The sequence below is a fragment of the Acartia tonsa genome, chromosome 13, assembly GCF_053477335.1.
Source record: "Acartia tonsa isolate MP-2025a chromosome 13, ASM5347733v1, whole genome shotgun sequence".
In the NCBI taxonomy this organism is placed as follows: domain Eukaryota; kingdom Metazoa; phylum Arthropoda; class Copepoda; order Calanoida; family Acartiidae; genus Acartia; species Acartia tonsa.
Window position 1 is genome coordinate 10,699,531 of NC_137272.1, and position 144,179 is coordinate 10,843,709.

At 32.1% G+C, this 144,179-nt stretch overlaps 8 protein-coding genes and 3 long non-coding RNA genes across 15 annotated transcripts; 6 read left to right on the top strand and 5 right to left on the bottom strand.

Moving 5' to 3' along the window:
- Positions 1–11,629: 11,629 nt before the first annotated feature.
- Positions 11,630–13,120, bottom strand: LOC145304104 (uncharacterized). Its single transcript, XM_080145866.1, has 2 exons — positions 12,257–13,120; positions 11,630–11,697 (listed from the first exon to the last, which is right to left on the bottom strand). The coding sequence occupies exons 1-2, from the start codon at positions 12,663–12,665 to the stop codon at positions 11,684–11,686; spliced, it is 423 nt and encodes a 140-aa protein (XP_080001992.1). The 5' UTR covers positions 12,666–13,120; the 3' UTR covers positions 11,630–11,683.
- Positions 13,121–14,122: 1,002 nt separating this feature from the next.
- LOC145304326 (uncharacterized) lies at positions 14,123–15,520 on the bottom strand. 2 transcript variants are annotated; one of them, XR_013874068.1, is made up of 3 exons: positions 14,735–15,520; positions 14,609–14,663; positions 14,123–14,462 (listed from the first exon to the last, which is right to left on the bottom strand). It is a non-coding gene; the product is annotated as an uncharacterized LOC145304326 (long non-coding RNA). The 2 variants fall into 2 exon arrangements; XR_013874067.1 differs by lacking the exon at positions 14,735–15,520 and having other exon boundaries at positions 14,609–14,677.
- A 15,597-nt stretch (positions 15,521–31,117) lies between these two features.
- LOC145304268 (uncharacterized) lies at positions 31,118–31,805 on the bottom strand. Its single transcript, XR_013874045.1, has 2 exons — positions 31,671–31,805; positions 31,118–31,308 (listed from the first exon to the last, which is right to left on the bottom strand). It is a non-coding gene; the product is annotated as an uncharacterized LOC145304268 (long non-coding RNA).
- Positions 31,806–34,647: 2,842 nt separating this feature from the next.
- Positions 34,648–88,863, bottom strand: REPTOR (repressed by TOR). 4 transcript variants are annotated; one of them, XM_080146115.1, is made up of 24 exons: positions 83,324–83,479; positions 82,562–82,627; positions 59,754–59,795; positions 59,051–59,119; positions 56,189–56,264; positions 53,970–54,033; positions 53,381–53,535; positions 52,813–52,925; positions 52,376–52,458; positions 50,629–50,701; positions 50,046–50,168; positions 49,407–49,568; positions 49,000–49,185; positions 48,600–48,671; positions 48,146–48,313; positions 47,743–47,849; positions 47,084–47,184; positions 46,565–46,638; positions 45,772–45,873; positions 45,250–45,360; positions 44,838–44,884; positions 37,219–37,331; positions 36,662–36,811; positions 34,648–36,124 (listed from the first exon to the last, which is right to left on the bottom strand). In XM_080146115.1, the coding sequence occupies exons 2-24, from the start codon at positions 82,562–82,564 to the stop codon at positions 36,063–36,065; spliced, it is 2,256 nt and encodes a 751-aa protein (XP_080002241.1). In that variant the 5' UTR covers positions 82,565–82,627; positions 83,324–83,479; the 3' UTR covers positions 34,648–36,062. The 4 variants fall into 4 exon arrangements, with proteins under 4 accessions (XP_080002241.1, XP_080002243.1, XP_080002244.1 ...); XM_080146117.1 differs by lacking the exons at positions 82,562–82,627; positions 83,324–83,479 and adding exons at positions 88,434–88,583; positions 88,767–88,863 and having other exon boundaries at positions 35,789–36,127; XM_080146118.1 differs by having other exon boundaries at positions 35,789–36,127; positions 49,000–49,143.
- Positions 38,725–43,386, top strand: LOC145304267 (adenylyl cyclase-associated protein 2-like). Its single transcript, XM_080146119.1, has 12 exons — positions 38,725–38,855; positions 39,469–39,602; positions 40,139–40,252; positions 40,517–40,626; positions 41,016–41,080; positions 41,424–41,573; positions 41,805–41,895; positions 42,074–42,399; positions 42,458–42,565; positions 42,649–42,684; positions 42,762–42,855; positions 43,136–43,386. Exons 1-12 carry the CDS (start codon positions 38,748–38,750, stop codon positions 43,228–43,230), a joined length of 1,431 nt encoding a protein of 476 aa, XP_080002245.1. The 5' UTR covers positions 38,725–38,747; the 3' UTR covers positions 43,231–43,386.
- A 1,467-nt stretch (positions 88,864–90,330) lies between the features above and the next one.
- On the top strand, positions 90,331–94,444 carry B9d2 (B9 domain-containing protein 2). Its single transcript, XM_080146367.1, has 7 exons — positions 90,331–90,367; positions 90,851–90,915; positions 91,380–91,412; positions 91,770–91,837; positions 92,773–92,858; positions 93,914–93,969; positions 94,355–94,444. The coding sequence occupies exons 1-7, from the start codon at positions 90,331–90,333 to the stop codon at positions 94,442–94,444; spliced, it is 435 nt and encodes a 144-aa protein (XP_080002493.1).
- Positions 93,914–102,564, top strand: LOC145304485 (tectonic-3-like). The gene is made up of 19 exons (XM_080146368.1): positions 93,914–93,969; positions 94,355–94,429; positions 94,631–94,814; positions 94,965–95,144; positions 95,371–95,410; positions 95,539–95,585; positions 95,656–95,712; positions 96,016–96,126; positions 96,454–96,526; positions 96,732–96,786; positions 98,523–98,615; positions 98,853–98,903; positions 99,455–99,568; positions 100,338–100,468; positions 100,810–100,856; positions 101,158–101,207; positions 101,529–101,636; positions 101,862–101,963; positions 102,419–102,564. Exons 3-19 carry the CDS (start codon positions 94,672–94,674, stop codon positions 102,562–102,564), a joined length of 1,548 nt encoding a protein of 515 aa, XP_080002494.1. The 5' UTR covers positions 93,914–93,969; positions 94,355–94,429; positions 94,631–94,671.
- Positions 102,565–103,479: 915 nt separating this feature from the next.
- Positions 103,480–107,294, top strand: LOC145304327 (tectonic-1-like). The gene is made up of 6 exons (XM_080146193.1): positions 103,480–103,595; positions 104,237–104,345; positions 104,816–104,918; positions 105,414–105,510; positions 106,106–106,156; positions 107,111–107,294. The coding sequence occupies exons 1-6, from the start codon at positions 103,500–103,502 to the stop codon at positions 107,183–107,185; spliced, it is 531 nt and encodes a 176-aa protein (XP_080002319.1). The 5' UTR covers positions 103,480–103,499; the 3' UTR covers positions 107,186–107,294.
- Positions 107,295–111,966: 4,672 nt separating this feature from the next.
- On the top strand, positions 111,967–114,393 carry LOC145304700 (uncharacterized). Its single transcript, XR_013874168.1, has 3 exons — positions 111,967–112,076; positions 112,633–112,804; positions 114,253–114,393. It is a non-coding gene; the product is annotated as an uncharacterized LOC145304700 (long non-coding RNA).
- Positions 114,394–120,260: 5,867 nt separating this feature from the next.
- LOC145304487 (uncharacterized) lies at positions 120,261–127,555 on the top strand. The gene is made up of 11 exons (XM_080146369.1): positions 120,261–120,323; positions 121,718–121,795; positions 122,168–122,194; positions 122,447–122,497; positions 123,500–123,591; positions 124,242–124,331; positions 124,866–124,962; positions 125,832–125,916; positions 126,143–126,225; positions 126,438–126,485; positions 126,892–127,555. Exons 1-11 carry the CDS (start codon positions 120,261–120,263, stop codon positions 127,270–127,272), a joined length of 1,095 nt encoding a protein of 364 aa, XP_080002495.1. The 3' UTR covers positions 127,273–127,555.
- A 1,515-nt stretch (positions 127,556–129,070) lies between these two features.
- LOC145335080 (uncharacterized) lies at positions 129,071–135,299 on the bottom strand. The gene is made up of 8 exons (XM_080180791.1): positions 135,217–135,299; positions 134,779–134,835; positions 134,376–134,437; positions 133,776–133,845; positions 131,186–131,264; positions 130,484–130,534; positions 130,083–130,131; positions 129,071–129,389 (listed from the first exon to the last, which is right to left on the bottom strand). The coding sequence occupies exons 1-8, from the start codon at positions 135,271–135,273 to the stop codon at positions 129,305–129,307; spliced, it is 510 nt and encodes a 169-aa protein (XP_080036917.1). The 5' UTR covers positions 135,274–135,299; the 3' UTR covers positions 129,071–129,304.
- Between the last annotated feature and the right edge of the window lie 8,880 nt (positions 135,300–144,179).

Below are 144,179 nucleotides of genomic sequence, written 5' to 3' on the forward strand. Positions count from 1 at the left end.
CTCATCGGCACTTGAGTCCTCTATGTCCGAATCAGAGTCTAATGGTTTCTTATTTTGTGACGCTTCTTTTCGTGTTTCTAAGGGTGAGTGTGCGCGTATTCCTGGTTGTGGATCCTTTGAATTAACCGGGAATATAAGCGGAAGTGTGTCATTTTTAACTAATGTGGCTATCTCTTGATTTGTGAGTTTATTATAAGGCTTTGTAATAATTTCCCTTATTTCCTCTGGGAGGGTGTCAAAATGTTCGTCCATAGGCTTGAACTTTTTGATTTCGTTGAAAGAGTATTTAAATATTTCAGTTCTTTTGTCTGAAATTCTTTCAAGCTTGCAACTGTTAGGGCTTACATCCAAAACTCTATAGGGTGAAATATGATAGATAGGAGTAAGGTTGGGGTTAACACCAGGTGTAATAGTGTGATTTCTAACCAAGACAAGATCTCCTATATCAAATTGTTTGTGTATGCGGGTTTTGTTAATATACTTTAGTCTTGCCTCCCTTCCCTTTTCAATAGCTTTTGCTGAAATGTCCAAGTTTTCTTGTATACCGTCCGAGAGGTCTTGCACATAGGCTTCTGTGCGAGCTATATCAGGGTGATATTCATCCGGTTTTATTGCTCCAAAGAACAATTTAGACAGGGAGCTACGTGTCCCGAATAATAATTCCATGGGTGAAAATCCAGTTTTTGGTATTTTAGTGCAATTATATTGTCGGACTATTAACGGTAGTAGATATACCCATGAGGTTTTTGAGTCTTGCGCCAAAATTTTAATGATTGGCCATTTTATTACTTTGTTGCTAGCTTCCACCAATCCTTTAGAGGGTGAAAAGTACGCAGTAGAATACAAAACTCGGATGCCAATAGAAGCAAAGAATATCAAATTTTGCTTTTCTAAAAATGATTTTGCATTGTCGCACAATATTTGTCTGGGGGAGAAATTAGGATAGAAATAAAACATGAATTTGTTTATAAATTCACGGGATGTGAGTGATTTCATGGGATATGCAAGAATCATTCCTGTTAGTTGGCAGACTATAGTGAGGATATGATTATAACTACGATATGGGGGCAAGGATTGTATATAGTCAATACTTACACATTCAAAAGGTCTTGAAATTGTACTATAAGTTCCTACTTGTTCTAATTTTGTAGATGAATTTTGAAGTTGACAATTTAAACAAGATCTAGTGTAATTTCTAACATATTTCTTAAGGTTAGGGTGGAAGAAATTTTGCATATTCAAAAGCATTTTAATTTCTCCACTATGTACTAACAAAAGATGAGTATAGCATACTAGTACTGGTAATAGTTTGGTTGGGAGATAAACCTTTAAATCTCCTTTTATTTTTGTAAACAGAATCGTGTCTTTAAGTTCGTAGTTCTGTCTTTTATAAGTGTAGGTGTTTGATTTAGAGGTTAGACAACGTGTGTAAATGTTAGAGTATTCATCTTTTTGGTTTGCAATTATATTTTCTATGCTAATCCTTTCTTTTAGGATTTCCAAAGGTCTTAGTACTTTGCCTATAACTCTATGTTCTGCGGCAAGTGAATTTATGGTGATTTTGGGTTTTTGTTGCTTTGGCTGTGGGGGTTGTTCATCATAACCCAAATAGTCGGGGTTATCCATAATGAACTGTGTCCATTCTTCAATAGTCCAAACTTTATATTGGGGTAAGTTATCTTCAAACCCAGATTTAACAAATTTAGGTAGGGCTACCTTTTTAATGCTTGGTAAAGTAGCCTTATATGCCCTTGTTAAGAAATCTGCCAAATTGTCTTCTCCTCTTAAGAAAGACATTGTTAGCTTCGGTATTAGAGTTAACAGAGTGGTGTTCCACCTCTTTAGTTTATTAACGGCTGTTAATGCTTTAGGATTGAAGAGATAATAAGCACACTTTGCGTCTGTTAACAAAGTACATTCACAGCTTGGACCTATTAGAGTTCTAAACGAGTTTGCTGCATAAATAATTCCTAGGATTTCAATGTCTATGATATGTAATCTTGACTCAGCAACGGTAATTTTCTTTGAGGTGTATGCGATAATTTCAAACATAGACGCTAAAGATTTTAAATTAAAGCTATTGGTTGATGAAACCATTGCGGGTCTTACTATGTGTTGCTCTTTGTGTCCATATAGTAAAAATACAAAAGGGGGTTTTGTTTTGTCTGAACAGTGTTGAGTGACAGGTTTGGCACCCTCTATATTTGTGATAACTATCACAGGACGGTACATAGCTACACTAAGAGCTTCAAATATGAGTTGTTGCGGATCTAGATATACATATCCATGCTCTAGTTTGCGAATAAATTCTAAGAATTTATCCCTATTATTATTAAATACAAATTGAATATACTTTTGTCTCAACATCGTAGAACGTATAATTTTTGATGCTCTTTGCAGGATGGTGGTCAAAGGTGTTTGAACTTTATTTAGTTCTAGAAGCAATTGTAAAGATATCCCGAGACTATTGTGTACAGTGTCTTCAGGATAGCCCAAAGTTTTACTAGCCAAATATTCAAACTCGGGTGGTCCATCTTCAGACATACGCTTAGCATAATCCTTAATGTTTTCACCTTCGTTCTGCAAAGGTAGGGGTAAAATTGGTAACCTATTATCATAAATAACATGGTGTACAGGATCATCGAAGTTTAGCCCAGGGGGTAGGGTTTTAGCCTGTAATTCTGGTGTCACTATTTGCGCTAAGACTGCCGAATATGAGCCAGTTGAGGTGCCGGCTGCGTCTGATAAGATAATCTTAGGTGCCGATAAGTTAACTAATTTGCTAAAAATTGGTCCTGAAGCTAAAGCTTTCTTAATGTCTTCGAATGCTTGTCTTTGTTCTGGAGTTGGGACAAAAGTTTTACCTATTCTAGTAGATGTAAGTGAAGTTAGAATATGTGTAGGAGCCATAATATCAAATCTTAAATGTTTATGCATACTTTGTAGTACTCCCATAAAAGATCTCATTATAGTAATATCAGTAGGCATGGGAATATTTAGAAGTTTTTGTACTCGCCTTTGATCTACACAGCAATAATTATGTGAAATGAAGAACCCAAAGAAATTTACCCTACTTTTAAAAAGTTGTGATTTCTTTAAACTAATCTTTCCTTTATGCGTGTGTATTCTCCCCATAACTTTCTTCAAAATCTTAAAATGTATATTCAATGATTCTGATCTAGTTTTAGCTAGTTCAGTTGAGACAATGAAATCATCGTAAATGTGTTGGACTTCTGGGATAGGTGAGTATACCATTTTGGCTAAATCACCGTCCATTACAACATTTCCATTATCATCATAAACCAATTCCCAGTGTAATATCTTTTCCATAAAGCGTGATAGACTTTCAGGTGAAGTCTTAATGCCGGTTGGTAAGGATGCGTGTCTAAAAGCTCCTAATGGGGTTGCAAACAATGTTAGGTCTCTGCAAGAAGATTCTAGCGTTATACTATGAAAGGCGTTAGCCATGTCACTACTACTATGCACAAATTTATCCCTTAGTGACTGAATCAAATTTTCTGCTGTGGGTAGCAGTGCAGGTTCAGACTGCAGACAAGGATTCAATTGTTGGAAATTTACAATTAAACGAGGACAGCTCCCCTGATCCGACTTTGGAATCAGATAAGCTGGGCTTGCATAGTTGTTATAGGAATCCCCATCCAAATTAGCTCTTTCAATGGTCCCGTTCTTTAACAAAAACTCTAAGATAGATTGCATTTGCATTTTCTCTACGGGTGATAAATAATATAATTTCTTATGCTGGGGTAAAGTTTGACCAGGTTTTAGTCTAATTGTATAATTGCCCAGATATTTACTCATGTTACCTCTATCAGTAGAATGTGTAGATATGATATCAGGGTAAGATTTTAGGAATATGTCTTCTATATAATGTCTTACCTCTGGTGGATAGTCTGACAGCACCACAAGATCCTCTGGTTTAACAAACTGGTCCTTTGGCACACTATAGCCAGTAGGTTCTGTTACATAGTCCATGAGGTTATCAGATTCAGCTATATGTTTTAAGCCAAGTTCAATAACGTCATCACTATTCTCAAAGAGTTTATTCTTTTCAGGATCTGGTGTAGTTAGAATTTCATCAATATTAGAACGGTAGTCAGATAAGGCTACTCCTGGTACTGGAGTGTCATTGTTCATTGTCCAGGTTGAATTTTAATTCCTCCATTTCTATCATTGGCAATGTGGTCATCGCTGAGAATGACTTTTGTTCCAGGAGCTAAGTTGAAGAAATGGTTGATGTTCATTTCTATAGTCTGAGTTTCATTAGGATCAATTTTGTCTATTGTCCCTGTGCAGAGTTGTAACTCATAATCAGAACAGAACAGGCTATCTAGTACTCTCCCAGGATGGAACATAGAGTATAGATATGGTGCTGGCGGGTGGTTGTCCGCAACGAAAGTCAACCCTAATTGGAGATCTCTAATGCCATTCATTCCGATGATCATAGGTGTGACATTCTTGTGTTCCTCAGGTACAATCATAAATGGTACTGGTCTATAGATGCCTGAGAATTGTGTGAGACGAATCATGAGAGTTATTTCTCCAGCTACTGGGATTTTGTGTCCAGAATAGCTGACAAGAACCATGTCACTCTTTTCCAGATGGTTCTTAACCTCATTTTGTTGTACTCCAAATAACATACCAAAATAGCTGGTTGACATGATATTTCTGTCTGCTGCTGAGTCAAATAAAGCTGTCATGTATACATCGTAGTTTCCATTTGACATACAGCCGGAACAGTTCAGGTACATTTTCCTATTTTCATCCATGATAGCTGCGGAACTATCTACCGCTAAAATCTTGGGGTCATTAGGATCCATTCGAACGGTGATAGCGTTAACCCTACTTGTTCTGCCACGCTCTTTGGATTGTCCATTGGCTTTGGCCTCAACCCATTCTTCATATGCCTGTTTAAACACACCACCAGGTCTTACTTTACCACTATGGTACAGTTCCATCATTGCTGGTCGTCCAGGGCATAGGTGTTGAGCGTGGTATAGGTCTTTGCCATACTTCTTGTGACAGCTTGGGCAGTATCCGGATGTTAGTGCTGTCTGATATTGTCGTCCTTGGTCATCGCACAGTAGTCTGCATCCATCTGATATTTTGTGTGAATTTTGACCACATGCACCGCAGTAGCGCTTATTGGATGTTCCATAGGAGATATGATAATCTTGTTTGGTGTTCTTTTGTGGTTGTCTATCTCTATTATCCCTGTTTTCTCTGTTGTAGGTTTTAGGATAGGCTGGTTTGGCAGTAACTTCTCTAACTGTTGGCCTTTTATAATAGCTCGACGTAGCGGCAACTTTAGCAGGCTGTTTGTCTCTATTCACTCTTGTATCCCTGTCATGTGAGTAGTTGGTGTTGTTTGTCTTTTTATGAAGCGATAAATCTCCATTGTAACTGGCTGATACACCATTCTGCTGTAGGTCCAGATCTAGGTCTTCAGTTCTAGGATACATGGACGCGGTCAACTCATGATATGTAGGGGATCTTCCAAGATCATGTGTGAGATTGTGATGGTTTTCAGATGCTATATTGCGGCTATTTGTTGGTAAGCTACGTTTGAGTGCCTCCACTGCAGTTATGTTGAATACATTCTGTCTTTCCTTCTTGTCTGTATAATGAACAGCGGCTCTGCTGGCAAGATTCTGAATTGTACTGACAAGCTTAGGGAATGACATGGCTTTGGTTCCCTTAAAGGCTATCAGCTTAGCTTGAGCTTCCTGTGGGCTGATGAGTATATCATACTGTAGCAGTAAGCTATTGTAGACACTTTCAATAGATAGTCCAAGATTGAAACTCTGCTGGATGGTAGTATATGCTTCGCCAGTGGTGGTCCTAAGCATAAAGGTCTCAAATTCTGATCTTGAGAGGTTACATAACTCCTGAGCAGTGTTCATCTCTGATAGGTAATCAGTAATGTAGGGTGGTTTGCCGTCTCCTTTGAAGCAATGCTTGAGAGGGAAAGTTCCATTGGCTAACTTAAGCTTTTGATCGTTGCTTAGGGTGCTCTTGCTTGCATAGCTGCTTGGTGGTTTAATTCCAGTTTGGTTGGTGAAGTTACTGAAGTGTCGTTGAGTGCGTTTGTCATTCTCCTCCTGTACAATACGCTGGGCCTCTAACTCAACTTCACGTCTTTGTTCCTCTTTGTATTCCCTCATACTCTGTGTGTAGTTGGTACAGAAGTTCCTCATCATTTCTGAGTCCACACGTAGGTTGGGGTTACAAAGTCTTATTGTATCCAGGAATTGTGGGAACAGGAAATTTCCCAGAGGATCTGATAGTGTTGCTCTAACATATCGATCTCTGATCAGTGCATCTGGTGAGTCCTCGCGCATGGGTATGGATCTTACAGATTCCGTGTCTGGTTCTGGCGTCTTGGTTCTCTCACCATTCTGTTCTGGTTCCTCCTGGTTGGGCATTGGTTCCTCTCTTCGTGTATCATCTCCTGCAGAAGCTGCATCAGCTGACGGAGTTCTTCTTCCAGGCGTCGTCGAGCGTCCTCGACGTGGAGTGTTCGCCTTTTCAGCGTTGTCATCTTTCTTACTTTTATTAAATAATGGCATTACAGCTAGCTTAAAGCTTTTAAACTTTCTATGAGTTCTTTAAAGAAGCTTATGAGGTGTTGTACTATTTTAGGATTTAAATAGCAAAGGTACAAGAAGAAACTGACTAATGCGCCTAACGTTAAAACAATCAAAAGTTGTTTACAATAACAAATTTTTCTTTTAAAGTTGTTAAATATAGATGAGTATGTATTGTCTACTTCACCTACAGTTGTTTCTACGTCGTGAATGCTTGCGTGTGAGCTTGGAATCTTATTCTGGAGTGTGCGCTAATGCACTCTTATCCTTAATTAAGCTCAACTGTAGAAACACTTCTACTTAGATTTATTCTATATTTGCTGATAAAGCTAATGTGGGTTGGTTAGCTGTACAAATTAGCTATAAAGTTAAATAGAATGTTAAGGTTTGCAGCGAAGTTAATTTGGGTATGCTAATATACTATCACAAATTAACTGTTATTTGCTTAGGCGTCGACTTTTCCTAGCAAATGTTATTGTTGAGAAAAACAGCAATTTATAATCCTTGTTGAATTCTTACTCCACTCTAAGGATATGTAGCTTACAATCTGCTTATTCCTGTAAGGCTTTATGAATATAACTTACTAAGGTTCACTCCCAAAGGATCGTCTATATTCTAATAGTATTGCAACGGTTTTGCCTGAATATCAAAGATCTCGCACCCAATACTTATAGTTGTATTAGGGTATGCCTACCAATCCTACTAAGTATTATTCGCGAATTATTATGGGGCTTCACTTGTGATTTCAATCCTTATAACTATGTTATTGAGACTTAATTTAGATTGTCCTATATATATATGAATATAATCAGTTTGTTTTCAAGGTTATTATAGACCGGATGTGCTCCACTTAATTAGTGAGAACACAATATTCTATGTGTCTTACTGAAGTGTGATATCCTACGCAAGGTGATCAATCTATACGCTGGAAGTTGTCAATCAAACTCTTTAAAGTAGACTACAAGGTTGGTGTTATTGCTTGGTCAAATATTATTGAAAATCAAATTAGCTGAATTAGTGCACTTTTTTTTTCTAAAAAGGTAACAATTTTAGATTATAAAGATTATGAACTACATGTACACACTTTATTTTACTTGGTTATAGACTTTATGCTAATAATCCTAAGTAAAATTAAATTTTCTCAATGGTATAAAAAGAAAATGTTCTTTCTTTGTTTTAATCCGGATTTTTATAAAGACAGTAGAGTACTTCCAATATTACTTGCTACTTCTTTTAGAGACGTCCCAAGACTCCCAAGATAGGCTGCTGCAACCTTTTGCTGCGTTTGGTTACTAGAACTTTGTCTCTTATAAGTGTGCTTTTAAATTACATATAGGGCTTAGGTTGTTGACTATACTTTTAAATCACTAATATTCACTATCACTAATGATTGATGGTTTATAACTCTTCTCAAGTTGTCTGTTGAATTCTGGCGGCACATGAAATAGAAATTTTAGCATTAGCAAAGCAAGTAAAAATTTAGTTTTCATGTCCTACTTATTGTTGAGTGAACTGTTTATTGCATTTATGTATATGTTTGTAAAGAACATACAAACAAAAAAAATTTTCTAAGTTAAGATTGAATTAAAACTTTCTAAGTCAAAATAAAATAGAATCACTCTAAGTCCAAAGTTGGAAAATTTTGACTAAGTCCAAAAAGTTTCTAATGAAATTATTCTAAGTACAAAATCAATAAATTTTGGCTTAGGGAAAAAAAATCTGAAAATATCTTAAGTACAAAATTAACAAATTTTGACTAAGTCAAAAAAAAATTTTCTTATTGAAATTATCCTAAGTACAAAGTTAGTGAGTTTTGGCTGAGTCAAAAAAAAATTTCTTTTCAGTGAAATTATACTAAGTACAAAGTTAGTGAGTTTTGGCTGAGTCAAAAAAATTTCTTTTCAGTGAAATTATACTAAGTACAAAATTAGTGAATTTTGACTAAGTCCAAAACTTTTCAATGAAATTATGCTAAGTACAAAATTAGTGAATTTATCCTGAGACAAAAGAAATAGAATTACTCTAAGTCCAGACGTGGAATATTTTGTCCGAGAAGAAATTTCCTAACAGTTCATTCACAAAGCTACTTTAGAGATTGCCTATAAGTCAAAAGAAATAGAATCACTCTAAGTCCACTGTTGGAGTATTTTGACTAAATGCAAATCTCGCTAAGTTAAGGATTTTAAGATTATAAAGTATTAGAGTGTTAGAATTATCCTTCACCAAAAGAAATAGAATCTCTCTAAGTCCATAATTGGAATATTTTGGCTAAGACAGAAATACTCTAAGACAAAATTTTCTTTTAAGTGTGGAAAATGAAATTTGTTAATCTAGTTGGAAAAATCGTAATTATTACAAGTCCGAATTTTGGTAAATTTCCAACCAAGTTCACAATTTCATAAAAATTACTATAAGTCCAGAAATTCGAGATTCTCTCTGTAACAAAAGAAATAGAAACGGTGCTAAGTCCAAAAGTGGAATATTTTGCTCAGAGTCTCAGGAAGTCTCTGGATTTATTTCTCTGATTGCATACAGCAATTTGTCTACACTTATATCATTCCAACCGATCGATGTTGAGAATATCTTTGAGACTTTGAAATATTTTGTTTAACTCAAAATTTTTGGAGGCAATAGTTATTTTGATACATCCGCATATAAATCAGAATTGCATTAAGAATATAAGTCCTAGGCATGTATAAGTAAGTGCAAATCTCAGAAAATCGGTTCTAACGGCACCAAAGTATTAGTACAGTTTAACTTGAGTATAAATGCTACAAGTTTGTAATAATCTTTTGGCCCTTTACTACGACTCAAGAGTACTAACTGCTTTCGGCATATTGTTTCAGAAACATGGCTCCAAAGACAATATGTATCCCAACTAACAGCGTTTCCCGTGTTCTATAGGATTTGCTCCTAAGTTTTCATTTAATAAGACAGTTCAAAATGGTCCTTTACAAATAGTATTTTGATAGCTTATAAATGAAAAGTTACTCCATGCTTGATTCTTAATAAGTTCTGGTTTAAGTATCAAAGATTCAAGTATTTCAACACTTAGAGAATTTCCGAATAAGTAAAAATCATACTAAGTCCGAAGATTTATATATATACTCCGCCACCTAGCACAACTCCTAAATTTCAAAATTCTGACTAAGTCCAAAAATCAAAATTTTGCACATAGCTCAATCATAGATTGTTCCAACCCAAGTGTTTTACTAAAGAGAGGCGGACATGGAGGTGCCGGTGTGCTGGTATTCTCTAGGGCCTCTAGAGTGTCAACCAGTGCGAGTGTCCTTATAGAGCGGCGACCAATGGCCACAAATATGCTAGCATTCTCTAGGGCCTCTAGAGTGTCAGCTAGTGCAACTGCTCGTACACGAGGCTCTCAATTGCATTTGTGTCGTGCCTTTCAGTCCCTATCTCTTCAAACGCCTCATAGTCCTAACCTTGCTCTCAAATAGTTTCACAGGTTTTGGTAAATCCGATTTTGCCATAACTACAATTATTCGATTTTGGTAAAAATACCTGCCTTAGGCGGTTCGGGTACGGTAAGGAAAAAAAAGAAAAAAAATTTATGATGTAAAATTTTTCCAAGATACAACCGGTAAGTTGCACCATTGTGTGTGCGAATGGGGCGTTTGTCCATATTTAGGTATGGAGACCGCTCTTCTATGAGTACTACTAAAACCTAATTTTAATGCAATACACATAGACATTCTCATCGTCGGTTCGTTTGTTTAGAATGCTTAACCCTCTATTCCCACAAGTATAATACGAATTTGGTTGAGCTGGTGGAAGCTCAACAAAAGACCCACGCGAAGTATTATGTTGCTTTAACCTAAGAATAAATGGTTGGTTTTGATATTCGATCAGAATTATATAAGTATATTAAGTATTAAGGAAGGAAAATGTTTTTATAAAGTGTATTTATATCACAAGTGCATAAGTTAAGTATGAAAATATTTACAGGATAAGTGTTAAAATTATAAGTAGAGTAGGACAGAAATGTGCCCTAAGTCCCAAGCAGTGAATTGTGCTAAGTGTTAGAGTTCTAACATAAGGCCTGAGCTCAATTCATGCTAAGTACTAAGGGGCCTAAATTTAAACTACAATGCATGCCAAACAACTAAGTCATTACCTTTTAAAGCCAGAAAGAGAAGTTGATGGTAGGAGAGTTAGTAAATAACTGAATAAATTCAAGAGGTACATGCTATAACATTAGCTCTGGACCAGGATTTTAGTGTTTGTCTGTGCAATTAAATATCTGTGTGTTAATATGTGACGTAAATCAGGCATGGTTGTAGGCATACATATTTGAACTGGTTGGTTATATGATTACATTAACTATAAACATAATATCTTTAATAAACATATACTATTAGCAAATCACATACAGATTACCATGAATAGGCTAGCGTTACCCATATATGGTGTCATATAGGTAAAGATAGGCCTATGAATACATAAATTGATACAAATAATGCCTTGGGCCTAGCTAAAGTAATTGTGTCTTGCCCCTGAGTGCTACTAGTTAATTGCAGGGCACGTGTCAATCAAAGGTTCATAATATGATCTATAAAGTGTTGACTTTATATCAAGCATAGATAGATAGTTGTGGATGCGAAGCATTTCTGTAAAAGTCTCATATGTACGTTCAAAGAATTTGAAAATTGAGGATCGCATCTCCACTTTTATATTATTAAATGAATGATCAGAATTCCAAATTTCTTGGCAACAAATAAGACTAGGATGAATTGATTTTGCTCCCATATCATCAATAAGGTTAGTAATTGCAGTAAATTTAGCTCTAAGAGATTGACAATTAATAGACATACAAAAAGAATTATTTTTAGATAGACTGTTAGATAAAGTATCAATATTGACATATTTACATTCTGGCATAATATCTCTAAACGGTTCAAGAAAAGGATTATTGTTAATAAGATCTAAATTTTTGTTAGAGTTAAGATAATTGAGAACACCATCACTATTATCATAATTGACTACCATAATAAAAACAACTATACCTGGACCCACTTTGTTTCTGCCAGCTGCCACCACACAGCCGCTCCATTCCAACTTCATCTCCTTACAACTAAAAATAAGAACAGTTAGATTTAAATTTGCATACATATATAGATATAAATATAAATAAAAAAAACAACTGAAAACTACGATATAAAAAAACACTTTAAAAAGTGCGCAATGTTAAAGTGCTAAAAGTGCATAATATGTAAGTATGAATACTTATAACTAAATATTTATGGAAAAAAATATAGTTTAATGTTAGAAAAGGAAATTTAATGTAGTTAGGATTTGAGGTAAAACATAAGTGTATTAATAAGACGGCTGTAATCAAAGATAAAATCTCAAAATTGTAAAAAATTATTGATGTAGTATATTGTCAATATTATTATTATTTATTTCATTAGAATTATTCAAATTTCTGGCTGTTAATACTGCTGGGGAAGGTCCCTTTAAAAGAGTAGAATTTTGGCGTGTCGAGGGTTTTTTACCAGTCTGCTTGACTGGCTTTTTCGCCCCCTTTCCTTTGTTCTTGGCATCAAAATCTGCTTTTTGGGCAGCGGCTTTAACAAGGATCTCTTCAATAGAATCTAGGACACATTCTACACTGTAAACAAATTTTGCAATACCTGTTGCAGCGTCCTTGTCCTTAACCATAGTAAACTTGATTCTTCCATCAATAGTCCAGACCTTGAACACCCTCTCGTCCCCTCCAAGTCTGGTCAGCACCTTGTGGTTCAATCTTGTCAGGTCAGGACTTGCAGAAAAACGCTCGATACCCGCGGTTATCTCTGCAGCAGTTGGGGAAGGCATAAATTCCCTTTTAAGTTTTAAAAACAAGTTTCTCTGCCATCTTTTTGAAAAACGGATGATTATGGGCCACGGCAACAAAACGTTTTGGTCATGTCTGGACGGCATTAGGCGGCCAATAAAATGGCCATTCTCTAGGAGATTGTACCAGGCAGGAACTTCTGGCAAAACTCTGGGGGAAGCCTTAGATAATACAGGTTTCAAAACACGGTTGTAGACTGTAGTCATGCAAGCAACGTCTAGGCCAAGCTCTTCAATGTCGGTTCCAGACACAGAAACACCATAGAACAGCAATACTGCTCGCGGTCATTGTCATTAATCATACAGTGATCTTTGTTCTCGTCCAGAAGGGCTTGTAAATTTTGTACTGTTTGTTGTAGGCTTTTAAATTCAGCATCAGATACAGGCATGGTGATAGATGAAAATAATTCACAGTAAATATAATTATAAGATAATTTAAGAATAACTTTAAATTGTTTATGTTAGTAAGAGTATTTATAACAATAATATGTTAGCACAGTAACAATGCACGGTGGTAACTAACTAGACATATAGCTAGCGTGTGCGTGTGTGTGTAAAGTTTGTACAGCTTATTAAACAAGCGGTCAAAATGGACAGTTGCTATGGAGCTAGGGGTTGAGGAGTAAAATGAAAACACAACCTTCTGTCTTGAAAACTAATACACAACTAAATTACATATTCTTTCACTTTTTTCAAAGCTTGAATAGTTATAAAATAAATATATTTATATTAATATTAATATTTTAATGCAATATAAGGAGACTTTGTGTCAAGGACATTATTGATGTGACTACTAAAAAAAAATAATTATCAAATATCAAACATATTGAAAAACAACCAAATTGTATATTTTATTAATACTGCAAATATGGCAATATCTTTAGATTTATTGGTTATAAAACAAAAAAGAATAATTTCATGGATTCATAAAAAAACCTAAACACAATTTTTCTAGCTTTAACTAGATTTTTGTATCCTTATATCATGCATGCTGATATTTAAATTTAAATTACTTTCCTAAAAGCAATTATCAGCAACTTTTAAGAGAACATTATTTCATGTTATAACAAGGATGAAAACATCCATAATTTGTAAAGCAAAGCAATAGGACCCCATCTAGTGCAGATCCTTTTTTAAGGAGGGAGTAAAGATCGCATTCTGGGTGATGATATCAAATTGTTAACTGATTTTGAAAAACTAAGGGATTTGAACCATGGTGCAGATAGAAAAAAAATGCAGTTGCAGAGGTTTAATGAGCAGAGGTTAATGTAACGGTTATTTTGTTTTGCAATACAATAAGAGTTTTAGAAATGTTTCGATGCAAATGCTATGTAATTTTGTAGTCATAGCAGATTTTCTTATGAATTATATAAAACAAAAACAATATTACAATACCAAAATCTTTAGTCTTTTAAATTTATAGAAAAGTTTCAGAACTCTAAAGCTAAAGTTTTCAAATATTTTTTTACATTTTATTAAAGAAAACATTTATAATAACACACAAAAGTTAAATGTGAGATTGAAAAATATTTAATATTTATGTTACATAATTGAAACATCAAGGATAACAATTTCCTCAAACTTGAAAAGGTTCACTATGACTAGGAAAGAAATATAGCCTTCATAAAATTTCATTCATATACATAATATTCTAATTAGTATGAATTGGTTTTTATTTATAAAAATAATATAAGATTTTAAAGAAAAAACTGTGCAAATAAGATATAACACAAAAGATAAAATAAATTATATTTTATAATTATCAAGATAAGAAATTTGAAACAAAGAAATAAGAATCTTGAAATGATTCAAGGTGTGTTGCAAGTTACTGTTTGAAACAAAATGATACAGTAAGTTAGGACTGTTCCAAGAGTTGCTGTCAGTGTTGATTTGTCAATGGTGTAGAATCCCAGAGCTGTAAAAGGTTTGCATGATTCAACATCTAGGATTAATCCTTTCAGCATTTGTCTTCTTTCCTTTGCTTTAGTCATTCTCAACTCTAGTCTTAAATGAGAAAAAAGTTTAAACTAATGTTAAAATTCCACTCCAGAAGAAGAGATTTTTAAATAATATTTAAATATTTTAAATATTTAAAATCTTTAAAAAGGAACTTAAAGAGTTCATCTATTTTATTTATGAATAACTTTTACCTTAAATTAGTCTGAACATCCTGAACTTTGTTGTACACATCTTCCATAGAAAAACCTTTAGAAATAATAAAGAAATTTTAGACAATCTGATTAAAATGTCTAAATTTGTTTTCATAATTGACATACTTATAAAAGTCAACAATAAGCAGTATCCAAGAATTGACAAAGCAATCCATATCTTATATGCCTAAAACAAGAACAATGTTTACCAAAAAGTTTTTTTTTATAAAGAAATTAGAAATAATACCAGGTCTGTGGGAAAACATGAAATTGTAATAAGTCCAGTGTACAAATCTAATATCAAATGTAAGGTTGTTATTGTATACACAACAAACAAATGTGGTGATGCTTTATTTCTGAAGGTATAGAAAGATTTAACCAATTCTGTAACTTTATCTTCATGTACCCCAAATAATAGTATAACATTAGCCTTATAGCTTAACTTTGAACAACTGACACCAATAACCAGTAGGCTTAGTATAGTTGGTAGAATAAGAAATACAATCCCAATACAAAAGGCAATTGTAGGGTATGCTGAACTAAAGTTTTGCATATAAGAAGTACAAGAATTAAAGATTATGTAAGCCCATGGCATTGCTAATGCAGGAATCATTAGATAAAGAAATTTAAGCTCAGTAAGACCATCCTTTGAAATAGGCATTAGGTATTTCTTGTATAGGTAGAATGCAGTCAAGCCTTGGCCTATTAATTGGAGCACATAAACTAAAATATGTAGTACAGCAACAGTAGACAATCCAGATTTCAAGAAACCATTATTTATGCTCAAAATTATGACGTAGATATATGGTACAAGGACTAGGAGAGAAATCAGAGAGTGTAGAATTATTCCAATATTTGTCAAAAGTCCACATTTCTCTGCAAACATAAAAAATTTGTATTTGAAAGTCATTTTTGTCTGAAATTGATTAGATTAATTGATGCACAATTGTTAGTTTATTATTTGTTAATAAAAACTTATACAGAAAATACTTAATATGTTTCATTCAATGTGAATAATTTTAATTCTAGAAAATTACAGGTGCAATGACTGTACAAGAAAATATGTCTCCTTGAAGATAATATATAGTTTGTTATTTGTAAATTTAAAAATCTGAAGGAAAAATATGGCTTACTTATATCAGCAATTATCAATTTTATTACAATTTGCCCTTAACTTTTCATATGACATTTCACAATTCAAGATTATGGTTTGCTGTCTGTTGGGCCTAATTTCACATGCCTTGTCCTAGCAAAATATTTAGCAGGCTACTGTTTGAAACAATATGATACAGTAAGTAAGGACTGTTCCAAGAGTTGCTGTCAGTGTTGATTTGTCAATAGTGTAGAATCCCATTGCTGAGAAAGGTTGACATAACTCAACCTCTTGGATCAAGCCTTTCAGCATTTGTCTTTTCTCCTTCAATTTTGTGGATCGCAACTCCAATCTAAAATGTTACAAATCATGTTTAAATATTAGAAAATTCCTGTCAAAATTGTCTGAAATTTCATAATTGTTTTAACTATACCTTAGAATATTGGATATTTCTAGAATTTTGTCATAAGTAGCTTCAAGAGAAAAACCTGAAGAAAAAGCATAACAAACCTATTTTTGACTAAAAAGTACAAAAAACATTTATGCTCCAAATTTTTAAACCCTAAAATTCAATGATAAGAAATCATGTATTTATAAAAATGTTTTGAAAGGAGAGCTATGAAAAGAAAGAGATCAGTTTTACCCAGGGACAAGGGAAGGCTATTCTGGCATACAATGCTTTAGAGCTGATTTCATAGATTTCCAGTTAAAACTAGATGATGAGATTATGCAACTTTTGGCAGAATTTGATAAGAATCTCAAGCATTATTTTATTAGTTTTTGCTCACTTTACTACAAGGCATGCAAAAATGATAGTCAGAGATTAGTTCCATGTTCAGTTTTGAGATGAACGAGTTGAATAATGCTTTTTACATATTTTATATATTTTATCTAAATCGTAGACTACTCGTAAATTATATGTTTAATAGTCAATAAAATTTATTGAAAATCCCAAAGAGTGGATAGCTGTAATATTTTCAAAAATATTTAAGATTGTTTAGATATTTATCTCATCTAAAAATTTTACATAAAAAAAGTTTTTACGACACCTATCAATAAAATTCTGAACTACATAACTATTCTTTTCCAAATATTAAATTTTATAATATATGTTGTGGTTTAATTTGGTATTTCTTGACAACTTCTTGCCTCTAATTGTGAAACAAGTTGGAGGGAAGTGGCGAAATGGGTAATGTAAATTAGAAGCTTCCCTGAAATCATGATTTATTATGTACTGCATTACTAAAAACAACTAATCTTCTCCAAATATTAACATTTACAAACTGTTTACAGAATTTAAAATATGGGGAATTTCCCCCATAGTGCCTTGTAAAGCACAGAATCCCCACTTTCCCGACCATTAATTTAAAACAAATTGTAAATGACCAAAGGGGAGGGAGTCTTGGTATAGCATTAGAGAAACCAAAAGATATAATTCAAATAAGGAGGGGGATCAGTGCTTGATAGGCAACTTTGTGGTAAGGCACCAATATATGTTTTTTATCCTTTTTTAAAATCAAGTTGATCGTCAAATAGAAATTAGTTCTTTATGTTTCTAGGTCATTTATTTTTTAAAAGCGAAGCTTTTCTATAATTAGGGTCGGTCCGTAAGTCCGTCCGTACGTCCATCCCTTACAGTTAGCTTTTTTCGTTAATCTAAAAAGGTTAGGATTGTCCTTTCGATTTCAAACTTTATATGCTAATTCCTATAGCAGTTAGGTACAAATTCAAAAGCGCAGCAACTCTATAATCATTACTAGAAATTCCGTACGTCTATTTAAAAGAAGCTTTTCTATAATTAGGGTCGGTCCGTAAGTCCGTCCGTACGTCCATCCGTTACAGTTAGCTTTTTTTCATTAATCTAAAAAGGTTAGGATTGTCCTTTCAATTTCAAACTTCACATGCTAATTCCTATAGCAGTTAGGTACAAAATGATAAGCGCAGCAACTCTATAATCATTACTAGAAAGTCTGTACGTCTATTTAAAACAAGCTGATTTTTTACTTTTTTTACAACAAATTTTTATATGTTCAAATTATCCTAGTCATCTGATTTTTTTTAATACTGATTCCTATTACAACAAGGTATAGTGTTATAAGCGAAGCTTCTCTATAACTAGTCTTAAAAACCTTAGTATGTCCTTAAACAGTAACATGTATTTAATAAGTTTTGCAACAAATTTACTTACAATTTTGCATAGACATAAGTTCAGTTTATTCAGTTCTGTCACTCTATGAGTGTTAATGTTCGATTTCCTTCCAATTCAGAGCTTCGCTTTTATAGATGTTGTCATCCTTGTTTTAATAAGTAATGAGCAAAGGATTTTATTTTTGAGCTTTAAAGTAGGATGTTTTTAAGTTATTGAATCAATTTGAAACTTTTACTTTAACTTGCTCTAAAGGGTTAAATAAGAAGTGTTTGAAAATGAGCCGAAGTAAAAATTTGTCAAAATATTTTGTTTTTCGTCTTTAAACAGTTACAAATTTTATGGGTAGGAAAAATATTTAAAGATTTTATTTTTAGGAAGTATTTAAAAATGTTTTTTTAATCTCCCTACTGTGTTATTTTTTTAAAATCGGTCTGCTAATAACATTAATAATCAGGGTTCGGCAGCCGCGCCTCAGCCTCACTTTTAAACCTGCTTGTGAGCAGAAAAAGAAATTTCAGAAAGAAGGATTGTCTGCTAAAGAGCAGTTTTATAAATCCAGCTGAATATTATAGTAATAAAATGACAATATCACTGAGTCTTACACGCAGCTTACGTGCGGCTGCCGATCCCTGTTAATAATCTACACTTTTGATGAGGTTTAGTGAATTTAGATTATTGAATTTATACTCAGACATAAATTACTACAAGCCCCTTTTAATAATAGTTGAATCATCGATAATATTACACACTCATAAAGGTTTCGTGATTAGATTGTATGATTTTAATAGACTTTTTGGTCAGAGAAACCTTCCCTTGTCCCTGGTTTTACCTAAATATGTAAGTAGTAGGCAATATCCAAGCAACCATGTAAATGTGTAGGCAATTAACTCAATCTGAAATATATAGGATTATGTATATGTTTTGTTGATTTTGTAACCCCATACAGAACTATCAAAAAATAAATATTTTTTCAAATAAATCTTTGTAAAAAATCAAATAATTTTGAATGAAACCTACTCCAGTAGGAAGGCATGAAATTTGAATCATTGATGAATACAGAAGTAGGCATAAAAACACAGTTGTTGTAGAGAAGAAAGTGAATAAATGTTTTGTTGAACTCTGTTGAAACTCATTGAATGTTTTAACAATTGGGATTATATTATCTTCTTTAATTTGTTTGATACAAAGTTCATCAACTTGATTTATAATATATTGGCAGGGAGTTCCAAGAATAAGTATGTTTAGAATAGAAGGCAAAATCAGAAAAAGACATCCAATAGAAAAAGGGATAATGAGAAAGGGAGGTGACAATTGGCAATTAATTCAATTTTAGAAAAATATCCTACTCTTTCTGCAAACCAAAAGATTTTTGCAATGTAAGTCATTGTTTCTGAAATATGCTCTGTGTTTAAAAACAAGTATACTGAACAATAATTTTAAGGTTTCATATGCTACACATAAGGTAAAAGCTAAACTAACAGTTAGTCTATGTGTTTATGAGGCTACAAAATTTTCCTTTATTAACTACACATACAGTATACACAGGCTATACAGGTTTCCAGGGTAAAACTTCCAAAACATTTGTAATTACATTGTATAGTTTGTTTAACTCTGTTTGTTCTTCACACTATTGTTATCTGATAAAGCTACAAAATTTTCCATTATAAAACACATACAGTTGACACCCGCTATACAGGTTTCCAAGGTGAAATTTTCTTTAGTAAAGTTTGTTTAACTCTGTTTGTTTTTGACACTACCATTATTTAATCTTTTTCAATTACCACATACTTAACTTTGTAGAATTGGAAATTATAAAGTATATAATTATTATTCTTTTCTATTAGGCCTAGATAATTACAGACAAACTTATCAATTTCTTTTATCTTGAGAAAACTTTTTGTCTCACTTAACTCATCATTCTTGTATTGGACATGTTACAGTTTGTAAGAGTATGATTAGATAAGTTAGGACAGTTCCAAGAGTTGCTGTCAGTGTAGATTTGTCAACAGTGTAGAATCCCAAAGCAGTGAATGGTTCACATGTTTCTACATCATGAATCAAACTTTTCAATTTGTGTCTTCTGTCCTTGGTTTGTGCTGTGCTTAACTCTTGTCTTAACAAAATTTATAATAGCAATAAATAATAGAGTTTAATAGTTCATCAAGTTATAAAATTGAATTACAACAGTAATGGATATAATATTACTTGGATTTTACACCTAAATTCATGTTCTGTTCTCATATAAAATGAAACTTAAAGCGGTCTAAGATAACAACTCCCCTTTCACCCCCTTTAAAACTCCTACTTGCTGAATTAACTGACTGATAAACAAGTTTAATGTTATCAAGATAAATTGATGACAATTTTTCCCCTTTCATAATACCCATGTATTTTCTACACCCATTACATTAATTTTAACAAAAAATGTAGTTTACCTCAGCATGATTGCTACTCCCTGAACTTTGTTATATGTCTTCTCCATAGTCAATGCTGATCAAGGAAAGAAAAAAATCTATATTAATAATTGAAAACAAATTTGATTCTTTCACTGGGCATACTGTTCAAAGTCTTATATAAGATATATGAAGTATATGCAAGTGCTATTCATATTTATATTTATGGCATAAGGTTTGCTTAGCCTAACATATTTTAGGAAGTAGCTTTGGTTAGGTACATTGAAATAAAAGGGTATCAGTGATGAATGCTCCTATACATACATAAATTGTAATTCTTACAACATCATCCTGTAGGATAATTTATCAGACAATATTATATTTTTATACATAAGGAAGAGCTCAATGTTCCTTTAAGAAAATAAGATACTTACATAGGTTGTGTTAGAAGGGGAACCTAATTAGATATGTTAAAATCATGATGTAACATTTGATAAACATTTACCTATGAAAAAGAGCAAAATACAGAGACCAAAAATTGTAGAGATCTGCAAAATACTCCAAATAACCTTTACAAAATTAATGAGTAATATAAATTTTTTTGGAATAGAAACTTAGAAAATTATCTTTAAAACTTTAAATTAATAACTTACTGGAGCAGTAAGGCAAGTTAGATTCATTGCAAACATATATAGATTCATTATCAGCTGCACAGTTGTTAGGGAGTAAATTACAAACAAGTAAGCAGATACTGATTCCTGAAACATTTTGTAGCATTGTACCAATTCAGATACATCACTTTCTTCTTTGTTGATGAGGTTATCAGCAAGTTTGGATAGAAGAGCACAGGGTGATCCAATAACTAGAAGATTTATCAAAGAAAGAAACACAAGCACAGGTACACCAATTACAACAGGAATTGAAAGATATTCTGATTGTAGTAGAACCTGCATAATACTATTCGAAATCCAACAAACATCAATTGTAAACATTGCAATTAACATAACAATCATATTTTTAGGATTTTGCATTTTTTGCAGACGTAATTGGGAAATAAACTTTGAAAATATGTTCTTAGATTGCCATCCTGTCAAAAGCATTTGCAACATAATAACTCCAGTAGTACAATCCATCATTATGATAACAGTTGTTAAAGAACTATTCAGCCCTGAAAAATAATACAGAGAAACTTTGAAGTTTTTAATTTTTCAATCCTTCAACCAAAAATATACTTTTTAACATTGACAATCAAACATAAATAGCACCATTTATCTGAATCAAGGCTATTATTGCCAAATTGTAAACAACTTTTAGCACAACAATTTAAATTTTTGTAAAACTTACTATGAAATTCAGCTAACGAAAGAACTATTGGTACAAAAACCAGAAGAGACACAAGTGGATACAGAATACTTCCAATCAAAGAGAAGAGTCCAATCTTCTCAGCAAACCAGAACATTTTTAATGAGAATGACATTTTTCTAAATAATTTTTCTTTGTGACTTATTCTCTTGAATTTTAGATTACTGAAATTCAAACTGTAAAGGACAATTTATTGCAATGAATTTGAATCACATGAAATTACTTATCTATAATTATAATCAAAGTAGAATTGAGTCTGTCAGTCCGTCTGTCTGCTGTCTGTCCCTTAAGATCTTGGTAACCACTGAATCGATCAGATTCTACTCTTCAGGGAATATACCTACTGGTGCAGTGGTGGTATTAGGCCCCCAACCCCCCCAAAAACAAAAAATACCCCCTCCCCCCAATTTTTTTTACGAATTTTTATGAACTTTGCGAATTCGTTTGGATCCAAACATGCATAAAATGTGACATAAATGAGTAATATTATCCAAGGGGGGGGGGGGGTAATGGGGCGATTACCCCCCCCCCCAAATGTTCAAAATATCCTAACGAGGGTTTTTTGAGAAAATTAGATTTGAAAATTTCAAGTTCAATTTTCATCCCCTAGGAGTCAATGCATAATCATGACAAGAAAAGCAAAGATTAGTTATTTGAAAATTTGAACAAGTTTGCTTTTATAAAGTTCTTCATAAAACCACTCCTGAAGGGAGTTAAATAATGGCCATTTTTATCAGTTGCTTTGCTAAAGTCACGTAATTTCAGCCTTAAATAAATCATATATAGAAAGGTTTTATAAAAGACTTCATACAAGCAAAGTTGTTCAAAATTCTAAATAAATAATCTTTGCTTTTCTTGTCATAATTTGATTATGCTGTAACTCCTAGGGGATAAAAATTGAACTTGAAATTTTCAAATCTAATTTTCTCAAAAAACCCACGTTAGAACATTTTGAAAATTTCAGGATTAAAGGATCAAGCTGATAATTTAACACTTCTATAATACAAAGTAGAATGATATCTGTCTGTCTGAAGCTTAAGATCTCGGTAACCGCTGAACTGATTGAATTCTACTCTTCAGGAAATATACCTACTGGTTCTGTGGTGGTTTTAGGCTATTTTCTTGGGGGGTGGGACACCCCCAACCCCCAAAAAGTAAAAAAAATTCCCCTTCTATTTTTTTTGCTGATGCATGCAATAAGGACATTGGTGCTGCACCACCACTTTATTTTTTTAATTACCTCTTGGGGCAAAGCCCCTAGAGGCTAGGGACGGAGCCGCTATTGAACATATAAAGTAATTATACTCTGACAGTCAATATCCCACGGCTTTTAGTAAATTTATCATAAAGTGTTATTAGTTTTCTTACCTAATATTGCCAAAAGTTACTTATTCTCCACATCCGATACAATTTAGAAATTTGTGATATTAGCACTTTAGCATTGTTGGCCAGAAGAGCCTTCCTAGTACCTGATCAACCTCTTGTCTTAGGACAAATAAAATTACTCAATTACTGTTTGTAAAACAAACCATGGAGGGTGTCCCCATAGTTTTAAAAGAACATTTTCTAATTAACAACTTTGGGGGATTTTATTGTTTTTTGATTGGTTGGTTTATTAAGTTAAGTGTCCAGATGTTTCAACCACTATTTGTAATCCATATATGATAATTGGGGATTAGATCAAGTTATCTTCCATTAGCTTATCCTTTTAGAACCCTGAAAATAAACAGAGAAACATCATTTTAATGAAAATCCATAAATTGCGCCTTAGTCTGTGTTTATTCTTTATTATTTTGTAAATGGTTTTGAACAGTTGGGCACAAAGCTTTGGTAAAGGAGGTTTAATTTATTAAGTTATCGTTTAATCTTGGTCTATTAACAATGTTCTTTAAAAAAAACACATAATTGTTTTTTAAGAAATGAGTTAAACAGACGACAACTAAATCTTTTTTATTGAAAATGAAATTCAAATAGTCCATTATCTTTTAAGGGGTTCAAAGGTTAGCAGTATCTGATGAACAAACAAAACAATTTAAAGGGGGTGAGGACAAAAGTTTGATACATGTCCCAATCCATTTCCCTCCCCACTTCAAAATTATAGCTTAGGCATCATTAAAGAGATAGTTGGACTTTTCTGAGACAGAGCAAAATGGTAACAAAAATTGACGTCATACGATAAAATTACCAATGAGAGGCGAGTATATATTTTACCATTGGTTAATTTATATTGGCCTCTCATTTGCCAACTTTATTGTATGACGTCATTTTTTGGTGCCATTTTGCGCTGTCTCGACAATTCTTATAGGGCAATATCTTGAAGTGAAATTAACTTTCTAATCAGATGACACACAGAGTAAGACTTTCAATATTCTTTGCAAAAAATACTTTGATATATGAACTCCCCTAACTTAGGCATTGAACAGAATTAAGCACAAACTAAATTTATTTGTTGTAAACTCAACATCACTCAGAAAAAAATGACATTCTCATCAAAAATGATCTGGTTTGCAGAGAAGATTGGTCTCTTCTCTATGATTGGAAGTATTCTGTATCCACTTGTGTCTCTTTTGGTTTTCATACCAATAGTTATTTCAATAGCTAAACTTCATAGTAAGTTTTTTTTTTTGCTCTAAAAGTTTTTTTGTTGAGAATTTGTGTTATATTGTAAAATTGGCAATGTTTAAATGTATTTTTTTATTGGTTGAAAGAATTCTGTCTTGGTAAATTGGCCGAGTACCAAACGCCCCTGTAAAGCCAAACTGAGCAGTTTTTTTAACAGAATTATAATATAGATATATAATTTTTAAATCAGCTAATAAAAGTCAATAGTTTAATCATTTAACAAAAATATGAAAACCCCTTTTGGATGACCTTTATTAAAATCTTATTTTAGAACAAAAGTTCCTAATAATAAGACATGATTTATTGATTTTCTGAACTGTATGGAAATGTGAACAGTTTATTTATTTGTAAAACTTTTCATTGTAGGTTTGTTAGGGCCTCAAAATTCTCGTTATACTGTTATGATAGTAATGGATTGTACTCTTGGAGTTATCATGTTGCAAATGTTTTTGACAGGATGGCAATCTAAGAACATATATTCAAAGTTTATTTCCCAAATACCTCAGAGAAGAATGCCAAATCCTAGAAATATGATTGTTATGTTAATTTCAATTCTCACAATTGATGTTTGTTGGATTTGGAATAGTATTATGCAGGTCCTACAGCAATCAGAATATCTTGCCATTCCTGTTGTTATTGGTGTACCTGTGTATGTCTATCTTTCTTTTATAAATCTGCTAGTTATTGGTTCACCCTGTGCCCTTCTATCTACACTTGCTGAAAGCATAATCAACAAGGAAGAAAATGATATATCTGAATTGGTGCTATGCTACAAAATGTTTCAGGAATCAGTATCTGCTTTCTTGTTTGTAATTTACTCACTTACAACTGTGCAGCTGATATTGATTCTTTATATGTCTGCAAAGAATTTTTCTTGCTTTAATGCTGAAGTAAGTTATTTATTTATAGTGCAGAAAATATGCTAGTTTATATTTTGTTTTTATGTCAATTTATTTTTTTTGTTATTACTATTTGATTTTGTTAAGGTTATTTGGAGTATTTTGCAGACCGCTAATGTAGTTGGTCTCTGCAATTTGCTTTTTTTCATAGGTAAAAGTATATTAAATGTTTCATCATGATTTTAACCAATTTCATTTTTCTGTCAGTGGACTTTTAATACAACTTCAGTATCTTATCTACTCTAGAAAGAATAAAATTGAAATTTTGTCTCTAAAACTATCCCATAGGATGGCTTATAACAATTCAAAATTTTCATCCTTAGCACCACCAATAACAGTCTAAAAATCTAGTGCTTTAAAGATACTCTTTTTTTCAATGAAACCTAACCAAAACAACATTTCCAAACATATTAAGCTAAGCAAATCTTATGAAATTGATTTAAATACGACCTGGAATTATAATTTTGCCAAATGTTAATCTAGATATTATTCTTTCTTTAAATAGCTTTGTCTACAGAGAAAACATTCAACAAAGTTCAGGAAGTAGCAAACGTGCTAAGGTAAGCTACAACTTTTGTTAAAATAAATGAATTGCCACTATTTTTAAAAACTTGTTGAATTATTAATACTCTATTATTCATTGTTTGTTTTTATTTTTGTGTAGACAAGAACTAAGCACAGCACAAACCAAGGACAGAAGACACAAATTGAAAAGTTTGATTCATGATGTAGAAACATGTGAACCATTCACTGCTTTGGGATACTACACTGTTGACAAATCCATACTGACAGCAACTCTTGGAACTATCCTAACCTATCTAATCATACTCTTACAAACTGTGACATGCTAATAACATGGGGTTGGGTGAAAAATCCAAGAGTTAATTTAATATTGTAAGTAAATAAATGAGGTTTCTTAATTTTAAAAAGTCTCACTCATGTTTGAAATTTTACTGAACTGAAAGATTGGAATATTAGAAACATTTGTGAATATTCATCTTTTTTTAAAAATTAAAAAAAAGTTTCTATTACAGGTGTACAGGTGGCTTTTATACAGCTGCCAATGACTTATTATATCATTTATTATTAATAAGAGTTTACTAAAAAAAATTAATTATGATCAAACATTAACTCTGAACATTAAAAGTTTCAAAACAAACAGAGCAAAACAAACTCACCTGGCCTTGATTATCACCTATGTATTAATGTTTGGAAATTTTTTCCATGGAAACCTATGTAATTGTAGTCTGTAAGTAAATAAATGGAAAGTTTTTAATTTGTACAATTGAAAACTTTATGACATCAATGTTAAAACCATCTATAGTTTAGTTGGTGCTGAACATCCTACAATGTATTTCATCTTTAGATCTTTAATGTGTTTGAAAACATGTTCTCCTTTTATTGCAGAAAAAAATGACTTACACTGCAAAAATGTTCTGGTTTGCTGAGAGAGTAGGATATTTCTCTAAGGCAGGAGTGATTGTTCATTCACTCTTGTCTGCCCTTGTATTTGTGCCTTTAGTATACATGCTCTCAAAAGCAGAAGGTTAATTTTATTGAATATTTGTTAAATATTTCTAATTAGAGTTTAGTACCATATTATGGACTCATACTCTGATTATATTACATCACAACATAAAATCTTTCTTGAATAATTAGATTATTCATAAGAGACCTCTTCTTGTCATTTATAGATTCTTCATTTCTAACTTATAACAACAAATATTTCATCTTAATAATTATTTTATGGTAGGTTTAGACCCTAATTTGTCCACAGTAATGCAAATGGTTATTGGAGTACAAATGTTGCATATGGTGGTTCCTTGTTGGACTTCTTACTCTTTATTCTGTGAAATTATCAAACAGATTCCTTCAAAGATAATGCCTAAACCAAAGTACTTCTGGCTCATGATATTAACTATGGTATTAATCACCTCAAGCTTAATATATATAAATTTTGAGGGGATTCAGAATTTTCCATTTGTTTATCTAGCTATCCCTTTTACTACTGGGTGTGTCTTTCTCATTCTACCTTCTTTGATGAACATGCTTATTATTGGAACTCCCTGTCAATATATTACCAAGCAAATTGATAATCTTCATTCTAAAATAATTAATGAAGAAACTATCCTCAACATTGTTACAAAATATACTGAGTTTCAAAATATTGCATCTAAACATTTGTTTACTTTCTTCACTTCAGCAACATTAGTATTATGTTTAAATCTGTATACATCAATGATTAATGCTACATGCTTAAAGTTTGGAGTAAGTTTTTTCTATTATATTAAAGGGTGAGCAAAAAATGTATAGATTTTTAAAATTCTAATTGCGTGGCTTGTGTTTATAGTAAAAAAAAAATTGCTTACTTTTAGAACTGCTATGAACTTTTTTTTGGGGAGATATATGAACGGTTCCTGTGCTATGTAAAGTTTTGGAGCTACGTGTTAAAATGTTTCAACTGACTTAAAACTTTACTTGCTATTAAATTTTGGGTAATACCCCCCCCCCCCCCCCCTTCCAACAGAACTATGAACTCTGGCCGCAGCGCTCGGCCCCCTTGCCTGCCTAGCCACAGCGCTTGGCCCCCTTGCCTGCCTAGCCGCAGCGCTCGGCCCCTTGCCTGCCTAGCCGCAGCGCTTGGCTCCCTAGCCTTAAACCTAACCTAACCTAAAATAGTTGTTCTGTTGGGGAGAGGGGGGAACTTAAATTTTCAAAATATTTCTAAGAGTAGGCCAAATTTTGGGACATTTTACCATCTAGCTCCTAAACTATTTGTAGCACAGGAACTGTTCTCATAATTCCAAAAATTTGAGTTCATAGCGGTTTAAACGGTATGGGTAACACTTTTCTACTACAAACACAAGCCGCGCAATTTGAATTTTAAAAATAAACGCACTTCTTTTTGCACATCCTATTCTCTAATATCTAATAATATACTTGCAAGTCAAGTTTTAAGTCAGTTGGGACATTTTACCACGTAGCTCCCTAACAATATTTCCAAGCGGTTCTAATACCTTTTTTTACCATTAACACAAGTGGCGCAATTTGAATTTTAAAAATCTTCACATTTTTTTTGCTCAACATTTAGATATTTTATAAAAAATCTGTTTTTTTCTGACTTATTGACTTTATCTTTTTTTATTGAAGGTTAGAGATTTAGCTCTCCTGTTTGTCTGGATGATTGGATCTTGTCTACAACTCGCATTTATTGGTATTAATTATAGTTGCTACAATTTTTCTAAATTTTTTATTCTAATTTTTAAAAAATTCCTGTTGATAACATTTTTTAAAAACAATTCTTTTCTTAAGGTTTTTCTCTTGATGCTACTTACAACAAAACTCAAGAAATAGCCAGCTTGATAAGGTACACTGTAACAATTTTAAAAAATCAAAAGTTTGGTGTCTTTTAGATTTTTCCTAATTTTTGCACAATGAAAAGCCATTTATTAGTTCTTTTGTCCAATTAACAGCACTATAAACCTGACAGTTAGTTTTACTCATAGTGTTAGTATTTTACATTTAATCTATTTTCAACCATCTCCTTTAGTTTTGGGCGTTTTCTTATATGCAGCCAATGGAAAGGCTTCATAATTTATATTAATTAAAATTTAGATTAGAGTTGAGGTCAACAAAATCTAAGGAAAAAAGACAAATGTTTAAAGGATTACTCCAAGAAGTTGCAACATGTGAACCTTTCACAGCCCTGGGATTCTACACTATTGACAAATCAACACTGACAGCAACTCTTGGAACAGTCCTAACTTACTGTATCATATTGTTTCAAACAGTAACTTGCACAACCAATTAAGATAGAATACAAATATTTTTTTATCATAAAATTTATTTATAAGTGTTGATTGTCTTTGTAATAAAGTTTTAAGAAAATCATTCTTGGTTTACCAAAATTAACAGCATTCGTAGGATGGGGGGTTTGTTTCAGTACAGACAATCATCCTTTTTATTTTATTTATCATATATTGTAAGATTTTTTTTGTCTGTAGCTTAAGACAGTGAAAACCAGTTGGCTTCTCCATTTTTGGGTCCTGAAAAGATTTTGGTAACTTTATTTTCAAGTATTGGTAGGAATTTTGTCAGTTCACTGCCAATCTATTTCCTTCGTGATTTTTTTCTAGTTAATTTCATTTTTGGTATAAGCTGGTTACAGACTACTAGAGACGTCAATACTGCTATGATAAACCTGGCACGTGACAACACTAGTGAGAGTATGGAGATTGTCTTGCCCATTAAAAAGGCTTATTACCATGCACAGTTAGGACTTCAAAACAAAGGTCGTGCAATCTAAGGTTTCGTTGTCTATTTGGATGTAACCTAACCTAATGGGCGTTAAAGTATTGCATCCCATTACAAGCGGATGATGCTCTAGATTCTCCAGATAATCGCCTGAAATCGAAGGAGGTAATAAACTAAGTATAGACCAACGGACAAAGTAAGTAGTTCAGACGATTAGTTTTCATAACAAAGTAAAGATGGATAAAAAGAAAAACTATAAGATATCACGAAACCTTTAAAAAAATAAAGCTTTAGGTCTATTCAAGCATTATTGACAGACAGACTGATAAAACAATATGTGGTCTAAATGTGCGTTTAATCGAGGATCTAAAGGGATAATACAATGGCCGATAAATTGATGTACATCCCCAATGATGATACACAAAATAACGCATTCTGTAGATTAAAATTAGTGGCCAAAACGTTTAAACACTCAACTTAATTGACCAACCAATTAAAAGTCACCAAAGATGACAAGTTAACGAACAAGAAAACATTTTTATAAAACTTTGGGGACTAGTGCAATAAGCAAAGCAGCCCATCCTCCCCTTTCTCTAAGGCTTTTAATTCTTAGCTGAAAATTTCAGCTGTTTAACTTACTCTTCAATAGCAAACAAGAAATCACAATTTCCTAATAACGTTACGGACGAATTAATGGACAGACAAAGTGAATTATAGAGTAGCATCGCTACTAACCTATAAATAAAAAACACAATTTAAAGTGAAATAAAATTTTTATGTACATATCATTCATAAATTTCTCTTTTACAATATGACAATCAAATCATTTTTGATTACATTTCTTATATATTTATATTTTATACACATGTAGTAATTCATAATTATACAGGGTGTCCAAATTATTTGCCCCCGTAGAAATTATAAATATTCCCATTGTATTAAAGCTATATCAGTAAATTAAAACAATAAGATATCATATTATCGAGAAATAAAATGTAATACAGATCTTAAGAGATAAGACAATGGACGATAAATTAGGTATATCCCCATTTATGATAAATAAAATTAAAGTCCTGAATAAAGTCCTCAAAGTTTTTAAGTCAACGAATGAGAGATTATGTTTATAAAACTTTGGGTACAATCATAATTTACAGTCCAATGACTCCTCCCTCCCTGAGTATTTTTTTGGCCTATGATTTTTATTTAAAACGGCTAAATGTTAAAAAATCTTTTTTTACTAAGCTAGCTTTAATGCAAAGGAAATAAGAATTTCTAAATTGACAAGTTTAAAGAAACACCTTGTATCAAAAATTAAATGTTTAGCAAATAATAAATTTCATACAAATAAATTGAGCGTCACTGAAAATTAAACTGTAAAAACATTTTCCACAGATAACATTTTTTGTAAAAGTTTTACATACCAAACTTTCAACAAATTACATATTTTAATTGGAATAGTTTTTTACAGTATGAAAAATTATACAACAAAAGAAGTTAGTCTATCAAAATAGATTTAAATAAAAAAGAAAAACTATAATCATCAAATGCTAAAATTTATTTTAATTGTTTTTAAAAAATTATAATGATGATTAGAATCCTACTCGAAGGGCAAGAAAATCAGAGCTCGGCAGCCGCGCTTCAGCCGCCCCTAATACTCAAGCAAAACAACTTTTTTCCAATTTTAAAAATCAGCTAGAAGTCTAAACCTAACCCAAAAATGGCCCATACTTTTTAAAAACAAATTTTCAAAGCATATTAAAAGGTTTAAATTTGAGGCTAAGTCGTGGCTTACGTGCAGCTGCCGAGCCTTGAAGAAAATACATTATAATAACATAATTTGTACACGGAAAAAATCTTAAAATTAGAACAAGTTATACAAAATAATCAGACTCATAGTTTAATTTAAGGACAAAATCACTTAGGGTTCCCTGAACCGGTAGTCGTTAAGATTTAGGGTAGGTTTAAGGCTATTTTTGGAAAATGAACATAAGCTTATATTTTTATGTTTTATAACATAGACGTGCACATGAAAGGAAGATCTTTACTCCCCCTATACATTTTTAGGGGAAAAAAGTTTATATGCTTAACTCCCCCCTCTCCCACAAATGACAAATTGGGGAAGGGGGGGGGGGATTTATATTTTTAGTGATTAATAGAGGGTTAAAAATGAGTTTTAAGTTTAGCCCCCCCCCCCCTCCCCCTTAAAAATCATATTAGCGACCTTGCTTTTTAATACCATACAAGTACAACCTTCTATTTTAACTATCTATAACTAGCCGTAGCCTCCTACCAGAAATCTTAAACTTAAGTTTCTTTTTTATACAACAAGGATACCAACTATCAAAGAAACAAACATTTCGGGTCACGAGTAGTTCACGGTAAAATGTTCCTGGTAACGAATATCTCCAAAAATCTATGAACTTCAAGTCTTCTAACGACCAAACGGTGGAACGTATGGGTTATGCTCGCACAAAATTTTAACCGACAAAAGAATGCCTACTTGACATGTACATTCAGCCGTTTTGCAGCTAACAGCCTTTATAATTCAGAGATTTTTGGAGATGTTCGTTGCTATAAACATTTTACCGTTGACTGCATTAGATCCAACATTTCATATGAATTATCAAGAATTACAATACATAAACACAAAGATCAATATTCCATAATAATGAAAATACAAATTAATAATTCATAAGGGGACTATGCACGAACGAGAGCAAGTGATTTTAAGCACCTTCTAGCATTGAACCTCAGTATTTTTTTTATTGATAATACTAGATCTGTGTTTAATATAGTTAGTTATATTGACTTTTACCATGATTTTTTAAGAAGAAAAAAACTTTGAAATATTAAGAATTTTTTGGCGTAATATCATCAAATAAAATAACGAGGCAAAAAATTATAATATTTTTATATTATAAGCATTTTTCATGTAATACCATGTTGAAACATGTTTTTTTCGGGTCTATATAACTATATAAAAATAAAACTAGTATATATTCACCAAAAAATATCAAGGTACAATGCTGGAAGGTGCTTAAAATCAAATGCTCTCGTTCGTGCATAGTCCCCTTTATTAAGGAAAATAAGTAGAATCACTCTAAGATTAGATGTAGGTTACTACCATAGTAGATTTGTATACCTAACTAACTTAGTTATGTTCCTACATTTTAATTCCTTATTAATTCAGCGTTTCGGAGCCGTTTGATTTTGGTGCGGCTCCGGCTACGGCTCCAGCCTAAAATCAAGAAAAACTCGAAATTTTTTTTCCCCCACCAAATTTTTTTTTATTTTTTACTTTTGAAGGTTTTAAATAAAAATGGACTTGAAAAACTTAAAAAGGGCATTTGCACATGACAAAACAGAGTTACCAAATTATAATTTGTTAAAAAATCTCTTTATTTATCTAGTCCGAAGCCGGAGCCATTTTTGACGAAAATTACGGCTCCAGCAAAATATGGCGGCTCCATGGCTCCCGGTTCCGAAACACTGCCTATTATTCAACTACTTCAGTAAACTAAAACGTTTTACATGTTAACTTTAAATCGAAACAAAATTGATTACTTTGTTTAAATTTTAAAACAAAATGATATGATATTAATACAACTAAAACATTTCATAATATCGTCATGAAAAAACACGTCTTGAACAAGTGATACAACATATTATACTTTCTTTTTACTTAAGATATAACTGATAATTAATGCTCTATCTGTTTTTTTCTGAACTATAATATTTTTATATATTTTTTATATGTTTTATTCACAGCCATAAAAGCAAAAGTATACAAAATGACGATAACTTTTTCTCTAAAATTTATGTTTTTTTTTTGTATTTTTTCGTTAAGTTATTTAATCAAAATTTATACTTCAGCCGTTTAGAAGCAGGTCCTAGTGTAAGTGTAATTTTCAAAAAAAAAGAAGAAAAAAATTCAAAAATCATTTTTTTAATGTCTGTTGCATTTGTACTCAAAAAAAAATCACGAAACATTAAAAATATGGTTTTCGTCTTGAAGCATTACATACTAAAATCATTTTTCAAAAATGTCTGTTGCATTTGTACCTACTTGACAATAAGAAAAAAACTAAAACCTGCTTTTCATACAATTATGCCAAAAACATACAGCGATTTGGGGGTACAGTGTAATTCATTTTTTAAAAAGGGGTGAGGGGGGGGGGTAGGAAAGCGCCAATGGTTGATAAATTCATGTACACGCCCAATTATGAAAAACAAAATAACCTATCTGTAGATTAACCCTTTTAGAAACGTTTGAACAACGCCAAAAGTTTAAAGTACCCAAAACATTTAAGCCAATAAATAAGGGATTGAGTATAAAAAAAAGTTTTATTTACCGACCAATGTGCCCTCCCTCCCTCCCTGCATTTCATCACAGTTGTCGCTATGATAAATATGGTATAATGATTAAGAGATATAAGTTTTCCGGAATTGTAATGTAGGGAGTAGATTTGAAATCTGCATCAAATTTTAAGGATTTTTTTTAATAAAATTCGTTTTTTGTATAATTCTTTATCTAAAAGCGGAAATACAAATTAAGTTAATTAATTTTGGCATCTGTGATTGGTGGATTTAAAAAATCTGCGCTCTGATTGGATGTCATACATCATTCAACCAATTAGAGCGCAGGTAGTTTAAAATCCACCTATCCTATTGGTCAAAATTAATTAACTTAAAATGTATTTTCGCTTTTAGATAAAGAATTTTACAAAAAACGAATTTTATAAAAAATCCTTAAAATTTGATGCAGATTTCAAATCTACTCCCTACATTAAAATTCCGGAAAACTTATATATCTTAATAATGATACACCCCCCCCCCCCAAAAAAAAACATGTTAAACTTTAAAATTAGTTTTAAAAGTTGATTAAATCAAAGATCTGATTGCAAGAAAAAAAAATTACTAGACACCAAGAACATATTTTGTTGCTTGTAGCGCAGCTACCCACAAACTATTTAAAATAAACATAAAGCCATTCTTTAAAATGACTTTGATTTATAATGTTTTAAACATAATTATGACATAATGGTACAATGGTGATAGTGAACATAAGCAAATATTTCACAAAATTAAATTACATAGGTAAGAATTATCAGCAAATAAATCATTATTTCAAAATATGCAAAAAAAATAATCTACAGATCATAAAAACTACATATAATTTATAATTTGTCTTTTTTGTATACAAAATATTGTTATATAATGAAATAGTATTTCTGTGTTTGCATTAAATTTTCATTTTTTGATTAAATTTTTTTTCTCGTTATTATTTGAGGCATTTAGGATTTTTGAGAAATTAGTAAATTATTAAGGTTTCTTTTAATGAAACATCATAAAATTAGGAAAAATTACAGGGTGCGATGGTATTTTAGGAGTAAACTGACAAATATTTATTTAGAAAGCAGAATTTCCCAAAGCAAAGCTTTATATTTTTTTAAAGTTAAACTGACTTATGATATAGATGAAATGAAGAAAGACTTCCTAAACCAATATTGTGGTCAGAATGTTCCTATAATGTGTTACTATAGTTCAACTTAGGGATTCTACTTCAAATACTTTTAATCTGATTACATTTTTCCCAGGGATCTACAGGGATAAGACAATGGCCGATAAATTGATCCCCAATGATGATTTAAAAAACTACTCCTTTCATAGGTTACAATTAGTGGTTGAAACGATTGGACACTTAACTTAAAGAACCAACCAATCAAAATTCAATTAAAGTCCCTATAACGGTTGAACCAACGAATAAGAAATTGTTATTCCAAAACTTTGAGGACTAGTGTAATAAGAAGCCCAATGTCTCCTCCCTCCCTAAAAAATACACAAAGCCCACTGTACAATAGACACTAAAATAATCTCCATGGAATGTTGAATAAGTTCACAAGGAGCTATAGAACACTTTTATTTACTTAAAGGTTTTTGTAATAAAAGACAAAAAATTAAATTTCTTATTAAAAAAAATATATAAGAAAGTAGAGAGTAAGGTACATATTAAGCTTTTTAAGATAAAAATAAGCAAGAATAGTTATTTCTTTCATCGTATTATAAACCGCTTTCCGCGGATATAGAATGTACAATTTAGCCGGTGCCTTCGGCACTACGGGGCTAAAAAAACTAGTTTTAATCTTATGATTGTACATTTCTATATTCGTAGAAAACTGGATATAATACGATGCTAGACATAGTTTTTTCGTATTCATGAGAACCGGTTCCTATCCACCGGATTCAAATGAATACGAGAAAAATTATTATTTTTTAAAGGACATAAAAAAGTCTTATTGTTAAACATTTTAGATCTTATGAGATGTCCTTTCTTAAAAACTTGAATGCCAAATATATTCCATTTTATTTAATAAACAAAATAAGAAAAATGTTTAAATATGATTTTGTCGTTTCAATTTAAAATTTTACATGAACACATATACATATGATTAACTGTTATACAAATATATATTATCTTGACTAATTAAAATAATAATTATAGCATGTATTATATTGTAAATACTAGAATATACATAGAGTAATAACATTATAGCTTCTTTTTTACTATAATAACTAATCTATATATAATATATTATATATGGTATGCTTTATATTCGCTGATATAGATGATTAATAAGGTGTTGTCTATATATATAATATGGGACATCTAGCGACTGTATTTCTAACTATATTTTGCAATCATTCTGTTGACATAGTCAGTTGTTCCACCCGCCACGGGACACCCTGCAACAATATTTTTCAATAAGAAACATGTTTTACACACAGGGGGTGTATATTTTCCATATTTAGCCCCCCCCCCCTCCCCCCCCACCAAACGCCTCCAATAATTCAACTAGATCGGAAAATATACGCCCCTGGTTTTACATTTAGTGAGGAAAGCTACGACAATGGATCATAAATTGATATAGATTTCCAATGATAATAAACAAATTATGGGATAAAACAATTTATGACAAGTTTATATAGATCCATAATGAGGTAGATGTAAATCATTGGTTGAAAAGTTTGGATTCTAGTAATTTTGGATCTACCATTCAAAATTCAATGAAAGTATTGAGGCCAACGAATAAGATAACGTGGTTATAAAACTATAGGTACTAGTATAATTTACAAAAAAAACAATGTTCCTCCTTGAGACTTCTTTTTAAAGCATAATATGTCAAAAACACTGCAATTTTAACGTCATAAGTTATGCCGCGGTTATGATCATAGAGATCCTAACCCATCACCTCAACACACATTCACGAACTTAAGACTTACTATTTGCCCTGTTGAGAATTGCTTCAGCCTCGTGTGTCAGCTCCTCGTGTGAATGTATGGGCTGGGCTGAGCCCGCAGTAGTTACACTACCCCCGGTCCATTTGGCGCGCAGAATTTCCTTCACTTGCTGAATGCTTCGCATTAAATCATCTAAAATTAATTTCATGAAAACTGATGCGTTTTAGAAAAAAATAATAAAACATACAAACAATTAACCAGATAAAAAATATTTTCTTAACCCCATAAGCCAAAAAATTACTATTATCGTTCCTTGATGGATAGGTTACAGCTACATACTTATAAATATAAAAAGAACATAAAATTCAAATCTAAATTATTTGTTTTGAAATCGATTGAAAAAGTGGGGGTGAAGTGGCTAGTTTTTATTAATTACTTTAGGTAAGGTTAGGTTAGGTACAGGGAATCCCCGAAGGGGTGAGGACATTGTAAGTATAGGCCCGTCAATAACTCTTTCCCGCATTTCCAATATAAGAGAACGCTAGACACTCTAGGGAAAGCACTAATGACTTGAAAGACGTAGCTACTCTTCAACTTACTGTGTTCCTCTTCTAGGCCTTGTAGTTTGAGCTTGTTAGCCTCGTGCTGCGCCTTCTTCTTCAGTCTGCACGCGCGTGAAGCCAGCTTGTTCTTTTCTTTACGCGACTTCGACCTGAAAAGTTTAAGAGCATTAAATTAAAAGAAAACATGACGCTAGGATCTTAAGGGATAAGAAAAGGGAGGAAAATTTGATGTTCATTCTTTATGATAAAGTGTTTATTTACTTAGATTATAATTATTGGTGGAAAAGATTGAACACAATCATCAATTAATGAAGTGCCTTAAGTTTTGAGGAAAATGAATGAAAAAGCTGTGGGTACTAATATAATTTACAGTTCAATGATCCCCCTTTCATCTTTGAATTACAATTTCTTATTATAAAAATTGATTCAAGATTTCATATTTTATATGCTTATTTAGGTGAGGTTAATTTAGGCATGGTTGAGATGGGGCCAGGGGCTATTTTTAATTAATGCAGGGGAAATGAGTAATGTATGCTAGAATATTGCGAATTTGTTAAAGCCAATTTTATTGAAAAAAAACCTTTGTCATGAAGTCCTAACTGTGCATGGTAATAAGGTGCGCCTGTTTAAAAGCTTAATAGAAGTTCCTTTTTATATACATATTCCACCATATTTTGAATTGTAATCAATTAAGCATCTAAATTAGGTTAAAGAGTTGCTACGCCCAAAATAAGACATGGGATACAATTATAAGGAAAGCCTGAGAAATTCAGGGCTAAATATAACTCCCTTTCTTTCTTCTTGGAAATTAGAAATAAAGCAGAAAGTAACCCTTTTAGCATAACTCCCCCCCTAGTCTCATTTTGAAATAAATTGAATATAAGAGGGGGGGGGGGGGGGTAGTTCTTTGTTTTTTATTAATTTAGGTTAGGTTTATTTGGTACTGGGTATCCCCGCAGGGTTTAGACACCGCAGGTATAAGCCCCGCAAGGTTTGGGCTAGGTATTGAATTAACTATATTTTTCTAAAAATGTTGATATATTCCCCTTACGCCGGCTCTCTAACTAAACTATGTGTGTGAGTGTGTATGTTGTCTAAGATTAGTAAGTTGACCCGCTTATTTCTAGCCTAGCCTGGCTAGTAGGCGTGAATGTGTATATTTATTTAGTATCACGTCATTAGTTTCATACTATCACACTATATCCTAAAATAGTTTTATGACTTTGTGACTATGTTTAATAAGATATTGAAAACGGCTGAATTATTAGGTCGAATATTTTCTTGAGGCCTGGGCAGTCTTTAAGCTATTATTTTTACAAGCAAAAAGAACAGGAACGCCCATAAAAGGGCGATACATCCATCTAATATAAATAAATGTACTATGTTTTATTTATATAGGGAATATTTTGATATAAACATTTTTTGAAACAATTTTACTAAAGTTATTTTCTTATATCAGTAGGTATTCTAAAATATTTCCAGTTGATTAAGTTATTAATGCGTAGGTAAATTTACCAAAAATGTATTCTCTTTTCAAGCTAAAACACTTTTTTGCAGTTGAAAAAATGCCGGGAGTAGAAGATTTGCCTGGCCTGATTAGTAGATTAGAGAAGGTGGCTATTCGCCTGGAGACCGCAACCAAAGCACAAACATACTCGGAACCAAAAGCAAATGTAAGTAAAAAATAAGTAACCAACCCTTTTAATTGCTCGACTTTGTCGACTATCATATAGTTTCATGGTAATGAAATATGGTAGGGGACACATTTTATATTACTATTGTACCCAAAGTTTTATAACCACATTATCTTATTTATTAGCTCAACATTTTGGGTACTGGTTAAATCCGAACTAGCAGTGTCCAAACTTTTTAAAAAATTTTTAATCTAATCTTTTTTATGGTCATTTGGAGTGTAATTCAATTTATTGTCCATTGTCTTATTCCCGAAGATCCCTGTTAATTTGGCATTTTATTAAGATATTAGCCATACATTATAACCAGAGAGAGAGAGGGAACAATAGGCTGTTAATTAGACTAGTCCCCAAAGTTTAGTTATAAAGTTTTCTTATTCGTTGGCTTATCAACTTTGGAGACTTTTTGAATTTTAATTGGTTGGTTTAATAAGTAGAATGTACAAACGTTTCGTGCAATTTTACGCTAAAGAAGGGATAATTTTGTGTGTCATGATTGGGGGTGTACTGTACATCAATTTATCAGCCATTGTCTTATCTCTTTAGATCCCTGACATTAATACAGTTTTATGTTTATTATTTCATAATTTAAAAGGCTGAAGGACCAAGCAAGTCAGTGCTAGCATTTCTGGAGATCATCGATGGACCTCTCAAAGTTTCCTCAGAAAAGTCTGCCCAAATTGGTGGGGATGTCTTAACTATGGCTAATATGGTCAACAAGGCCTTTAGGTAAATCTAATTTCAATTATAACAATAGTTACTTACTATATAGCGCAGCAATAACAAGCAATTGGGATGGAAAAAAACCAGTATTAAACATTAAATGTACCGAAAACTTGCTTTGAATTTTTTAAAGTCTTTTTTAATAAGTAGTTTATGAATAGTTTATCTACAAATATATATTTTAAATCCGACTTAACAAAATCCCAAATACATAAAAATTTAGGGAAAACTAAATTAAATCTAGAGTTTGTTATAAGCGACGATACTCTACATTTTACTTTGTCTGTCAGTACGTCAGTACTTGACACTACAGAGGAAATATAATTTTCTCAGTTGCTATTCAAAATAGAGAAGGCTGATTTTTTTGTGAAGATTCCCTATATCAACAAGCATAAACTATGTAATTTTCTTTGTACGTCGGTCTGTTAGTCACCCTAAAAATTATAAATAATACGAGAGAAAAGTTTTATGCTTTCTCTCCATCCGTATTCCCATCAATAATTTTTTGTGCTGCGTTGTCATACTTGTTTTTTTTACTTCAGTGCTCAGAAGAAGTTTTTGATAATAGTTAGCAAATCCATGCAGCCAACAGAAAAAGACTTTGCTACTCTATTGAAAGAGATGGGAGATTGTGTCGATGAAATTACAAGTTACAGGTTAGTTTGTTTTTCTATGTAGATTAGAACTATTAGTTAAAAGTTTTGACACTGCTAGTTTGAACACACTATAAGTACCATGAATTAATAAGCCATCGAATAAAAGAAAGTATTTACAGAATTTTGGTACCAGTATAATTTGTAGTCAATATCCCCTCCATTCCATGGAAGATTTTATTTGAGAAAATTAATAGATTTCTTTGGATACAATAAAAGAAAAATAAAAATATAATATAACTTTAAAAAATATTTTTATTTTCATAGAGAAAAGAGCAGGAGATCAGAATTTTTCAACCATTTATCCGCAGTATCTGAAAGTATTGCAGCCCTTGGATGGGTCACAGTTACTCCCGCCCCTGCTCCTTTTATATTAGGTAAAACATCATATTTTTTAGATGAAATATAAATTAATTATATTATTAAATTTTTCCCAAAAGTTTAACAAGTTATCCAGCAGGATTTATTGTTTTAATGGATAAAGAATACGTGAATGTTATATAGATTCTCTCCTACCCTGACAAAATATTTCTTCCAGCTGGCTAAATAACAATACCCCCCCCCCCCCCATTACCTTCCCCCACCAGAGGGAAGAACTGACCAATAAATGAGGACCATGGTAGCAACCTTAATTGATGAAAAAATTTCCTCTCTCATAACATTCACGTTTTCTATATCCGTTATTGTGTTCCTATTCATTTTAATATTGAAAAGAATTTTTTTTCTATTGACAAAAGTTAAATTCTTATAAAACTGTTTCTTGTAGAAATGAATAATGCTGGTCAATTCTATACAAACAGGGTTCTTAAAGACTTTAAAGAAAAATCCAAGGTAATTCAATTTTTCCATTGTCTAAAATCTATTCATTGCCTTATATAACTTCACTATTCACTATTTAACAGTCTGCTTTAATGTACTATTAATGCTTATTCAATATCTTACTGTGTAAAGTAGTAAGGTCATAAGCTTAAGATTTCAATATCTAATGAATGATGAAATTCTCGTTTAAAGGTTCCCTGATGGTTTTAGGCCATTAATTTTATATTTAAGCAATTCTGGGCTTATATCATTTCCCTTTAAACATAGAACCTCTTGATACTAAAGGCGCAGCTACTTGTAATTATTTTAATTTGCAAATATATTTCATAATCAGTCCTAATTTGGTGAAATTTAGATACATGTTGAATGGGTGAAGGCCTGGATCGAAACCCTGGCCCAGCTGCAGCTGTATGTGAAGGAGCATCACACAACAGGACTGGTCTGGAACAAATCTGGAGGCAATGCTGTGGATGTTGCCAAAGGTGATCTCTCATTTAATGCCAAGGTAATGGAAATTATCCATAGGAATTCATTTTTATTTTTAAATCAAATTTTCTCAAATTTTTAATGAAAATAATAAATATAACAATTCGAGGTCTCCAATTCCTAAATTGGATTAATATGAAAAAAAAAATTCTACTTGACATCTGTCTGCCACAAATTCCTTTGTAAATTTGACGAATTATTTTATCTGACTGACCATCTAGTGTAAGAAATCTATTACCAATGTGTTTAGGCTCCTGCAACAGGAGGACCCCCACCCCCGCCTCCTCCTCCCCCTCCACCAGCACCTGTGGCTCCAGCTCCTGCTGGCGGTCAAGAGTCAGGTAACAATGGATTTTATAAACTTTGAAGTTAACAGTTAACAACACATCAATTGTCTTGATGGATATCAATCAATAAAGAATTGTCATATAATTCTTTTGTTTTAAACCTGTCACCCTTGTCACAAGCAAGCAATGAATAATTTTATATACCTATTTTCTATCAGAAACTTGTTTTCAGGTGACGCAAGATCAGCTCTGTTGGACAGCCTGAACCAAGGTGAAGATATCACAAAAGGCCTAAAAAAAGTCTCTGATGACCAGAAAAATCACAAGAACCCGGAGCTTCGTGCCCAAGGAGTGGTCAAGGCCAAAGAAGCATCCAATCACACAGCAGCAGCTGCCCCTGCTGCAGCAGCATCCAACCTGCCATCAGTTCTGGAGCTTGATGGAAAGAAATGGAATGTTGAGAATATTAATGGCAACTCCAATGTTGTGATAGAAACTACTGGCACAAACCAGTCAGTTTACATTTACAGATGTAATGGTTCTACTTTCAATATTAAGGTAATATAAACAATAATAACTACTCAATGTCTCCAATGCTAAAAAATAATTTTTTAAGGGCAAATGTAACAACATCATATTGGACAGCTGCAAGAAATCAGCTGTTTTGTTTGAGGCTGTTGTTTCCAGCTGTGAATTTATCAACTGTCAGTCAATTCAGATGCAGGTTAGAAAACAAATTATAAAGAAATAAATCTATAGCAATACTTTATGAATGATTCTGACACATTTTTATTTAATTTATTCTAGGTTACTCAAACATGTCCTACAATCTCAGTAGATAAGGTAAATCATTTTTAAGTAAATCAATGAAAATATTCTAGCAGCAACTTTCAATGAATTTTTAAAATTATTTTATTTAGACTGATGGCTGCCAAATATTTTTGAGTGAAGCCTCTCTAGGTGTTGAAATCATCACGGCTAAATCTTCAGAAATGAACCTTATGATTCCTACAGGTTGGTCTCTATACTAGCGCAACGCCCCTAGAGGCATAAATTTCAATTTATTTTTTTGGGGGGAGGTTAAATTTTTCTTAAGGTGTGAAATAAATCTCTTAAGAGTGTATTGGTTGGTGCCTTCTCCCTTAATAATATTGTAAAGGAGAATCATTTCGGTTTAGCGGCTAGTGAGACTCTTCGGAACCAATTAGAGAGGACAGACAGACATCCTGTTACTTTTGAATAAGGATTTTGTTTATAAATTAATTTTCTCTTATATAATTGAAATTTTTTTAAGGAGATGAATTTGTGGAACAGCCTATTCCAGAACAATTTAAAACAACAATTTCTGGTGGAAAATTGAATACAGCCCCCAATGAGGCCGCTGCTTAATTGGAACTAATAATTAAAAAATAAAGAATCTAAATGTTATCATTCTTTTTTAAATTTTGTATAAAATGTTTAAAACATCATATTTTGAATGTATAATTTATCAACTTACTTATAAAGATCGTATTTAAGTTATTCTAAATAAATGTTTCAATTTTATTTTGTTTAAATATGTAATAGCAAGGAGAGTTGGCAATTTGCATGGAGGGGGTGGGATATTAAGCGTTTATTATATTAGTCCTATAAGTTTATAATTACGTTTTCTTATTTGTTCGCTAAACAACTTTTGGAAATTTAATTGAATTAGATTTGTTGTTTCATTAAGTTGGGTGTCCAACCACTAATTGTAATCTACAGAAGGGATAATTTTGTGTATTATCATTGGGGATATGAAACAAATTTATAGGCCATTATCCCTGGCAATTTGAGATAAAATTAAATAGGTGCAACTTAGATTAACTTGAATTACTTTCATTTAAAGTTGGATAGAAGACATTCAATTTTAGAATTGAAAAATATATCAATTGGAAAAAGAAAGGTAACATTAATACCAATCATTCTCAAGTATCATGGATATTTTTGTTTGTTTGAAACAAAGATAACAAGTTTGCAATTTTTATACAAACAGGGATGACAACATCCATAAGTTGCGAAGCACAAGAAATCATGGATTGGAATTCGAACTGGGAGATTTAAAGAGCATTTGTTAAAATCAAGAAATGAAATATAATAGAGGAAAAAAGCACAAAACTTTTCACCACGAAACCCCTCTTTTGTAGGACAACTAATTGGCCGACGGATAATGTAAATTACAAACTAGATGCTCATTGGTATAGGGAATCTTCAAACAAAAATTACACTTTTATCTTAAATAGCAACTGAGATAATCTATAATTCCGGACTGACTGACGGACGGACAGACAGACAGACAAAGTGAATTATAGATTATCTTCGCTACTAAAAATCGATAAGGTCACTGATATATCAATTAAATGAAGAAATCAATAGAAACAAAAAGGAATAGCATTTTTTAGTTCATAGGGGACATTAGTTGTGAAAATACTTAGGCTTACAAATGGCCAGTGTTTCGGAGCCGGAGCCGCCATATTTTGCTGGAGCCGGAGTCGTAATTTTCGTTAAAAACGGCTCCGGCTCCGGACTAGAAAAATAAAGAGATTTTTTACAAATTATAATTTGATAACTCTGTTTTGTCATGTGCAAATGCCCTTTTTAAGTTTTTCAAGTCCATTTTAATCAAAAATTGAACTTTTAAAACCTTCAAAAGTCAAAAATAAAAAATATTTTTATGGGGAAAAAAATATGTCGAGTTTTTCTTGATTTTAGGTCGAATCCGGATCCGGAGCTGGAGCCGCACCAAAATAACGGCTCCGAAACGCTGCTGAAATGGCACAACTTTGCACAAAGAAAAAGGACTTGCAATAAGAAAAATGTTTTTTAAATGCTACTTCTATATGAAATGCGTCATAATTTTGTTATTTGCATCAAGAGCATAGTATTAATACAAATTTAATCTGAAGGAAAACAATTCTTAATTATATAAAAAGGTAAAAAATCTAATTGTAGCCCCTAGACATGAAAAATGATCTTACCTTGTGTTAAAGGGAACTTCGCTTACTGGAGGAATATTGTTGATTTCCTGAAATTTAAAAGATAAGTACAAAATATTAGAGGATTTATTTTATTTAGAGATAGGGAAGATTTAATAGGTAGTTTTTTTCCCCATAATTCAAAGTTTTTTTATAAGCCGTTATAATACCACAAAATATTTGTATTTCTTATATTCTTAACATCAAACGCGAAATAAATAAATAAATTACCCCTTTTGCCAATTAAAAAATTGGTTGAAAATTCTGAACACTGGTGTTATTAAGCCAATTAGTGAGAAAACGTAGGTATTTATAAAACATTGGATAACTGTTTAATTTAAAGTCCAACGTACCCACCCCGCTCCCCTAAAAAACCTGATGAACAATACAATTGAAAATAAAACTAGGTACTTACTTTGTTAATTTTATCAAGTTCCTTTCCAATCATGGCGAGCTTCTTGGGGTTGGCGGTCAGGTCGTTACCATCTCCTCGCCGAGCTTTACCACTGTGCTTTATACCATGAACCTAAAACATAATACATTTTCTCGTATTCATGCGAAGAAACCGATTAATATCCGGTGGATTAGAACCGGTTCTAATCCATATGAAAAAAATCAAAGATTAAAACTAGTTTTTAAGCCCGATCCTTCGGCATCTCGGGGCTAAAAAATTGGTACATTGTATATCCGCGGAATGCGTTTATAATACGATGCGAATAGTAACTATTAATGATAGTTCCATGCAGTGGCGTCCACAGTTTAAAACTAGACCAAGGTAAAAAAGGAAAGGCAGTCATTCTCGATTTAAATTTTAAAATAGTTTTTAATTCCAAAGTTTAATAGGTACTAATAGTTTAATTTTTTCTTGCTGTTAGCGAGATCTTAAGATACATACACACAGATACACATCCTGTTACTTTTATAATAAGCAACTAACCTGAACACTATCTGAGAAAACAGGATCAATGACCTCAATAGGGGCATGGGGGTCCACAATTTTTGTGTCCAGGGCAAGCTTCTGCCCCTTGGGTCCTTTAGCCTGAAAAAAGAAACATTTTAATTGAGACAAACACTTATTAAGACACAAAACACTTAGTTTTAAAGCAATGCAATGGCCCCATGCACAGTGCCCGCTTGGGTCTGGTCCACACCGCGTCATTCCAGAGACGTAAACGTTATACCTTTTGCTGCTATGTCTGGTAAATAACAATAGTGGAAGTAGGGCGATTGCCTTGGCCCATAAACAGGCGCAACGCATTGCCATGCACAGTTAGACTTAAAGACAAAGTTCGTTCAATTAAAGGTTGGGTTGTCTTGTCTTCAACAGCTATTTTAAGATCCATTAATCATGTATAATAATGGATATAGAAATATTGGATATTGTGACTGGGGGATTTTTGTCGTCATTTTAGGTTGCCAATATAGTCCTCAGATATTGGACAATACGTTCCTCCATAGTCAGGGAGGGGAATTGGGTAAAGTGATAAGTGGGGGATATAATTTTAAGTAGCTGGATGAAATATATAATCTGGATAAGCGAGAATCTTCCACAATATCCACGCATTGTATATCCATTGGGTATGAATCCTACCTGAACATTGCACTGCCAGAAATATCTTTCCTTCCTACTGGAGCCCTCCTACAAACACACACACACACACACACACACACACACACACAAACACACACACACACACACACACACACACACACACACACATGAATCCTACCTGAACATTGTACTGCCAGAAATATCTTTCCTTCCTACTGGAGCCCTCCTCACCGTCTTCATCAATACGTAAATCTAAAACAAAATCTTTGTTAGACCTGTACTTTTTATTTCTATTATCAGAATAACGCTAAATCAATGCACATTGCTGGGGCAAAAACGAGACTAAAATGTAGCCTCGGGCTAGGAATTAAATTTTTTTTTACTTCGAACCCAATGTGATTGAGGTTACTGGTTTTGTTCCAGAAAAAGAGATAGTACAATTATGGGGAGTAATCTCATTAAAATTCAAGTTTTACCCCCCCCCCCCCCCCTCCCCCCATTTATTGAAGTAAAGAGTTTTTAGTCCCTGTAAAGGTTATCCAAAAATTTCATTGAATTCTAATTGGATTGCACAAACATTTAATTTCCCACCTAAGGTTTTAACCTACAGAAAGGGTAATTTTGTACTGTATTGTAAATTAATTTTTGATCCACTGTCTTTATCCCTTAAGATCCCTAAAAAATCTTTTGAGTCTACCTGGTTTAATATCAAGGTCTGACATTTGAGCTTCGTCATTTTCTAATTCAGATTTGTTGTACGTTTCATCTTCACTGTCGATATCATTTAATTCACTCGGACTTAAAAATACAAAGATTCAATGTTAATCATATTCATATTAAAGTAACAGGATATTTGTATGTCTGTAGCAAAAAAAAATGAAGTAGGATGCTTTTAAGTATCTATGTCACTTTCACCCTTCTGGTGGGAGCTGGGTAAGAGATTGACCCTAAGTCCTTTAAGAGTTTTCTCTAATCATATAAACTCCGTGACATTCAAGATTGGTCTACTGTAGCTCGCTTGGTGACTTGTCAAAGTTAAAACTTGGATTCGGTCACCTTGAAATGATCCCACTGTAATTGGTTCATCTTTACAGTGAAAATGGGTGTAAATCTTTCATTAAAAGGACGCTTTTTTTAATGTAGGAAGTGGATGGGGGTGTAATCACCTCCCCTGACAATAAATTAACTTCCCTCTACACTAGTACACCCTTCTTAACTTGGGTTTATAGGGGGAAAAGTGCATGCGCTTCGCGCACCCCCATAACGAAAACCTGTGCACGCCTCAGATTGTATCTCATACCTATACATGAGAACACTATAGTCGACACAGCAATAGAAATAACATTATTAACATACCTAAGACTATTCATAATTTCAGAGACTTCATCAGCGATGCTGGAGTCCCCAGCGTTGGAACAGATTGAGTTCATGTGGGGACGGGGGTCTCGTCGGCTCCATATCATCTGAAATATAAATAACATGTTATATAAATGTTAGTTTGTAGTTTAAGATCTTACGAACAAATAAACCGATTGGGTTTTCCATGGTAGGGAAGCTTCCTATAATACGTTTATGACATTTTATTTATAAGTCTTGAGACATTATGTATTTTTTTATCCTTTCCCTCTGCGAATGATGCCATAATAAATCCTTATATAATCCTTGTATAAAAGTATATACGGTTCTGTTTTAAAGTAAAGCTTCATATAGGTCCAAATGCCTCTAGGGGCGTACCCGCTATTGTCCAATAATGTAGTACCTGTTCAATGGGCAAAGTCTTGACGGGGGCACTCTTGCTGAGCTGACTGGCCAGCAGGGGGCTGGAGATGGACAGCGAGTTTCGTTGACGGGCGGCGATGGGCCGTTTGGCGCTCTTGAACTGGTTCGAGTTGGACCGAGACCGAATGGGGTCCGGCACCTGAGGGTCCTAAAATAAAACAAGTTCAGTTTGCATAATTAAGTAATTAGAATTTTGAATCTAAATAAAAAAAAGAGGAGCCAAGAATTTCATTAAGTCAGAAAAACGATACATTACTTATTTCTACACATGAGCAAACAAATCTTTGTACCAATAAAATTTTAAAATCCCATAAAATAAGTGTTTTTACAGGTCTTGGGTACCATGCAAATAACAAATAAGCATCAAAATTAGGATATAAAAAAATAACTTGTTATTATGGATGATTTTGCGCGAAGCGCCACAAAACTGGTACCTGTCTCATGAGAAGCTCATGTAGTGCACTACTGTGAGGAGACCTGGGGGTTAGATTCATCCCGGAACCACCCTGAACATAACAACAAAATAATGAATGGACAAACGGACAATATGAGATATAGAATAGATGTTCACTAGCCATAACCAATAATTTTTAAAACAATATCACAAAACCTTAAAAAATGAATATTAATGTTTTATGTAGCACGACCGTCACACTGACGTACGACAAAAAATATGTAAGTTGATCATGTCTGCTCTTTGTAAAGAGATATCCCAACAAAAAATCAGCAGTATATCATAAAGCAGCCAAGAAAATCACATTTCTTATATTCCGTATCGTTAGAGATCGAAGACAGAAGAGATTTGTAAAAGCGGCAAAAATGTAGAAAGCATACCTGCAACTGCGGACTGGCCGGCTGCGAGTTGGGCGACAGGCCCGTCCTTGTTCCGGGGGACAGCGGCGAGAGGGCGGAGGATGGTGACAGGGTCAGGTGGCGGGGAGAGATGGCTGGCCCGCCGTTAGAGAGATTGGACAGCTCCTGAGGAGTGATAGTGGTTGTAGTAGGGTGTGTGGACATTATCTATAATTGAATTGGTTAGCCCCGCTAAAAATAACAAAGTAACCTGACAGACAACCTGCTGTTTTAAAAAGGATATTGTACATTGATCCATACATTTTTTTATGACAACCAAGTTAGTTATCTTACTAAGTTACTATATTTGATATTTTTTATAATACTGTAATTTATTAGGTACCTAGGTAAATTCTTTATAGAAACAATCTTAGGTATAAATTCTTTACCTGAAAATCCGCGGCGTTAGAGATAACGGAAACCGGTACCGAGGATGAGAGCTGTGACTCCTTGCCCCACTGGAACATGTTACCCGCCGAGACTACCGCCATCGCTCCGCCTTCACCACCCATGTGGCCCATGCCGCCGTGATTCAAAACGCCAGGTTCCATCTGTAATTATTTAAATTTAGGATTGAAAGAAAAGATGGACAGAGAACAGTAAAAATAATCTTTCTCCCCCCCTCCAATGCCAAAAAAACCAACTGAAATATCAAATATCAAACACAAGTGTGGAAGACTAATCAATGGATCCTAGCCCTCCCACATACTTCAATAAATGATTTCATGATGAAGGTTTTTAAAGAGGAATTAAAATAAAATTCTTTTGTTATTAATTCATTAACGGTTTTTTTTGATTTACAAGTTTTTTTTTATGAAACGGCATAAACAGTTCTAATAACGTGGATAGTTCGAGTATTATCACAGCATTGAGGTGAGACTACAATCAGGGAGGGTTGGGGAAGAGTCATATGATTAAATTAGGCAGCTGGGAAAAATATTTTATCAGGGTAGGTATGCAAGATTCTTTCACAATATCCCTGTACTTGAGAACCGGTTTTTAGCCTCATGAAAAATAGTTTTTGTCACCTTAATCTCAGAGAACTGGTGATGGTCTCCAGGCTGTGGAAATAATTCTGTAGCCAGGATGTCCAGGTCAACACCCAGCGACGACAGGTCATCCAGGTTGTTCAGGGAGGTCAGCGTTGTCTCCTTAGTTTAACAGGTCAATTAAAAAAAATAAAAGTAAAGTGTAGAACAAAGTCAGATAGGGAATATTAAAACTAGTTGAGTAGATAATAATTTACAATTATTAATAGGTACTTAGGTATTGACGAAAATTTGAGATTAACATTTGCGTTTTGAGTTTTTGGAGTTATGTGGACTTTGTAATTTAATTCAAATGGTAGGTACTTGTTTTTAAAAACTTTTGTTACTTCAATTAAATCTGAATTGGTTGGTGTAAACTAATGTGTCTCGAGATAAGTGAATTTTGTTTATCATCATTGGTATTTTGAGATACATCAATGTTTCATCAATTGTCTTATCCCTTAAGAACCATGAATAAACCCAAGCCATAAAGTAGCTGTCAGTCAGTGACAGACAAACAGACAGACTATCAGATTGACAGACTAACAGACAGCCAAGCAGATTGACAACAGACATTGCATACCTCATTTGGTGGTGAGTTAAGCTGAGCCAATGTGGGTTCCACTGAGCCTGAGTTAAATATCACGCGGCTTTTTCTAAACAAAAATTACAATCAATCAATCAATTTTAATAATACTACTATCAAAAATCAATCAATCAAAAATATTATCAATTAATCAATAACATTTTAGAGGGCTTTAAGTCAAATTTAACTCTGGAAAACTATAATAGTTATTTCTCGCATCGTATTATAAACAGTTTTCCGCGGATATAAAATGTACAATTAAGATTAGAACCAGTTTTTTTAGCCCCGAGATGCCAAAGGTACGGGCTGAAAAAAGTGGTTTTGATCTTATGGTTGTATATTTTTATATTCGTAGAAAACTGGATATAATACGAAGCTAGACATAGTTTTTTCGTATGGATGAGAACCGGATTCGAATGAATACTATAAATCAAAGGGGGGGGGGGGGGGCGAAAGTGACACTTTTTGTAACCAAAACTAAAAGTCAACAAAGGAACTCAACTAAAAAAAGAGTTACAGGTCTGAGATTTTGCATGGCAGTTGCATTATAGGGGTACAATATGGAACTGTGAAGAAACGGCGGCGCAACCGCCGAAAACCGCCGTTTCCCGCCGAAATTTTTTTTGCCTTTTCTCGGCGGTTTTCAGTGGTTGCACCGCCGTTTTTTCACAGTTCCATATTTTACCCCTATAATGCAACTGCCATGCAAAATCTCAGACCTGTAACTCTTTTTTTTAGTTGAGTTCCTTTGACTTTTAGTTTTGGTTTCAAAAAGTGTCACTTTCGCCCCCCCCCCCCCTTATCAAATAATTGCCTTTTAATAAATTCTTCCATATATGTTAGTCACTTGGTCCAAAAGCCAATATTTTTAGTTTCGGAAATTATTATTCCCAAAACCTCATATCGATTTCACCAAAAAAATAAAACTAAGGAATAAGAAAATGAAAATTCTATTAAGAATCCATAACATGTTCTAAGAATGTGCATTGTAACAAAAGTGGATCTTAACAGTCTAATTTTTCTTATTATACATTACGAGGGTTGGGGGGTATCAACACCGCCTCCTTCCTTTTTGTAGTGTCAAGAAATACAACCCCCTAGCATAACCCTGTGCACGCCACTGTATCTGTCCCTATCTTAGCAAAGGACGTACAATATAAATTTTAGGGTTGGGCCGGATATCCGGCAATTTACTCTTATATATTATACAACACAAATCCCTGTTAACAAACACCCACAAGCATTATTTTCTTGGTACTAGTAACACTTATATATAATAAAACACCATTTTATGAAGAAAACTTTTCTTGCTGCTTTAACATCCGGTTATCCGACCGGATATCAGGTATTATAAATCAGCCGGATATCCGGTATCCGGCTCAACCCTAATAAATTTGGCCACTCTAAGCATTGAATGTATATATTGTATGCTAATTTGATCACTTGACCAAATTTATGGTCTAAAGATGGGAATAAAAATAGTCAATACTTATTATATGAGAAAATCAATCTTATGAACATTTCTGCTTTTCAGGAGTGCTTGCGTATTGTACTGTTATGTTTTTGAAGGTGTAGATTCGCCCACTACCCCTCATCCCCCCTAATCCCCTAAAATAAAATTCATGGAGCGCAACCCATGTGTGGTGTGGATCTCTTACCCTTTACCAAACATAACAAAACATTAAAGTTGCAAAAAAACATATGAAAAGGGGTGATCTTCAGAGATAAAGAAATGGTCACAAACCTGACTGGTTGAATGATATGACCTCCGCTGCCCAAAGAATAAATGTGTCCTTGTCCGCCGTTGTAGCCATCCTCCTCTTTTATCTAAAAATACAATATAAATACTATCAAGGGATGGTTTAAAGCTGTTTTTTCAAGACCATAGAGCCCCTAGATGCAAGGGGCACAAATTGCTGGTTATATCCATATGACAGGACCGACAACAACCAAAAGGAACTTTTTAGAGATACATTTAAAAACCAGGAGGGGAGGGGACAATGGACTGTACTTCATGCTTGTCCCAAAAGTATCATAAACACGTTTTATGATTCGTCAGCTTAAAACTTCGGATATTTGCTAAGCCTTGATTGGCAAATTGTCCACTGTCATATTTATTAATTCCATAGATCGGTTTGCCCGTCCACTTAATTACTTTCTTATTATTACTAGATTACTCACCTCGATATTACTATTACTCGTGTCCCAAATAAGGTTAGGTTGTGGACTAGCCCCGTAGGAGCTTGACTGTAGGGGGGCGCTTGTACCAACATTTCCAATATTCAAACCATCATCTAGAACAAGCAAAAAAATCAATGTAATATGATTTACTTATTTATGATAGTTAAAATGTTCATAAATAAACAAGGATGACAACATCCATAAAATCGAAGGTTTAAAATCAGAAATTACAGAAATTATTACAAACGAACATAACACTTGTGGAGTGTCACAACCTAAGTGCAGAATATACATTTGTATGTCTTAACATTGTATGTAAATGAGTATAATTTGTTTAATATAGGATACTGTTGAAGGAAATACTTAGGTACAATGTACAATTGTTAGGACTTCATTATAAATTGCAGTGTAGCTAGTTCAAAAGAATCATTATTCCAAAAATAAAATGAACAGGATGATTATATCATGCTATTAAACTCAAACTGTTTTAAAGTGACTGCAACGTATGAACACACTCTAGCTTTAAAGTAACTGCGCTCATAATATTGAGTCTTAACAATATACAAACCTGTTGTACGTAGATAAACTTGTCTTTTGGGGATAGCAATTCCCTCCTGGCCCATATCTTGTGTTCCACGTTCCGGGGGGAGAAACCCTCCCCCGCCGCCGGGACCGGGGGCCCCGTTTGATCCACCCTCCATCCAATTAGGATTGACTATCACTCTGAAAAAGATAATTTATTACAAAAGATAATTTATTACTGTTGATTATATAATGGTTTTTATATGAAAAGGAATGAGATTGGACATAAGGAAGGAGCGGGCACACCCATCAAATTGTAAAAACCTTTATTCCACAAAAAAAGAGGCAGAATTTTACAATTAAAACAGGCTGTTTGATGTAAATGGGCAAACAACCAAGATCTTAAGGTATAAATAATACGATGGACAATAAATTGAATATATATTCCCAATAATGATAACAAAATTATCAATTCCGTAGATAAAAAAAAAATTGTTTTAAGGATGACACACTAGATTGGAACCAACCAATAAAGTAAAAGAAAAAGATTTTGTGGTTATAAAACTTTGGGAACCTTTGTAATTTAAAGTCCAATGTCCACTCCCTTTCTGGTAAAATTTAAAATTTGCAATTACCTTTGTTGTGTGGGCAAGATGTTTGCATTTTCCTGTAACAGTTTGGTTATATCAAGCATCAGACCCTGCAGTAGTTCATTTAGTTAATAGTTTATACAACTCTTATTGATCCAGATAGTAAATCATACAAAAAATAATCCGACCAACTTAAAAAGTAATACCTACCTAGGTAATTTTGTTGAATTTGTTTTGCCAACTAAAATTTGTTATTGCTGATCTCTTTTTATATAAAATATTCTACCATTTAATGCTTCTATTGTTTTTGTCTTTTAGGTAAAATATCCGTAACCTCTGAATCGATCGAGTTCTTCATTTAAGTTCTTCAAGATGCTTTTAGGCTATTTTTTTCATTAATGCATTTCTAGCCCCTCCCTTGCCCTTTAAATTGAAAACAGAGCCTTTAAAGCTAGGTTCGCAGTTGTAGGTATCTATATTATTCTATACATTACATATAAATATTTCAAACACGTGAATTACCTAAATATTTTTGTTATGAACGGTTAGGAAAGAAAAAATGTATCACAATACAATTATATTGAAAGTGGTTACAAAAAAAACATGCCAAAAAAAGATTCCACAGATCTGCGTAGCTTAGTTCAGCAGGGAAATCGGATAGTTACTAATTTATTTTAGTTTCAAGAAAAAACGTAAATATATGGGGGGGGGGGAGTATTTTTCCAAGGGGAGATTTCTCTTTCCTACCTTCCCAGAAAATATGAGAAGCTACACTGTAAAGGAGAAAAAAAAAACAATTCATTGGTTATCGAGATCCTTCGGTACAAACAGTCATCCTCCTGCTACTTTTATTTAAGGATAAAAATGTTCATTAATGATCATTAAAATCTGTCATAAACCATCCGTTTGTTAAAAAAAAATGTCTGAGACACATAGAAAGTAAATAGTCTGGAAAAGATGCATAAAAAAGAGTTTATGTAAATCTTCCAAATTATATAAAATCTCAAAATAGGATGGTTCCTTAGTTATTTAGATTCAGGGATCTTAAGGTATAAGACATGCAATGGAGAAAAAGTGATTTATATATCCCCAATGATGTTAAACAAAATTACACATTGAGTAGATTAATATTATTTATAGAAAAGTTTAAACTCTCCTTAATTGTCCAGAATAAAAAATTTAATGAACATGTCCAAAGTATTTGGGCCTACAAAGTTAGTAAGTAACATGGTATAAAAACTTTAGTACCAGTGTAATTTACAGTTCAATATTCCCTTTCACCTTTAAAGTACAGCTTCTTATAGGTCCAAATAAGGTATTTTTGGACACACACCCCTAGTTACAAAATGGTTCAAAAAGAGCTAAAAATAATTTGATGGATTTGTAAAAACATAGAATGAACGCACATACCTACTCTCTATTACTCTATTTATCCACTTTATTCATCTAAACAAATAGAGCACAAAAGGGTATCGCGTCACAATATACAGATGGTAATTTTTCAAAGTCCTTATCAGTCACTTAACACCCCCCCCTCCACATTAAAAAATAAATTGAAAATAAGAGAAGGGTATGTTTCTATGCCTAACCCTGCAGAGCCACCTAGTACCCAATGTAATCTAAACTTACCTGACCAAAAGTAAAAAAAAACAAAGGAAAAACTAAATTTTATTTCTTAAAAAAAAGGGGGGGGGGAGAAGTTCTAAATAGCTATGAGGGAAATTGCCAAACGAATTAAAATAAGGGGGGGGGGGAAGTTTTGACACATTTGCGTAAACAGGGAGTATAGGCTTTATCTTTGGACTGAGAGGATAGGTTATTAGGGATAAAATCATTCTTATATGATGAATTTTCCCAAGTTTTAAGATTTTTTGGATAGGCCTCCAGGTTCCGGAGCTCCAGGCTCCCTGTTTACGCAAATGTGTCAAAACTTCCCCCCCCCCCCTTAAAGACAAAACCAATTAAGATTTGGACGTAAAGGGGTTCATGTGCAATGAAGCTACTCTTTAACACTATCAAATCAAGTCTGTGAGGCTTTTTAAGGGTTTATAACCAGGGATTTTAATGGATAAGACAATGGAAGACAGATTGATATACATCCCCAATCATAACAAAAATATTAGGTCCCACTAAGCTTATGTAGATTAAAATTATTGGTTGAAAAGTGTTGACACTAATAAACCAACCAATCATTATCCAATAAAAGTACACAAAAGTTTTTGAGCCAACGAATACCGCTAATGCATTTTATAAACTATTAATTTCCTTTTGGTCGATGAGATTTGCTTCGTTGAGGATTATTTGAAGAGCCTCGCTAGTCACAACTTGGGAATCGTTCACCTGAAAGTAAAATATGAATTAGTAAAATATCATCGACGCTTCGTGCCTGCAATAGTTGGTTATCGCATATTAAACAGCTTTCCGAGGACATAAAAATGTACCTACAATTATTAGAATAAAACCAGTCTTTTAAGCCCCAAAAGCCCTAAAAAAAACTGGTTTTAATCTTATGATTGTACATTTTTATCTTCGCAGAAAACTGGACATAATACGATGCTTTACCTAATTTTACAATATGACTGAAAACCAGTTGTAATCGATCAGATATTAAACAGTTTCGAAGCGAGAAATACTGAAAAAGGAATGATACTCCATATATGATAACGATTGAAGTACTGAAACACAAGGGGATAAAGGAGACATTAAACTGTAAATTATACTGGTATAAAAGATTTTATAAATATAAACACACGGAACTATTTTTCAAAAAAAAAATCACGAAACCTAACGTGTCTTCAGCCGACGTTGGGAGGTCAACACATAGTATAATTGACATCAGCCCCTCAAATATTATTTATGAATGATTTTGCTTGTTGGTTATACCTTTTCCTGCACGAATTCTATTTATTTGTTGCCTGAACTGTCAGGAGTTCATATCATATCCTGATTGGGTTGTACATTTACATACCAACCTTTGGAGTTTAAATATTTGCAAATCTAGAAAAGGGGCAATTTTGTTTATCGTCTTTTATTTGACGTGGTTGGTTGTCTTAAAGAGTTTAATATAGGATTTGTTACTTTACAAAAATAACGTATAAATGTAAGAAAAATTCATACAAAATTTATTAATAACCTTACCTACGTTGGTATACAAGTAAATTATATTTTAATTTAAAAGAATTAAGTCAGCAAGTTTATCCATTACGTAAAAGTCTTAAAAAGATAATTTTCTACTTTTTGAAATCTTTTCTAATTAAAATAGGAAAAAAAGTAAGTAGATCTCAACAACTATAAAACTAGTTGGGTTCTCTCTTTTAGGGAAGTTTCAAATAGGTTCTAGGATGGTTTTAGGTTATTTTTCTGCCAATCTCTTACCTCTTTGAAGATAATCACTAGATGCTAAGAGTGGAGCCGCTAGTAGCAAATAGTTTGAAATATATACTAAAAGTTTTAAAAGTTTTTAAAAATGAAGTGGTCATCCTTGGTTAATAACAAGTTTACTGTTTTATTCTATAAACCCATTTTATTTGAGTATTATTTTAACTGGTGTACTATGAGTATGCATACTGAAAAATTATTTCAAAACCTTATAAAAATAGGGGAAACAAGGGATGGCTAAATGAATCACCCCCCCCCCCCTTCCCCGAGTCCTACAGGGGGTATCTTTCTGATACACCCCCCTTAAAACTACTAATGGGACGTTATTGATGTCTGATCTACAACTCCCCGTCACCCCTTTCAATTTTGATTTCAGGAAAGGGTTAAAAATTGTAAGAGGGGTTATCAAAGTTTTTGTGGTTCCCCCCCCCCCCCCCCAATTGGCATAACACTGTGCACGCCAGTGAATGAAAATTTCAGCATCAATTATCACAAAATGTCTAGCCGGACATAATTAAATAAGCCTTAATTTCTTTTATTATATTATTTAATCAAAATATTAATAGACGCGTAGCAAACAAAAAATCATCCGATGCCTTTTATACTAACTTGCTGTGAAACTGAGGGATCTAAAGGTATAAGAAAATTTCCAATATATTAATGTAATTGTACACTAGGGTGGGTCGATTTTGGACATTTTTTTCCTGAGGCCAAAGCGGGGATCTGCAAATGATTTGTATGAGTATAATACACCTCTGGATGATTTAAAATTTATCCTAAGTCTTAAAACCGCTGACGACCAGACATTCAATTGTATAGCTATTTGTAAATGGTAGTCAATTTTTTTTTTTGAATCAGAACTATGGCTTCATGGTGCTCCCAGGAAAGGCATTGAGGAGTAGAATCAAGAACTTTTGACCGTTTCAAAAATCTCGATCCTAGCCTGAGAATATCTAAAAAACCTCTACAAATTAGACAATTCTCAATAAACCTTAATTTTTTTTAGTTTTTTTAGTGATTTCTAAGGCTAGGAACGAGATATTTTGAAACGGACAAAAGTTCCTGATTCAGCTCATTAAGGCCTTTCCAGGGAGCACCATGAAGCCATAGTTCTGAATCAAAAAAATTTTGAATGTCGTCTTTGCATATTAATAAGTAATGAAATATATTTTTTAGTGGTCGCGTGCTAAAACTCAATTTTTTAAAATTCTTTTTCGGTCAGAAATGTTTTAAAGGTTAATTTTATCTGTTGCATATCCCCTCTTTGTCTAATTCCGATATGAACCCGCCCTATTGTACACCCCCAATGACAATACTGAAAATTACCCCTTCTGTATATTACAATTAGTGGTTGAAAAATTTGGACAGTAAACTAAATAAATCAACTAATCAAATTTGATAAAAATACCCCAAAGTTGCTCAGCTAAAGAATAAGAAAACTTTTTTATAAAACTTTGGGGACCAGCCAAATGTACCCCCCCCCCCCCTGGCAAATCCTAGTATGTATTTAGATGCAGGAACCTTAAGGGATAATACAATGGGCGATAAATGATTATACATCCCCTATGCTTATAAAAATTTTAAAATTTCTACTCTGAAACAAACCTATCAAAGTTCAATATAAAGTGCACTAAAATTTGTTAGCAAACAAATAAGATAACACTAGGTACCTAAAAACTTTGGGTACCAGGGATATTTGCAGTCCAATGTCCCCTCCCTCCACCAGTTATTAAATAAATTATAAGTACCTGTTGCTTATTTTGAATAGATTGTTGTCCGCCTATAATATAATCTCCAGTTGACGTCTCATTAGGCTTCTGAAATAAGTATGAAAGAAGATTAGGTTTCAGTAAATAATCAAGGATAACAACATCCATAAAAGCGAATCAATGAAACGGTAGGACAAACGGACATCAACACTTGTATAGTGTCAGAACTGAATAATCATGCAGAATATAAATATATAGAGTCGAAGCAAAATTGTAAGTAAATTTGTTGAAAAACTGCTTGATACGGGATAATGTTTATGTACATACTTAAATTATTATGACTTGATTATAGAGTTGCTTCGCTTATAATATTGTACTTTGTTGTCTCAGGAATCAAAATACCAAAAAATCAGATAAATCGGATAATTAGATCAAAAAAAAAATTGTTGTTAAAAAAGTAGATAAATCAACATTTAAAATGGACGTATGGACATTCTGGTAATGATTATAGAGTTGCTACGCATTCTAAATCGTACCTAACTAATCTGCCTTGTTGAACATATGCTTGGAGTACATGTCCTCCATAGTCCAAAACATTTTATGGGCAAAAAGGTAATTGCCTAAGCTTTTTATAGTGGGGTCAAACGTCCTGATTGGTCAAGTAGCTTTGGCGCTATGGCCGTTTAAAAAAAGTCCGGATTTATGTGGCGCACCCTGTAGTTTTGTCTTAATAAAAACTTACCATTATGCCTCCACATTCCGTTGAAAAGGACCCAAACCAAACCTGAAATAAAAATATCAAATTTTAAACAGGTTTTAGGCTACTCTAGAGATGAATTAAAAAATTTAAGTAGATAACAATTATCAGAGAGAGAGAGGCTGTTTACTATACTAGTCCCCAAAGTTTTATATTAACTTTCTTATTCGTTGGCTTAACAGCATTGGGGACTAAGCTGAATTTCTATTGGTTAATTCACTATGTTGAGTGTTTAAACGTTTCAGCCACTAATTTTAAGCATCATTATCTGGAATGTACATCAATTTATCGGCCATTTTTTTATCTCTTTAGATCTCTGAAATCAATATAAATAATCTTAGAATTACTTAGTATGATGTAAATTCAGTTTTTCTATAGAATAATAATATTAAAAATATTGATTTTGATAAGAATTGATTAATAATATTACCAGTTAAAAATTATGATTCATAAATGATTATTTATCACTAGTAGCGAAGCATCTCTATAATCAAGTAAAAATGTTAGAACGTCTTCGATATTATTTACATATTTTTAGGCTTTTAAATGACATGTTTGCATGAAATTTTTATTCAGATTTAAATGATTTTCATTTTTTTTATTAATACCTTAAGTGCAGTAACTCTATGTTCGTTTGTACGTCTGTTTTGTAGAGCTTCGCATTTATGAATGTTGTCATCCTTGTTTTACTTATAAACAACGATCATGTTTTTATGAACTTTGTATTAAGCTGTTAAGTGAACACAAAACATTTTCTCTTAGGTAAACATTAAAGTTATGTTTTGTTTTTCGCGTTTTTTAAGTAGCAAAAAATCGTAATATCCGCCCGTCCGTCTTTATGAATCGATTAGGGAGAAAATGCAAGTTTCCCAGCGGATATTCAAGATAGACGGCTGGAATTTTAATGTGAAGATTCTCCGTACCAAAAAGCATCCATAACACAATTAACTTGAACCGTCGGTCTTTCGGTCATGCTACAAAAGACAAATACATATTTTATGGGGGAAAGTTTCGTGATTTTATATATCTTATTTTGACATTGAGTACCTATCTGCACTAAAACTTAATTTGATCGATTAGCCATCCACAATTTTTGTGCTACTTAATGATGTCTGGTTTTTATTGTAAAGCTTTTTGTAAGTTTTTAACCTTTATTTCATATTCTAAATAGGCCTAAAAGTTTTCTCTAAATGTTTAATAACACTGTATAAATTTTGAATGTTTTTTTTTCTGCGTAAATTAAATGATAACTCTTTTGTAGAACCCCATGTATAATACATGTCCAGAAAATGCGTACAAAACTGCGTAATAAGTAGTCAGTGTTTAGAGAAACTTTTTAAAAACAGTTAGTTCATTGCTCCTTATCTTTTATATGTGCGGCCTCCATAACAAGTTATTGGGTATAGCTATTATATAATTAACTTTGTCGGTCAAGTCATCAGTCCTAACCGCCATGGAGGAAATATGACTTTTTGTCTGCAATTGAAGATAGAATGATATTTAAAAAAAAAGATATTCCTTACTATTGAGAGTTTAGTATACAACTTATTACGTCCATCAGTCTGTCGTACATGCGTTCCCAATATGCAGAATAGCTTAGCTTAGTTTATTCCAGGGCAGGTTTTAAACTATTTGTAAAGATCATATATTTTTGGATCTCATAAAGGCATTTGACATGTGTCAAATCAGAAGAACTGCCATTTATTACAAGAGAACAAACTGCCCTTTCTTGTCTAAGGAACTCTAATCATTAAACAACCCCTCTTATTTTATTTGTATATGCAAATTTTATATTAATACTTAGAAAAACATTTGATAATATTACCCCTTTTGTAGATAAAAATTATAGGTAAAATAGTATGGTCAGGCCTAGCTATTCTAACCATTAATTCTTTAAAAAATCACGAAACCTTGTAAAGTAAGGTGAAAGCATATCTTGTTTTTTATTCATGTAATTGATGAGGGGTGAGTAAGAGGGGGAGGAAAAAGGAAAGGGGGTTGTGGGGAAATTTTCCTTTAGTATTGTTTGGTCAGAATCACATTCCCTTTTCCCTGAGTATGGTCTTGAAGGATTGTACAAACCAATCATAATTAATATTAATATCCAAAGTTTAAAGCCAAAGAATGAGGGATCGTGTTTAAAAAAAGTATAATTTACATTCCAATATCCCCTCCCTCCCTGACATATGTATTTTTATTTGTACACTATCTATTAATATCTTCTTAGATATATATGCCAGAACAAAAAGAAAAGTATATCTGTTAAAAATGATTTTTTTTTTGAACATTTCCTCATTTCGAATAGAGTATAAGTAAAGTATAACACAATTATAATGTAAAAATCTACCAACAGTGTAATTAGACGACTAATTTGTGTGTTAAATGTCCTATCTCTCCCTTTCCTTTCATTAGAACCTTTCAATAACCCAATTTCTTATTTTAGAATTTATAAGAACAGTAAAAAAATTTTTTTTTTTGGGGGGGGCGAATTTTTTTAAAAAAATAGAAATTTCGGGGGGGGGAAGGGGGGATTTTTCATTTTTGGGGGGGTTAGGGTGTCCCACCCCCCAATTAAATAGTTATAAACCTTCCCAGGACCTATGAGAAGCTACCCTGTTAAGGAGAACCCGATCGGTTCAGCGGTTAGCGAGATCCTTTGATACAGACACACAAACACGCAAACACACAAACACACAGACATCCTGTTACTTTAGTATAAGAATGGAACATATTTTTTAGACTTTTACTTTTCATTTTTCCTCAGACTAAGTGTACGAGTGTATTTTTTTTTGACAGTAATGTAGTTATGTATATATACAGAAACAGTCCAACTTTTTAAAGTATATAAATCCTGAAGAAAAAAGGATTCTGGAAAGAAAAGGAAGTAGCGGATTTCGTCGTGTTTTCACAGTAGCTTTTGATAGGTTAAGTTGTAAATGATTGCTTCTCAGGGTTAGAGATCCCTGCAGGAGCTAGAAATACAGTGAAATATGACGAAACCTTCTACTTCATTTTCTTTCATGAACACTTGATTATTGTCCTAGCATATGGCTCTAACCATATTTGGTTTTGAACCTGACTTAACCTAACCTTAACTAAGAACTATTAAAATACGATTAATTTTACTATCATTGTGTAAAAGTAAAAGATGATTTGTGTTTAGCTTACGATCTCGGCAAAAACTGGACCAATAAATGGATCTCCTTTGAAGAATGAAGATCTTTATAGGTCCAGAGAAGGTTTGTATGTTGTCATCCTTGTTTCTATCAAACATTCAGTGTATATGTACAGAGAATCAATATGAAAAGAGTTACTGAACCCTAATGGGGCACTGAAAAAAATCTGTCATTACTACTCAACTCAAATTGATGCAATATACTTTTTTTATCAACTGAATCAGCCTCCAAATCAAAACATTTAGATTTTAAGGAAAATATCGAAATATAAGAAATTATTTTTCTCTGGGCTTGGAATCAGAGTGGGAGGGGAAAGAAATTAGACAGTAATCTACAATTACATTACCACGTTGTCAGATTCGTTGGCTCAAAACTCTTAAAATATTTAAATTTAATTTTGATTGGTTGGTTCTAATCCAGTTGTGTCCAAACTTTACTTTCAATATTTTTAATGTAGAGGGAAATATTTTTGTCCCAACTTGTATCATGTTATATATCATTGGTAGTATATGACAACACCTTTTAAACTAATTTACTAATTTACCGATATTCATTATCTATTATTATTGCCGATTATGATTGGCAAGTGTCCCAAATTGAGTCATAACTTACAGAAAACTCTATTGATAATCTAAAAGTATTTGACCTTAAGTGTCAAGTTCAGCTAGCTTATTATTGTAGAAAAGAAAGATATATACTTTAGGTAGAGCGTTATTAGGCCAAACTTCTGCAAAAAAAAAAGAAAGGGAAAAACATTAAATAACAAATATTAATTGTCAGTTGTTTAGAAGTGCAGCTTATTTAGGTTGTGCCTGTTCGTTAGTCTAAACCGGATAGCACTGATTGTAAATTAAGTCTTAATATAATTAAACCTGACATAAAGAGACCTGTTTTAACAATTAGTTTTGAAATAAAATAAATATATAATATGATAGAATTGCCATGCATCTTAATTCTTTTATTGGTGATTCCTATGATCCAAAATTTAAGTAAAGAGGAAGAGGGGGGGGGTATAGTTTTAGGTTTAAAGTATTTTAAGTCTAGGTTTCTCGAAATCTGTTTTAACGTTTTTAGAACATTTTTCCCTTTCCGAAAAAAAAAACAAAGAAATTGCACATGTAAGCTAAAAGGCGCCAGTCTTAAGATTTGCGGGGAAATAAAGGGATAAAAATATTTACAAAATAATAGGTACCTAAGTAAATTTTTACATTTTTTTTCTTATAATGTTTAGCATTTTTTTTCTTATGTATGTTTTAAAATAGTTAAGTTTATACCTATTGATAATATTTAAGTTTCATTTTTGTAATGATAGTTACCTATTTAAATTTTACTTAATTTTTACAAAGCAGTCAATCAACAGGGAAGACATTAGATCTTAAAATATTTATATACCTAGTAGCTTTGCAACTAAAATATTTTATAAAATATAAAATTTTCCAGAAATATATAAAGAAACGATTATGACAAACAAAAGTAAGAAAATAATATCTTTGCAATGCAATTTTACATTTTCGGGTATGTAATAATGTATGAACCATATTGACAATTGACGAATTTCGAACATGACTATCCTTGTTTTAAAGATCGAACTGTATATAAATGTGTTGAAATAAAAAACCCGTAATACTTCCTCATTTCAATATAAAATAGGAATAATTAAGTTCAAAATTAGCGTAGCAATAATTCAGCTTATAATACAATAGATCAACCACAATCTTGTTATATACTTATATGATGGAAAATCAAGGGGTGGATGGGACATTGAACTGTGTATTAAACGGTACCCAAAATCTTATTACCACGTTATCTTATTTGTTGGCTCAAAACTTTGGGTTATTATATTGAATTTCTTTTGGTTTGTTACAAAATTGTTGTATCAAACCCATAATTTTTATCAACAGAGGGGGTAATTTTGTTTGTAAATAATAGGGAAAAATATAAATTCTTTGGACCAAAGTCGAGCGAACGTACAGAACAAACACACTGAGCCCTAATTCTAAAGTAGCTGCGATATTAAAATAAATCATCATTGACTTATAACATAAATAAATGACATAAGATATGTCAACACATACATCAATAACTCATTAATTTCATATTTTTAGCCTAATTTTATTTTATTTCCATGGCAATTTCAATATTTTCTAGATTTGAGAAGAAAAAACTAGAAATTTTGTTTAGATTATATATTTCCTACTAAAATAAGGCAAAAACAATCAAAATTTTAAAGGGAAAATTTATAGTACTTGAAGTGAAAAAGGTAAAGGTATATTAGGGGATGGGTTGCTTAGGCTTTCCTAAGTTATGTAAGTACGAGGATAGGGTCAGGTTCTTTTTAGGTTAGTTGACTAAAGTAGGACACCTGCCGTACTTAGGTAAGGCTTAGGTTACAATAAAAATTTTTATTAATAAATGCTAGGTAGGGACAAAGGGGATATTGGACTGTAAATTACACTGGTAACCTAGATTTAAAACTGCATTATCTGATTCGTTGAATCAAATGCTATTAGTATTTTTCATGGAAATTTTTCTGTTGGGTTTAAAACAAAAAGTGTTTTCAAACCAAGAATTATGATCTACAGACGGAGATCGGTTTATCGTTCATTGTCTTATCCCTTAAGATCACTGCCTTTGTAAAAGTAGAATCGGTAATAAAACCGAAACAAATCCACCATATTGTAAAAAATAATGCAGTGTTATTTAAAAAATCTTCAAATACATATAAAAATCTATTGTTAATAGGAATATACTAAACATTTAACTTACTTACTTATTACTTTATCCCAAAACTTTTTTTTTGCAAATGAATATAATTGAAGGATATTTTTAGAAGGTCTCAAAAGTCTAGTTTAGTATACTAGCAAAAAATGTAAAAAGAATTCAAAGAGCTGTCTTTTTCTCTCTCTCTCCCTATTTTAGTTAAATGTCAACGAACTCTTTAAAAAGTTCGACAGGGCCATAATGCTCAAAGATATCGCAGCTCAATAAAGTAACAATGTTTCATATCCTATAATATAATGGAATAATAAGATCTTGAGAAAGGCTGATCAGAATTGGTTGTACTTTTTAGAGAAGCTTCATAATTGTCTTGGGGTGGTTTTAAGCTATTTCTCTTGCCTTCCTTACCCTCCCCTAGAGGCAGCAACTTGTATTTATAAACAGAAACCTATAATACAAATAATGCGGAAAATCAGTAAAAATAAAAACAAAAATCGTAATTTCACATTTATTTTGTTTTTCTTTGAATAGCGCGATTGATTTAGGTACCTTAACCGATAAAAAAAAGATTTTGTTAGGTAGGTATCTATTCCAATCGAGCTTTATAATACACGTTTAGAGGAAGCTCCTAACTATATGCATATGAGTTATAGTTATCAAAGATTGCTTCTAAATATTAGGATGTATAAAGCCAACGTATAAGCATTTATTTTTTTGTAATTTTCACGGAAGGTCTCTATAGAGAACGGAGACAATGGGCTGTTTAATACACTAGTCTCCAAAGTTTTCAATAACTTTTTCTTATTCGTTGGCTTAAAAAACTCGGGGAATTTTAAATGAATTTTGATTGGTTGGTTTATTAGTTGAGTGTCCAAACGTTTCAACCACTAATAAAAATCTAAAGAAGGAGTAACTCTGTGTATTAACATTAGGGATGTACATCAATTTTTCGGCCAATGTCCTAACCCTTTAAATCCCTGGAAAAACATTTCTTTCTGTTTAACTTATTGAAAACTTTGAAAAGTCTTGCTGAGATAATTGATTCAAAATGTTAAGATGCAGGGCATTCTTTAGTTGATTTTCCGCCAATCAAAATAAGTTTCTTTCAATTATTTAGCCTTTTACATATAACATCATTTTAACATGCTTTTAAAAAATATTCTGTCTAAAATACGATCATTTTCTTTGACTGAATTTAGGAGGGAGGGGGGGGGGGTCAACTCCCCTAAACAAGATATTACAAAGACGGAACAAATAGCCTTAAACCGTCCTAATAATTAAATCCAAAAATAAATAACCCTAAACCATCCCGGAACCTCCGTGAAACTTCCCTATGAACTCAATTGGTTCAGTAGTTATTGAAATCTTAAGCTTCACAAAAAAAGTTCTACTTTATGAAAAATAGGGTATCATCTAATAATATTTATGTATACATATAAATGACATAATTGATATGATTTATATTTCAAAAAAGATTTTTGTTAATAATATTTTTCCATGATGAAATTGATATGTTTTTTAGAGCGAATATATCTTAATGTCTTTCTGTCAGTTCATACAACAGGCGTAATTAGACACATTAGAATCTTACTGACGTACTTTAATCTTTTTTCCAATTTCCTTTAATTTTACTATCTTCGATAGGTAGGTACTTTCCTTGTTTTCTTGAGTGAATTCGCCCCTAGCATTTATTAGCTTTGTATTCAAATGATGATTAACAGGGCATAAAAATAGCCAAAAACTATTACGGGATGATTTAAACACAATAGGTTTTGAGATGTATAAAAACATTCCTTATAGGTGGTATCTATAATCCCTTCATAACCCTGAGAGGGGGAGGGGGGATAAAACAAAGACCGATCAATTGATGTACATATGTCCTAAAAATTAATGTTCTTGGTGTTCTCTATAATTCACTTCCGATAATCGAACCAGATTTGATATATAATGATGATAATCTTTGCCTTCAAAAAGCAGGAGTTGAAAGAAAAAACACAAGACGCTAATTTTAGCCTACCAATTAAGAATCCGAATCCGCTATTAAAAAACGGATTCCGGATTCGGATTCCAAAATTAACCAAAAATTGGGCGGATTCCGGATTGCCAACCCTACTAACAAGTTAAATTTATATTCTACGATTCTTGTAAATTAACGTTCTTGTTTATAAGAAACCATACAAATATTCGATAAAAGTTCATCTTATCTACTTTGATTCATTGAGGTTATCCAATTCAGTAAATTAAACTTTTTTTTGGTTTATCAAAATGAAAGGACAACTGAACCGACTGAATTATCCATTTAAGAGAAGCTTATCATGGCTTCTGGAATGGTTTTATGATATATTTCTTTGAAAAGTTCTTATGTGTAAAGACAATAATTCAGAAAACAAAATTGATGTGTAATGTAACAAGGATGACAACATCCATAAAAGCGAAGCTTTGAAACGATAGTACACACGGACATTAACACTTGTATAGTGTCAGAACTGAATAATCAGAATATAAATGAATAAGAGTCAAAGCAAAATTGTGAGTAAATTTGTTGAAAAACTTCTTGATACAGGATAATGTCTATGGATATACTTACATTTTTAGGACCTGATTATAGAGTTGCTTTGCTTATAATATTGTACTTTGTTGTCCCATGAATCAGTATACCAAAAATTAGAACATTCGGATAATTATATCACATAAAAAATGTTTGTTAAAAAAGTTAAAAATCAACATGTTTAAAATGGACGTACGGACGTTCTGGTAATGATTATAGAGTTGCTACGCTTTCTAAATCATACCTAACTACTACAGGAATCACCATGCAAAGTTTAAAATCGATAGGACAATTCTAACATGCCTAAATTAACGAAAAAAGCTATCTGTCTCAGACGTACGTACGGACGGACGTACGTACGGACCGACCCTAATTATAGATAAGCTTCGCTTTTAAAAATCTCAAATCCAACAGCAAGCCTACAATAAGAGTAGCTCAGCTACTAAAACGAATTTAATTGAGAGGCCTAGGGTAAAATTTGGATAATTCTAAAGCAAAAACTGTACAAATTTTAATTTCAGGGAGGAAGGAGACATTGGACTGTAAATTACACTTGCAACCAAAGTTTTCAAACCAGGTTATCTTATTCGTTGATAGAAAAACTGGCGTTATCCTCCTAGAATTTTTTTTTTCAATTTTGAAAATTTAAGTATCCACCCCCCCCCCCCCCCCCCCCCCCGACAACGACGAACAACTATTTTAGGTTAGGTTAGGTTTTAGGCTAGGGGGCCGAGCGCTGCGGCTAGGCAGGCTAGGGAGCCGAGCGCTGCGGCCAGAGTTCATAGTTCGCTGTCGGGGGGGGGGGGGGGGGGGGGGGAGGTACTCAAATTTTCAAAATTGAAAAAATTAAAAAAAAATTCTAAGAGGATAATACTATTGTCTCTACTGAAGAAAATGTATTTGTAATAATTATCAATTTATGGTCTATTGTCTTATCCCTGAAAATCCCTGACAGAAATAGTGTACATTTTGTAAGAACAAATGTTTTATTTTACATTCCAAAATTGTAGCAAAACGAAATTAGGATAAGAAGTTATTTTCTTTTTTTTAGCGATAAAAATCAAAAAAATTATCCGACACGGTTGAAAAAAATGTATAATCTAACTTCAAAGTATCTGCTGCGCTAGCAAAGGGATAAGACCATGGACGATAAATTGATCCTTAATGCAATGATCATAATTAAATCATCACTACTGTAGATAAAAAAAATACATATAAGTTCAAAAGTATGAACAGATTGGACAAAATTGCCCAATGTTTTGGAGATAACAAATAGGAAATGAAGTTAATGAAACTTTGAGTACAAATATAATTCCCAGTCCAATGTCCCCTCTCTATATTCTACTTCCTATTTTTACGCAAATGCATAAATTCCTTAACTCTATTGTTACTAGAAAATTCCAGCTATAAAATGACGCATTTTTACGCAAGGAAGAAGATAGCATAACAGAAATATTTTCTCCTATAAAGTTTCCCCAAGATGCGTCACACATAAACGAGTTGTGAAAGTAACACAGGAATATGTTTTCTTAAAAACAATTTTTTTGGCTGTTTTGTCAAACATGTGACATATGTAGAGGATAATATTTGTCATTATCTAACATACTAGTTGCTTTGCCCCTAGCCTAGCCTAGGATAGAATAGGTTGAGGTGAGGAAAATAGCTTGAAACCATCCTATAATATGTATTAAGCTTACCTGAAAAAAAAACACAATTGGAATCAGCAATTTGAGAGATATTTACAAACAATATTACCTATAGGACAATGATTTTACTGACATGTGGCTTATGAAAGGGTTGGTTGTCTGTCAATTTGAACAATTTTGTTAACCTATTCCTTTCCCTTGTTTTATAAAATCATGTTTTGAGTTGCGTCAAAGCACCTGGATACCAACGTGACTTGGTGTTTCACACACACACACACAGACTAGGCCTTAGCGTGTGTGTGTGTGTGCCTGGGCCTTGTGTGTGTGTATAAAAAAAGGCTTTCATTTTAAAGCCTCAACCCTCCATACCCCTCTTTTCTTTCCCTTTACATGCATTTTATTCCAATAACCCCGTTATTAACTTTTTCTCCAATGCAATGTGTCTACAGGGATCTTAAGGAATAAGACAATGGACGATAAAATTGATGTACATCCCAAATGATGTTAAACTAATTTACCCTTCCTGTAAATTTTAAGCCGACGAATTAAGATAACTTAAGTCTAAATTACAGCCCAATGTCCCCTCCTTCTCTGAATGTCTAACACTTTTTTCTCCCTCTTTATGAGCGTCAATTTCTATTGCGTCATATTATCATATTAAAACCTGTATAAAAAAATAATAATAAATTCTTTTAAACAATTGTTAAATGCAAAGCTTTTATACGTTTAGGTAATAATCGTACATCTTATCTTAAATTATAAAGTGTTGAAGTTGTCCATCGTGTTTTAAACATATCAGAAAGATTCCTGTAAACACAAGGCATAATATGGAAAGCGTAGCAACTCTACATTTGCAATCAGAAAGTTAGTCCTATGCAGGGTGGGCATACAAAAAAACCACCCAAAAAAACCCACCCAGGGTTTTTTTAAAAACCCATTGAAAAAAACCCGAGGTTTTTTGGGTTTTTAAAAAAACATTGAAATTTCACGCTAAAATTTACAAATTATACCTCTATTTACTCAAAGACTAGGATCTAATAACATTTTAAAGCAAATTTTATCTAAAAAACGTAAAAAAGAATATGAAGTAATTAAAAAAATGATGCTCTACTTATTGTTCAAATATTTAGTAAATTACTTTTTCTCAAAACTTAATTTCAGAAAACGCTTTGCTACTAAATTAATGATATATTAATTGTGTAAATTGCATAAGCATAATTGATTTTTTAAGCTAACATAACAATTTGTGAAAGTAAATAGATGCAGTGGCGTGCAGAGGGTTTTATTAAGGGGATGTAAAAGGAGAAGGCCTTAATAATTTTTGGAGGGGGGGGGGGGGAAGTTGACAGCTTAAGAATAGAGGAGGAGGTTCCATATTTTGAAGCTTTTAACCTCCCCTTCCTCTTAATAGAATATTTAATGCACTTTTGCTATTAGGGGTTTATAAGAGGGGGGAAGTTTTGACACATTTGCGTAAACAGTGAGTATAGGCTTTATCTATGGACTGAGAGGATAGGTTATTAGGGATAAAATCATTCTTATATGATGAATTTTCCCAAGTTTTAAGATTTTTTTGGATAGGCCTCCAGGTGGTCTCTGGACAGGTAAAAATAAAAATCAAATTTTTTTTTGAAGAGATAGAGGTCAACTTATTAAACAAAATATGCATCTTTTTTCTTCAAATATGTAAATAACATTAAAAAATATGTATATTTTGTTATATAAAATGTCTTCTAACCCTTTTACAATTTTTTTTACAATTTTTTTGTTTTGATTTTTACCGTTCTAGAGCAACTGGAGGCCTGCAGCTCCTGAACCTGAAGGCCTGCAATTCCTAAACCTAGAGGCCTAACCAAAAATTCTTAAAACTTGGGAAAATTTATCATATAAGAATGATTTTATCCCTAATAACCTATCCTCTCAGTCCCAAGATAAAGCCTATACTCACTGTTTACGTAAATGTGTCAAAACTTCCCCCCCTCTTGATCGGAATGCCAACTTTATTCATTATCTATCTTGTTTATTGTGAAATCTTGCTTACCTTTTACCTACAACAGCATTAACATTAATATTTTATCAATTTATCAAATGTATTTGACTCTTAAATGAAAAAACCCAATAAAACCCTATAAAACCCAGGGTTTTAAGGGTTTTTACGGGTTGGGTTGGGCTTTTTAAAAAACCCTGGGTTTTTCCCCACCCTGGTCCTATGTCCATTTATCTCATTCGAAATTGTGTTTCTTGTCAGAGGGAGAAGTGACAATTGGCTTTATTACAATTTACACTAGTCCCCAAAGTTTCATAATAATGTTTTCTTATTCGTTGGCTTAACAACTTTGGGGACTTTAGTGTATTTTGATTGGTTTATACATTAAGATAAGCGTTTAAAACGTTTCAATCACTAATTCTAATCTACAAAGGGGCAATTTTGTGTATCATCATTGCGGATGTACATCAATTTAACGGCTAATGTCTTATCCCTTTAGATCCCTATTTTCTTGTATATTATGAATTTATTTCAATTACATAAATAAACTGTATATTTTGATCTTTGGTTACATATTCGTTTTGATTAGGCAATAATAATAATAATGTTTATTTTTAGTAGCGAAGCTCTTCTATAATTCGAAATGCTTGTTTGTGTGAAAATCTAGAATATAAATTTTGTCTGCTCCTATTAACTATCAGTGGCTGAAAAATTTGGTGAAGATTCCTATACCAATAAGCATCAAGTATATAATTTACTTGGTCAGTTTGTCCGTCTGTTATGCTAAAAAAAGACATACTATCTTTCTGAATATCTTTTATTTTTATGCCCCTTCATTACCGTTCATATAAAGCCCCTAAAAGCTAGGGGTAAAGCCACTAGAATTGCATACCTCTCATTAGAATCTAGGTAAAATAAATTTAGTAATAGCTAAGAAAAAATCTTTGGTGTCTTATATCTAAATTTCAGAAAAATAAAGTTTTAAATCATTTGCGTATTTTTTAACTTTCTTCTTTTTTTTAGAAGCGAAGCTACTTTATTTATCTACTGCTAACAAGTCTGTACGTTTATTATATTTGATTAATAGAAAAACTATTTTACCAATTTTACCGTAAATAAATCATATTTTCTATCAATATTTCTGCATGTTTATGTACAATATCCATGTTGTTATGGGTAAATGAATTTTAGGTTTAAAACATACAAAAATGACGTCACTAAAAAGTTTCAATGATACCTCACATAATTATCAGGGTGGGAGGGATAGTGGACTGTAAATTAGACTGGTAACCAAAATTTTACAACCACGTTATCTTATTTGTTGTCTCAAAAACTTTGGGTACTTTCAATGAATTGTAATTGTTTAATTCCATTTTAGCAATGTCCAAACTTCTAAACCAAAATCTTAATGTACTGAAGGGGTAATTTAGTTTATCCTCATAGGTGTAGTACAACAATATATCGTTTATTGTCTTATCCCTTAGGATCTCTGAAACATGAAAGGAAAGCTTTACTAACATTTTTGTCAATTCACGTGGTAGAACATTCTTATAGCAGGAATGTCTATGGATACATCAATGAAAGATAAAAATAAGCTTCCCCATATTTCATTTCATGAAATTATACCTTTTGTGTCTTTTAACTAATGGTAGAAGAAAGATGTGTTGATTACGTACTATTACCCCCCCCCCCCCCTCCACTCCTGGTGACTGACTTACTCTATGTAGTATGGGTCACAAAATACAAGGTGCACAAAAATTCCCGCATTTTCCCTCAATTTATTTAGCAGATTTTCCACTTATTTTATTTGTAATTTGGCAGCTTTTTGATACATCTGCTGGAATGATCTTTTTTTACTTTTCATAAGAAAATTTTATAGTTAAGGTACGTTGTTTAAGTACTTTTTTATCCTTGTCAAAAATTGCTATAATTTTGGAAAAACGACAGTTATTTAATATGTAGCACCTTTTGACTACCCTCTCTTATTTGCCCACTCCCTAATTTTGTACTATCAACTACATTCTACAGATCGATATAAGATATGAAAATATGTTCAAAATATAATTCTCTCTATAAACACTGTTTGATAAGGTTCTAAAGAAGTTGTATCAACTTTTTTTTTTATAGCTAGCCGGTTCTTTTAGTAAGTAGTAGATGTAAAATTTTTCATAGAATTCAAATATGCAATCGGTTTTTTTGTAGACCTCTTATTTTTTAAGTAATTTAAGTTTTTAAAAAAAATAATTAAGTCGGTTTTAAGGTACTAAAACGCAACAAAATAAAAGAAGAAAATGGTCAGTAAGAACAAAAATAGTAAGATCTTTAATTTGACACCTTACTTTTAAAATTCTGTTGAGTAATTATTGAAAAAATCTATTTTTTTAACCTCGGTATAATAAAAACTTTAGACCTAAATATTTTCTCAAACAGACATAAAAAACATGGGTTCATATATACCATTAGAATCAGAAAAATATTACGAATCCATTGTAAGCAAAATTGAAAAAAATTAAAAAATTAAAAAATTACAGAAATGGCCAATTATTTTTTTTGTTCAGACAACACTATTGTCTTCCCTTTTTTACCCCCTCTTTACCCCCTCTTTACCCCCTTCCCATTTTTATACTCAATTGAAGAATTAAGACGTTGCCTGTACAACATAATATGATATTTTCATATAATTCCTTTTATTGTAGTTTATATACTATATTGTAAACTTTTTTTTTCAAGTTTGCTTACAATGGATTCGTAATATTTTTCTGATTCTAATGGTATATATGAACCCATATTTTTTTATTTGTGAAATAATAAAATTAAGTTCAAAGTTTTTATTCTCGTGGGTTTAAAAAAATCGATTTTTTCAATAATTACCTGACAGAATTGAAAAAGTAAGGTGTCAAATTAAAGATCTTACTATTTTTGTTCATAATGACCATTTTCTTTCTTTTTTTTGTTGCATTTTAGTACCTTAAAATCGACTTAATTTTTTTTTTTTTAAACTTAAATTACTTAAAAAATAAGAGGTCTACAAAAAAACCGATTGCATATCTGAATTCTATGAAAAATTTTACATCTACTACTTACTAAAAGAACCGGCTAGCTATAAAAAAAATAGTTGATACACCTTCTTTTAGAAGCTTAAAATAGGTCCCATTATGGTTTTCAGATATTTTATTTCAAATTTCAGTTTGGGGATGGTTTTAGGTTATTTTTCTGCCGTTTCCAACCCTTTGAATACAGAACTATCAAATGCAAACAAAAACATGAACATCAATTGTTTGGCCTATTTAACTATCTATATATCCATGTGGAAAGAAATATAGAGAGATAGACAGAAATAAATACATGGGGACCACGTGAATTTTGTTACAAGTTTGAAGTGAGATAAAACTTGTTTCTCAGAATTTTTTATGTTCACTTAAAGCAGCAGCCTAAAGAGTAACGCATGTAGGGATTAAAGGAATAACTAATGGTTTGGAATCGACTAATCAAAATTACATAAAAGTTTTAAAACCAATAAATCAGATAGTGGGATTTTAAAACCTTTGATACCAGTGTAATTTATAGACGAAGGTCCCCTCCCTGAATTAATGTACATACAAAAACATTTGTATCATAACTTCTCCTTTTTATACTTGCTAAAATATTTTAACACAATAACTGTTCTGTTCGAACACTGTCTAAAAATACAGCGGGCTAAATTTAGTTAAAAATTTAAGAGGGTAGTCTGTCTATCTGTCCATCAATTTATTAGACATATTTTAAAGCAATAAAAGTCTATAAGTAGTAAAAAAAATTGCCGATTTTTCTTCAAAAGTTGGATTAGCCATAAAGTTGTAAAAAATAATTGCATCAAAAATAGAAATTTTTAAAAAAATGGCTATTCATGCCGTTAGTTGATATATTAATAATCTAAAACTTTTATTTAATTTCAGTCATACTCTGTGATTTATTGACAAAAAATATCAAAAACTAGGACTGCATTTATTATTCTTTCTAATTAGCAGTATCATACTTTAAACTTAATTTTATAAAGGAGGGTGCAGTATATAAAATAGTCTCCTAAGTTTTATAAATTGTCTTTTTCGTTGGCTTAACAACTTTGGGGACTCTTATTGCTTTTTGAACAGTTGGTTCGTTAAGTTTAGTGTCTAAACATTTCAACCGCAAATTGTAATCTACAAAAGGGGTATGAATTGTGTGCATCATCATTGGGGATGAGTACATAAATTCGTCGGCCATTGTCTTATCCCTGTAATTATCAATGCAATGTGCTTGCGAATATATTTAGGAGGCCTAGATTTAAATAGGGATATTTAGTCAGGGATCTTAAAGGATAAGACAATCGACGATAGATTGATATACCTACTACAAATTATGGTAGTTTAATCCTTAGGTAAAAAAGCTAGTCTTCTATTTTATACCAACCAATTAAAATTTGACAGCCAAGGCTAAAATTTGACAGAACATCTAATAAAACTTTGGATATCAAAATAATATTTAATCCTATGTCCCCTACCTCCCTGCAATTCAGTGCAATTAAACAGATGTCTTGTCTAAATCAGTGGTAAAGCTTCTCTATAATACATTATTATTGTACAATGACAAATATGACCAATGAAATTAATACATTATAAAACGTTTTCTTGTAGAAAGAAGCTAACGGGATCTTAAGATATAAGACAATGGACGGTAAATTGATGATCACAGATTAAAAAATTATCCATTCTATAGATTACAGTTATTGGTTGAAAAGTTTGGACTAGAGAGAAACATTTGAAGTACGTAAAAAATCAAGTTATAGCTGCACTACTTATGATTAAAAACATGCTTGTTTTGTGCATCTCAGATGTATACAAATTGAAAATGGGTTGAAAAATCAAACATTTTTAAGGCGATTTCCATAAATTCGTCAGTAAAGCAACTAAATTACTCGACCTAGCTTTTAAACAAGTATATAATTCAATATTATTTTAAGATAAGTCTAAATAAAGTTACGAAGCCCCATAGAGGTAGGTATTCAGAGGGGTGGGGGATATATGGTCAACTGGTCTATAATGAGGTTCTGCAAATTTTTTAAAGAATCAAAGCATTGATAACAAAGAGATTTATTTTTAGATGGCTATTACAAAGAAAGTAAGAATTTTTTTAAAAGTTTTATTATTATAAATAAAAGGATGTTCGATTGTTTGCATTTATTCTTTTGGTTTATATCAGACTGTCCAGTTAAGAAAAAAGCTTGTGACATTCCCAAGGATGATATACAAAATAACCCCTTTAGTAGATTAAAATCATTATGGTCAAGGCATAACGTAATTGAGCGTGGAGCTTGATGATAGCCCTAGTGGCTATACAAAAGTGCCTCGTCCTTCTAAATGACTACTAAGGTCCTAACAATAAGAAACAATAGCTAAACACACACACACACAAATTAAAATTATTGGTTGAAAGATTTGAACACAACCTCTGAGGGCTAGTGACACAACCATTAGCAATACTGAAAGTGCATTAAAAATGATACAATACTTTGTTATTCAATATTAAAACCTTCCCCCAAAACTTTCTTTTTCAAGTCAGGGATAAAGGATAAGACAATGGAGATAAATTTATATACATTTCCAATTATCCTAAACTAAATTACCCCTATTATTGATCATTTAAAATCATTGTTTGAAAATATCAGACACTGCTAGTTTGAAACCATCCAATCAATAAAAGTGCCCAAAGTTTGTGAGCTAAAGAATAAGATTAAGTGAATGACAGTGTAATTTTCAGTCCACTGTCACCTCCCTCTCTCGAAATAAAGCAAATAAATTATTTCCTTTGGGGTGGTTCACTTCACCCCCCTCCCCCCCTTAATAGTTAATTTTTCTATCCATCTAATCCATGACCCTAAAGCTCTTTTTGCACTATCATAAAGGAAAGGTTGGCAAAAAAATTATTTAATCCAAAATGAGGAATTGCAATGGATTTCATAACAATTGCCAGTTTGCAGTACATTAAATATTTTTCCTCCTCTTTTCAAATGGAAACAAACCGGTTCTAGATCAATACAATACCCTTTCTTGAAGAAAATCTTTACATAAATATTTTATGGGTTCTTAAACAACTGTTAAAATAGCTGAAATCCTTCCAAGAACAAATATAAACATACCTAAAATAAAAATACAAGGTTATAATTAAAAAGAACAGTAGTCTTTAATACAGTAATAACAAGAGATAATATTATACAGCAGAGTCGTGCTAGAAACCTAAATTTTTATTCTTTATTATAATGTTGATTAAAATCTTTGAAAATTAACCCGTATAGTAAGTTGTATATAATCAAATACTAAATAACTGTTACAAAATAAGCGAATAGTACGAAACTAGTTTTCAAGGTGCTACGAGTATTCAAAATAAAACCTATACAGGGATAGGATAATGGATGAGAAAAATCACCCCAAATTATTTAAAATTAAATTCTGCCTTTGAGTGATGATTAATTTATCTGCCGTTGTCATCTCCCTCTCTATTTTTAATAGTTTGATTTCAAAGGTTTGTTTAAAAGTCCTAATATGTTAAAATTGGCCTGTTTATAGGCCAATACTATCTTCAAAATATAGTTTATGTACATGACATAGCAGCAGTAGGAACTATGTTTATACTTTATATATCTTGTTTTTAATATTATTTGTGATGATTCGTGGAATATAATGACAAACACATGGATTTAATTTACAGTGTTTTCAAAATATATTAAATATATTTATGTAAGGTGCTTAGATAATAATTCAATTTTCTTTCACATAAAAAATATTTTTATATATCTCGGTAATAACTTATATTTTCAATGATAGGACTACGTAGAGTTAAAATGCAGGGAGGGAGGAGACAATAGACAACAAATCAAACAAGTACTGAAGTTTTTTAAACATGTTCATTAGTTGGTTCGGGTAGTTATGAAATCATGATTGGTTGGTTCAAACTTTCAACCTATGATTTCGATCTACAGAAGGGGTAATTTTGTTTACCATCATTCATTCGGAATGTACATTGTAGATCAATTTATCATCAATTGCCTTATCCTTTAAGACCCATGGGTACCAAAAGACCTCATTAACCACTGAACCAATGTAAAGTAAGTCAAAATTTTCCCTCCCAATCTAAAAAATTATTGTTTTTTAATATAAACAAATACTGGTTTGGAAAACTCCCCCCCCCCCCCCCAACCGTAAAACTAAAATAACCTACTAAAAGAAAAATCAATATTCTCTTGAAAGTTTTAAAGAAAATATCTCTCTTAAAAACGTATTTTCCAATTATATTATTTGCGTCACTTCCCTATAATTATAGTATTACCATACATTATACATACTTCCTTCGCTCATATAAAATGCCTTTTGAAATATAAATATGAAATACATTAGCGGCTACACTCCAAGCAGCCTCTAGGGGCAATGATACCCTCCCCCAAAATAGTTCCCTAGGCCTGTAAGAAGCTTCTTTATAAAGGTGAACCATATCGGTTCAGCAGTCAGCGAGATCCTTCGCTACAGACAAAAAAGGCTAACTACTTTATACAATAGAATTGTGTTCTGTTATGAAAAAATTAGCTCATTATAGCTGCGTTACTTATGGACAAATTATAATAGTTATATTATATTTTGGTATAACAGTTTATTTTCAGTTCTAGATGCGTCATTATTCTATTGTTAATTCTAGTCCAAAGAAACCGTCTCAAATCTGAATGACCTTGAAAACCACTATTTGTTGTTGCGGATAAAGGGGGGAAGAGGGCTATGGTAGTTAAATTAATCTACAACTCTATGTTCTCTTAAAATTATTACAAGATACTAAAGGCAGAAATTAACATAATTATTGAGGGGGGGGGGGGGGAGAGATTAAAATATCATCTATTGTAGTATCCATATATCCCTAGGTTACTGTATGTCCAAAGTGTCCTTGCAAGGTCGTTAAACGTGTTTTCCAAAGCTAAGCTTTTCTTGAATTAGTACATTCTGTCTTTACGTGGAAAACAGTTAATATATACCACAATGAAATAGTCCATTCAATTAAGTTTTCTTGTTCCCAAAGTTAATAAGTTATTAATCTTTAATATTTAACTTTGGGGACTAGTAAAATAAACAGTCCAATGTCCCCTTCCCTCCCTAACACTCACCTATCATTATTAAACCTTTCACCACTGATCAATATGAACAACTAAATGAAAAACAAGTCCAAAACTTTTCTCTCTTAGTTTTCTCTGTTGTGTTATTATTCTCTTAAAAATCTCTCTTCAAAATAGTGTATTTAAATAGAGAAATAATCCAAATTTTTAAGAAATATTATCATAACATAGTTAGAAATTTTTAAAATATAAAATATTTTTAAACATTTTTGTGTTTATTTTTTAGTATTAAGCAATAAAAAAAAGAGTAAAAATTAAAGTACCTACGTTTTTTCGTCTTCATATTTTTAATTTAAAATTCTGATTAAATAAAAATAAAAAAGTCTAAATAACTTTTTTTACAAATAGCAAAGGAATAAAAATATTCTTTGTCAAGTTTTGACTGTAGCTCAAGATTGCAATTACCTATACACTGAATGAGTTTTCCAATTTAGGAAAGCTTCACATGTGTCTCGTATTGGTTTTAGGCTATTTCATTTACAGAATTAAGTTGTTGGATAGTTTTTGGCTATATTTCTCTACCTATTAGAATACAGAGCCCTTAAACACTAGGGGCGCAGCCACTAGTAACTTGTAAAGAAGCAATATAGAAATTTTAAAATCATATAAATATAGAAGGTAAATGTATTGTTTTAAACGACAAATAATCAAGTAAAGTTGCTATTGCAAGCGTGTTTGCGAAAATATCTTATCATATAAAGTAGTAAAATATAAGGGCTTTTCTTTGTCCATTCAGATCTCGCTAACCACTGAACCCAATCAGTTTACCATTTTAGGGAAGCTTTATATTTGTAAAGGAATGGTTCAAACAACAGATCTACAGTATAGATGTACATACAGATAACTAATTGCCACTCTTTTCCAAGGACGATTTTGTCTGCTAGCAAATTGTTTTCTGCTACTTGGCTGAAATAATATTCCCCACACCATTGGTGATTTTCCATGACCCAATTTAGAGTCGTCACAAGATCTTTGTGACGGGGACACACAGTTATTTAACCCCTTCCCCCTCTACTGTTTTACTCTGATGCTTTATATTTTTAGGTCTTAGGACAGTTTTGAGGCTATTTAACTGCTTCTCCATCCTTTCCACCTTCTAAATGGCAGGGGCGCAGTCGCTTAGTATGTTTAATTACCTAATGATGTACTGTAATAATTTTTCGGAGGATTTTTACGCAAACGCATTCTGCTCATTCAAAATAAGTATTTGTCATTTAAAAGTTTCTCTCTCACACACACAAACCTACACACACACACACACACACACATAAACTTAATAAAGGGTTAAAGGAATTTTAATCATCCTAAAACTTAAATTAAGAACGAAAAATTATCTTAAAACCTTCCTGGGAGCCATGTAAAGCTTTCTTAAAATAGAGAACTCAACCGGTTAATTTTTTCAGCCAGATCTTAACGAACTGACAAACAAAAATAATCTTACAATTTTATATCGTAGTGTGTATGACATTATGCAGCATCATACTTATTATGTTAATTATAATATAATAACAGAATGAAAGCTTCACTTGTCCTATTTCTTATAGCAAGGAAATTATCCCTTTATCCACGAAGAAGCCTCCGTTGCATTTAACCCTTTCCTGCCTTTACCCCTCTGTTCATACCATACTAAAACAAAACTTTTATCACATTCGCTACATGCCATATCTACATATTTAAGATTCAAAGTTTTACATGCTCAAAATTACTTTAATAGCATGAAAATTGACACCTTTTTGTAAAGTGCTGTTTAACAATCATAACAGTTTTTTTTGTGTAATAACAGTTGCTACGCCCCTAGGGACACTTGAGGTGTATGAGGAGGGGGGGGGGGGTGAGTTGACCACTGAACTTACAAAAGAAAAAAAACAAATTGGGGTGTCGTTATTTTCTAGGGTGATTTCTCTTGGAAGATGGTGGTACCCTCTCCAAAAACAGTTTTAAACCATGCCTGGAACTATGAGAAGCTACCCTATAAAGGAGAACCATATCGGTTAGCGAGATCTCAAGCTACAGACATAATCCTGTTACTATTATATAAAGACGATTCAATGATTTTCACATTTTGCCAATGAAGAAAAAAAGTCTATTTTGTGGAAACGATAAAACACCTGCCTAAAAGAGAGCAGAATGTACTATCAAGTAAATGTATCTTTAAACCTTTACATATGCAAGAATAAGGTATAGTAAACAAGAAAACAAAACAAAATAAGAGTTTGGGAACATAATTACTGCCAAGACATATTCAAATACAACAGATGAAATCACGAAATATTTTTTCTCGAATTAATTCACATGTTGGATGCAGCTGAACATTTCAATAAACATATGTTATTTTATTTTATTAGGTAAAAATATTAAACTGGAAAAAAAACTAAAAAATTATATAAATAAAAATAGTGTGAAGTTCCTGTTATGGTTTTAAGCTATTTTATTTTTATACTTAAGTCTTAGGATTGTTTTAAGCTATTTTTCTAGCTCCTCTCTGCCCCTTGGATTAAAGAGCTTCTAGATTCTAGAAGCATAGCCGCTAGTTTATATTAAAAATTACCATTTTGGAATCCAGATTTTAATTTATCACAAATGTCTATTTTTTCACTAAAAAAACTTCTTTGTTCTGTGTTGATAATCATATAAAAAGATAAGGGTCAATATAGGTTAAATATGTTTTTATATTTACTATTGTACAATCAATTCGAATTTTTATTTACATTATGTTTTAATCAAAGCTTTTCTATATTTTATACACATGTTAGAATAATGGGTTTTCCATTAAAATGATTCTGAAACGATTAGATACACTTGGAGGAAGTGTAGCACATGTTGAAATGTTTCTAAAGGGGAAATTTTAAGATATAAGACAATAGACGATAAAATTACATACATCCCCAATATAACAGACAAAATTACCCATCTGTAGATTAAAATTATTGGTTAAAATGCCTGGACAATATTAGTTGGAAACCAACCAATCAAAATTCATTAAAAGTACACAAAGTTTTTGGGTAAACGAATAAGATTTATAGTCAAATGTCCCCTCCCTCCATGGTTTCTAGTCATTAATTTTTAGTTTTCACTTTTTTCAGATTTTTTGAGCTTCGCTTTCATGTATGTTGTCATCCTTATTTCTTGAAATTTTTTTTCAAGAAAAAATGTAACATTGATGCAATCTTATAGTGCTATGAAGTAACTTTTCCTCAATAACTCGAGAAGAGTGCACTAAAAACAATTATGTAATGTTTACAAATTCATTTGCATTTTTTTAATTAGTAGCAGAAAAAAAAGATAACATATATTGAGTATTGACCTTTACACTTTTTCATCCAGTCTTTGTGTGCTATTTTTATCACTGCTTTAAAGAAACGGCTGAATTTTTAACAAATCACTTGAAATGTATGTAAACAAAAACTACTTGCTTTTTAAAACAAGAATTAAATAAAACTGCTTGGGGTGTCAATTTTATTTTACTGACACAAGACATGGAACGAGGGGGGGTAATGGGGGGGGGGGGGAGAAATTTGGGGCATGAAAAATCCAGAATGTTTAGGAAGTGCAGAGATAGTATGTGTGTGTGGGAGGGGAGTGCACAAGAGAAGCTGCAGGACTACTTGGAACGGGAAGGGGCCGCAGGCAGTGATGGGAAGACATGGGAGAAAAAGAGAGAGAGAGCGACGGAGAGGGAGAAACAAAAAGAGGGAGAGAGAATATGTGGGGGAGAGAGAAACAGAGGGCAAATTCCAAAAAGCTTGAAAGGCAATTCTTATTTGACTAATACTAAACTCATCATGTATTTTAGAAATAACTTGTAAATATTTCATACTATTAACAACCAATGCAATAAATAGCCTTAGAAATCTTAAAACTCAACACGAAGAAACTGTTTTACCAGGGTGGAAGGGATATAGTATTGTAAATCACACTTTTTTATAATCACGTTATCTTATTTGTTGGCTCAAAAACTTTGGGTGCTTTGATTAAATTTTGATTGGTTAGTTTAAAACTATTAAGGTTAAAACTTTTCTTACTTATAATTTTAATTTACAGAAGATGAAATCTTGTTTATCATCATTAGGGATCGGACCTGTATCAATTTATCATCCACTGACCTATCCCCTAGAGTCCCTGATTTTTATAAAGTTGATTGACGAGTAGTCTATACATACATATCAAATGTATGTACTATGCGAATGTTCAAGTGTTTGTGTGTGTGCGTGTTTGTGTATGAGTGAATGTGTGTGTGTGTGTGTATGTCTGCATGACTGTCCGTGAATACATTTTCATGGATATAAGAGAGAAATGCATTAATATAGGATAAGAGGACTTTAAATTACACTAGTAATCAAAGTTTCACATCTTATTCGTTGGCTCAAAACCATTGGTACTCTTTGGTGGTATATTCCAATTTACCATCAATTGTCTTATCCCTTAAAATCCCTGACATGTAACTACAAAAGGGAATGCACATGCATTTGGGAAAATAAAGGGAAACAACAAGAGGGACCTCGGGAGGAAGGGAGGGAGGGAGAGAATGAGAGAGAGAGCGAGAGAAAGCATGACACAAAAAAAGAAGTGATGAAAGAGGGGTCTTTCAACCCTTGTATTATGTGTGTGTGTTCGAATGCATTTCTTGGTAAAAGCCCTCGGTTCAAAGGGTATTGTTCTCATGGAAAACTGGTGGGAAGGAAAGAAATTTTTAGGAAGAGGCCTCGATTTTAGATAAGGAAGATAAACAGATGGATAACATTTAAAAAAAAAAGTAAAAGATAAAGCAATAATAAAGAAAAAAAACTTTAGTGTGATAAATCCAGGAAAGGAGGGTTTTCTGGACTATAAATTTCACTAGTAACTTAAGTTTTATAATAGCCACGTTCATTTGGTCAAAAATGTGGGTATTTTTACCGATTGGCTATTTTCACGCAAATCGAGTCGGAACTATTTAATCAATAAATCTTCAGATGGAGTATTATTGTTCATACCTAGTCTTTGAGGATGTGTATCAATTTATCGATCATTGTCCTATATCCCTTAAAGTCAATAAATAAAATAAAATATGGAAAGCTAAAAAGAATGAAAGTTGGAGGGAGAGGGGGGGTTTTAGTATTATCAATTTACAACATATGTTAATAATTCTAAATGCTGAGACACACTTAAGCGTTAATTCTTTAACTTTACTACTGTCCACAACTATGATACCTAAATAGATCAGCCAATTATCATTTTGTTTAGTTATGCTTTCAATTGTTATAACAGAGAAAGGTTACTGGGAGATCATAAGATCACACAGAAACTTTATCAAGAAGAAAAAATTTCTATGCTTAGTTTAGGTTATTCAAGGGTTACGATATACGAAAGTGCTCCGCAAGGTTAGAGCCCAGCAAAGTTAAGACAACGGGGTATAAATAAGGGTTTTATCTTCTTAAATATATTATTTATCTTCCAAAGTCCTATCCATGTATTCTCCTGTGTAAAATGGGAAAACTATTTGAAACATGTGATTCTCTCATATCATACTATTATTTATACATACTTTATCTTAAACAATGAATCAGAATGAATGCCTTTTAATGAAGATATTTTCCATCGTTTTAATAGCTAAACAAAGATGACAACATATGCATGAAAGCGAAGCTTTTCAAATCACACAAACATAAGAACATTGACTGCACTTTAACACACAAAAAATAGAATATTACATGTTTAAAATGGACATTTTTACTTTTTGGTATTATTTATGGATGTCAATTAATGTACATTTAAACCTAAAAGACTACCTAGTACAAAACCTCTGAGTAAATGAAAGGAAGAAAAAAAGTTTTAATGTTTTTGTTCAATATTTTTTGATACATTAGATAATTTTTCATATTAATTCCTATATAAGGGGGGGGTTTTTAATGCAACCATCTCGTAATCAGTGAGCAAATGACACTTATAATTCGAGTTTCGATCTGAACTTTTGCATGAGTAATCCTTGGTAGGTCTATTTTCCCTAAATCGAACAAAAAGTTGGAAAAGTAACGGCTAGTGGCTCATCCGTTCAACCGTTTTTTGCCTATTTTCAGGGTAAATCCATCATCAATTACGTAGGAATCGACTTTTTAAAACATATTTTTGGTTTAAATCATGATAAATGATAGCAATAACCAATTTTAAAACTTCTAGTACCAACAGCTACCGTCTAGAACCGTTTGATAGCGTTTTGGAGTAGAAAAGAGTATTATGTTGAGAGAGGTTTCGTGACTAATTTGCAGTATAAATATCAAAAGAATGGCAAAATAGCTGAGCCGCCAGCCGTTAGCCGTTACTTTTCCAACTTTTTGTTCGATTTAGGGAAAATAGACCTACCAAGGATTACTCATGCAAAATTATAGATGGAAATTCGAATTCTAAGTGACATTTGCTCACTGATTACGAGATGGTTGCATTAAAAACCCCCCCCTTTGTAATGAAAAATCTGCTTACAAATAATATTCAATTATTGAATAATAAAAATGTCCATTCATTCAACTCAGAACTATGTACATTCAAAAACTAAAAGGTTTGTTATTTTGTAATTCTATCGATAACTAAACTTACAAAGCAATAATTCATAATCATACATAATATTTAGTAATATACATCTAAGAAAGGAGATTGCGTAAAAAGTAGGGGAGATCAACTTAAATATCCCGTAAAAAGTTATTTGTATAACTAGAAAGAAAGAAAAAAATCATTTTCAGCATTCTATAAACTGGTTTTAAAAAGGCCAATTTAACTAAATTTAAATTACTTATTTTTAACCAAAATTTATTAACACCAAAAGCTTATGGAAGTAAAAAATGACACTACACAAACACCTATTGGATAAAAAACACAATCAAAATATTATCAATTCTTAATTTATTATACCATTTTCTTATCATCAAAAAAATGTTGTTAGCCTGTTATAGCTACGATACTTATGGACAAAACTGTTCTTTTATCTTTGTCCGATAATAATATTTATCAAGTTTAACACTTGTATGATAGGACACTTGTACTACACTAAAAAGCGTAAGGTCGTAACAATGAATAAAAATGTCGATTTTGTATGTGTATATGATACAATGGCTAGGTAACATATTAAAATATTAGAAGCGTTAAAAAAGGAGGGAAAAACGTTTTTATTCAGATGAAATAATCTGTTCCTATAATAATCGTGGGGGTTACTAGCTTTATCAACATATCTGTCAAATTTACGTACTCCTACTTTTAAGCTATAAACCTTTATATTTGAATCCTAAAAGTTTTACGTTGTTCTTATCAAACCAATTTCATTTTTGTATTTATTTGTATAACTTATTCAAGCAGTCGCGCGCGGGAGGGGATGTCAAAACCCCCCTAAAAAATGTAAACAAATAAAGTATCTATATAGAATATAAATGTAGTTTAAACCATTGAACAGGAAAACAAATGCAGTTCACTAAGTTCAAGTTTAAAATGCAACTACCCCTTAACGTAGTAAAAATTAGACTATTAACCTACATATTAGAATCCTAATTATTTTACATAAAACTTCCTAATTTGTGTATAAGTTGTATGATCGACATATGTGAAAGGGGGGTTTCAACCACCCTCTAAAATAGGTGCCTTTTCATTTTTCATCACGGCCTCCCTCCAGGATTTGCTATAATTCCTAACATATAAAGTATATAGGTATTTTGATAAAAATAAAAAAAAGGTATACCTAATATTCAAAATAACTTAGCAGTCAAAGTTGCAATAGTATCTACATCTATTTACATCTAGTTAATTGTATAGAGGTAATATTTAATAAATAAATTATATCTTCTTTATGGCTAGGTCCTTCAGCTAGACAAACAAACCTTCTGTTAATTTGTTTTCATTATCGACACTCTAATAGAAAAGAAATTTTATTGAAGAGATATAAATGTATATGAAACACATAAAATAGATTTATCTAAAGATGTACGTAAAAAAGGACTGTTATTGAAATTTATTTATAGATATATATATATATCTACCTTCCAAATTTTTCCTAAACCCTTATATATATAAGGCTTTACTCACAGTTCCATGTCAAAACCCTGTGCAAGCCAAAATATATACATGTCTTTTCTATTATAATAATACTATAATTAACATTGTTCTTATACAAAAAATTTCCTCTCTAATTACTTGTCAATAAAATGTCATGCATCAAAACTCATACTAATAAGCGCATAAAAACTATACTTATCTAATATATAATATCAATGTCAAAATTACTTAAGTATTTTAAAACAAAACAAAATATAGGTAAAAATCTCTAAATTTAGAGAATATTCGCTGGAAAACAATATTTATCTTATAATTGTATTGATAACGTTTATTGTATTAGATTGCGTAAGACAAAAGAACATTAAAAAAAATAATGTATGTACATATGGGATTGAAAAAAAACTTACCTTTTTTGCCAAAAAGGCCGCGATTTATGGTTAAAAGTATCTTTAAATATTCACAAATCACTTTATAAAGCTTTTCAGCACATTAATTAATTCACAAAGTTAGGAAATTTCCTTTATTTTTGTAAAAAAAAACTATTAGAATGATGAACACTGATCTCACATGAAATTTTTTTTTTACACGACTTTTTTTTAAAAAAGGGAAGGGGGGGAAGAAAAAGGGGGAAAAGGGGAATTAAAAAGGGAAGGGGGTAAGGCAAGAAAATTTTAAAAATACACGACTTTTTGGCAAAAGTCGTGTAAAAAACACGACCTTGTGATCCCTGATGATGAAACTTGTAGCACACCAGCTGCGAATGTTTTGTTATGAACTGAATGTGTGTGTGTGTGTGTAGGCAGAGTGTCCGTGCGTGTGTGGGCATGGTTACCAGATTTTATCCACTTTTACGCAAAAAACTAACGGATGTTGATAACTTGGTAGGATTTTACTATAAATTTTCTTAAAAATTAACTCACTAAAGATTTAAATTTTTGTTTGTCTTACAAAAACTAATTGTTTTTATCTGTTTTAATTATCAAAATTCCAAAAATTCGTCTTTTTCAGCACCTTATAACAATTAAATTACTATTATCTTAAATGTGGCAACTTAGTTTTGGCCTGTGGGATGGAGTGCAAGGTCACGTGTGGACTTTGCAGCCAATCAGATATATCTTTATAAATTATCAACCAATCAAAGTTGAGAATAATATTAAATGACGAATCACAGGACAGTATTTATTGTCCGCCAATAAAAGAATATTTTGAGTCAATTCTTCGAATTGAAATGTTTACTTTTTATGTGTAGCCAATAGAGTATGGACTAGAAAATTCTGACCAATATTATCCAATATGGCGCCAATTGCTTGCAGACAAGACTTTTGTTTTGATTCTCATCATAAAAAAGGTGTCCTAAAAATTTTCTTTTTTCACATTTATACATTAAATAGACGAAAATCTCTTTTTTAAAAATTTATAAAGATATAAACGTTAAAATTGCTTTTATAAAAAATATTTTTTTTGTGAATGAAAAAATTCTCATAAAGCGCTTTTATTATGATGCGGAAAATATTTGTACTATAAAGCTAGAGACATCTTACGGACATTTTTTGCAATATTTAGGATGGAATAAGGAAAGTAGAACTATGGTAACTAAGCCATTGAGTATTAGCTCTGCGTTAAAAAGGTAGAAAATATAATAAAGGAAAGCTATTATACCTGCATATTTGATGTAAAATTGTAGAAATGGTTTAATATGCTTTGTTGATGTAGTATTGATAGGAAAGCAGTGAAATAAAGGCATCAAATTTATAGGATCTTGTAACGTAAAATGAAGGTAAATTTTTGAAATATAAATAATAAGATCCTTACTTTTTAATTATAATAGCAAATACGCCCCTAGATGCCTCTAGGCCGGTACTCAAGGTGGGAGGGAAAAGGCGACCATTTTCAGTTTGAGTTTCAAAAAGAAAAAGATAAATAATTTTTTTAGGCTGGGGGTAATATTTCATTGTGAGGATGGAGATACCCTCTCCAAAAATTTAGTAAAAAAACAACCTTAAGGACCTATAAGAAGCTTCATTTTAAAGGAGAACCATATTGGTTCAGTGGTTAGCAAGATCCTTCACTACAAACAAAAAACTTACTACTTTATATAAAAGGATTAAATAGTTTATAACATCCCCCTAAACTTATAAGTAAAATAGCCTAAAGCCTATGTAAATTTTCTATAAAATGGATAACTCATTCAATTCATGAGAGGTTAGCTAGGTCTTGACGGCCCAAAAAAACATTACTTAATACTTATTAATATAAAGATATACTGTTAACTATAATAAAATATTGTCTTTTAAAATCTCAGGAATGGCCGAACTGCATGCTATAGGACAGATAGTGTCAGGTAAGAATATTTATTAACGTGCATTCAATTTAAAAGCTTATCTGAGAAATACAGATATAATGTTCATGGACCAGGACATGGATATAGCACCGTTGAACAAAATGATTGGTGGAAAATCATAAATAAACCTAGATTGTAGTGTTTTTTGAAGACAACGATTAACTTATTTTTAAACTTTTGGGGCAAGGACGTTCCCCCAAATGTGGTAAAGTTTTAACATTATATAAAAAATGTTGGTTTGACCTCCCAAAGTGAAATTAAGGGAGGCAAAACAAATTTATTTATTTATTATACATTTAAATTTGAATTACCCCATCTTCTCCTCTCCCCACTCAAAGAAAGCTTGGACGTCCTTGTTGGGGGTCACTTTAATCTATAGTCCATAGTCTCCTCCTCTCACCCTTAAAAAAAAAACATTAACCAGAAGAAAAGTTCGAGACAAAATAGTTTCTCTTTTGTTGCAATATCTCTGTCTTTTTCTAGGTTCTGGGTATCAACACAGTGCTCTGTTCTGTAGGTGGGGCATACACACTGGTGGAGCTTGGAAGGTATAACAAATATGCAGGGATCTTAAGGGATAAGACAATGGATTATAAATTAATGTACATCCCTTATAATCATAAACTAAATTATCCCTTCTGTACATTTGAATTTTTAGGTAGCTGGAAAGTTTTGACACTGCCAATTTGAAACCACCATTAATAAGATAACTCGCTTATAAAACTTTGATTACCAGTGAAATTTGAATTCAATGTCCCCTCCCTACCTGAAAAAATTTTATTTTAGAAGCGAAACTACTCTATCAATAGTTTATATCTAAATCCATACGTTGTTGTACACTACTATATGTACACTCACTGGAAATAAACAATCATAAAATATCATTATTTAAAATTTTCAGCTCTCGCAAATGGAAATATAATTTTACAACCTTACAAACAAAAACCATTGGGATAAAATAAAAAAATAAAATTTTATTTACTTGACAAAATATGTTTTTACTTTGTCTCAGGTTTTAGCTGGAAGCAAAGAAGGACAAACTCAGGTTTGGTTTTCTAATAAATAAAATTTTGGTCAAATAATGATGACAACTTCTATAAAATTGCAATTTTTAGATAAATAAAGCAATATATGAAAATCTGTTAATTAAATAGGCCAAAAATGAATTTGTAGAATTGATGTGCTTCAGATATAATGGCTATAGATAATTAATAAAACTAAAAAAATAAGGATGACAACATCTGTGACTAACATTGAAAAGAAATCTGAACATGAATTTCGTATCAATTTATCCCAAAATTAGAGAGCCAGAATAATTTGTGTGGACATACTTACATTTTAAGACTTGATTATTATACTTTAAAGATTAAGATTTAGCTGGAAAATATTTTCATTATTATAGGTAGATGATCCTGAGATAGGAAAAGTTGCTTACTTTTCTCATCCAATTGATATTCATTTTGCTACAAGGTACACATTTAATTACATTCTTAAACATGGATGACAACATCAATAAAAGCGAAGCTAAAGTTCAGGCTGTCATACAAACGAACAATATCCAAAAATACAGAGTTTTAGCACTTTAAAAGCTAGAAGTCTGGACAATCTCTCAAAAAACTACTTAAATAAAGGATGCTTAGTAGGAACATTATTATTTCATATTTCTTGGTCATAGAGAACATTGTACCTTATAGTCATATAGGTATCAATGATTTTAAAAAGTGATAATAAAGAATAATGAAAAAAAAGTATTATAAAACAAACAGAGCATCATGTTTAAAATGTCCAGAAGAATATTTTTTCATTTATTGTACTATCCTTAATTTCACATAAAAAAAGTGATAATAACATCATTAATTGTCAGGGGTTTACAAGGCTGGCCAAAACTTTGGGTTCAAGTCTTTCATCAAGATTCATTTGGAAGGTATTGTCTCTAAATTTATCTATCTTTATATTAATTTTTCTATCTATCTATCTATCTATCTATCTATCTCTCTATCTATCTATCTATCTATCTATCTATCTATCTATCTATCTATCTATCTATCTATCTATCTATCTATCTATCTATCTATCTATCTATCTATCTATCTATCTATCTATCTATCTATCTATCTATCTATCTATCAATCTATCTAACTATCTATCTATCTATCTATCTATCTATCTATCTATCTATCTATCTATCTATCTATCTATCTAACTATCTATCTATCTATCTATCTATCTATCTATCTATCTATCTATCTATCTATCTATCTATCTATCTATCTATCTATCTATCTATCTATCTATCTATCTATCTATCTATCTATCTATCTATATATATATATATATCTATCCACCCATTCAACCATCACTCTAACCAGCCATATATTTATCTATACCTCCATCTATCTATCAAGGAATGAATTAGTTGGTTACGGGTTTACCCACCTCCCCTCCTCTCCTGGCCTACACAATCTAAGCATCCTAACCTGGAGGCCTACAGGTAAAAATTAATTCTGCACTCGTTAGTTGCAGCAAAAACAAGAACGACAACATCTTCAAGTAGCATATCACAAAAAACCATGGTTGGTTGAACAAACAAAGCGTGTTAAAGAGCACATGTTCAGTGGTCATAAAAAAACTTTTTATATAGATATACTAGAGTTGGCTCAATATAACTATATCGCTATTGGCTAGTTTTCTATAAGTACATATCTATTTATCCATTTCTCAATAAATCAATTTTCCTCCCCCGCCATTACTATCTAAAAGAAAGAAGTAAATATTTATTAATTTAAATGATTTTAAAAAGATTTTTTCAATTATATTTTTTTCACATTACCATCACCAAAGGGTTAATATGATTAAAATTTTAGTTTTAATATTTTAACACAAAGGAAGTGTCGCCACAATCAAATTCTTTTAAAATACAGTTTTCTTAGATTTACTCTATTATGAATGTATATTTTTTATTTATGAAATAAGGATTAAATACTTCAATGTAATTCAAATAGCTACATGATGTGAGAAACTTAATTCATTCCATAAACAAATAGGATAAAGGTTTTATCACTTTGGTCAATGAGAGTTTAATAAGGATTATTGGAGCACTATGAGTTTTAAACACTTTACTATTGGAAGACTCGAGCTCATTTGTAGACGTTTATTTCCTATATAGATCTGTCATGGATCTTGATGCAATAAAGCAGGCTGTTTTGTAAATGTTAAAATTGGAAGATTTCATTAAATAAAAGTAATCGCAAATATATTTAGTAAATAATTTTTGTAAAGGATGCTTATAGGTTTAGAGATTCCGAAAAATGTTTCAGCCAGACGGACAGACGTACATATCAGAATAAACTACTCTATGAAAGTTGATACTTACTTTGATTTAAGGATACATGAACAAACATTTTTTATCAGTACAACTGAGCATGTTGTAATAGTTATCAATGATGTTAATGAAGAAAACTAAACAATCAATTTTTATCCTAAGAATGTTTGAGGTTTCTTTAATACCCTTTTCCATTTCTTCGTTCCCAAATTAAATTTTTTTAGGTGGAGTTGTTGATACAATTTCTCATCATTTTCTTGGTGGAAGTCACCAATTGAAGGTAATAATTAACAAATAACAAGGATGACAACATTCAAAAGCAATGAAGCATACAAAATCATGGATGTGATTACGGACAATATCAAATATATATAAATATATTGGAGAAAAAATAGCCTTTATGATGTATTTTTATAATTTTTAAGGGCAAAGCAAATTACATAATGGATGCTGATTATTATAGGGCATCCTCACCAAAAAAATTATTCGTATATCTTAAATAGCAGCTGAGAAGATTACATGTTTTCAATAGTATTAAGGACTGACAAACGGACAGACAAAATGAGATATGGAGTAGCTTTGCTACTAAAGAATTTAAATTTCACAAGATTTTGACGTAGCATTCAAAAACTTCATAATATATTTTTTTTTGAATATTTGTTTAGGCTCCAGAATTGATATTTTCTGGGTCTGACCGTCACAGGCTGACCACAGTAGCTACTGGAAAAATTGAAGTCCGGGTAGGTTTATTTTGATCCAAATTTGTAGCAGATTTTTTATGTACCAAAAAAGGGTGGATTGCTTTCCATTTATGACCCAACAAGGCATCACCCCCTCCCCTTCCGTTCTGGTGAATATCTGTGGACGTTACTGTTTCAATTAATTGACCAAAAGCTATTTTTTTAAGCATTACTGCTATGTTGTCATTCTTGTCTTTTTAGGTTCATATTGTTCTTAGAAACTTTGACAAATTTGGTATAGAATGTTGATTCATACCAAATTATCATTCATGATGCTGCTGATATTAGCTGGTAGCAACAATGCACAAGACTCCTCTGTTAATAATGGTAATGAAAATATGGATAATAGCACTCAATCATCTTCAAGCACTCAAGAATCTACAGGGTAAGCTTTAAAAAGTTTTAAAACTTTAGCCCAGTTCATTCCGATACCTAAAGAAATTTTTCAAAATTTTCAGTTTTTATTTGTTTCTTGATTTGTAAAGAGCTTTTGATTGTGTGAGTATTTAAATGAAACTAATTCAAACCATTTCAGATCAAGCACAACTTCTCTAAGTAGCACATCAACCAGCACAGAGAGCACAACAACATCAAGTACTACTGAATCATCAACAACTTCCACAACTACAACTACCTCTACTACAACAACAACCACATCAACTACTACTACTACTACTACAACAACAACAAAAAGTCCAGTTTTGCCCAAAAAAAGGTATCATATGTTATAAAGATCAAGAATTTTGCTTTAACTTAATTTCATACTACTATATTTATCAGAGGTTGGTATGATAACCCTTCCTATTCATACTTTGGTAACATTTGTGAGATCTTTTCTAAAGGATTTAACTTAACCTACAACATGATAACCAGTCAAGCCAAATATTAAACTTTTTATATAGATTTAAAATCAATATCATCCTAGATTATTTTTATTTCAGATCAACAGACTGGGACCATTTTTGTACCTGTGATCTTCAGGTAAAAAAACAAAGAGTATTATGTTCAACACAACTTTAAGCTCTTTGCATTATTATATTAGCTAAAATGTCTTACATTAGATTTTTTTTATCTTTTAGATCATTTTTTCCATCTTTATTAATTATTAGGTGAATTCATGTGATGTCAATTGTTGTTGTGATAAAGACTGTTCCAGGTAATTTTTTTCTTTTATTTTTCTTCAATTACAGTTTTTTTAGTGAATGTTAATAATATTTTTTTTTCAGTATTGACAAAAAGGCTTTCAAAAAATGTATTGATGAAGTTACAGTTCAAGAATCTAGGTAACAGATACATATTAAAATTAAATAACCTTTGAAGGGAAGGAAGTTATAGTCCTTTCGATTCTAAGCTAAAATCACTTCTTGTACAATACATAGATTTGAAAATGGTTCTACAAACAAATATATGTAAGAGTTAAGGTAATTAGATTTCTTAGTATAAAATCAGGGCGGTTTTTACATTTCATAGGTTGTACATCAAGATATAGTTGAAGTTGTTTGGTTATTTGTATTTCTAATCTTGTTGCTTGGATGAATTTGCAAGTTTACAGTAATCTTTACAATAATAATTTACTTTTAATTAAGGTATTGTTATAAAGAGAGTTTGATATACAGAAATAATTCGGACTATAATGCAGAAATGGCGCCAAACTCTTTACTTTGTATCTATACAGATAATTTGCCTGAAAGAAATAGGTTAGTTCTTTATTTGTTCAATAAGTGGCAGCAAAATGAATATTTTTTAACAATGATACCTCTTAGAAATATTTTTTGATCTAAAATTTTATCTAATTCTACTGAAGTTTGTATCAAATGGTTAAACACTGATAATACATTCTTTTGCACTGCAGCTTGAGAATCCTAACCCTTGTAAACCATCCTAAAATTGATAAACTAACCAAACTAACAAACTCATAGTTATTTACCATTATTTTTGTTTAGTGTACAATCCATTTCAGTATTATTAATTGACGTGATACTGTGTCAAAAGCCTTTGTCAAATCAAGATAATTATCTATTTAGATTTACAGAAAGAAAACCAACTGATAATATTACAGAATTCAACATTCTTGCCAAACGTCACACAAATTATCAGGTAGATTTTATCTTTAAATTTAAGTAATAGAATGTGTGTCTGTAGTTTAAGATCTTGCAACAGCTGAACCAATTTAGATCTCCTTTTCAAATAAGATTTTTATATATCCAGAGAACCTTAGTCCTCCCAAAAGATTCTGACCCTTGAGAAAAACTCCCCCCTCCCCCCAAATAATGAAAATTGAAAACTAAACTTTTTTTTTCAGTGGAGGCACAAGTCAACAAAATTGAACATAAATGTTCACAAGAATTATGTTGCAGGTAAAATAGTTCTTTAACAGCAAATAAATTCTTTGATTAGCATATGTTCAATTTTCTGTAATATTTTTAAAAGCGAAGCTTTTCTATAATTAGGGTCGGTCCGTACGTCCGTCCGTACGTCCGTCCGAGATAGATAGCTTTTATTCGTTAATTTAGGCATGTTAGAATAGTCCTATCGATTTCAAACTTTGCATGGTGATTCCTGTAGTAGTTAGGTACGATTTAGAAAGCGTAGCAACTCTATAATCATTACCAGAATGTCCGTACGTCCATTTTAAACATGTTGATTTTTCTACTTTTTTAAAAACAAATTTTTATGTGATCTAATTATCCGTTTTATCTGATTTTTGGTATATTGATTCCTAGGACAACAAAGAACAATATTTAAGCGAAGCAACTATATAATCGAGTCTTAAAAATGTAAATACGTCCATAAACATTATCCTGTATCAAGCAGATTTTCAACAAATTTACTTACAATTTTGCTTCGACACTTATACTTTTATATTCTGATTATTCAGTTCAGACAGTATACAAGTGTTAATGTCCGTTTGTCCATCCGTTTCAGTGCTTCGCTTTTATGGATGTTGTCATCCTTGTTATTTAACCCCTCCCTTCCCACAAAAAAATACTTTCTTTCAAAACTAAAATTTAAAGTGGATTTTCCATTCCCAAAAAAACCCAAAAGACATTGCCGTTAGTCCTAATAATAAAAGTAATAGGATGTTCGTTTTTTTGTGTATGTCTGCATCTTAAGATCTCACTAACCGTTGAATATACAGAAAAGATTACCTAATTTATTCTGTATTGGATGCTATTGTATGTACTACTTTACATTTGTTAATCATGTATTTTTATCATTCTTGTTAAAGGGCGAATATAGGTTCGATATGATATGAGCTTATATCAAAGGTGCCATTACATACTTTTAGAATATCTATGCCAAATTTAAAAATTCAAAAAAATCCTTAAGTAGATTTTGCAATTTTCTGTTTCAATTGAACATATAATAAATGAGATTGCCGACAAAATCGTTTATTTTAGCCCATTACAAGACTTTTTTTTGACTATTTTGCTTAAGTTTGATTGACTATTACATTGGCACGCACCTTAAAAGATAAATTAAATGTTTATTATTTTAGATTATATACTAGTTTATTTAATTTTTTAAAAAGCATAAAAATAATTTGCGAAGAAGGGCGTCAGGAGTATTGACAGGGTAAATAATACGTCTTAAAGTTTATTTTCTGTACAGAGATCTTTGATTAATTCATGATGATATAAACAACCCTTTTGTACGCATTTTCAACACACACACACACGGCCACAAAAAAACAGGGATTTGAAATCATTCTTCCTCCAAGAAAATTTTATCGATTATTTTTTTTTACTTTTTACATTATTTGATGTTTTTTTTAACTTTTAAATAATTTACTTTTTGAAGGTAGAAGGAGGGTATATTTACCCCTGATTGATTGGTTTCCACGTTATTACGACTATCATTTAACGAAAGCTTTTTAATTCAACCTTGCCACGAAGCCTTGTGTGATGCTAGGGTGTTGAGTTCTTAGGGAACCACACTAATTACAAAATATTTTCTTCGAGATTGACGGGTTTTAAGCTATAAACAGACTTATACAATTGAATATGTCAATATTTTTAAGTTATTTATAATCTATGGAATTGCACCTTTGATATAAGCTCATATCATATCGAACCTATATTTGCCCTTTAAGGTGATCCAATCATAGTAAATTGGCCGGAGATAAACAGCCTGGGTTACTTTCAGCTGCCAACCAAGGGCATCAGTGGACAATGTGATTCTTTAGGTATCCTTATCATTCTTTCAGAAAACGGACAAACATATTAAGATAGACATTCAGAATAGATATACCCTTGTTTGGGAGTAAACTGTTCTCTGTAAAAAGAATGTAAAATTAAGAAACAAAAGTAGAATTTAAAAAAAACTGAAAATAAATACTAAGAGATCACGATTTACCCATCCTAATCAGTAGATATGATTTGTACCAATACCTATGAAAGAAAGTAAACTAACTATTTTTCAGTTACAGTGAAGTATATGGAAAAAGCAGAAATAGTTTGTACTACAGTTTTAGGTAAATTTGTTTTGGTGCTTTCACTTAAATCTAATTTTGGACAACAGACACCAAAAGCATATTTCTTCAAAAGATGCAATTCTCTTAACTTTACTTAATCTAGTCTTTTACAAGAAAGCATTAAAATATATTTTTGTTCTTTAAAAAAATTGTCATAATCTAACTTCATAAATACTAAAAAAGTATGTCAACACAAAGATTATTGGTTTAACAGGGTAATTTAAATAATTGACTTTTTCAAAAATGCCTCACAATTATTTTTTGTTTAAATTGGAAATAAGGTGGGAAGGGGTGAATAGTTTTTCAGTCAGGTTAGGTTTTGCCCAAAATCACCAAATCTTTACAAGTATTTTTTCGAATAAATATAGTTGTTGGTAACTTATAAGCCCGACAGAGCAGGCACTGCTGGTATAGGTCCCGCAGGGCATGTATAACTAACAAACTAACCCCCTCACTCAATTTCAATTTATTTCATAAAAAAAGGAGGGGAGGGGGGGAGTTCCTGTGCTTGACAATACACTTTGAGGGAAAGAACGAAATAATTATTTTAGATGAACAATGCAACGTGGGACCAAACCTGAATGGAAAAAACTTTGTCAATGGCTTTCAAATTCTGTCTCAACCTCTGGGACCAACCAATCCTTTCATACCACAAAATAAAACAGGTTTGTATTTTTACCTTTGATTGTGTTTAGGACTATTTATCATAAATGCTTTTTAAAATCTGTTGGGGTAGCATTAACCTCCTTTGTGACCAATTGAAACTTTAGTAAATTAATTGAGGAAGAGGGAGGATGGAGGAGTGTTAAAATATTCCATGAAATTCAGGAAGTGAGGCGACAATAGACCATTGCAGTGCAGTGGTACACAAAGTTTTTATCAAATTTTAATTGGTTGATTCAAATGTGAAGTGTTGATACTTTTCAGTCAAACTTTTTTTACCTAAAGAAGGAATGATTTTGTTAATCATCAATGAGAATGAACATCAATTTATTTTTCATTGTCTTATCCCTTAAGAAAAACAATGGTGACCTAATAATATTCTGCTTCTGTAGAAAATGACAACATCCATAAAAGCGAAGCTCTGAAACGGTATAACTTTTGTAGAGTGTCAGAACTAAATAAGCATAATATAAATAAAAAAGGACATATTTACATTTTTAGGATTTGATTATAGAGATTCTTCAAGAAATATGATATGACTTAAATGGAAGTAAGGACATTTTGGTAAAAATTATAGAGTTCCTACAATTTCTAAATCATATCTAACTGTTATAGGAATCATCATACAAAGTTTGAAATCGATAGGACGATTCTAACATGTATAATTTAACATAGAAAGCTAACCGTGACCTAACCGTTACGGACGGACTGGCCGACCTTAAGTAGAGAAAAGCTTTGCTTTTAAAAATGTAATGATCCATTTTGTTTTAGATCTTGAGTTTATACCCATATCAGTAAACCTGTGTGAAGATAAAGTCTCTATTGTACCTGGAACTTCTGGAAGCCAAATTTGCCAGAACTATAGTCCGGCCACAGTTGCAGATATCCCCTCGCCATCCAAGGTAACGGCAATTTATTCAAAGCAATGAATCCCCCCAACAAAATTGAAAATAAGAAGGGAGGAGAATTGTTTGTTTATTACCTTAGGCCACGAAAGATTAGGTTACTTAGGGTAATAGGTAGCTCTGCAGGGTTAGGGCACCATTTACTTCTCTTATTATCTGCATTACTTCTATCCATTTTTAGAAACGAAGCTTCTCTAAAATTCTCTTTTTCAGGATATACAGCTATTTTTTGTGTTAAGATTACCAATATATATGTGTATCCAGAACGTCATGATTCAAAGCACATATTTATAAAAGAAATGTATATGTACTTAATTCAATAACTTTTTTTATTTTAGAGATGTGACAACCTTTTAGCTTCAGTTCATTATGACATTTATCATAGGTAATCACATTGCTGAATTGATAACTTTATTTTTAAATCAACTAAAAGCTCATAATAGGCTTTTTTGTTGTGCTGACTTTAATGTTCTTATGCCCTGGCGTGCACAGGATTTTACCAGAGAGTTTGAAATTGAGTGAAGATAGGGGATGCCTCTCCATTTTCTATTATCAAGGTTTGAACCCCCCACCCTTCCTTTTCTGTGTACTACATAAATAATCTGTTATAGGTAAATCTACCAAAAGGCATTAAGGCAGTTATCTAATTATTTTAGCCTATATAGAATATTTGTATTGTATTTCAGTGGAGTGACAGGAATTGACAGCATCGAGGCGTTTATAACTCTTAGAAAAGGTACATATACATTTTATTATTATATCTTACCCTTTTAAAGAGGACAATAATTCTCCAATGTTTTGGAGGTTATGGGCGCAATTTTACCTCCCCCCCCCCAAAAAAAAAAAAATATTTTTTTATTTTATTTTATCTCATGGAAGATTTTTATATGCACATGCATAGTTCAAATTTTATTCTGTAATTGAACGAACAAGGATTAATGCGTCCAAAAGTAGAAAGCTAATAAAAAGAAAAAAAGGGCATAAAATGAGTGAATAAAATCAATCCAGAACGCATAAAAGGTCATAGATTCTTCGCAACTAAAATCTTTACTATAAGGTACACCAGGAAAACAGCTGCAACAGCAGTTCTCATACAGAAGCCTGTGGTCATCAGATAACCTGACCCTAGAGGAAGAACAGCTGCCCGAAAAATCAGGCAATCCAGGTATTAAGCTCTTATGGATCACAGGCCTGCCCTATTTTTGATTGTATAAAACCATCAAACCAATCAGTGGACCAATTAACGCACCCCTGATTTGTGATTGGTTAGTTTAAAACTAGTAGTAACCTTTCAACGAATAAAACCCAACCCTTCCCTGAATATTTCAAGGATTTGTACTATTTTTAGGGGGTAATTCCCCCCCCCCTTTTAAATCATTTTTTGTTTAAGGTTATCTGGACAACAAACCAATCTGGAGAAAGGTTGTCTCCAAAATGACTAAACAAGCAGAAAAAGATTTTAGTGTAGACTTTTTCTCTATTTTTAATCCAGGTTTGATTTACTTTTTATTGACAGTAGTACAGTTACTCTATAACTTTAGTATGTTCGTCTGTTCTCTTTGTGATGATAGAATACAGTATCCCTGTCAAAACTGTTGTCATTATAGCGATATGAAATTTCAAGTGTTTATATCGACTATAAATAAGTAATTTTTTTTTAAATGAGAGATTGTCATATTTGGGTCAGGTTTGACTTTCAGCTGGTCTTTAAAATTGTAAAAAGTTGATTTCCCAGAGGCTTGCAGGCGGATGCCGTGCGGCTGAAGATATTTCTTGGGAGGGTGAAAGTACCCATCCACAAAATAAAACCTCACATGACCTGTAATAAGCTTAACCACTTTTTTCCGACGATTATCGCGATCCTAAGCTACAGACACACACACACACACACACACATACTGTTACTTTTTCAATAAGAATTGTTATCAAATAATCGTTTTTTTTCAGAAGGACAAATAGAGTGTCCATTCGGAGAGCCAAATCATCCCAGAAAATCTATAAAATTTGGAGAAAGAATCCAAGTTGGGTATTCCTACCATGTGAATAGATCTTCCCTGTCATCTGCTTGCCATCAGGGACGTTGCTACAAATAGCATATAGTAGTTAATAACAAAGCTACTCTGTAATTCACTTTGTCTATCCGTCAGTTCGTCCGGAACGGTTGTGTAAATGCAATTTTCTCGGCTGCTCTCTGAGATAGAGAGCTGATTTTTTTTGTGTATAGATCCTCTGTAACAGTGTATATCACTAACATCTGCTCAATGAATACTTGTCTATTTGTTCATCCATGATCTTTGGTGCTTCTTATTTTATGGATATTGTTAGCCTTTAATGATGTTTCTTAAATCAGCAACCAGCAAAAATAGTTTTTTTTCTGTTGATGTAAAATAGTAACTTTAGATGACTAACCCTGAAAAAGACCAAAAGGAAAACAGTGTAAGAACTACTTTATAGATTACTAGCGGCTACGCCCCTGGAAGCCTCTAAGGGAACTTAAGTTAGGAGAGGGAAAATTTGAATTCATCCCATTTTAAATTTGAGTTTCAAAAGCAAAAAAATATTTTTTTTAGTTAGAGGGGTGAAGACACACTCCCCAAAAATAATTTAAAACCTTTCCAGGACCTATAAGAAGCTTCAATGTAAAGGAGAACAATATCGGTTTAGCGGTTAGCGAGATTCTTCGGGACAGACAAAAAACGATTACTACTTTATATAATAGGATATGTCATATGGTTGATGAATTTTAGAACAAAAGGGCAGTTTCTTCCTCTTTAGTTTTATATTAAATAAGTCAGATTTAAATAATTTAATTTCTTAGCTTTAGCTTAGCTTAGGAAATTAAGACGTCCAAAAATATACATATGTGACTAAATATAAATATAAAAACAAAAATCTTAGTCTGATTGTAATTCCTTTTTAGGTTGGACAATTTATTATGTCTGATTGACCTTCTAGGGTAATTACTTAATGTTTTTTTTTTATTTTGACAACGTTATTACAAAATCAGATGAAATTGAATGCCTTCACGATGATGGTTGGGGAAAAGTTCACAAAAAAGCCACCAGAGTTCGCTGTCGGATCTTTTGGGGATTCTCACCCCAAAAGAACATCTGATTGGGTTAAGGTTAGAATTCTTTAGTTTGCTATCTTAATGCCATGGGGAAGATGATTTGATCGATTATGTCCAATATATTACAAAGTTTAGAAATCAAATAGGAGAAGCCTATATTTACCAACTTTTTCTAAATTAGATTTTCATTGTTTAATATCTTATTACATTGACGTCTTTTTATTTATCTGTAAAAATGACTACTAATAAATTTGGGAGGGAGAATACTTTTAATGTTACTGGCCCCCAAATTCTTTTAAAGCTTAAAAACTGTTATTGGGTTGGACATGGATGCTGATTTTATTTTTCTTTATTAGGTACAAAATTATTTTAACCACTATGAGTAATTTTATTGAATTTTGATTAATTGATTACAAACTATAAGTGTTAAAACTTTTAAATTTTAGTTATCATTGGGGATGTATATCAATTTATCGCCCATTATCTTATCCCTTAGATATCCTTGCACCATATTTTCGCCTACTCTTATAAAATGGCCATTTAAGCTGGCTAATATAACTTCCAACCACTCATTTTACCTCTTCTCTCACCTTCATCTGGAGGAAAATACTGACCAATAAATGAGATAGGAACCTAAATTGATGTCAAAATTTCCCCTGTCATAATATCCACGTATATTATATCCATTTATTCAGGTGATCTGGGTTGACTATCCCGACCTGACCAGCCCGGCTCCAGAATTTCCTGGCAGATGTGATGATCTCATCACAAACCTTGACATCCAGGTTATTTATACCTCCATAGGTAGGTGATTTTTTCCACGCCCTTAGAGAAATTTAAAAGCAATTGAGGTAAGGTAGGATGGGTGTGGGGGGGAGTAAGTTGACTCCTCATTTCTGAATTTAGTTTTTAAAAAATACTAATATTTTTTTTGAGTGGGGATGTATTTTTGTTGTCTAGGTTCGATCTTGTGGGGTCACCGTTAATGAGAACCATATCGTTTTAGAGTTTAACCTCTATGTTTATTTTATATGTTTATTATTCTTTCCCAGGGCTTATATAAAGCTTTCCTGAAATGAAAAGCACAATCGGTTAAGTCATTAGCGAGATCTTGAGGAACAAACAAATTTACTTCCTTATATAAAAAGGATATATTTTTTTTTGTAGAAAATTTGCTCGAATTTTTAAAGCTTTTGAAATTGTATGTCACAATACAATAATTTGGATTCAACAAGGATTCAAAATTTAATTACATAGCATTTTTTTATATTTAGGTTCCCTAACCAACCCTCAGAATAAAATAATTGGCATGGCATACAAGTTTGGACGTGCTAACGATGTTTTATTCAAATGCTTTGGTCTATCCTGTAATCATGGGTAAGTAGGTTGTAGTTGCGCTACAAGTGATCATTTCATTTTTCTACACCCCTAGACTCTAGAGGTCTTCGCTCCATAACGGAGATTTTGCAGGTTCTTTTTCTAGGAAGATTTCATCTGAGGAGGTGGAGGTACCCTTCCCCAAAGTTGTTATAAACATCTCCTAGACCTGTAAAAAGCTTCACTGCAAAGGAGAACCATACTTCGTGTTTTAAGTTTTAATTTGTTAAACTGCACAGTAATATCTCTAAAACAGCTCAACTATTTAGAATCATCGATATAGAATATGTTAATAGTGTGAGAGATTCTTAAATGCACTAATAAAATCTATATTTCAGCTGGCTAATATAGCTACCTCATCCACACCCGTTACCCCATATTTTCCCCTCCTACTTGAGAACCGAAATGACCAATAAATAAGGACCATTGTAGCAATCTAAAAGGACGATAAACGTATCCCTGTCATAATATCCACGTATTCTATATCCTTTTTAGAAGCAAAACCCAGAGGATTGAGTTTAAAGTTGATGTGAACTTTCTGAACGTGGCTGAGCCAGCGCTGCCAAGATATGCAGAGTATCCTGTTATTCAGGTATAGCCAGGGGAACAGGGATAACCTCTAGAAGATACCATTAGGTGTTATTTAGGTGTATCTCGGAACCAAATCTTGCGGCCAAATGTCCTACAGACAACCAACCCTTTGATTGCACGAACTTTGTCTGAGAAGGCCTACTAACTGTGCATGGTAATGAATTGCGCCTGGTTTGGGCATTCCTCATACTCTAACTATTTATGTCGCGAACCTGACATAGCGGTAGTTGGAACCATTTTTAACGTCTTTAGTTATGAACAGATGCGCTACGTGTTACACCACAGTCGCGGGTGAAATGGATGAATAGATACACCCCACCACCCCCCCTCCCAAATCAAAATAAACAAATCATAACAAAACCCTTTTTGGTGGAACCGAAATTATTGAAGGAAAAGGAAACATGGTATATTGTCCAATAAAAATTACGTCATACAATACAAATGACCAATGATAGGCCAGTAAACAATTTACCATAGGTTAATTAAAATGTATACTGGACTATATAAGCAATCTAAATTGACGACAAAATTCCCTTGTTTCTTTATCCACGTAAAATGTATACATTAAGCACAGTAATATTTATATATTTTTTTAGGCACATTTTCCAAATGATTTCTTCTACCCCTTTCTGACAAACGGTAACCAGGTAAAAATATTAATTCTATAGAAGCAACGCTTCTTTGCAAGTTCTGTTGTTTGTACACGAATACACCTCCTTATGCGTAGCGGGACAAAGTCTCTCAAAATCACAAATTAGGGTTGGGCCGGATATCCGGTGTGGCCGGATATCCGGCCGAATTTCCGGCCATTTTCAATATCCGGCCGGATACCGGATATTGAAACTATCCGGCCGGATATCCGGCTCTGTAATTTTTTATACTTTACACCAAAAATCTCTGCTTTTTAAAATCTTAAATGGCTATAATTTTCTTATTATTGAAGCTAGAAGAACATTTTTTCTGAATAAGTTTAACTTTATGTAAATTTATACAAGATTTCTGAAGAAATTTTTTTTTTACTACTTTAATATCTGGTAATTTGGCCGGTTATCCGGCCGGATATCCGGTAATTTGGCCGGATAACCGGATATCCGGCATTTGAAATCAGCCGGATATCCGGTATCCGGTATCCGGCCAAAAAAGTATCCGGCCCAACCCTATCACAAATGTGACGTCATAAAAATGAGGGATGAGGAGAGGAGGAGTGGGAAAGAAAACCACTAAAAAAGATATGGATAATTCCTTATTTTTATACACACTTATAGACACTTTGTCCGGCTACCTTTATAAAGTTTCTCATTTAGTGGATATGTCGTAAGATTTTCTATGTATTAAAGCGATAATTTACTTTTTGATTCTTTACGTCAGAAAATCAAACCGTAACACTCAACTGTAAAAACTAGAAAATTTTTAAAAAGAAATACTAACGATGAATTTTTTAGATTATGATATTTTACATAGATTTAAGAAATTTAACTTTTTTTATAGGTTTCTTAGCATTGTGGTCGAATTGTGACTACACCGCGTTTCCATTTAATCAAGAGATTAATCATCTAATAGATTTTACATCTATTGTTAATAATAATCTTGTCTATTTTTAGTGGGACCAACCAAGAAATTTGAAGACTGTTTTATTATTAGCTTTTTGTGTGATTTATATTAACCTCTTTTCTTAAAATTCTTTTAGTATTGTAAAAATTATTCTGTACTAGTAATGCCCAAATGTTTCAACCAATAAATTAAATTTATGCATTGTCATTGAAGATAGAAAATCGTTTTATAGCCCATTTTCTTATCCTGAATTATTTTTGAATATCATGAATGTTATTTTGCTTGCAAAATCTTAAACAATTTTCTAGGCTAATAGGAGTAATGGTTTTCTTGGCCTTAATTAGATATAAAGGACAATTTGTAAGACTTAGGACTCGAGATCCTAGGAAACTTTATCAGATTTGGCCTATTATCTTATTTTTTCCTATTTTTTCCACAATTGTTAAATTTCATTAGATATTAATTTTTTTGTATTGTAAAATGTAATAGATAATAATAATTTCTCGTATTCATTCGAATCCGGTGGATAGGAACCGGTTCTCATTCATACGAAAAAACTATGTCTAGCATCATATTATATCCAGCTTTCTACGAATATAAAAAATGTACAATTATAAGATTAAAACCAGTTTTTTTAGCCTGTGCCTTCGGCACCTCGGGACTAAAAAAACTAGTTTTAATCTTATAATTGTACATTATTATCCGCGGAAAGCCGTTTATAATACGATGCGACAAATAACTATTCCAGTTTTTCAAATGTTTTAAATAAAGGGCCTGTTTTTTTTCTAGCATGGCTTCGTAACCGATTGATTTCCATTACATTAGAACCAATTCATAGCCATAATGAAAAATCATGTATCGTCTCCTATTATAGACAATTTTCCAAGAATAATAATATAAAAAACCTAAAAACAATACGAGTTTTGTTATTTTGTCTTCAGCCCATCGGGACCAACAAAATTTAGATTAATCTCATCATTTTTTCATTCCACTATCCAAAGAAAGCTGTCTATAATACGATGTGATAAAGAACTATTCTTTAACCAATATTTAAAATTTGATTTTAATTTCTAATTTCAAAGTTTTCTTGATCATTAAATTATCATACCAATTAATCCTTTTTATTTTGTATTTCTTTTTCACGATAAATGATTAATGTATCTTTTTTTATAACAATGCATTTAATTGTTTTTAAAATTTTCATTGTATGTATATTTTTGATGGAAATAAATTGGAAAATTATTGGTATTTTTTATGAAAATTTTTTTTTCTCGCATATATTTTATTACAGAGAGAGAGAGAGAGGGGACAATTAACTGTTTACTACACCAGTCCCCAAAATTTTATATAATAACGTCTTCTTATTAGTTTGCTTAACAACTTTGCAGACTTTATTGAATTTTGATTGTTTAATTCATAAAGCTAATTTTCATTTACAGAAGGGGTAATTTTGTGATCATCATTGGGGAATTTACATCAATTTATCGGCAATCGTCTTATCCTTTTAGATCTCTAACATCATTGTGCCTAGTCGTCCATGACATCAATATTTCCTAAATTTAGAAATAGGATTATTAAATCATATAAAATTGTTGTCAAAAAAGGCTAAAAATACTCTAACCCCGCGGGGCCCATTCCTGCGGGACAAACCTAAAATAACCAGCAAATGCTACTGTGAAAATACGAAACCCACTACTTCGTTTTCCTTCCATGATCCAAAATAAAATTAAAACATGTACAGAGTAAAAATGAAATTTTTGCAAGGATTTGTTATATTTTAAAATCCTTATTCAAATTGAATTTTTATGAAGATTTGGAGACTGATAGACAAAGACACAGAACATATTTAAAGTTTAGCTGCACTACTGATAAAATAATAATCAGCAAATCTTATTTTACAGCATTTTTACTTTTAGATTTCTCTATAAGATATTATTTTAAATCCTGTTTTATAAGTTATACCAGGAATTTAAAAAGTGATGAAAATCAAATAAACTAAAATGATTTGTTCACCAAGAAAGTAAACAAATAATTGGCAGAAAATTAATATGTTTCAAATGGACAAACGGACTTACTGGTAATGATTGCATGTTTGCTACAATTTCTAAATTCTACCTAACTTTTACAAGAATCAGTTGACAAATGTTGAAATTGATAGGAACTAAATTAACGATATCAGCTATACGACATACAGACAAACCTTGATTTAAGAAAAGGTTGTTAAAAAGCAAGAATAACAGACAAAGTTAATCATAAAGATCTTCAAGTGGAGAATAAATCAATAAGTAACAGATTTATTACCCTAGATGATCAATTGTACTTAATAATCTGTCCAACTTAAGAAGGAATTTTTAGAATTAACAATGACATCTAGTCATCTATTTATAGGAATGAAAAGAAAAAAGAGCCTTTCGTACCAAAATGTGAATAGTTTCTAACCAATAATAAAGTCAGATTGTTCCTACTTGGCTTAGTTTAAGGATTGAGGATCTAGTGTTTCTATATTATTGAATGAGAGAGAAGAACCGGGAAGTCTCTAGGCGCCTCGGGCAAATTTCTACTGCGGTTTCTAAAGCCATCAAAAAAAGAGGCTTCACAATAATCTTTTTTTATTCAGCTGGATTTCTATCAACAACGCAGTATGTTTTTCCATGAGACAGTTTTTCTGTTTTAGCAGGGACTCTAGGGTCATCTTTTTAGAATACACATGGATAAAAAAATGCCAACGGCAAATTTAAAGTTTCCTTAAAAGGAGAACTTAATCAAAGCAGTGGTTAGCTAAATCTTAACTGAGAGCGATTAGTCTGACCGTTTTCGATGTCTCAAAAATAAAAAAAAATAAAAAATTATCCACATAAGTATGTTTGATTTGCAAGTGATTAAAATACAGTACTTATGGTCAGGGGGGGGGTCTACACCCCCCCAACCCCCATCAACATGCTCCCACTAGCCTAATACCTATCTAAAAAGTAGAATTTTTATATGTGTTTAATAAGATTTCTCAAACCACTGAACCGATTGAGTTCTCATTTTCGAAAATCTACATCAACAAAAATCCCAGGACGGTTTTAAGCTATTTAAATGTTATCGTTTTAGACTATCTTTATGCCTTCTTTCAAATTGAATTAATAGACCTTAAATTCTAGGGAAACAGCCGCTGATGCTATTTTATAAAGTAGTTGGTTTTTTTTAAAATTGTCCTTTAAAATCTCTATAACTACTAATCCGATTTCAGGAAGCTATTCCCCCCCTTCCTCTTCATGCTGAGAATAGTGTGATACTAAAAATGCTAAAAGTGTCCAGAACCCGTCTTTCTGTAAAGTATTAATAATTTAACCTTTTCTCTTGCTAAAATTACGCAACAGTGAAACTGCAAAAATGCATTTTAACAAGGATGACAACATCCATTTGAGTAAACCTTGTTTATGTTTCATTTTTGAAGTTCGTGTTATACTAGAGAGGTTAAAATTGTATCTATTGTAAGGACCAGAACTAGGAAGGGATTGGACATTTTACTGGAATTTGCTATCTTGATTGGCTTGTACAAACTAGCAATGTCTAGTTTTTTTCACCCGTAATTATTATCTACATAAGGGAAGTTTTGTTTTTCTTATTTGGAGGTGTACAGTAATTTATCTCCCATTGTCTTATCCCCTAAGATCCCTGATTAGAACACAAAGCCATGCAATTACAGGGTTGGTTGTTTGAAGGGTGTTAATTACAGACGATCACTTATGAGATTAGTTTCTTTAAAAGAGACACAAAAAGTTAAAGTTTTGTTTTATAGAGTAGTATTGCTTCGTACAATAATGGGCGTTGGTACAATAGACAAATAATATCATAGTCCTTTTTTTAATATTTCTAGAAAAATAACACTTGTAATAAAAGTTTTCTTAATCGTTGGTTCAAAAACTTTGTTTATTAAATGATTATTAATTGGTTCTAAACTATTAGTGTCCAAACTTTTTCAACCAATAATTTTAATCTACAGAAGTGGTAATTTTGTTTTTCACCAATTAGGATATTTATCAAACTATCGTTCATTGTCTTATCCCTTAACCCTTAACAGTCGGGCCCCTTGCCGCACCCTTATCAGTCAAGGGGGGGGGGGTCGTTTAACGCTCCTCCCCCCCAATTATCTAAAATCTTTGTGCATGTCCCTTGTTTGATAACTTTATTTAACAACCTTTGTTTTTAGGTCCTTTTTTACTTTCCTTTTTACCAAACCAGCCTTTTAAACACATTGATATATTAAAAAGTACAAAAATCTTTGATATAACTTGAAAGGATTGGAAACTCACTTTAAAAAAAGGGAAATCATGGAAAAAATCAGTCTAAAATTTATCTATTATTGTTGCAAAGCAATCTTCAGGATAAAAATGAAGAGTTTGGATCCTGCTTGTTTAGTCATTATCCTATACAATTCATTTAGACTATTTTGGAGGCATTCTGTGTTTATACGAGGGATCTTAATGGGTAAGACATTAAACGATAAATTGTACATCTCCTATGATAAGAATAAAAATTCTAATATGTAGAATAGATTGGAATTAAATTTCAATAAAATTCCAGGTAATTTTAAGAACCAAAGAATAAATCAATGATTAAAGGAATGCGTGGATATTGTAACAGGTTATTTTTTGTCTTCAATTTAGGTTTCTAATATAGTCCTCAGACATTCCTCCATGGTCAAGGAAGAGGATGGGGTATAGTCTTTAAGGGGTGGGGGTGGGGGTTGTCGTTATATTTGTCAGCTGGGAGAAACATTTTATCATGGAATGCGAGAATCTCTCACAACATCAAAGTATTCTATTCCAATGATAGATGAAACCGAAGATGTCATATTGCAAAAAGATCAAAACTAAAAAATTAAGGGGGGGGGGGGGGGGGTTGTTATGACCAGATAAAAAAGCCAGGAAACTATCCTTGTTTGTATAAAAAGTGGTGTTGGCCACTTTGAAACCACATTTCTCCTTGGGAAAGTCAAATCAAAACACATCCGCAATAATGAAATTGGTAAGCTTTAAATTATTATACAATGTTTTCTGATAGATTTAAAAACTTTTAGTACATTTTAAAAACCAAATAAATTAACAAAATCTTAAGTAAATTTTAAAGCTGCCATTATTAGATAATTCTTGTACATTATTCATATCCTATTATACAAAGAAGTAAGGTTTTTTTTCGAAGCTAAAGATCTCGGAAATGATCGGTCTTATGAGGCTGTGCTTATTACAAATATTATACTTATGTGAATATTTCTTTTCATTTACAATTTCTAGACAATTTATGTATTTTTTCTATGATGAACTTTGAGGGAGGGAGGGCATATTAGACTGTAATTTATGCTGGTATCCAAAGTTTTAAAACTATTCAAGTTATCTTGTTCGTTGGCCTAACACTTTGGATAATTTTATCCAATTTTTATTAGTTGGAAAAACTAGTCAAATACCAATGATTAAATCCAAAGAAAGGGTTATTTTGTTTATATCAATTGGGGAGCTACTTAAAGTTTTCGCCCATTGTCTTATCCCTTAAAATCCCTGATTTTATGAACATAATATTTTTTCAGTTGGTCCTTCTTGTTCTTGTTGGCATGGTAGCCGCTGGACCCATGAAAATCGGCAAACGTGAGGCCGAAGCTGACGCTGCTTATCTGTATGGCGGCTACGGATATCTCGGTGGCTACCCCTATGGAGCCGCCTATGCTCCCTATGGCCTTGGATACGCCGCTGGACTTGTTAAGGAATAATCCTCTACGCTTTTTAGTTAGAAAAAATATCTTATTTTGATAGTGAAGCCATTCTTTAAATGATGTATGTCCGTATGTCTAACCAAATTTAAATAATGTTGAAAATTTTTCCTTTAATAAAAAGCAAAACTAGTCACACCTTCAAGGGATCTTGGACAAAGTAGCTTCGGACAAAGTAGCTTCGGACAAAATAGCTTCGGACAAAGTAGCTTCAGGACAAAGTAGCTTCCGGACAAAGTAGCTTCCGGACATTTACTTAAGAAAAGTAGCTTCTAATAGTAATAAAGGTTATGGCCGCAGTGCTCGGCCCCCTGGCCTGCCTAGCCGCGGGCGCTCGGCCCCCTTGCCTATAACCTAACCTAACCTAACCTATGTAAGAATGTTTAATGTACATTAACTTCTAATTTTATTGAAAGCAAACAAAACTTTAACAATTTTAACAAAAAGTGGATCGTGGATTTTACTAAGAATGGTTCGGCGATTTTTTTTATAATTTTTAATTCGTTTAAACATTTTTAAAAATTTTTACAATTTCTGTCCGCCTTTCTGTCTGTCTGTCTGTCATTTTGTCTGTCATTTTGTCTGTCTTTATGTCTGTCTTTATGCCTTTTTCTATGTCTCTCTTTCTGTGTAGACATTTCTGAAGTAAAACGTCCTAAAATTTTTCAAAAGTTATTAAATAAAAAAATCTTCCAAATTTAAGGATAAAATCCACCACTGCTGTTAAAAAAGTTGAACAATAAAATCCAATATGGCGATAAAACACACAGGGACGAAATTCAAAACCGAAATTTCTTTCTTGAATAACTTTGTCTACAGGGTGAAATTTAAAAATCCGTCCGACAGTTGTCCCAAAGTCTGTGTTGGCTACCCAACGGCATGGTTTCGAACCCGATACAACCTTGCATTAAAAATATCGACCCTTACCTCACACTTAATAAATGTGATATCACTTGAAAAGTTTTTAGGGGGTTTTACTTAAAAGATGTCGCTTTAGGAGGTTTGTCGTTTAGGAGGTTTTTTCTATTTTTCTAAGGAAGCTACTTTTCTTAAGTAAATGTCCGGAAGCTACTTTGTCCGGAAGCTACTTTGTCCTGAAGCTACTTTGTCCGAAGCTACTTTGTCCGAAGCTACTTTGTCCGAAGCTACTTTGTCCAAGATCCCTTTAAAGAAGCGAAGCTACACTATATTTCGAAATATTTGGCCGTCTGTCCGTATGTCTGCAAAAACTATTCAGGAGAGACAATTGAAATTTTTAGTGAATATTTCCTGTATCAATGAGCATCCAGTATTTAATTTACTTGGTCCGTCGGTCTGTCGGTCATACTACAAAAGACTTTCTAGGTACATATTTTTTTGCTTCTCTACTCATGGATGTTGTCATCTTTATTTTTCATTCCTTTTCATAATTGAGCTTAAGACGTAGAGTAATACTCTTATAGACCCCTGATAACGCCGTTGCTCTGACCCCCTTTGGTGCTACCCACTCTTCCAACGTTGGTATCTGCACCAACGTTGCTGGTGTCCAGGTTCCTTGCGGAAGAAGATAAACAGTAGTTGCTGGTATCCAGGATCCTTGTGCGGTTGGTACCTTCCTACTCCTGAAAACAATATAACTATGGGCCAAGCATTTCTATAGTTTTTCTAAACTTCTAAGACTGATAAATTTTATATATAAAAATTTGACAAATAATTGTAATGAAAAGACACAACTTTGTAATTAATGGATAAAATATATTCAAACAGATTTTTAAAGTTGCAATATAAATAAATCATGAATTTTTATTGTTTGCTTTACTTTGTGTGTGGCAAATAGTTACTGTTTAACTAGATTTTAGGGGCTTGCCCACAAAGTGCCTATCGAGCACTGAACTCCTCCCATCTTGTTTTTTAAAAATATATTAAGCTAAGAGGGGTTATTCATTTAATACATGTGTAACCTTTACTTGCACTGCCATAACCTTGCGGGATACCTAGTTCCTAATATCAGCAATGTCACTTTTATTTTATATTTTCTTATTTGTTCAAACAAGAAATTGAAAACCCTTAATTTGTTACCCAGTCAGACAGAAATACAGACAAATAAGACTATAAAGATTAATACCTTAAAATATACATTTTTTCACACAGCAATTCAAACAGATTAGCATTAACTTTATTGGAAGTTTTATTTTTTCTCAATACATAAAAAAACACTGAAAACCCAATCTTATTGGGAATCGCTTAAAATTTTAAAAATGTTGCCACTACTATTAAAAAAAACTACGTCAATTAAAGATTTTTTAAAAATGGGTAGCTCAAAACGGCAGCCGAATGGTTCTTTTTAGATGTACTGAATTTTAGTTTCCGAAAGTGTACCTAGCCTCCGCGTCCTATCTCAATATTTACTACTAGCTAAAAAAGCTTCAAACTTCCAAAAAAATCAAAATTTGTAAATTTAAATTTTAAATGTATAATGTATAAATTAATGTATTATACATTATATCGCTTTTCCCTTTGACTGGAGTAGCTGAAAATAGCGTTTACAACTTTGGAAATTAGGGAAGAAATGGGCAATCCATTTTCAGCACATCTCTTTTTTAAAAAAACAATTTAACCCAGGGATATTAAGGGATAAGACAATTGACGATAAATTGATAAATATCCACAGTTACCACACCTGTAGAATAAAATTATTTGTTGAAAGTAAGGCCACCAACATCTTGGAACCAACCAACCAAAATTCAACAAAAGTACGCGAAGTTTTTAGGTCAACGAATAAGAATATTAAATTTATAACTTTGGGTACCAGTTAAACTTACAGTCCCTCCCTGAATGTAAAATCTAAAATTCAAAAAAAATTTTGTGAGTATTTTAAAAGATAGTGGACAAAAAAATGCCATTTCTTCCGGTCATACGCCCGCATGCGCCATGATAGAAGGGTGACGCAAATTTCAGATTACAGATTTCGCGATTTGAGAAAAATTTATCTTAATATTATAGCGACTCTACAAAAGACCAACGCCTACAAAAGACCAACTCTACAAAAGACCAACGCCTATAAAAGACCAACACTACAAAAGACCAACGCCTACAAAAGACCAACGCCTACAAAAAATCGTAGAGCTGGAAGGTCTATAGCTGCAAATAGTGTACCTGACCTGCCTAGCCGCGGGCGCTCGGCCTCCTAGCCTATAACCTAACCTAACCTAACCTATGTTAGCCCAGGACATTTATTTAAGAAAAATATCCTCAACTGTTAATACATAGGTGGTTTAGAATTTTGTGGATTTTACAAAAAGTGGTTGGTAGATTTTTACAATTTTTATTATTGTTTTTACAATTTTTAATATTGTTTTTACAATTTTTATGTTAGGTTAGGTTAGGTTATAGGCAAGGGGGCCGAGCGCCCGCGGCTAGGCAGGCCAGGGGGACGAGTGCTGTGGCCATGACCTTTATTTGATGTTCATATAACAATATATATTTGTTGGTCTTTTGTAGGCATTGGTCTTTTGTAGGAGTTGGTCTTTTGTAGTGTTGTCCTTTTGTAGGCGTTGGTCTTTTGTAGAGTTGGTCTTTTGTAGGCATTGGTCTTTTGTAGAGTTGGTCTTTTGTAGCAACGCCATATAATCTAGCAAGCATTGCTTTTATCTTTTACAGAAAAAAAAGTAAATCAAATAGCGAAAACTGTGATCTAAAATTTGCGCCACCTTTCTAACTTGACGCATGACGGTGTATCACCGGAAGAAATGGCATTATTTTGTCCACTATCATTTTAAAATACCTTAACACTCCTAATACAATGGATATAAAATACTTGGATATATTGACTGGGGAAACTTTTTCGTCCATTTAGGTTTATGATATGGATATCATTTATTGGTTAGTTCGTTCATTCAGTAGGATAGGATGGGATGTGGTAAAGGTAATAATATATCGATTCGTAATACACACGTTCTATACTACACATTTTTTTCAGGGAAATGACAATGAACGATAAATAAAATTATCCCTATTGACGATTTAAGTTATCGATTGAAAAGTTTTGACACTTCTAGCTTGTGTACTAACCAATCAAAATTTAATAAAAGTAACCAACGTTTTTAAACAAACCAATAAGAGGACCATGCTTTTAAAACTTTGGGTACCAGTATAATTGACACAGCCACTATGTCTTGCCACCCTGATAATATTTGGGTACCAGACAATGATTGAGGACAGGTACCTAGTAGTCTAGGAATGTACACCAGAGGTGAATTCTTAAAAAAACTTTTGCCCCACTAAAATCAGTTTGCCTCACTAAAATTTTAGATTTTAGTGGGGCAAAAGTTTTTTAAGAATTTACCTTAGCTGAAAAAGTACAAGGGTTTATAAATGCTACTACAATAATACTTTTAAAAGCTGAATTAATATTTAGATACTTTACCACAAAGTTGCAATTGAACACTAAACACTCCCATTTTATAATTAAATTAACCCATGCAGTTGACCCAACTCAGTGTCCTATATAACCTGACCTAAAGTAATAAAAACTAATGAACACCCACCCTCCCTCCCCTCATTTTTAATGGGTCCTGGAGATTTTTTTGTGCTCGATAACGCAATTTAAGAATGCCAGAGTTGTACGTTCCATATTTGGTTTTAAGAATCCCTTAGTTTTCATATTTTACTAGATAATCTTGATTCAAACTATTGGTTGAAACCTTTGGACACTTGACTTAAATAACCAACTAATTAAATTTTAATAATTTTACCCATTTATTTAAGCCAACGAAATAAATAAGTCACATAAAACTTTAGGTATTAGTGCAATTATCAGTCTACCTCCCTGAGATAAACATAATATGTACTGTACAAAATGTGATCCTAGCATCGCCAGCCATTGCATATGGGATAGGCTACTACTTCTCTCCCTAGCACTGTGACGCTAAAAATGTGCTTACTTATAAAATGGAAAAGCAACTATGTACAGTACATTTTCAAATTTGTCAATAGATATTTTGGTGATTTTTCTCAAAGTGCCCATCAAACTTCTACCCCCCTTACTTTAAATAAGTTTAAATAAAGAAAGGGAGCTCTTATCCTGCGTGGAGTATAACCAAAGCCCAATGTCCTAACCTAACCCTAATCTAAAGTAGTAAACAAAATCTAACATTCTTATTTTCAAATTTTTTTTGGTGGGGGGAGGGGTTCTCATTTACAATCTTCTCATTGGTGCAGGGAAGGTTTCAACTTGAGGAGGGGTGGAGGAAGGTCACCTCTATCGACCTAAAGAGAAATGCCCTAGAAATATTTGCTGGCAATCCTAATAATAAGGTAACAAAATGTGTGTTTGTCTGTCTGTGTGTTCTGTTTGTACCGAAGGATCTCGCTAACCGCTGAACCGATCGGGTTCTCCTTAACAGGGTAGCTTTTCATAGGTCCCGGGAAGGTTTATAACTATTTTGGGGGAGGGTACCACCACCCTACCAAGATGAAATCGCCCCTAAAAAAAATCTTCCCCAAAATTTTTTTATCTTTTTTATTTAAAATCTAAAATTATAAATTGGATTATCAAATTCGACTCCCCCTTCCTCAAGTGCCCTGAGAGGCCTCTAGGAGCGTAACCGCTAGTCTTTTAATAAAGGAGAGAAAAAATTCTAAAAATGATACGAACCAAATAACAACAGACGAGAATCACTTAAAGGGCGCAGCTCACATTGTTAATAACCTGTAATAAAACAAGGATGACAACATCAATAAAAGTAACTGGACAAAGAGTCTCAAAAATCAGCCATGTGACGTTATATAATGAGGGATTATCATTATCTTTTTTTCCAGGCTTTCTTTCCCACTTCTCCTCTTATCTGCCTCATTTTTATGACGTCACATGGCTGATTTTTGAGACACGTTGTCCAGTTACCCTTAAAAGCAAGCTCAAAAATGGGGCGGTAGAATGAAAGAACATTTAAATTTAATAAGCAGAATATCAATTTTTAAGTCTACAAAACTGTATACAAATGTGTTATGCAAAATTGCTCATATATATACATAAGATAATGTTAAAGTTTTAATTATACAATTGCGACCCGACGATAAACAGTTAAGAATCATCATGCAAAGTTTGAAATCGGTAGGACAATTCTAATATGCCTAAATTAATTTTTATTAGTTATCTGTTACGAACCGACCCTAATTATAGAAAAGCTTCCCTTAAAAAAAAATTTGACTGATTGTTTAAATTGTGTATTAGGGACCAGATAGCATCTATGTGTATTTTATTATACCTCTAATTAATTACACACAAATGAAATATTTATGACCGTTTCCCTCAAAGGGCCTAGCAGAGCACAGAACCCCCCTACCCCCCGCTGTTATTTATCTGTTTTTCTTATACGTTGTCTTAGGTTAGGTTAGGTTATATTGGGTAGTGGGTAGCCCTGCAGATATAAATTGCTTAATTGCAATCCCCTTAACAGAACATTATAGAGCTCAATGCTTACTGATTGTAATCATGCATAATATATGGACGAACATACCGATCCAAATCGGATAGTAGAAAAGCTTCGCATTAAAAACTGGGATCAAATTTAAAAAAAAATTGATACTAGAAATATATTTTAAACTTTTCATTTATTTATTGAAAATAATATATTTTAGCTCTAAAGGATATTAAAAACGATTTTCCTTGTCAAATATGAATTTTCAAAAATATATATGTACATTGTACACTACAGTATGTGCAATGCAATTCATATTGCCTATATGGATTTTTAAAAAAATGCTTAGTAATGGTGGAATAGTGATGCTATTGTTTTGGCGCATCTTTCTTTTTCCTCCAAACAATAGAGATACTCTAGAGACATACTCTCTAAACCAGCCAATGCAATGGAGGAATACTAAAGGTACATTCAATAAATCTCATTGGTTGAAACATTTTACATATCTTGGTATGTAAGCGCATAATTTTTCATTTTTTTCGCATTATGAGTCAGCTGTAAATTGTCCTTAGGATAAAGCTTTTCTTGGTTAATCTAATTTGTATAAAAATTTCTTCCCTCGTATAATGTGAAGCATATACAAAACAAATACGCTAGTTATGAATAGTTGAATTTATTAGGATAAAGTTAGCTTTCTCAAAATTATATTGGCGAAAAACTTCATTGCAATTAATGTTGCCAGTATCTCATATACATATAATAAAAAGTAAACAAAGTTTTTTTTGTCTGTAAATAATCACTTTTAAAGTTTGGCGAAAATAGGGTCAGATGGACCATCTAGATATACTATGTCCATTTGCTAAACAAACTTGACTAGCAACGCGACGACGTAATATTGTACGATCTCCCCCCCCCTCAAAAAAATTGAACTGCTCACCCTTTTATTACCCGTTGGTGTCATTGACGACAAATATTGTTCTCAATGACCGTGCTGCTACATGACCCATAGACACTTGATTCTTATTTCAAAATTGTATATTAGCTATAAATATGTGTGATGAGATTGAAAAGTCACGCAGTAGTCTTCCAACTGTCAACATGCTTTCAGCTCTGGTAAGACATCTCTCAAACAATCAATCAAAACTAATCAACCTAATATAATCTTCTATTTAAAGTACTATAAATTTTATGTTAGTACATAAAGATCACACTAACCACTGAGCCAATTGAGTTTCTTTTCATGGGGGATTTGTATAGGTCTCTAGATTGTTTTAGGCTATTCCGTTATTAAATTTAATCCATGAGATGGTTCAAGGCAATTTATCTGCCCCCTATATCTCCCTCAAAATACATAGCATGTAAATGCTATTGTCGCAGCCACTGTTCTAAAGTATAAAGTAGTAATGTTTTTTTTGTCTGTCTAGAAGCTAGGGCATAGAGGCTAGCAAGATTTAAAGTTATAGCACACATTTAAATGTTTTTAAAAGCGAAGCTTTTCTATAATTAGGGTCGGTCCGTCCGTAACGGATAGCTTTTTTCGTTAATTTTGGCATGTTAGAATTGTCCTATTGATTTTAAACTTGCATGGTGATTCCTGTAGTAGTTTGGTATGATTTAGAAAGCATAGCAACTCTATAATCATTACCAGAATGTCCGTACGTCCATTTTAAACATGTTGATTTTTTTACTTTTTTAACAACTAATCTTATGTGATCTAATAATCCGATTGATCTGATTTTTGGTATACTGATTCCTGGGACAACAAGGTACAATTTTATAAGCGAAGCAACTCTATAAGCAAATCCTAAAGTTGTAAGTATGTCCATAAACATTATTCTGTATCAAGCAGTTTTTCAACAATTTTACTCACAATTTTGCTTCGACTCTTATACTTTTATATTCTGATTATTCAGTTCTGACATTATACAAGTGTTAAAGTCCATTTGTTCTACCGTTTCAGTGCTTTGCTTTTATGGATGTTGTCATCCTTGTTCATTTATATTTTTTGGAAGAAAACTTTCAACAGTTCATTATACTAGATAATCATCTTATAATAAGTTTTGAAAGTTCTTTTCAAAACATGAATATAATAAGTAAATATGTAGTAAGTTTTACAAGTAAGACAAATAAACATACTTGTCACAAGAATCGATTTAAGTGATTTTGGCAATTGTTCATTTGTAAAACCATAAACCAAATATTAAAGATTATTTTTGAGGTCATTTCTCTGTGTGAATTTTTATATCTTTACATAAACTATATAAAATGTTTACCTAAATTAATTAGAAAAAAATCCCAAAACCTATATATGATTTTCAGCTGCCATTGGAGGGCAACACATAATAGAATTGACGACCTTTTTATCTGCCTCCCAAATAATATTTTTTTGGCTTGTTGGCTATACCTTATTCCTGAAATGATCAATAATCAGTATGGTAAAAAGAACATTGTTTAATGTTCATTCAATCATTTTAATGTTTAAAATGATATATAAAAATATGATTTAGTTTGTGGTTTGTATCCTGGGATGTGGAGGTGTGATGTCCTCTCCTGTCCCTGACTATGGTGGATACCAACCAAAATGCAGGAAAGCAGAAAAGAATTTTTTATTTATTTTATGGGCATTTTCCCATCTTTCTTTACAAATATCTTTATAGATATTTTTATTTTATGCTGAAACTAACTATATTTTTTTTTTTCATAACAACTTCATAATGTGGATAAGTTTACCAATAATTCAGAGAAAAGTAGAATTCACTTTTCATGCGCATATTAAGTGTGAGCTTGTCTTACTTTGCACTGCTTTTGAGTTTTGCTAATTTGAGAACAATAATTACTTATTGCTTAGTAATTTGATACTAAAAAAAGTTTACATGTATTTATCCATTTTTTTTTATTTTTGTCACTAACATTTGATTTTACTAAAATATTTCCAAAATAAAATCTTTTTTTTTGCTAGAACTGAGTATGACACTACATATAAGGTAAGGAATTTATGAATGTGATTAAAATTTCTTAGAAATTGCACTATATTATTGAAGCAGACTTTTTCATCTTAATTTATTTGTCTTCATGGTATTTCAACTACCAAAAATTAAAGATTTTGATTAAATTCCCTTCAAAATTTTATCCTTTATCTTTAATTTTTAATATATTTTCTTGATTTTCTTTTTTTTCAAACAATCTTTATATAAAGATTTGAACAAATTACACCTTAAAATTTATTCCATTTTCAGACTACATATGAGACAGTTTACCAACCCAAATGTTCCACTACTTATGAACAGGTAAAGAAACCCATGAATATTTTCCCCTAAAAAATGGAAAAAAGAGTATATGAGCAAACAAATATAGTGAAGCATGAAAATCATAAATAGAAGAACTGAATTAATTTATGAACAAAAAATACTTAACATATACTTGATTTTTAGCTGTTGTTCAGCTTAGTAGAATTGACAACCTATTTATCTGTAGAAACTTTGTGCAGCTATCAATGCTTCACTTTCCAGCCATTGTCTTGAATCTTGTTTGTTATTAGGCGCTCGAATCAAATAGCCTCACTTTTTTGGGATTATGAATATTCCCCTGTCTGTACAAATATTCTAAACTTATGTTCTCTACAAAGAATCTCTCATGAAAATAATACTGATAATCATAGATTTGTAACACTGTGTATGACACTGTGACAGAAACTTTGTGCAGCCATCAATTCTTTGCAGCTATTGTCTAGAATCTTGTTTGTTACAAAGCACTCAAATCAAATAGCTCCACTTTTTTTGAGATTATGAAAAATCCCCTGCATATACGAATTGTCTAAACTTTTGTTCTCTACGAAGAATCTCTCATGAAAATAATACTGATAATCATAGAAATGTAACACAATGTATGACAACATAACAAAAACTTTGTACAGCTAACAGTGCTTCACTTTGTAGCTATTTTCTTGTATCTTGTTTGTTAGTAAGTGCTCAAATCCAATAGCCCCACATTTTTGGGATTATGAATATTCACCTTCCTGTACGCATTTTTAAACTTATGTTTTCTCGTGAAAAAAAATACTGATAATTGTGGAAATGTAACACCATATATGACACTGTAACAAAAACTTTGTGCAGCCAACAATGCTTTACTTTGCAGCTATTGTCTAGAATCTTGTTTGTTACACAGAACTCAAATCAAATAGCCCCACTTTTTTTTTGAGATTATGAATAATCCCCTGCATATATGAATTGTCAAAACTTTTGTTCTCTACAAAGAATCTCTCATGAAAATAATACTGATAATCGTAGAAATGTAACACTGTGTATGACACTGTGACAGAAACTTCATACAGCCAAAAATGCTCCACCTCCTATGAAACCCAGTGCTCTAACTCTTACAGGTATTATATCTAATTTACCAATGTATATAGTCGTGTATTTCTAAATTTCTTTTCGCACAATATTATAGTGTATAAAAGTCTGATAAAAGATATGGCCATTTTAGAGTCCCCGATCTGACTAAGAGGATTTTTTTACTGTACTACTGAAAACCTGGGTAGATTAGCTATAGGTCTACAGTAGGGGAGCATTAACACATAACCTCTATTAAATTTGAAATTAGAAAGGTCTTCCTATCCCTTCTTATCCACCCTCTAAAGGAAACTCCCTCAGGACGAAACTCTATTCACGCCACTAAATTAGCTTCCCAACTAAAAGACAATTATGTCCAAAAGTATATAAGCAACTACAGGCAAGCAATTTTTGTGTATGTAAGAAGTACTTAAATTATTTGTTTGAATGCATGTATTGTCTTGATAAGTTAATTTCAGGGTAGGGCAGTGGACATTGGGCTGTTTATTACACTTATACCCAATGTTTTATAACTACGCCATCTTATTTGTTAGTATAAAAACTTTGGGTACTATTCCTGCATTTTGATTGGTAAGATCAAAATTAATAGTGTCCAAACGTTTCAACCAATAATAATTAGCTTAGTTCACAAAAGACATAGGTCGATCTCTTCATTATTTAGTGATATATTTTTGTTCAGAACTGAGTACAAGCAACAGTGTAGCACTTCACATGAGCAGCAATGTTCCACTTCTTATGAAACCAGCTACAAACATGAGTGCTCAAAAAGGTTTAGCTTTAGTTCTTAATTTGGAAATCAAATTAGCTCGTAATTGTATCTTTTTTGGGGCAATACATATTCTACAGAGCAAGGTTTTTTTTTATTAAGTTCTATGAGAAATATTTTTATGCCCCATTATTTGAAGACATAAAAGGCACAAATTTTTTTTTATTAATCATAAAATACCAATGGAAGAAATGTTATTACTTAGATTTTTAGTTGAAAACTTAACATTGCACAGATTTGCAGCATTTAACTAAATAAAAAGTTAATTAAGCTTGAATTAAAATGTATTTATGAATTTGACGTTAGTAGATATAAATTCTAAAATAAATAGGGTCAGTAAGTATAATTTGAAAAAGGACAAAAATAACTTCATTATATAATGTAGCAAATTTTTGGATTGCTTGTCAAAATCTTGCCAGCCATTGAAAAGTGTACATGTTATTAACAGTAAAGTTGTTTTGAAAAACATATACAACAATCTTTTTTATAATTTGAATAAAATTTACTTGTTTACGATTTTATGTTATTTAATTTTAGCTACAGACAAGAGTGCAATACTGTCCCTAGCCATGGATTGGAAAGCCTAATCAAGAAAATATTCAAGAAACACCACAACAAGCAGAAGTGCCGCCAGGTATAAATTGTTATGCCAGATCTCTAGATAATATTTTTTCTTATTTTGGTGTATTTCTGAACCAAATCTTGCTAATTTGCATGATTATACTGTTAAACATCCTTTTGATAACTAACCCCTTGATTGTATGAGTTGTGAATGTTTAAGGTCAAGGCATTCCCCTCCACACTTACTAATTATTCTGACACCTGACATAGCAGCAGTAGTAACAATTTTTAATGTTTTTGGTTATGATATGGTCTTTAGCAAAGATTGAAACCTATCACTTTTTTAGCCACAGTTACAGTTACACCATAACCACAAGTCATCTTCTTTTCTATCTTTATTCATTATCTTTCACTAACTAACTCATGTTTTGTCAAATGCTTCACATTATACAAGGAAAGAAAATTTTACACAAAATAATTTACCCAAGAAAATCTTTTTCCTTAGATATGGGACAATTTATAGCTGACTCATAATGGGAAGGATATAAAAAATTATGCCCTTATTTATCAAAATCTGTAATAGTTATTTCTCGCATCGTATTGTAAACGGCTTTCCGCGGATATAGAATGTACAATTATAAGATTAAAACCAGTTTTTTAGCCCTGAGGTGCTGAAGGCACGGGCTAAAAAAACTGATTTTAATCTTATGATTGTACATTTTTATATTCGTAGGCAGCTGGATATAATACGATGCTAGACATAGTTTTTTCGTATGGATGAGAACCGGTTCCTATCCACCGGATTCTAATAAATACGAGAAAATATTTTAACCAATCACATGTCTGGAATGTACCTTCACTGTAATCATATTGGCTGATTGAGAGAGTATTTCTCTAGATTATCTCTATTCAACTCCTAAATATCCAAACTTCTATCCACAGGTTCCTACCCAGCAGTGTCATCAAGTTCCTGTGCAGAAGCCAGTACAGAATTGTAAGAGTGTTCCCAAGCAGAACTGCAACCAAGGTAGAAATATGTAGACAAATTTAAATGTTAAAGCTTGAGAAAATTAGAGTTGGAGAATTTCTTGATTTACTGAAATTACAATAAACAGTTAGACTTTCAGAAAAAATACATGACATTGATTTAGAGTTGAAAAATTTTAAAATAAACATTCACTTCATAAATATGATATGTTAATCAAAAGCATTTACCACATGTTATATTAACTTTCTATCAAATTTGTTTTTAGTTGCTGTCCAAGTTCCAGAGAAGAAATGTAACCAAGTGCCCAGGCAGAATTGTAAACAGGTTCCTGTTCAGACACCCAGACAGGTAATCTAGATTTCATTTTTTTTTTATCATCGTAAAGTAATTTTGCACCTTGCTATTTATTCTATGAAAAAAATATCTTGAACCCATCACAGAACTAATGTAAACACAATTGGTTTAGAAGTTATCAAAATTGTGGGCTACATACAAAAAATCCTTACTTCTTCATGTAACAGGATATAAAGACTACATTTCTAAAATTTTATTGTACATAGGTTGCCAGACAGCAATGTTACAAGGTTCCCAAAGAAAGCTGCACTCAGGTATATATTTTTAATTAATTTGCGTAAATCAAGCTAAGAAACTAATATTGATGCTTTTGAAGTAACTTGATGAGCACTTGATGTTTAAAATAAATTAAAAGAAGGGAGGGGGGAGATTTTTGCTGTTTGTTTGTTAATCACTTTTGGTCAGGCTATGTTGGGTACTTAGCTGCTTTTCAGGGTCAGGTCACAGAAGGCAAAGGTCCCCCTATTTTAGATTTTTCAAAAAGTAAAGAGGGGGGGTGGGGTTGGGTATAAGTTATCAATAGACACTTTATGTAAAAAGAAACACCATTAGATTTTGATAATTTAGCATAAGTTTTTATAGCTGCCTAACTATTAAATTGTTCTTTTGTTGAGATTAAGAAACAAATGACTGATTTCTTATTCTGTTTTTGTGTTGCAGGTAGCAAGCCAGGTACCTAAGCAAGTTTCAGTTCAAACTCCCAGACAGGTGTGCACTGGTGGCAACAGTGGCAATAGTGGTTTCAGCAGCAGTAGCAGTTTTAGCCACGGAAGAGGATTCAGCAGTGGGAACAGTATAAGCAGTGGAAATGGATTCAGCAGTGGAAGCGCTTTCAGCAGTGGAAGTGGTTTCAGTGGTGGAAGCAGCAGAGGATTCAGCAGTGGAAGCAGTATCAGCAGCACAGGATTCAGCAGTGGAGGCAGTGTTAGCAGTGGAAGCAGCAGAGGTTTCAGTAGTGGAAGTACTTTCAGCAGTGGAAGCGGATTCAGCAGTGGAAATAGATACAGCGGTTCAAGTGGTTTTAGCAGTGGCCATCATTAATACATTTTAGCTGTAAATATTTTTTTATAAAATTGTAATTTACTCATAGCTAAACCGTTTGGCAAATCTTGAATATCTCGTTATTTGATTTTATGAATCATTATCTAAAAGTAACCCTTTAAGAGCTAAAATTCCCTACTTCTACCTCTTTCGCCCCCAAAGTCCTCTTAGGGCGTAACCGCTAATGGTAAATCTGCTAAAAAATATTCAGAGATTTTACAATGTTATAAATTTCATTCATAAAAATTGTAATAATCAATAGATTAATAAAGTTATAATTAAAGTTTTGTGTATTTTTAACAGTGTACAGCTAGTTAATAGGTTAGGTAAGTCCGACTTTAGCTCCGAGAAGTAAAAAAAATAGTGATCTTATAAGACACTGAACGATAGATAAATATACATCCCAAATGATAATAAACAAAATTACCCCTTTTTATTTAAAATTATTGGCTTAAAAGTTTTGACACTTCTAGTTTGGAAACCATAAAAAATTAAAAAAAAAACAAAGTTTTAGTATACAGTTGAGAAATTAAATAAAATTTTATTTTAATAATCAGATATTCATTCTTTCTTTGTTTTGTTGGTTTGTGATTTTTTGAGAATTCAGAGACAGTACAAGTTAAAAACAAATAAGCTATATAGTTATTTAATTAGTAATATATTTTTAACAAGAATGATCGAAAAGGTAAACGCTGTACCTAAATTGTGGCTTTAAAAAAACCACGAAGCCTTTAAAAAATAATATTTTTTTTATTGATAGCGAATTTTTTTTTACAATTTTTACAACCATTCCTCCGTAACTAAAACCTCTATCAATGTATGTTAGAATCATCCTATCGATTATAAACTTTGCCCGTTTAACAATTATCCTAAATAAAAAGTCAGTATGTCAATTTTTAAAGTGTTTTTAATATGATATATTTAATAAATTCTCTTCTTGATCATATTTTTTTAAGGCGTGATTCCTAGTTAGATTAGACCATATTTAGCATCTCTATAAAAAAAGTCTAAAAACGTCTGCATGTCCTAGATTTAAGATATTTCTACTGATGTTTTTTCACTCCGTTCTCTATTCTGTTTATCTAATATCTAAAGTGCAGTCACTCTAGGTTTGTCAATGTTAGTCTGTCCGTCTGAATTATTGATCAAAATCAGGTTAGCATCCACTAGATTAGAACCGAATCATACTGAAAAACTACATCTTATTATAGACAACATTCTACTTCTATTAAATTAATAATCATAGAAATTGTACTAGCTTGTTTGGTTTGGGCCTACGTCTTCTAGGAGCTAACAAAGCTGAAATTAACCGTATAAGTTATAATTTTGCTATACTTGGATTAAATATAACTATTATTATATTCATTAGACATTAGAGTAAAACTCTAGAGGGAGAACCGCCTTGTGCAACCTTTCTGTAGGGTCATTGAAAATCAACCAATGGTGTCGCTCATATTAGCTTAACACAGCAAAATAGCAGAAATAATTAGAAGCAGACGAAGGAGGTCTTTGAAAAAGAAAGGGAGGTAGTTGTCTGTATATACATCTAAACTATAGATCTGTTCATTAGACATTGAGCCATATAGCTATCAATTCAATGATGTATGTGATTGGTTTTGAAACAAAAAGTCGTCTTTTGAAAGTAATAAATCGACGGAAATTGAAGGCTGCTTATTACACTTGTACCGAAAGTTTTATAACTTTCCTATTTGGCCCCAAAAATTTGTTTTTTTGTTGTTGAATTTTGATGGTTTGATTGATTATCTTATCCCTTATAATCGATGTGAAAGAAAAACACTTTTTTGATTGCTGATTAATATATTTAACAATAACAATAAAAATAATAATGACCAACAGCGAACATTACAAATATAATCATTTTAATAACTAAATAAGCACAGAGAATATGAATATTATCACTTTGTAGTAGAAATAACAAGTAACAGAGATTCTATTGATTATTTATCCTTCGCACATTCCATCCATTACGTTCTGGGGGATGCAATTTTTATGGTGGGGCTGGGCAGATTTTCTAGTAAGGATTGCCGACAAAAATTGAGCCGATTGTCTGGAACACAGCAAGGACCATGTCGCCGATCAGGTTGTACATCTCAGCTCTAGAAAGATAGGGTTTATATTAAACAAGGGTGGCAACATCCATATAAGAAAAAAAACATAGAACTAGGATGGACAAACGTATAAAGGGAATTATAGTGTATGTCCAGTGGTCATAAAAAGGAAGATAATAGAACGATCGATACAAGTAAACCACGGAATTAGTTAATCCTTACTTAATCCTTAATTCTTCCCTCTATCTTAAATAAGAGCCGAGCTAATCAGGCGGATAGACATTTTAATTCATAGATTAGCTTTGATTTAAAAGAGACGATTATGTCTATATAAAGAAAATAGGATTTGTCATTTTCAGAGCAGGAATTTTAGAAGTTTAGGTCTATAATTTTACACAAATTACTGTATTGCCCTGACCGTATAAGCGGGATGGAATATTCTAAGTAACAAGGATGACAACATTCATAAGTAGCGAAGCACAAAAAACAGTGGAAAAAAGCGACAAATTGAGTTATAAAGAAAAGAAAGAGAGAATCGGAAAAAAACACAAAGAAAATCACAAAACCTTTAAGTTTTTAAAAGAAAGATGGATAAAACAATGTATAGATTGAATGCGCGTATGTTACAGGAATTTCAGCAGTCTGCATCCAATCAGAATTCCATCTTAGCGTTACAGACTGGCTGACGGACAGACAAAATGAATGAAAGCGTAGCTTTGATAATAAAACGATGTTTCATACCTGGCGCTACGACCATTCACAAGTTCAGCAAGTTCGGCCAGTCTGTCAGCTGAAATAAGATAATCATGAAACTCTATCCTTAATTGTGGAAACTTTTTTGAAAACCTTTTTGCAGAAATTAATATGAATGAATAAATAACCATTTCATTATTTTATAAAGTTTCAAAGTGCTTAACAATAATATATTCTCGGATACCAAAAAGTTAGAAAGATTTAAATTAATTATACCACCGAGGCATTGTTTTTACATTTAAGGACCCCCTCCTCCCTAAATAGAGAACAATTTTTTAAAATAATTACAAGCAAACTGTCTGATATCATTTTATGATAAGGATATGAACTAGCGGTAGCCCCTAAAGGCCTCTAGGGGCACTTAAATTAAAAATATTTTGTATACTTACAATCAAACTGTCTGATATCAATGTTGAGAGAATGGAGGGCGGTCTTGATTATCCTGGAGACATTCAGTTATCAGCCATTGATAATTTTTTTTCTCGTATTCATTCGAATCCGGTGGATAGGAACCGGTTCTTATTCAATTCATAATACGAAAAAACTATGTCTAGCATCGTATTATATCCAGCTTTCTACGAATATAAAAATGAACAATCATAAGATTAAAACCAGTTTTTTTAGCCCGTGCCTTCGGCGCCTCAGGGCTAAAAAAACTGGTTTTAATCTTATAATTGTACATTCTATATCCGCGGAAAGCGGTTTATAATACGATGAAAGAAATAACTATTACATGGATCTTATTGGATAAAACAATGGATGATAAATTGATATAAGTGTATTGTATATCCCCAATTATGATATACAAGATAACCCTTCTGTAGATTCAAATTATTAGTTGAAATTTTTGGACACAAATAGTTTTGAACTAACCAAGTACCTAAAGATTCTAAGCCAACGAACAAAATAACGAGGTTATAAAACTTTGGGTACCAGTGTAATTAACAGCCCAAATAAAGCTTGTACCGTACAATGTGCAAGTCCCCTGGAAGGGGTCGGGTTTTACTGTGCTCGACTAAAGGCATGTTGAGGAAACCGCCTCTTAATATCTTAAAAGTTTATTTGATCAATTTTGCAATGGCTGATAACTTTCTTTGCTAGTTGTCCTTCTTGTCCGAATCTTGCCTTCTTAATTCCATACTTCTCCTCGTCCAGAATGTCAACAACAACCTGAAATAATAATTATACAGCATACACACCTCTGATGGAAGTGAATCCAGCAAATCTGGCTTGGTCAGTTTAGACAAATACTAAGATATTAACTTAATTTTGTTAATTAATTTTAAGGAGCAATTCAAGCAACTATCCTAAGCAGTGATCTTAAGGTAAGGATAGAAACATTGTGTTCTTTTATTGAATATCAATAACTTATTACAAAGCTAGTAGTGTCCAAACTTTTCATCAAACAGTTTTGACCTACATAAGCAGTATACTATTTTTATAATCATTGAGTATGTATATAAATTTATATTCACTTGTATTATCCCTTAAGATTCCAGGATAATATAAACTTTGTAAAAGGCATGCCAAAATATAGTTAACTTATGTTAGCAATTTTGTTTAATCTATATATATATAGCTAACACATAACATGTATGCTAAACATTCATTATTATTCATTCATGACCCCTCAAGCAGGGATCTTAAGGGATAAGACAATGGGCGATTAACTGATTTACTTCCAATTAAATAGATATTTTAAAATAGTTAATGTTTATAGCATTTATAAAAAAAAACTTTTAAAATTGATGAGTTATCCCTTTATATTAAAGAAAGGGGTTGAGAAAGATCGAGGTTAGCAGGGATCTAAAGGGATAAGACATTGAACGATAAATTGATGTTGTATATCCGAATGCTAACAAACAAAATTTTCCTTCCTGTAGATTAAAATTATTTGTTGAAATTTTTTGACGCTTCTAGTTTGCACAACCAATTAAGATTTGATAAAAGTACCCAAAGTTTTCAAAAACAAACAATGACTAAAAATGTTTTCAGACTTTGGGTACCAGTGTAATTAACATCCCAATGTCCCCTCCATCCCTGGAGGTTAGAGATGAATGCAAATTTTCCTGGAAAATATTTTTATTCAGGGTCTGACAGACATCATAATCATCATAGATCAGGGATAAGACATTTAAATATTTATTCCAATACGAAATAATATACAAACATAGTTAAAACATAATAATAATAAAAAGATAAAATTAAGACATAAATCGATCCACATAGAACGAATAAAAGAAACAATGTGTATGTTAGGCTTAGTTTGATATGAAATTAATAAAATCATATATTATATTGTTATTCAAGCCAGCATTAAATCATCATAGATCAGGGATAAGACAATGGATGCAAAATTCATGCACATCCCATATGATGAGGAACAAAATTACCCTTTTCTGTAGATTAAAATTGATGATTAAAGGTTAGAATCATCTTGGAAATCTCTACAAAAATCAGCAATCTATCTTAAATAGTAGCCGAGAAATCCACTTTTCCCCACAATACTTCTGACAGACAGACAGACAGTTAATAATTTCGAATTATATAGAAGCTTTTATGTTGAAATTTTATAAACAATCCTTTTTTGCAGTCTCCTAAAAACACTTTTGAAAGATCAAATGTTAATAAAGAAATAAACCTTGATCATAATAGAGAAATCTTCATGCATGCACAAAATATAACAAGGATGACAACAACCATAGTAGCGAAGCTCAAAAATTATGGATGGACACCCGGAAAAATGAACTATAGATTAGGGATATAAATATTAACATTAAACTAAAATAAATCTCAATTAAACTTGGTGAAAATATGAAGAATGTGAACTTATTAATGCCTAAAAATTTTACGCGCCAATCTTAAATAAGGAGCCGAGAAAATCATGCTTCCCCAAAAACGATTCAGACATACATTCATACAGACGGACATTAAAAATTTTAGAGTAGCTTCAAGATTATTAAAAGAATATTAATTTTATAATCCTATGAGAAAAAGTAGTAAGTTGTTATGTTCGTTTTAAGATCTTGCTTACCACTGAACTGATGAAATTATATGAAATACATTGTATGAAAGCTTAATATAGGTCTTGAAATGGTTTTAGGCTATTTGGTGGGGGAAGGGTAAGGTTAAAGTCCCACCACTTTAAAATTTAGTTATAAGAAGGAAACGATTTCTTTCAAAATACGTATAAACCTGTCCTGAATCTTTAAGAAGAGTCCAGTGGTTACTAAGATCTATTTGTTACAGACAGACACACATCCTGTTTCTTTTAGAAATGGATTCCTCATAATACAGCATTTTAGAAATGCTTACAAATGAAGCAGCATATAGTGCCTAATAAAAATTTACAGCATACAATACAAATGACCAATGATAGGCCGATAAACATTTACCCTTAGTCAATTACAACGTACACTGGCCTTTTATTGGTCATTTGTATTGTATGACGTCATCCTAATAAATAAAATAATAAGGTTTTTTTGTCTGGAGCTATAGATCTCGAAAAATGCTGTTCCAAATTGATTTTACTTTCCAGAGAAGTTTTACAAATATCTTGGGATGGTTTAAGGCTATTTGCCTTTCCAACCTTGCCCTTCTTTAGTAGATAGGGGCGATGCAACTAGTTGTTTATAAGGCACTATAAGCTGCTTCCTCGCAAATGTTAAAACTTAAGCTTACCATGATATTTTGAGCAAATTTATCTCTAAACATATCCTCAACGCTATGGACGTAGTTCACATCATCAAACCTACAATATTTTTCATCAGTTTAAATGGTTTCTTTTTTTATATTTTTAATAATTTCATTCTTCTAAATCGTGTATTTTATAGTTTCTTTTGTGAAAGATATGTAAAATTTGAAAAGAGGGTCAGGATTCGTTTTTACAGTGAAGCTTCTTAGAGGTCTAGAAAACTTTATTTATAACTAAAATTGAAAGTAGAGAGTTGATTTTTCTCCCCTCTCCTTCTCAGAATGCCCCTTAAACCTTCCAAGTGCTTAGCAGCTAGTCTGTATAAAAGAATATACCATACCATGCAGTGAAAGAACTTTATAGTAAGTCCAAAGGGATTGAAATATCAAATACGCAGACAACCATCCAACCAACCAGGATCCTTGTCCGCAAGTTAAAACTGTGCATAGTAATGAATAATGATTAATGTCTGTTTTGGGCCAAGGCATCATCTGACATAAAAGCAGGAAGTATAACTTTTATCGTCTTTAGTTAAGATGTGGTTTTGACCGAGATTCGAACTCATAACCTCTTAAACATTTTTATACCTAGACACAGAGACGCCTGGGTACATCTTGGTCATCATCTTAGGCATCAGACGGGGCACAATCTAAAAGAAAACATTGTTGCAACAATTTCAATGTTATCTTTTAAGGTACTTTGACTGAAATAGTGATGGAAAGAAATAGATGCCTATTGCACAGAAGGATCAAAGTTTACCCTCTAATAATCAAATGACCTATAGACCAATACCGACTGTCTGACAGACCAAGTTAAATATATACGGGATGCTAGTTGGTAAATAGAATCTTCCAAAAAATAAAAGCTGTCTATCTTGAATATATGCCGAGAAAATCACGTTTCCACTTGAACGTAGCTGACTGACAAACGACAGGATTGACGGACATTTGAAATTATAGAGTAGCATCGCTACTAAAATTACCAACTTACCTTAGGAATCATAGTGACCATGAGGCTAAGAATCAGAGAGGTGGGGGAGGTCAGTCCCTGAAAATAGAAACAACTAATTTCTTTTGTGAGCAAGGATAAATTTTTCCATAAACAGAGAAGAAAAGTTAATTAAATTTAAAAGAAAAGTATATTGTAAGACTAAAATGTACAATAAATATCCTTTTATTCTAAACAATTTAAGGATTAGTTAATTTTTTTATAGGAATCTTAAGGATTGAATTAAGTTACAATTTACTCCATGATAATGAACAAAATATTCCTTCTGTAGATTAAAATTATTGAAAAAAACATTGAATTCGACAATTAGTTGACATAATATCGACATAACGACAGTCTAATGACATAGAATCTACAGGGTTTTTATAGAGTAGCTGCGCTACACACACGCTGTACGTCTGTCTGTCTGTCTGTACGTACCTCCTTGATGATGCCGGAGTCATAGATGTTGTTGGACAGCTCTGCAAACTGATCCATCTTGTTCTATTCTGAAAATTAATCAAAATATGTTAATTAAGATACCTCAAAAAAAGAGGAACTGATAAGGTTCTTCATTATCAAAATGAATTGAGGGGACATTAGTACCCCAAGTTTTTTATAATCATTTCCTTATGGAAGGCCTAAAAACCTTGAGTAATACTGTAATATCTTTAATAATTTTGTTTATTATAATTAGGGGTATACATGCATTTGTTGTTATTTTTCTTATCCTTTAAGATCCCTACTCATAGGAGAAGCTTAATATTAGTCAAGGAAGGTTCAAAGAAATTTATATTGAATGAGAATTGATTATAATCCAGATAAAATTTGTTTCATTTTGTTGATAAGTATTTGATAAAAGTCATGGCTAACATATAATCGAACTCACTTTGATTAAATTGATATATTATTATATATATATATTATATATTATTATATATATTATATTGATTTAAAAAACATGAAAAAAAAATAAAATAAAAAGATCTTTTAAAATAACCTATTTCATAAAGCCTAAACAAAAACCACCGTCTTTGGTCTTTATCTAAATAGGGTGGAGAATTTTTTGTACTAAAAATTCAAGGATTTTTATATAGGATATTTTTTTTAGATTATATCTGGTAAATATATATAGGGCTTATTTTTTTTATGACACTCCCAAAAATCAGGAATCTAAAGGGATAAGACAATGGTCGATAAATTGATGTATATATCCAATGATGATACACAAAATAAACTTCTCAGTGGAATTAGTGGTGAAACCAGTCCCCTAAGTTGTCAAGTCATCGAATAAGAGAGCATTATTATAAAACTGTAGGGACTAGTGTTATAAACACTACAATGTCCCCTCCCTCCCTGCCAAAAAATATACATTATCTCAGAAATTTTAATGGATTGGACAATAGATGATAAATTGATTTACACTCTCCCAATCACGATGAACAAAGAAACCCCTACTGTATTCAAATATTGTTGGAGTTTATCGTAAGTCCCCAGAGTTTTTTAGCCAACGAATGATAAAATCTGTGTTATTATTGTGGTTATTGAAAGTATTTCCATTGAGAAATGGAACATTGAGCTTTTTATTACACTAGTCCCTAAAGTTGTATAGTAACGTTTTATTATTCGTTGGTTTAACAACTTTCGAGATTTTTATTGGTTGGTTCACTATGTTATTGTTCAGTGTCAAACGTTTGAACCACTAAATGTAATCTACAGAAGGGGTAATTTTGTAATTCATCACTGGGACTGTACTTCCATTTATTTCGCATTGTCTTATCCCTTTAGATCCTTGAATAATATTCTAATATTGAACTTTGCATAAGTTTAAACTAAAATAATCCTAGAAGCCTCACAAGTGTCAAGTAATAATAAGTATGAACAAGAACATAAATGTCCTTGAATAGCGCAGCATTAAATTTAGGCATGTTAGAATTGTCCTATCGATTCCAAACTTGACATGATAAGTCCTGTAACAATTGGGTACGATTTAAGAAAGAGTAGCAACTCTATAACTATTACCAGAAATTCAGTATGTCCATCATATATTTCTTGGAAAATTGAAGGAGAAGTTAAAATTAGTTAAAATCTGAATTATCAATCCCTAAAATGGACGGACGTACATGCATGATATATTTATAGGGTAGCTGCGCTAGTAACAATTCAACTAGAAAGGAGTTGGGGGGGGGGGGGGGGGGGGTAAGTAGGTTCATACCTTTATGAAACTGAATTATATCAAATATGTAATACTTAAATCTATTTTTTTCCTCTTATGATAATTTCAAAAATTGTATAATTGTTAAATCAAAACTGAAAAACAAACTTTTTGAGAAAAAAAGTATAATTTTCATTTTTTTATCTATAACATTAGCTGGTTAAAACTTTGGGTACTTATATTAAAGTTTGATTAGTTAGTTTCAACTCGTGATTTAATCTACAGAAATTGTTATTTTGTTCATCAACATTGGGGATGTACATAAATTTATAGTCCATTGTCTTATAGTCTCTCAGAATATCGTATTATTATTATGTTACAAAAATTAACATCGAATTTGTATAAAAATAACATTAAGTTAAATCGACCTTGAATAATAATATAAGGTAATAAATCCTTCTTTAATATACCCCCACGATCATATTTACATTTTTCCGCCAGGGAAAAGACAATGGACGACAAATTTAAGTACCTACCTCATCACGATAAACAAAATACCCTATATCTAGAAATCAAATCAACAAGATTTAATAAAAAGTACCCAAATTTTTAAAGCTAACAAATATGAAAACTTTGGGTACCAGTTTAATTTACAGTCCAATATTCCCTCCCCCCTGTATTTCCGCTACATCTAAACTTGAAGGTTGGGGAGAGGTGTTTTAAATAACCCCCATATATGGAGAAATAGTCATAAATATGAGCGTTTGTTTATTTATTGACGCGTAGCTTCTCTAATAGTTATTTATCGCATCGTATTATAGACAGCGTTCCGCGGATATTAAAATTAATAAGAAGACCCGGGCTAAGAAAATTATTTATTTTAATATATGTGGAAAATGCCTGTGATTCTATGCTGTAGATTATTTTTCAGTATGGCTGAGAACCGTATCTAATCTAGAGGATATTAATCGGTTTTCAAAGCCATTGTGGAAAATAATAATTTTTTTTTGTCGAACTAGACAAAAATTTTTGGTACTTTTATTTAATTTTTATTGGTTGGTTTCGATTAACTTTTAATCTACATATGGGGTAATTCTGTTTGACATTATAGGGGATTTATTTATCGTCCATTGTCTTATCCCAGGATCTGATACATTTCACTTAAAGAAAGTGTAAAAATAAATTTATAAAAATTCAGACATTTTACATGTAAATGATTTTTTCCTTCGCATACATGCTCAAGCAATTTAAACATTTGCATACGGCCTTCGTAGGGCTTTTAGTATATTTTAAGGTGGGGATTTTCTATAATTAGGTTAGGTCCGTACGTCTGTAATGGATAGCTCTAATCGCTATTAAAGGCATGTTAAAATATATATTTCAAACTAAACATGATGATATTCTTAACAACAAGGTACAGTTATCGTATTAATCTAACTTTTGGAATGAATTCTAGGACTTTAGACACTATGCTATAAGCAAATCATCTCTACAATCAAGTTTTTAAGTGTAAGTATGTCTGTATTAAAACATCCTGTAATGCGGTGTTGCTTAATGGTTGTCAGTGTTCGTTTGTCTGTCTGATTTATCGATCGTTTTTATGGATGTTGTCATCCTTGTTTATTCATATAAACCCATTTACATTATGATCTTATCTTTAGAGGTAGGCTAAATCAAATTGTTAAATTTGGAACATTTTTAAAGATATTCATTCATGAAACAAAAAGTAGTTATGGATCTTAAGGGATAAGTCAATGGACGTCGTTATATTATGTACATCCCCAATGATGGAAAACAAAATTTTCCCTCCTCTAGATTAAAAAGTTAAAAGTTTGGATAATATATTCAAAAACTAACCAATCAAAATTTAATAAAAGTACCCAAAATTTTAGTGCCAACGAATATGATAAAGTCGTCATAAAACTGTGGGTACCAGTGTAATTTACATTCTAATGTCCCCTCCCTCTCTGAATAAGAAAATAATAAGATTTTGAATTCATAAAAGATGCAAAAATTTTATGAAAAATTATATAATATCTCTTGAAAGATTTTGTATAATAAATAATAATATTAAGTATTTATTGCATATTTATATTTAGTCAAAATTATAAGTATTTACTCAGAAACCTTAGTAGAACAATTTTATTATCTAAATATATGTAAAAATACATTTAAAGGTTATAAACCAAATAACCCCCACTGCATATTAAAATCATTGGTTTAAAAATGTGGACACTTCTAATTTGAACCAACTATTAAAGATTTAAAAAGTACCCAAATGTTTTTGAGCCAACGAATGAAAAAGCACATGTATAAAACTTTGGGTACCATTATAATTTACAGTCTAATTTTACATCCACCTAATTCTAAAAAATAGCCAAAAACCACACAAAGACCCATGTGAAGCTTACATAAAATGAAGATTTCAATCCTTTCAATGGTTAGCTTGATCATAACAGAGAAACATAATAATTCTTATAACAAAATAAAACAATATTTATCTTTAGTGTAATCTATATTTGGATCTACTGCAGTTCATGGTAAAATATTGCTGGTAACGAATGCTTCCTGTTTCCTGGCAATGTTAGAAGATTCCTGGATCTAGCATAACAAGAAATATATCTGGAGCCACCAATGTTTAACTTTCCTGGTTGCCAGCAATTTATGCATATTCCTGGCCACTGCCATGTTTGAAATATTCCTGTTAAAAAGCAATATTTCCCTTTTTAATTCCAATTTCCCTTTTATTACACTTACCCCACAATTAGAGGTTGATAAGATTCACACAACTCAAAAGTGGCTATTTTAGCATTTTTGTCTGATATGGTGTTGGGTGGGAGGGTAGTGGTGTTTCTCTGTTTTAATTGAGGGAGTTAGGAAATGCTTTAAATATTGAAATGCTCTGCTACAATTCACAGTATATTAAAACCTTAAACTGATCAAATGTAAATAATGAATTAGAGAGGGGGGGGGGCGGGACTGAGACAAATATCATAAAAATTCCTTATTTCTAATTTTTATCAACAGTTAATAATACAACGTTTACGTAGGTGTAAAAAGTAACAATATAAAAGTAGTCAGGAAAAACTTTAAGGTTAATAGGTCCTGAGAAGGTTTTTTACTATTTTGGTTAATTTGAGGGTATCATCCACAATCCTCCTAAGATAAACCACCACTAGATATTATTATATTATTATAATTTTTTGGTTTATCGGTTGGCAAGATCCCTCTGTGGACACAAAATCGGACACCCTGTTACCTATAAATAAGTATGAAACTCATTATGTAATTGTAACTTACTTTTCCTAAATATTTTACTTTAAATTATAATCCTTCGCTACTTTATATTGTAGATTATAGCAGTTGCGCCCCTAGCATCATGAGACTCCGTTTTAAATTGATAGAAAGGGGGCAGAAAATAGCCTAAAACCATCATGGGACCTTGTGAAGCTTCTCTAAAATGAAGAACTCAATGGAATCATTGGTTAGTGAGATCTTAATTGAGAAAAAAACAAATATTGCTATATTGTCAGTCAACCTTGCTTGCTTAAGTTTACAAAGCATAAAAAGGAGGGAAGATAATTTGAATTTAAAACACCCGCCAAAAGTATCAGAGATTGAAATTTAAAAATGAGTAACCAATTAGCTTTTTTGTCCAGAGGTTACGTTATCTTAACTCGAATACCAATTAAAACTCCGTATTTTATAAGACGAAATAAAAATGCCATTCAAATTTTGGCGCGAAAGTGTTCTATCCCGTAAAGTTTATACAACCTCAGTTAATTGAATTTAAAAACTCGCGCTACGAAATTTTGGCGCGAATTTAATCATATGTGTGTAAAGGTTTATTGATTTAAATTTGAAAGTCTAAGAATGGGAGGGAATAGAATAATTTGAAATAAAAATCTCCCGCCATAATCTAATTACTTACATGGTTTCATGGTCTGTACTTCCCAGTTACGCCACTCTTTTTGTTGGTTTAGGCTAGAATTGTTGGCGTTATACTCATAGAATTTTTTTTCAATTTTGATCCCCCCCTCCCTGGCCGCGGCCTTTTTTTTATAATTAGGTTAGTTTAGGTTATAGGGGCTAGTATTAAGTTTTGGCATTCTATAGGCGATCAAGTTCGTTGGTTTTACTGTTTGATTTCAGAGCCTCACTTAGAAAAAAAATAATTTATTAATACGATTCAATATATTATAAAAATAAAAAGGCGCGCCCAAATTTTGGCGCGAAATTGGATATGAAGATAGAAACAGTTAAATGTATAGGTAAAGATCTTACTCTCCTATATCCTTCCCCCACCTTTATTAATAAAATATTGAAGCAACTGTCCCTTATTAATCATTGCTGTTTACCCCCTAAGAAAATGTGATAAGGGGTATGGGGTAAAAACTCCTGTAAGCCAGTAATCTTCTCTCATTGCTGGTAACCTGGAAAATTTGCATATTGCCAGCTAACAGGAACCTAGGATTTAGGGGAATATGCGTGCTGCTGGATCCAGGAATCTTGTAATATTGCCAGAAACCAGGATGCATTCGTTACCAGCAATATTTTACCATGAACTGCAGTAGATCCCTATATTTTAAAAAAAACTTCCTGGTTTAAACAAGGATGACAACATCCATAAGCACGGATGGACAAACTTACAAAGTGTGTTAATAACGGACCAAGTATGTTATGTATTGGATTCTCATTTGTATATAGTGATTCATGACCAAAAATATCAGCCATCTATCTAAAACAGCATCCGAAGAAATCGCATTTACTTATCGTTACGGTAGGATGGACTGACGTACATTGTTATTTATAGAGTAGCTTCGCTACTAAAAACAGCTATGTATAATGTGTATACTTTTTAATTAAGAAAAAAGCAAACAATACACTAACATGATAAAAATATAAAAAAAAGATAAAATCTTGTTTGAGAATTGCTCAGTTGTGACCGGGCTTTTTTGTGTTTCTTTTTTAGCAAAGCATCTTAATAACTGTATGTCCGTTAGACCGTTTGTCTTGTTTATATGTAAACGAAAGTAACAGAATGCACAATCTTTAATAAACATTAGTTTACTGTATGTGTAGTAAGTCATTTCTGTATTAAAGTTTGCTTTCAAAGGGATCTAAAGGGATAAGACAAAAACCAACAAATTTATGTACATCCCCTATGATGGTACATAAAATTACCCCTTCTATAGATTAAAATTAGTGACTCAAACGTTTCAAAAATCAACTTTATGAATCAACCAATCAAAATTCACCTTAGTCTCCAAAATTACTAAGCTAACCAATCAGAAAACGTTATTATAAGACTTTGGGGACAAGTGTAATAAACAGCCCATTGTCTCCTCTTTCTCTGGCTTTCAGATTTGAAGTATGCTTGATTTATGATGGAGGGAGGGCTTTTTGGGGTTAAAGACGCACCCGCTAATTAAAGAAGAAATAGCAAAACGTTCACAATTTTAAGAATGAACTGTCCAGCTACTAATCTTAAACTAATTATAAAGCTAGCAAAACAAACAATCACTTTCCCCTCTCAAGTTCCAGGAATGAAATACGTTATCCCTGTTGAAATTAAGGGGATTTTGTTGACATACAATATTATATATACTTTTATGTCGACTTTATAGCGTCATATTTGCCTTAAAAATACGTCGATATTTCTAATATACAAGGATGACAATTTCCGCAAAAGCTACGCTTATCAAATAAAATAGCAAGAATAAGGAATATAATATAAAATAAGAAACAACACATTTAATATAAGATTATTCCTTATCGTCCTAAGAATTACTATAAAATATAAAAAGTAAGAATATTATAGCATCCAATAAAGTAATTAGATTTATATTGGACGTATTAACTTCCTGATAATGATTATAGAGTTGATACGCTTTTTAAATTCAAATTAATAAGAAAATTCTAACATTATTATCTGTTAAAGACAGACGGATAAATCTACACTAATTGTAGAAAAACTTGGCTTTTAGAAATAAACCTACGAGGTAGCCTATATATGATTTTAACAATATAATTGTGTTTCTCGTATTCATTCGAATCCGGTGGATAGGAACCGGTTCTCATCCATACGAAAAAACTATGTCTAGCATCGTATTATATCCAGTTTTCTACGAATATAAAAATGTACAATCATAAGATTAAAACCAGTTTTTTTAGCCGGTGCCTTCGGCACCTCGGGGCTAAAAAAACTCGTTTAATCTTATAATTGTACATTCTATATCCGCGGAAAGCCGTTTATAAAACGATGCGAGAAATAACTATGCTGTGCTAATATCACCACCTAAGTCTAACACGGGCACTTCGTAGAAGTTTGCGGGTTTGAATAAAAGACAATTAAAAATAAAAATAAGATCTAAAGGGATAAGGCAATGGATCATAAATTTATATACATCCCAAATGATGATAAATAAAATCATCCTTCATCATCATCATCATCAAATTAAAACTATTGGTTGAAAATTTGGGACACCACTCACTAGTTCGGAACCAATCAATCAAAATTAAACAAAATGCCCAAATATTTGGAGCCACTTTGGGTATCTCTGTAATTTACATTCCATTGTTCCCTCCCTCCCTGAATATATAAATGTTATGTTTCAAAGTTTTCCTGTAGTGTATGTTTCTTATTTTATGCTAATTAAATCTTGCTTTACAATAAACCGATTGATTTTTTGTATTTAGGCTAAGCTTTTTATGTGCCCTAGGATGGTTTTATGCTATTTTATTTTCAGATTTAAGTCTTTGGCTAATTTTAAGGCTATTCTATTTGAGATATGCTAAATTTATCTACAACTAAAGAAACACTTATCCAAGTTCTGCAGGGAGGGAGGGGACATTTGACTAAAAATTACATAGGTACCCAACGTTTAAACCACGCTATCTTATTCGTTGGATTCAAACCCTTGGTTACTCTATTAAATTGTGATTGTATTGGCACGGTTCTAAAAAAATCACATTCAGAAGAAGTAATTTTGTAATACTATCATTGGTGATGTGCATCAATTTATAGTCCAATGTCTTATCCCTTAAGATCCCTGAAGTTCTGGGAAGTAAAAGGACACATTTCAAAGGTTTTTCCTTAATTTAAATAGAATTGTAGTAAAAACTTCAAGGTTTTTAAAAGCGAAGCTATTCTAGAATTCGTGGCGGTCCATCCGTACGTCAATGACAGCTCTATTATCGTTAATTTAGGCACGTTAGAATTGGCCTAACGAGCTCAAACTAAGCATGA

Excerpts from the sequence above, each read along its gene's own strand:
- LOC145304104 (XM_080145866.1), bottom strand. The coding sequence starts at position 12,665 with ATGACTACAGTCTACAACCGTGTTTTGAAACCTGTATTATCTAAGGCT.
- LOC145304267 (XM_080146119.1), top strand. The coding sequence starts at position 38,748 with ATGCCGGGAGTAGAAGATTTGCCTGGCCTGATTAGTAGATTAGAGAAG. Across the intron at positions 39,603-40,138 it reads ATGGTCAACAAGGCCTTTAG|TGCTCAGAAGAAGTTTTTGA; the intron begins GTAAATCTAATT and ends TTTTTACTTCAG. Across the intron at positions 41,896-42,073 it reads TGCTGGCGGTCAAGAGTCAG|GTGACGCAAGATCAGCTCTG; the intron begins GTAACAATGGAT and ends ACTTGTTTTCAG.
- REPTOR (XM_080146114.1), bottom strand. Across the intron at positions 54,034-56,188 it reads AAATCTCATCGACCAAAAGG|GTCTGATGCTTGATATAACC; the intron begins AAATTAATAGTT and ends AACTACTGCAGG. Across the intron at positions 53,536-53,969 it reads ATCTTGCCCACACAACAAAG|AGTGATAGTCAATCCTAATT; the intron begins GTAATTGCAAAT and ends TATCTTTTTCAG.
- B9d2 (XM_080146367.1), top strand. The coding sequence starts at position 90,331 with ATGGCCGAACTGCATGCTATAGGACAGATAGTGTCAG. Across the intron at positions 90,916-91,379 it reads ACACTGGTGGAGCTTGGAAG|GTTTTAGCTGGAAGCAAAGA; the intron begins GTATAACAAATA and ends ACTTTGTCTCAG. Across the intron at positions 93,970-94,354 it reads GTGGAAGTCACCAATTGAAG|GCTCCAGAATTGATATTTTC; the intron begins GTAATAATTAAC and ends ATATTTGTTTAG.
- LOC145304485 (XM_080146368.1), top strand. The coding sequence starts at position 94,672 with ATGTTGATTCATACCAAATTATCATTCATGATGCTGCTGATATTAGCT. Across the intron at positions 100,857-101,157 it reads CATTATGACATTTATCATAG|TGGAGTGACAGGAATTGACA; the intron begins GTAATCACATTG and ends ATTGTATTTCAG. Across the intron at positions 101,208-101,528 it reads GTTTATAACTCTTAGAAAAG|GTACACCAGGAAAACAGCTG; the intron begins GTACATATACAT and ends CTTTACTATAAG.
- LOC145304327 (XM_080146193.1), top strand. The coding sequence starts at position 103,500 with ATGATGGTTGGGGAAAAGTTCACAAAAAAGCCACCAGAGTTCGCTGTC. Across the intron at positions 103,596-104,236 it reads GAACATCTGATTGGGTTAAG|GTGATCTGGGTTGACTATCC; the intron begins GTTAGAATTCTT and ends CCATTTATTCAG. Across the intron at positions 104,919-105,413 it reads GGTCTATCCTGTAATCATGG|AAGCAAAACCCAGAGGATTG; the intron begins GTAAGTAGGTTG and ends TATCCTTTTTAG.
- LOC145304487 (XM_080146369.1), top strand. The coding sequence starts at position 120,261 with ATGTGTGATGAGATTGAAAAGTCACGCAGTAGTCTTCCAACTGTCAAC. Across the intron at positions 122,498-123,499 it reads GTTCCACTACTTATGAACAG|AAATGTAACACTGTGTATGA; the intron begins GTAAAGAAACCC and ends TGATAATCGTAG. Across the intron at positions 124,332-124,865 it reads AAACATGAGTGCTCAAAAAG|CTACAGACAAGAGTGCAATA; the intron begins GTTTAGCTTTAG and ends ATTTAATTTTAG.
- LOC145335080 (XM_080180791.1), bottom strand. The coding sequence starts at position 135,273 with ATGGATCAGTTTGCAGAGCTGTCCAACAACATCTATGACTCCGGCATC. Across the intron at positions 130,132-130,483 it reads TGATATCAGACAGTTTGATT|CTGACAGACTGGCCGAACTT; the intron begins GTAAGTATACAA and ends ATCTTATTTCAG. Across the intron at positions 129,390-130,082 it reads GTGAATGGTCGTAGCGCCAG|AGCTGAGATGTACAACCTGA; the intron begins GTATGAAACATC and ends CTATCTTTCTAG.